The sequence below is a fragment of the Siphateles boraxobius genome, unplaced genomic scaffold (assembly GCF_051911475.1).
Source record: "Siphateles boraxobius isolate OS27281-9 unplaced genomic scaffold, OSU_SipBor_1 19, whole genome shotgun sequence".
Classification (NCBI taxonomy): domain Eukaryota; kingdom Metazoa; phylum Chordata; class Actinopteri; order Cypriniformes; family Leuciscidae; genus Siphateles; species Siphateles boraxobius.
In genome coordinates, this window is record NW_027508799.1 from 22,507,392 (window position 1) to 22,651,570 (window position 144,179).

At 38.0% G+C, this 144,179-nt stretch overlaps 6 protein-coding genes and 1 pseudogene across 10 annotated transcripts; 3 read left to right on the top strand and 4 right to left on the bottom strand.

Moving 5' to 3' along the window:
- Nucleotides 1-6,375: 6,375 nt before the first annotated feature.
- On the bottom strand, nucleotides 6,376-23,407 carry LOC143741831 (plexin-C1). Its single transcript, XM_077234306.1, has 15 exons — nucleotides 22,401-23,407; nucleotides 22,111-22,236; nucleotides 19,936-20,070; nucleotides 19,403-19,503; nucleotides 19,174-19,279; nucleotides 18,928-19,087; nucleotides 16,550-16,661; nucleotides 16,358-16,451; nucleotides 14,474-14,512; nucleotides 14,149-14,282; nucleotides 13,873-14,052; nucleotides 13,112-13,223; nucleotides 7,410-7,589; nucleotides 7,078-7,239; nucleotides 6,376-6,974 (listed from the first exon to the last, which is right to left on the bottom strand). The coding sequence occupies exons 1-15, from the start codon at nucleotides 23,298-23,300 to the stop codon at nucleotides 6,837-6,839; spliced, it is 2,679 nt and encodes an 892-aa protein (XP_077090421.1). The 5' UTR covers nucleotides 23,301-23,407; the 3' UTR covers nucleotides 6,376-6,836.
- A 1,658-nt stretch (nucleotides 23,408-25,065) lies between these two features.
- On the bottom strand, nucleotides 25,066-62,487 carry LOC143741834 (plexin-C1-like; annotated as a pseudogene). The gene is made up of 15 exons (XR_013205247.1): nucleotides 61,517-62,487; nucleotides 61,210-61,331; nucleotides 42,553-42,687; nucleotides 42,330-42,430; nucleotides 42,025-42,133; nucleotides 41,769-41,928; nucleotides 41,541-41,652; nucleotides 41,375-41,460; nucleotides 41,183-41,218; nucleotides 40,513-40,646; nucleotides 40,228-40,407; nucleotides 31,893-32,001; nucleotides 31,527-31,694; nucleotides 25,342-25,503; nucleotides 25,066-25,180 (listed from the first exon to the last, which is right to left on the bottom strand). The product of XR_013205247.1 is annotated as a plexin-C1-like (transcript).
- LOC143741833 (plexin-C1-like) lies at nucleotides 37,228-39,009 on the bottom strand. Its single transcript, XM_077234308.1, has 5 exons — nucleotides 38,829-39,009; nucleotides 38,529-38,679; nucleotides 38,317-38,457; nucleotides 38,142-38,216; nucleotides 37,228-37,814 (listed from the first exon to the last, which is right to left on the bottom strand). The coding sequence occupies exons 2-3, from the start codon at nucleotides 38,652-38,654 to the stop codon at nucleotides 38,338-38,340; spliced, it is 246 nt and encodes an 81-aa protein (XP_077090423.1). The 5' UTR covers nucleotides 38,655-38,679; nucleotides 38,829-39,009; the 3' UTR covers nucleotides 37,228-37,814; nucleotides 38,142-38,216; nucleotides 38,317-38,337.
- Nucleotides 43,208-59,914, top strand: LOC143742403 (plexin-C1-like). Its single transcript, XM_077235256.1, has 13 exons — nucleotides 43,208-44,187; nucleotides 44,368-44,493; nucleotides 44,618-44,752; nucleotides 44,875-44,975; nucleotides 45,130-45,238; nucleotides 47,492-47,625; nucleotides 47,731-47,910; nucleotides 49,195-49,303; nucleotides 50,089-50,256; nucleotides 50,443-50,604; nucleotides 50,721-50,829; nucleotides 59,095-59,196; nucleotides 59,761-59,914. The coding sequence occupies exons 1-13, from the start codon at nucleotides 43,273-43,275 to the stop codon at nucleotides 59,769-59,771; spliced, it is 2,361 nt and encodes a 786-aa protein (XP_077091371.1). The 5' UTR covers nucleotides 43,208-43,272; the 3' UTR covers nucleotides 59,772-59,914.
- Nucleotides 62,488-67,698: 5,211 nt separating the features above from the next.
- Nucleotides 67,699-80,493, bottom strand: LOC143741832 (plexin-C1-like). Its single transcript, XM_077234307.1, has 15 exons — nucleotides 79,466-80,493; nucleotides 79,154-79,279; nucleotides 78,900-79,034; nucleotides 78,676-78,776; nucleotides 78,386-78,494; nucleotides 78,130-78,289; nucleotides 76,499-76,607; nucleotides 76,234-76,324; nucleotides 76,003-76,038; nucleotides 75,468-75,601; nucleotides 75,183-75,362; nucleotides 71,024-71,132; nucleotides 70,676-70,843; nucleotides 70,429-70,590; nucleotides 67,699-70,273 (listed from the first exon to the last, which is right to left on the bottom strand). The coding sequence occupies exons 1-15, from the start codon at nucleotides 80,384-80,386 to the stop codon at nucleotides 70,187-70,189; spliced, it is 2,628 nt and encodes an 875-aa protein (XP_077090422.1). The 5' UTR covers nucleotides 80,387-80,493; the 3' UTR covers nucleotides 67,699-70,186.
- Nucleotides 80,494-82,169: 1,676 nt separating this feature from the next.
- Nucleotides 82,170-104,948, top strand: LOC143741829 (plexin-C1-like). Its single transcript, XM_077234305.1, has 31 exons — nucleotides 82,170-83,226; nucleotides 83,419-83,544; nucleotides 83,664-83,798; nucleotides 83,922-84,022; nucleotides 84,204-84,312; nucleotides 84,409-84,568; nucleotides 86,378-86,486; nucleotides 86,661-86,751; nucleotides 86,947-86,982; nucleotides 87,414-87,547; nucleotides 87,653-87,832; nucleotides 90,546-90,654; nucleotides 91,269-91,436; nucleotides 91,623-91,784; nucleotides 91,902-92,010; nucleotides 92,091-92,192; nucleotides 93,287-93,390; nucleotides 93,490-93,531; nucleotides 93,649-93,773; nucleotides 95,175-95,373; nucleotides 95,482-95,628; nucleotides 99,441-99,609; nucleotides 99,805-99,905; nucleotides 100,480-100,555; nucleotides 101,926-101,960; nucleotides 102,399-102,494; nucleotides 102,867-103,030; nucleotides 103,180-103,330; nucleotides 103,402-103,542; nucleotides 103,643-103,717; nucleotides 104,045-104,948. The coding sequence occupies exons 1-31, from the start codon at nucleotides 82,306-82,308 to the stop codon at nucleotides 104,147-104,149; spliced, it is 4,482 nt and encodes a 1,493-aa protein (XP_077090420.1). The 5' UTR covers nucleotides 82,170-82,305; the 3' UTR covers nucleotides 104,150-104,948.
- An 881-nt stretch (nucleotides 104,949-105,829) lies between these two features.
- Nucleotides 105,830-143,235, top strand: bltp3b (bridge-like lipid transfer protein family member 3B). Of its 4 annotated transcripts, XM_077234312.1 has the most exons (23): nucleotides 105,863-106,113; nucleotides 120,832-120,994; nucleotides 122,237-122,275; nucleotides 122,447-122,538; nucleotides 122,809-122,998; nucleotides 123,076-123,216; nucleotides 124,764-124,934; nucleotides 125,202-125,382; nucleotides 125,484-125,567; nucleotides 125,652-125,798; nucleotides 126,958-127,067; nucleotides 127,439-127,580; nucleotides 127,691-127,884; nucleotides 128,941-130,304; nucleotides 131,765-131,845; nucleotides 132,164-132,312; nucleotides 132,595-132,749; nucleotides 132,904-133,054; nucleotides 133,139-133,177; nucleotides 138,335-138,591; nucleotides 139,028-139,139; nucleotides 139,363-139,523; nucleotides 141,343-143,235. In XM_077234312.1, exons 1-23 carry the CDS (start codon nucleotides 106,070-106,072, stop codon nucleotides 141,481-141,483), a joined length of 4,308 nt encoding a protein of 1,435 aa, XP_077090427.1. In that variant the 5' UTR covers nucleotides 105,863-106,069; the 3' UTR covers nucleotides 141,484-143,235. The 4 variants fall into 4 exon arrangements, with proteins under 4 accessions (XP_077090425.1, XP_077090424.1, XP_077090427.1 ...); XM_077234309.1 differs by lacking the exon at nucleotides 131,765-131,845 and having other exon boundaries at nucleotides 105,857-106,113; XM_077234310.1 differs by lacking the exons at nucleotides 131,765-131,845; nucleotides 133,139-133,177 and having other exon boundaries at nucleotides 105,830-106,113.
- Nucleotides 143,236-144,179: the final 944 nt, after the last annotated feature.

The following is a 144,179-nucleotide window of genomic DNA, read 5'->3' on the forward strand; positions in this document are numbered from 1 at the left end:
ATATGACATAAATAATATAATTCATTTAAAAATGGGAATGTCTTCTTTTTTTCGACAGCTGATTAAATGCGATACAAATGTTATCTCCTACAAAATTCGAGATGGTCCTTACTGCAGAACATGAAATCCACGGGGAGGAGTCGGATCCAGATCCAACTCCTCCCACCTTACATATACCTAAACCTACCCATCTCCACCCCCTAATCCCTAAACCCACCCCTAATCCCTAAACCCACCCCTAATCCCACCCATCTCCACCCCTTGGATCTTGATCCGACTCCTCCCCGTGGATCTCATGTACTGCATCGAGGTGCTACTGCAAAATTCTGGCAGTGTCAGAAGATTTGACTCACAGTCATGCAGTAAGATTTCTACGACGACATCAAATTGTCTTCGTTTTTTCAAGACAAGCCATGACCAAAATGAACAATATAGATTTCTTTGTAGCAACCATTTCAATCCTGCATGTAATGCAGCTTACGGTCACCAAACGTGTCATTGAATGATGATGTAAATTCCAGAGGAGTTTTTTTTTGTGTGTAGGCCTACGTCCATTTTTAACACGTCTTGACAGTCGTACAGTCTGACATTAATGACAACTGAGATCTTACAGTGTGACACGGCTTACACCGAGGATCATGTTCGTACAGTCTGACAAGCAATAATCGTAAAGGACTTTTATAAATCGCAGTGTGCGCCCTGCTTAACAGTGCATTTTTCACTTGTGTGTCCTGAGTTTGACAGTTGTTTATTAGATTTTCTTTTATCTCAGTACACTAAGTGCACTACAGGGCACTGTGTTCTCACACCCATGTGATCAGACATGCAACGCAGACAAAAACTCAAGCTGATAATAAAGCACCATATGTCCAGAGACAGATTTGAGTGAGCCTGCACTGGCCTGAGCCACACGTTTATTCAGACGCAAGCAGATCCATATGGCTCTCGGCATATATGATGAATGCAAAAACACAGCACTGATTCTGCAAAACTGGTGGTTCTGCGCTGGGCTTGATGATAATGGACAGCAGTTAACCTTTAGCAGCTATTTTTAACTAAAGGTGCAGAAAAGGAGTGTGTAAAAGAGCGAAGACGGAGTGGAGGTTGGAGTGTGAGGAGACAGACTTGCATAACAGCTTTAACACATCGTTTTATAGCTTAACCAGCGTCACTCTCTCTATCGCTTACTCACCCACACACTCCTTAAAGGGATAGTTCGAGCAGAAATGTATATTCTGTCATCATTTAATCACCATCAAGCACCCTTAAAAATAAAGGTTTTTTTATTGGCATTTATGGTTCCATGAAGAACCTTTAGCATCCATGGAACCTTTCCATTGCACAAAAGATTCTTTATAGTGGAAGAAAGTTCTTTAGATTTTTTTAAATGATAACCACTAAGAAAAAAATTGGTTCTTTTAAGAACTGTTCTCTGAAAGGTTCTTTGGAGAACCAAAAATGGTTCTTCAATCATGGCATCTCTATAGTTTTAAGAGTGTGTCATTCCAAACTGGTATGATTTTCTGTCTTCTGTGGAAATCCAAAAGAAATATTTTAAGTAATATGTTCGTTGCTCTTTTCTATGCAATTGCATTAAATGGGTACTGAAGCTTTCAAGCTTTTAAAAAAGCCACACTAGCATCATAAAAGTATTGTAAAAGTAGTCTATACATTAGTTTTGGGTCATTATTCACTAAAAATATTCATGAGAGAAATTTTTTGTTTTACTATCTGTTCAATTTGAAAAACAAATTTGATGTCTGAGTGAGAGGCATAAGAGGATAATCAAACCGAACGCGTTTTTGCTCTTAAAAACACGAGACACGCATAATAGCATGAATGGAAAAGAAGGCTGGGTCTCGAGCGCGTCACGTTGAAAGAGCTGCGAGACGTGGTGCAAAGGTCAAAGATGATCATCTAGCATATATTTGAATAGAAAAACTACTAAAAAACTTAATGTAAACAGCGCTGAGTAATCACGTCATCTTCATAAGTCTTTATGATTGGCTCAAAGCAGACTTCTTACGTCAGCGTGTTCTGACGTTACGTGATCATTTACCGGTAATCTTCATTTTGCGTTCACACAGAGCACATTACTGGTAAATTACCGGTACTGTTACAACTTCCCTTACTGGTAAATTACCAGAACCAATTTACCGGTATTTTTGAGGTAAAGGTAATTTACCAGTAAAGACTGAATGCGTGAAAGGGGCTAATGTCTGGTTTGTGTGAACAAATCATTCTTTTGACTCAAATCTTTTTTTAATCAGATGGTTGATTTGATTCACAGAACCGATGTGACCGATTTGTTCACAAATGTCAAGAATTCTTATGAAACTTAAGTCTGTTTCTCAACCAAATATGACTTCAGAAGAATTAAAAAAAAATTAATGAATCATATTATGATTACTTTTGCATCCCTTTTTAAGCTTAAAAGTTCCAGTCTCCATTTACTGTAACAACATGAGGTAACATTTTGAGTAAATTATGACCATATTTTAACTTTTCTTCCTCTCAGTTAATATCTATCACACTAATAGGTTTGGTTGTTATGCACTTAGATTTGTTTTTTCTTTCTCATATCTCTCTCTCTCCTTATTTCTCTCTTTGAATCAGCATCACTGTGCTCAACTGGAGCCATGTAGATGGAACAGAATGAGTGAAAAACTTTTTCTCTTTTCCCTCCTGAAATGCTTTTCTGGCTACCAGCAACAAAAGATGTGTTCCCAGAAGGGCATCTGCCTTCCTGGTAGCAGTGCACGTGCACACACACACACACACACACGTAACCTTGATGTGCACACCAAATGATAGAAGGAGAGTGTCTTCTTTCATGGTCTAAGGAGATGAGAGATGAGAGATGAGAGGAGTTCTCTGGGATTACCTACAGTACAGCAGGCTTCCCAGAATTCCACACACCAGGAAATGGATTTCTAGGAAGTGGTGATTAGAACAAAGTGGCAGAACGCCAGACAAGCAGGATCACCCATCAGCAGCTCCTCCCCTACATACTCTCTCTCTCTCTTTTCTCTTCTTCTCTCTGTCAAAGTGCCCGCGAACTCAAGGACAGTATATTGCGGCTAATGTCTTTGTATTATCAATATCATCCTGATTGCATTATCCCACCATGCATTGTAGATAATACTTGAATATAGTTAACGCTCTAATGAGAATGTCTGGATATTTCAATCATCGAGAGATTTCTCAGAAAAACAACAGATTACAATAAATGAAATACAGTCAATTTGATTAATGGCACAAGGTTTGATGCTGTATTGATGTAACATAATTTACTGGTTTTAATGGTTATGAAATAAGAGCCTGGTTTCAAAGCCTTTGAGTTCAAACATTCACATAAGTAAAAAGCTATTCCTCTTTTTGTGACTTTATTCAGTTGTTATATACACAGTTTTGTTTTATTTTATCTTTAAAGAGACTATAATTATCAATTTTTTTAAATAATGTGAAGCCTTTTTTCTCATTCATGGCAGGAGCAATTTTTATTTGATGTAAAAAACGTTAACTGTAAATGGGCTAATAATTATCACATTTTAATGAATGTGAATTTTCTCATATTCAAATTTGAATTAAGGTGAGACATTTTATTACTAAATCATGGCTGGAGCTTGAATTCTTTTTTGTATTTTACTTGATAGAAAAAAAACGAATAATCATCAAATTGTTAAAGTGAATCATTTAATTAAAAAAATTCTCATTCATGGCTGGAGCAGATTTTATTTTGTAATTTTATATATTCATTGAAATAGACTGTAATGATTATCAAATTGTTAATGAATGTGAAGCATTTATTGTTTTCTCACATGTCTGTAGCATGAATGATGAATGTTTTGTTTTTGTTACACTTCCCTTGTTAAGGTACTTTTTTTTTTTATCAAAGAAGGTCAGTGTTTTAACTGTTTCTTCCTGTCTGTCTGTCTTGCTTTCTTTCTTTAAGTCTTTCGCTTCAGCTCACCTTGTCACATGAGATTTACTGAGTCTAAATTAGTGTTTGGAAAGCCGGTTTGTTTGCCTTGCAGTTTAGTCTCTCTCTGATTACAGTCTTCAAATGCTTTTGGCACTTTTATTTAGTCAGGCAGAAAGAATCGACTATAAACACTGAACTGGACCTAACTTAATCACTGTAATAGAGTTCAATCTAATTTGTGGAATTTACCTCACAGATGTTTCATATCTAATGGAAAATTCCAGGAATGTTTGCTCACAGATTGTTTAATGGCTCCATAAAGAGTTGAAAAGAATACCTTTGCACAGAGCTGTCACCTGTCGTGTTAGCCAGAGGTTGAATAGGCCACCTGTGTGAATTGTTTAGGCTGTTAGGTTTTATCACCCTTCTCTCTCTCTCTTTCTCTCTCTCATTCACTCACTCACTCACTCACTCACTCACTCACTCACTCACTCACTCACTCACACATTATTGGGATCAAATATCCCTACCAAAAAAACAACAAAACAAAACATTGTATGAAGGTCCCATGAGAAAAATAGCTTAATAAATATGCTAAATAATAAAAATTTAAAAACGCAGGAAGGTTTATGTGACAGGTTTAAGAATATGAGATAAAAATTACAATTTGCTCAGAATAAAAATGAAAGGAAATGAATGGAAGAAATGTGAAAATATGTTACTTTAATAGGATCTCTTTCTTCGACAAGCTCATTAATACTCGCACAGTCCACCCAACAAAAACAGAACACCTCGTCCTCTGCCGTCACAAGTGCTGTTTGGTCAGGTTTATAAACATTATTTACTCTCATTCCATAATTATTTTCAGTTTCATAAATATTTCCATATTTTTATTCATTCCTGCACATAAATCTCATTGGGTTGCCTCAGGGACGTGGTGACAGCCTGTGGCGCTCCTTCTGCAAGTTAGATCTGTGAGGGGAGGTTCAGACGAGGATTCTGAGAAATCTCCATATACCCCTGAATGTGCAGATAACAAGTATTAACCAGGGCTTATTGGAAGCAGATGCCCTTTTCCCAAAGGGTTAATTTCTGAGAGTTCGGGACTGCATGTTTCTCTGCTGTGATCCAGGGGAGCATTCGTGTGTGTGTGTGTGTGTGTAATGCTTCTGTGAATGATGCTCTAATTCCTTGAAGGGCTTGCTAGCTGATGCGTTTCTCTTGCTGATGTGAAACCTGAATAACTTTACAAATTTATGTGAAACCTGAATAACTTTACAAATTTATGTAATCATAGTAGTGCCCAAAAGTCATGTCCAGCCAAGGAAAATTGCCATCTTTACCCTTTATTTAAAGATTTTGTAAGCATATTGCATAGTTGTGCTTAGAGTTTATTGTTTTATTTAAAATAGAACAATGAAACATGCCAGATTGTGTGAATATTATTTTTGGCCTGGCTTTCAAACAAAGAAATAATGAACAACAGAGAACCAACTAAATATTATTAACTGATTTTGTTGTAGTCAATGTATGCTCTCTTATCTGAGCTTTTTATGTTTTTCTATGCATTTTTTTGCAAAGTAAAATAAAACCTGTAGCTGTAGTTTGCTTTTATTTTCGGCAAATAAGTTTATCAGATAAATACCTTAACCAAGTTTAGTGTTTTTGTTCTTACCTCATATTTAAAATATTGAAAAGAAAACATATTAAATATTTTCTCCATTTTCAGTTTAATAGTTTAATCAAACTTGTAGGGTCATTAAAAACAAATATCTTCTCTGGACATTATTTATATATAGGTGAATTAAAAGGGTGAATTAATTTACCCTCTCAGACTCCCCATCTAACTCTAAATTATCAGTTTAAAAGAAAATACACATAACAACAATATGAAGAAGTGGCTTTCGTAGAAGATAATGTGCTATTCATACTTCCACAAGTGAAGAGCTCAGCAATAGACTCGTCTTGTTGCTATAGCGATAACAGTCTCTCCATACATTTATTTTTATCACTGTCTGATGATTGTGTCTCAAAGCATGTGCTGTAATTGTGTGAGTGTGTTTCTTTGTGTATTTGTGGTTTTAATAATTATGCTTTTCTTCCAGAATAATTTTGGTAAATTTAGTTCTTTAAAGCAGTTCTTCTTCACAAAGGTCATTTAAAGTGACTATTAGCAGAATAATAGTGGAAACTGTCTAGCACCAAATACGGCATTGTTAGATTTAGAGCAAACATTGAGTTTTGGGTTTTTTCTTAGTTTCACCCCTCATTTTGTGTTCTTTTTCCTCCTCTTAGTAGGAATCTTTCCATTTTGTGAAATTTTTAAAGATAGGCACTGATTTATTTAGGCAAACATTTCTGTATAAATTGCTCAATATTTAGAAATAAAGTATAATTATATTGCAATTAATAGCTGAGATAAGGCCTATAACTGTAGTAGTAATCTGAAATGGACTTGTAGAAAAGCATTGTAAAATGTTTATTTGTATTACACTGTGTTTTGCAGTATACTTATTACATCTATGAAAATAAGATTAATAAGAGAACAATGGAATTGTGTAGGTACAGTGAAAATGATACAATGAAAAATATACACTCAAAGCCTTCTACTAAAATAATTGTTCTACAGTACTAAATAGCAGACTTGTCCTCTCTGTAGGAACTTTGAATGACTGTTTTTACGGTGTGTTATAATAAGTGAGTGTAAAGCGCCACCTTCTGTCTGGAGAACAGCTCCACAGTATCTGACAAGATCAGAAGGGTGAGAAATTATATAAGAATACTATTACTGTGGTGATCTCTGACTAGGTATAAACAGGATTTAACAGCATCATTTTAATTATAAAGGCTGTGTGTTTGTGTGTATCTGAATTGCAGTGGCCATTGAATAGAACAAACAGATTGGATAGTGTTACACTCGAAAAATTGATATCAAAATGCAAAAGATAAGAATAAAGAATAAGCATATTAGAGAAAATACTATGGAAAAAAACACCAAATACGCTGGACGGTCACCCGTCCTAAAAATAATTTTTTTCCCAACGCGAATCTGAAATGACAATAAGAGAAATTATGTACTCATGAAAACTCATTAGATTTGTATTAAACTTAACAGTCAAGAGACCCCCCCCCCCCCCCCCCCCCAGACTTACATTGAGTGAGTCCACTGCTGTGACGGCTCCTGATTCTCCTTTAATATTACAGATGACGGCCTTGGACTCAATGTTCTCCAAAACACAATGATACTGCTGATCTCCCTGTAGACCCGTAACATTTACCTCACTTAAACTCAAATTCAATGCATCTACCATTTTCTGAGAAAGAGAGGTAAGATGGTGTGGAGGTTGAGATTCACATGCTGATGTGCAAAAACACTGACTGCACAAAATAATATTTACTGAGACCAGGGGCCAGTAAATGTAGGCACACATACCAAAACATGCAGACTGTACACTGATGTTTAAGTCACTGTCACTAAACTCACCTTGATGTTCACCTGTAGATCATTGCCCAACTGTAAGGTGGTGAATAAAGTGAATCTTGGATCAAGTTCGTAGAACAAATGCTCACAGTCCACAGTGGAGTTCCCAACATTCAATCTAAACGAAAGACTACTACTACTACCATAATAATTATTATTTTCTGGTGAGTGAAACCACACATCCTGAGAAAGACAGACAATGAAAATATGGCTAAATGAACTTACATGTCAGCTGTGAATACTATAAATAAAATTTATTTTGAATTAATACATTTTGGCAGTCAATGAAGTACATTTAACAATTACACTTGCAGTAAAGTAATGAAACACTCTGACAAAATTAGTACTATATGTGTAAATTCGGCTGTTTGACCTCCCTTACAAAAAAAATATTCAAGTGTGCTTCAGGTTTATACTTCTTTAACTTAAAATAAGAAAGTATACTTTTAGTCTAATTTTTTGTACTTCTCAGAAATATACTTAAAATTACACTTAAATATATTTGACTTGTACTGACTTGTACTTATACAATTCTGAGAATATTTGGCCTATAATTGTACTCAATCTTTTGATCGAGATATACTTGAAAGTATTATGAAGTATTCTAAGTATACTTGGTTTGTATGTTTACTCTTTTGATTGAGTAGCCTATTAAAAACTTTTTGCACATAGATTTACATACTGTCTTATAAACTTGCATTGTTTGAAAGTATTGATTCATAAAGAAAACAAATATATTCCTAATTCTGAGTATGTGAATTTTTGTGTAGTCCCCAAGTAGTTTCCATAGGAATTTACTTCAAATCTACTTAAAGTACAATTAAAGATATATTTTGAGTATAAAAATTAATACCTAGGAATATAGTAGTATACTTAAAGTGCAAAAATAATATATGAAGAGTAAACTATAAGTATGATGTTACAGTTTTTCTGAATCGCTAAAACACTAAAGCTCATTCTCTTAACCAAATTCTCAATAGCCCAAACCAATTTGTCAAATAAATCACTCTTTCTGAAAAACATTAAACACGTTCAGGTAGTTACAGTTTTTCTGATTGCTAAAACACCTAAACCCCATTCTCTAAACCAAATTCTCAATAGCCTAAACCAATTTGTCGAAGAAATCACTCTTTCTGTAATACATAAAAAAGTTCAGGTATTTAAAACACTGTTTGCAAAATTAATGCACTCTTTTTGCAAAACTCTAAACACATTCTCACTCACTAAAACACATTTTGCACTGTGATACACTAATATTTCAAAACGCTAACCACAGGCAGGCAAAAGTTAAACACATCTTATATGCTTTATAAAAGGATGATGGGTCTTTTGAGTTTGAAAGCATTTAAGGATCTATTTTACCCTTCATGTGCAATGTGAGCGTACAGTATGTCAGAACAATGTATACATTGCATACATGAAGACGTGATGCTGAGGCAGAATTAATCTCTGATTGACTTTGATTTTGCAATTGCACAACTCTTTTGAGTTTACTTTAACATTGTGTTTACCTTTTTGGCTTTTGCAGTTGGGTTACTGTATTTTTAGAGTATGCAAGTGCTGAATACCGGTATACAGACATTCAATAGGCCTACTATTCAATTTTCAGTACAATACTATATCTGCAGCGCATACATACAGTATATTAACCTTACTACTGTAAGTTGCGATTACCTATACTTTTTTTGCATGATTGCAAAATTAGTTTACTTTGTTAGTTACATTATACTTTTTTTCTGTGACTGCATGCTTTGGATTCTGTTTTCTTAATTTTTTGATGTAGTGTCTAATAAATGATCTGTAGTGTTTATAATATTGACCCACAGTATGTATGATCTAAATGCGTTGTTTTATTTTGAGCACAGATAAAATGGTTCTGAGGCAATTGTTTGATTTTGCCCGAAGAGTCAGTCTCTGAATGTAGTTTGAAGATTTGGTTTTGTCTTTAAGGTTTTGAGAAGTGGGTGACTGTTTTGAGAAATGTTTTATGCATGTTTTAGCAATTCAGAAAAATTTGCATCTCGTGCCCTGCCCCGCAGCGCGGGTATAAGCACGGAAGCTGATGCACGCAACTTTTGTTTCGAGATTGTGACAGCCGTACAGCGATGGTCAGAAACCGTTGCGATGGGACGTAATGTCTCCTGTTTCCTCCTTCAGGGAACGAGGGTTACATACGTAACCGAGACGTTCCCTTTCAGTAATCCCGTAATTGGGATACCTATGGAAAACGCCACGGTTGCTGCCATTTCCAATGCCCTGAGCAAACTTCTCAGACTTCATACAGACAGCCTTCTGTTGGCCTCCGTAACTGAAGAAGAGCTGGTCTGAGGTCCTGAGGCTTTGCGTTCTGTCCACGTATAGGCGCAGAGCACGAAGGGAACAGAGAAAAGCCAGGAATGGGTCTGCCACCTCCGAGGGCAGAGCTTGCAGGTTCACCACCTGGTCCTGGAAGGGAGTGGTAGGAACCTTGGGCACATATCCGGGCCGGGTCTCAGGATCACGTGAGAGTTAACCAGGCCGAATTCTAGGCACGATTTTCATTGACCGCAAATGCATGCAGGTCCCCTACCCTCTTGATGGAGGCCAATGCAACCAGGAGTACTGTCTTACAGGACAGAATTTTTAACTCAGCTGAGTGCAAAGTCTCAAAGGGTGATCTCCTTAGAGCCGAAAGGATCAGAGACAAATCCTAGGAGGCCCGGAATATGAATGGCACGAAGCGACTTCGGATGCTTCTGACTCCCTAGTAGGACATGGCTGCATGCCCGTTGTACGTGGCCCACCAGCCGGTGGCATAGGGATCCGTGGTGGCCACAACATGCCTGGACATGTGTTCTAGGGGAACAGCTGCCCATAGAAACTAAGGGTCTGACCACGGGCTGAGAGTTTGGCGACAGTGACGCTCGTACATGGGAGCAATGGCCACCTCAGCGACTTCCGTGAAGATACGGGGTGACTTGGCCAGCCCGAAGGGTAAGACCTTGTGGTGATATGCCTGCCCCTCGAACGCAAAGCGAAGAAACGGTCTGTGTCGAGGGAGAATCGAGACGCGTCCTGAAAGTACGCGTCCTTCAGGTTGATCGTAACCCACTCACCCATCTTGTGTATAATGAAGTATGGGCTGTAGAAGCCTGAATTCATATCGGCTGGAGGGACCAGCTTGATTGCATCCTTCGCCAGGAGGACTGCGATGTCTGCCCTGAGCACAGGGGTATTGTCCGCAAGAATGCGGGTGAACTGAATGCTGGGGGGCGCTGGGCGAACTGAATCGCATAGCTGAGTCTGATAGTACGGATGACCCAGCGAGACGGGCTGGGGAGCATTACCAAGGCTCCCAGACACTGTGCAAGAGGGACCAACGGCACCACAGACATGGGGCAGTGTGGCGGAACGCAGGGACCCGACTCGGATGGCATAGCAGGCCGAAATGAAAGCTTTAGCGTGAAGTTCTGCCAGGAAGACTCAATGTTACGTCATTCATTACTTTCTTTTCTATCCAATCACTATCTAATACTTCCCCGGGGGTCGGCTGCGCCCCTGCCTTCATCTTCAGGCAGGATATGCAGAGTCTTTAACCATCCAATATTTTTTTTTTCATTTTCTGGTCTTTAATGAATAAATGTCCTTGTGAAATCATCTCGCCTTCTGAGTCTTTCTGGTAGATGTGGGGTCTGAGAGTGTAGTGCAACACGTACCTGCTTCCGTCGAAGGGCAGAGTGAGTGTGTGGAGGCCTCTTGTGTGCGTCCGGAACAGCGGGCGGAGGGTCTGCGGCCGGGTGGATTACCCCGCCAAGAGGCAGCGGATGCCGGACATAGTCCATAGAGTGTACTATGGACTATGCATAGTCCATAGTACACTCCACTGGCGGGATATCCACATACCTCTTAGCTGCTCCGACCATCGAGGGTGATGAGGAGGGAGGAGCCACTAGGACGGCTTCTGGCGCTAAACGGCACCGTCCACGTCCTAGTGAGCTCCTCATGCACCTCCGGGAAGAATGGCACCAGAAACCAATCATCCAACCGAGACGGTTCGGGACGTGGTGGAGAGTCCCACACAAGCCCGACCTTCTCTGCGGCCCGGGAAAGCATTGCCGCCCATTCTGGATCCGATTCGGGCAACGGTATACTCCCCAAAGGGGGCAACGCAACCAAGTCGTCATCTCCAGAAGCTACTCCTCCAATGCTGCGACTGAGATCTGATCGTCAGCTGGGGCCCCAAAGGAAACGACTGGTCGTCCATGTGAAGGACCAGTGCGTTCCTTTGGAGGCTCCACCGGCTGCTGTGGCTCTGAGGCGTGAGGGGCCCATGGAGATTGCCTCGCCTGGGAAGCCCTCACGGTGATCCTCAGATCACCCTGACTAAGCGCCGAAATAGCCTTATTCTGGGGACCATAATAAGCACTAGTTCGGGCATAGGCGAGGGGACTGCACCTCCCTTGAGGTAAGCGAGTCTTGATCTAAGCACAGTAGTAATGTCAGGTCATGTCAGGTCAATAGTCATGTTCCCACAGTAAGAACATGAACTATTCACAAAAGGAGTCTCAGCATGCTGAATGCCCAAACACGAGAGGAAACTATTGTGGCCATCTGCAGGCGCCAGGGAACGACCGCACCCAGAAACTCACAGGCGTAATGACATCCTGGAAAGGACGCAGTGTCATGCCTGTGTTGCTCTTTCGTGAAGAAATAACTCTTTTTGTGACTCTCATACAGTGCTGAGGCACCCAGGGAATGACCTCAGTGTGCAGTGATAGTGCAGACCACTCTCACAGGGAACACCCACCGAAACGACACAAGATGCTCTCTTGCTGTGATAACAGCAGTTTGTTTGAGCTGTAATGCTCGCGGCCACTCACTGATCACACCGTCACACCAACACTGAACTGGAGAGGAAAAGAAGAGTCTTCAACGTAGCTTTGACAGTCTGTGTACTCAGAGACAAACAGGAAACTCGGCTCTGAAGTGAAAGACAAAAGGTGCGTTCATCCGCTTCCGTGTTTACCTGCACTGTGGGGCGCAAGATGCAAATCTCACACGCCAATGTGCATTGGCTCGTTCTGTAAATACTCAAAGATGATAGGACTCTCTGAAGGGATCCCAATCATGTCGAACATGACCGACTGAAAGGGAACTGTGTTCACTTTTTAAAGAAAACTTGCAAGTATAATACAGTATAAAATTACTAAACTAGTAGTTTACTGAGAGTGTACTACAAAGTGTACTTTCATAAACTTGAATATGTTCTACAAGTATTTAACTAGTAAACTATCAGTCAGTATACATATGTTCACTTGTAGTATAGTTGCAGTAATGAAAATCTTAGTTGTAAACTAGTTGTGTACTCAAAGTTTATTACTATTATTACACTTAAAGTATACTTAAAATATAATTTTATATACTGAAAAGTGGGCCAATTTAGTCACAAGTAGTATTAAAATAATACACTTACAAGTGTATTACGAGTACATTTATATTAGTATTCTTACTACATATAGTATACTTAAAAATATACTCTTAACTTTAAAACATTTTTTAAAGATTTTACTTTTTTTTTTAAATAAAATTAACTTGAAGTATACTTATTTTTTGTAAGGATGTTGATCTCCATATGTAAGATAAAGTTCTGTAAGCTGCTAGACTGGGTGCTTTTTGAGGGTAAAGCTCACTTTTAGCCGAATGCAAGAGTAATAAGCATGTCTTACCCCTGAGCTCAGGTTGTATTGTGTTTGGAGCCGTTTTGGAGCAGAATTATGGAAAATAACTGATTCCACAAATTCCATATTGCTCCCCTGAACATTAATCTTCCGTCCACCACTGCATGAAGACATATTCAAAACAATCTAATCAAAAAGAAACCTACAGATTCAGGGAAGGGGAAAGTCTATATGGTATAAAATAAAACTATATAAATAATGCAAATATATTACAAAGTATAATATATATATATATATATATATATATATATATATATTGAATAATGTACAATATTTATATAAAAATTGTACATTGTGGTGACCAAATACCATGCAGATATGAAAACAAATATTGACTTCATAATCATTCTAAAAAGGTATTTTTAGAGAAAGATTTATGAGAGGGATATGGGACAGAAAATATCTGAATAACTAAAATAATTATATCAGTGGTGGAAATTCCTGACATTCACTGGGGCGACCCTTTGGGGACATATTTTAACATTTTAAACCATAGATGATGCAGAAAATCCCACTATGAAATTTGCACAGCATTTGGAGGCTATAAAAGAGGGAAATCATCTACATTTTGAACTGGAACTCCGTTCCTCCTTGAAATTTACTCCCTGGACTCAGTCATCCCCCCCCCACCCCCAATTTCAGCACTGATTATAATATACATAACTGAAGTCAATAAAAGTCACTACAATAATAGAAAAACAAAAATCCGTGTGGGAAAGCTGATCTGCCAGTGGTCTGAAAGCTCTTACCTCCACCAGGAGACTGTGGGCTGTATTCCTGTGCAACTGGGCTGAGAACTGTAAGTGATGATACTGTTACCATGACAACGGTCGTCAGGAGTAACAACACACACTTTCCCTGTTCCTTTAGTTCCACTGGGAGGAATGTGGAACCTTAAAGTATCTCTGGAGCGATTAAACACTGGAGATCTGAGGAGAAACATTCATGCACAGATATACAATATCATTTATCTCAATCTACACACATTCATAAATACAACTAAACACAAACACACAGAATCTCACTCTTTAGGAATACAGTCCAGATCCCCTTGAATATGGATTTTAGTGACAGATTCCAGGTTTCTTCCTCTTAATAAAACGTTGTTTCTGCCATGGAAAGAAACCTTGTTGGGCTCTAGAGAGAGAATCTCTGGCTCCTATAGGACACAAATGGTGGGCTCATTTAAAACATCATAGACAAAGACACAGGGAAACAAATCCATTATAAAGCACAGTATTAGTAATTGAACATTTTGTTTTGAGATGCAACAAAGTATTTTAAAGAACATTTTACATGGCATATGTTGCTTATAAAAACAAAATCCTCAGCACGCAGTATGACACTTACTTTGTAATCCATGTTAGAGAATAGATCTTTACATGCATCCTAAAAAGTAGAGAGAGAGAGAGAGAGAGAGAGAGAGAGAGAGAGAGAGAGAGAGAGAGAGAGAGAGAGAGAACTGAGCGATTCATTTACTTCCTGACTTCGCTTCAATCAACACAATGATATTTCTGCTATCAACAATGAATTAAGTGCAAATAGCCTGTCTTCTTGGCCATTTATACTAAATCTGGCCACCATTTTCTGGTTGAGCCAGACCAAAAAATATTGTGCTGATGACAGAAGTGGTGGCGTCTTTTTCTGAATAAATTTTTCTCCTTTTTCCCATCGCATGTCAACTCGGAGAGGCATTTATTTTAAATAAAAATCAAGAAAATATTTAAAAAGTGTTATTGTATAGGCTACTTGTTTATAGTAGCCTAAACTACAATGCACTGAGGTGCAAATAGTATCTGTCATTATTTGTACTATAAGTAGGCTATAATTAGCATCTAACTACCAGAGATGGGAGACAGTCGCAAATTTTAGAACGTGCTTTAAAGCCAAATATGTCACTCTTTCCAATGACGAAAAACACCATAGAAAACTGTTAATGATGTTTTGTCATGTTTTATGTTTCTCTTGAAGCAGGGTCAGATGTTATCAGGGCGGGGTTTGGTTGGCAAAATGCAAGCAGAATTATATGGACCCAAAATTCAAGATGTGGTGGAAAAAAATGGCCCTAGCAGGCTGAGTTATTTTTTCATTTATAACATATGATATTAAAAAATATTTCCAGAATATTGGCAAAATTGCAAATGTGATAATGATTTTTAGCCTACAACAGTTCAGTAAACAAAGAGTGAATATTGTGATTTGACATTTTAGACTTGATATTGTAAATATTCTATTTCTCCAATAATAATAGTTCCAAACAAAATCCAGGGTTTTTGTGATTCAGTGACCTATATTGCTTAGTTCCAGGATGAATCTGCCATTTTGAGCGAATCAGTTGAATGAATGCTTCTATGAGTCGTACATTAAGACAGTGATTAGCACCACCTATTGGCGGTTTTAGTTCCAAAATTAAAAAAATATAATTTATTATTTTTTAGCATCTAATTTTTTCAAATATTAAAATTATTATATTTAAATCATTAATCTCATAACATTATTTATGGTGTTGTAATTGCAGGGTAAATGCATGGTTCGAAAAAAAATGCCCCTGGAAATCAATTTAAGGGGTCAAATATTGACTCTTAATGGGAAAGTCAATGTCTTATAAAAAAATATATAAGCAAAATTAAACATATGACATTTACTATAAAAACAATATAATTAATGCATCACACTTGTGAATTTACCTTCAAAAAGTTTTATCTTCAACATTTTTCGTATAATTGTTATTATAATAATAATAATTCCAAAATTTTGATAATCATAAATGCATGCTATAATAAATTATTTAAATATTATCAATATTATAATTTAAATGTATAAAAAAGGTAATCATTTCTGAGGGAAAAATAAATAAGGTTGAGGCCAATATAAAAAAAAATTCTGTTTTTTTTTTGTAACTTGACTTCGACTTGACCCTTAGCAGGACTCGACTTGACTTGCTTGAAGTGAACCACTGAATTGACTGGACTTGGTTGTGTGTACTGCGACTTAGACTTGCTTGAGATTTGATGGTAGGGACTTGAGACTTTCTTAAGACTTGGACATGTGTGACTCACTCCCACCTCTGCTAACTACTATTTACCCCTATTGCAAAGGAAATACTGCTATTTTCACTTAGTGCTTAATTAATTCATTAATTTCAACTTAATCATCTTGACTTTTTATGAAGATAATTGTTATTTCTCAATAAACAAATACTGCATAGAATAGTTTGGTTAAACATGGTCTCACCTGTGCGTGTAACTGTGGTCCAGGTCCATGTTTCCAATCACAATGCTGAGAGGAAAAGAACCACTGACACCCAGATGATACACACTGCACACACCTGCATTTATTTAATGTCAAATGTGACTGAAATGTGTTAAAACACTTTATGGCATTTTGGAGAATGAAATAATCTCTTTTAGGTGGTGCAGTTCTTACTGTGTATATGAAGGATTTGGTGAATTATTAGTGATATTCGAGCAGTTCCTCAGTGTCAGTGTCTCTGTGACCTTCTGATCCTCAACAGCAACTATAGCTGAGACATTTAAATCTGAATGGATTACAAAGAAATCAGAATTAGATTTTAAAAATTATTAGGTGGCTTTCTGGAAAGAGTTAGTCATCACACAAAAAAACAACAGAAGTTTGATCAGGAGTCAGGATTCTCACATTTATATTTACTGCATGCATTTGCCAGACATTTGACTCCAAAGTGGCTTACAGTACATTGCATGCAAGATATAGGCCTACTATATTGGATCAGCTCAGTCTTGTCTCTTTTTTTTTTTTGCTGCTTCAGAGGTGTCATGACTTGAGGCTTATGGTTACGGTTACTGAGAAAGTGAGAGGAAATAACTCGTGGAAGACATTTCTTGTGCGGGTGCTCTGTGGTCATATCATTTAGACATAACTTTCCTCCCTACAGCCGAACAGACACACATATTACTAATTCAATTTTACAAGTCCCTGAGTTTAATTTTTTTTTTTTTTTTTAAACACACAGATTATAGGAAAAATGACTAGGAAAAAAAAGATGTAATTTACTGTAGTAGTGCAGGCAATTTTGGAATATAGCATATTTTTTGTATGTTGTCATCATAGGTTATGTATTGCTGATTTGAGTCTGATATTGTGTATTTACACTTTCTTGATCTGTTATTTGGCAATCTCTTGTGCTAATTGTCTTTTATCCGCCTTATTTTAATCTAGCAGAAGCAGCCATATTTAACTTTGAATGTGCATGGCTTCTGGTGTCATACACTTCCAGTTACTTTAGTTGTACAAAAACAGTCTGTTATGCTTAATCTTGCAAAATATCTTGATATTGTGAACTGGAATTTGTTATAACATTATCTTAATTTATTTATTGTAAGCATATACTCACTCACTGGTTTGTTGCACAAATATTTTAACAATTTCCTGAACTTTGTTACTCTTCCAGTGAATTACCTTTAGCAGCTAATGAATCAGAAATCTCTCATATTCACAGCTTAATTCTACATTAAAAAATAAGATATAGTAATATCCTTTACAATACTTTAGCATTCTTTTAAAAAGAGTACTATATAATATATAGTATATAGAAATATACTTGTGTGCAAAACTACAAACTAAATATAATGTTTTCCGACATTAATTGCATGTTATTTGCAATTAAATGAAAATAATTTTTAAATTAAGTTGATATTAAATGCAATTAAAATGAATTTTAACAAAGGGATAGTTCACCCAAAAATTAAAATTCTGTCATCCGTTACTCACCCTCAAGTTGTTCCAAACCTGTATAAATTGTATAAACACACTATATAAACACAAAAGATGATATTTTGAAGATATGGTTAACCAAACAGTTGATGGATCCCATTGACTTCCATAATATGGAGAAATAAAATACTATGGAAGTCAAGGGGAAAGAATTTTTATTTTTGGGTGCACTATCCATTTAAGTATTCATAATGTCATAATTACTCCTATTGTCTGAAATATGCTAAATTAAAAGGCTATGCCATTTCTATTGAAACTTGTATGTCATGTAGCTCTTTAAATATATTTGTAATTATACATTTGCAATGATGAGGTTGCAATTTAGTACATTTAAAATATATTAACGCATTGAATGACACTACAGTTCAAATTTAAATCAAGTACTTGACTTATTAAAACAATGATTTAAAATATACTTGAAAGTATTTTTTTTTTAATTTGACATTATTACGAATTGCACTTTTTAAGTGTACTTAAGTGTGGCAAGTGTTTAGTCATAGAAGTGTACTCTCGTTAATACATATATATATTTTAAAAATATACTTTTAAAATATGAAGTTGTAAAGTTCACCAGCAGCAGTGCCCTTGAGAGTCACCAGATCACTCCACATCAGACTATTGTCATTCCCTCACAAACTACATCTCCCATAACTCACTGCCCGGACTCTTCATCCATTATCACATTCACCTGTATCTCATTAACTTGTTTAACTCATCCCATATAAGCCTGGTTTTCTTGTTCATTGTCTTGTTTAGTGTTACACTGCAATTCCGATCATTCTCCCTGGTTTCATGTCTCTTGGTTTTGGTTTTCTTCTTTTACCTGTGTTCCCTGCCTTGTTGTGTTTGTTTGTATGTATGGGCTGCCTATCTGTGTTTGACCTTGCCTGTACTGTGGATTACGTCTTTGTACAATTACCCTGTACAATAAATACTGCATTTGGATCCTCCACCCTCTTTTCTCTGAGCAGTTCGTGACAGAAGTACAAGTGCACATTCAGTACAATTAAGCAAACAACTACACCAATCCAATGCACTGACAGAAAACCAACCTCCAGTATAAAGTAGTTGGTCTGTAAATCTACAGGAGCAGTTTGGGAAAACTGCAGTCAGATCAGACCCGTCACACAGATTCACACTTCCTGTGGTGAAGGAACATGAGAAGGCGGGATTTCCTGTGCTCTCCAGACTCAAGGCAAGATGTAGCGTAACCTGTGTAGCAGAGGGTATTGATATGTCAATTGGAATTGCTAATGAGGAATGAAAAATAGTTATATTTCAAACAAATATAATTCTACCTTTCTGGAAGATTTGTCATCCCAAGCCTGAAAAGAAACTAGAGGTTCCTGAAGTGAGTTTTTTGGGGTGGACATCCATTTTGAACATTCGTCCTGGTTCGAGCATCTAGACAAGCAAAAATATAATTTAGAGTTGTTATGCCAGGTTGCATCATGTTGGCCATGTTACTGAGTTGCTAGCATATATACTTAATAAATTCTTTACAAGTGCAACAGATATGAATCTGACCTCTGTGTGTTCACACACCAGCCGCAGAGAGGATCCAGAGCAGCTCTGCAGTCTTTCAGAGAGCTGTATTTAGCACACTGAACCACAGACACCCTTCTTATCTACATCAAAAACATGAGCAGAAAGCAAGAAAACATCCACTGTTGCGTTCCCATTACTTTTCAAAATGAAAGAAAAAAAAAAACCCAGATGATGTTGATTACAGCAGTCAGAAGAAATTTGTTGTCAGTTACAGTCGTTCCCTCAGCAGCTCTAGTAAAACTCATTGCACCAGTGTTAGATAGTTTCTTAATTTAATGTCAGGATAATATAACGTAAGGTACAGTGATATAAATGTACATTACAATTGATTTTTTAAAATGGCTATATTTAAAGTTAATAATTGTGTAAATGCAGCATCATGAAATCGTGAAAAGGTGCAAAAGTCCACATGCTTCACAGATTTTGTCAAGCATGAAGAAACAACAGGTTAAAAATATATATTTTTAATGTTGAGTATCACTTTTTATTAACTGTACAGTTTTAGACCTCACCTCTTTCCTCAGAGCGATGTAGATATATTTGAAATCTACTGGAACAAAGTGCATTCTGGGAAGCACTGCTCGTTCATCATCAGATTTGTACAGCACTATTGGACAGCCTGGTGTGAATTTCTCATCCAACATAAGCTAAAAATACAAACCGCATCATTATCCAAACTTTACTCAAATCAAATCATTATATGATTGTGATGCTTTATTCATGTAATTTATTCATGTCACTAAGATATCGAGTACCTATCACCGTATGATTATTCACAGATTTCACCGTTTTTCAGAAATGCAGAAACTTAAGTTAAAAAACTATAAAACAGATCTAACAGAAACTAAAACAGACTGTTAACATAAAGACACAAAAAGAGATTCAGAGTGAAAATATGAGCAATAGTCATTGGCATTGCTTATATTAATTCATTTATTTCTCCAAGTTTCTGTGTGTAGGTCCTATTAAAAATATTATTTTTTGGATAATTTTTTTTTACCCCACATACAGTGCTTAGCATAAGTAAATACACCCATGCTAAAGTTGACTAAAAAAATCATCTTTTGGAAATTGATCTTAATGCCTTAATTAAAAAAATAAGGAAAAATCCAACCTTTACGGACACCAATTTTCTTTGTGAATGTATAATGTATCGGAAATAAATAAATGTTCTTCCTTAAAATACACGGTGCATAAGTCAGTACACCCCTATGTTAAATTCCCATAGAGGAAGGCAGATTTTTATTTTTAAAGGCCAGTTATTTCATGAATCCAGGATACTATGCATCCTAATAAATTTCCCTTGGCCTTTGGAATTAAAATATCCCCACATCATTACATACCCTTCACCATACCTAGAGATTGGCTTTTTTTTTTAAGTTAGCCTAATAGCTGGTTTGATTTGCATTGAGAGATGATCTTATGGAAAGTGCCCCATGCCAATCTCTAGGTACGGTAAAGGGTATGTGATGATGTGGGGCTTTTTTAATTCCAAAGGCCAAGGGAACTTTATCCTGGATCCATGAAACAACTGGCCTTTAATAATAAAAATCTGCCTGCCTGTATGGGAATTTAACATAGGGTGTAACTCATGCACCCTGTATTTTAAGGAAGAACATTTATTTATTTACGATACATTATTCATTCACAAAGAAAACTGGTGTCCTTAAAGGTTGGATTTTTCCTCATTTTTTTAATTAAGGAATTAAGATCACTTTCCAAAAGATGATTTTTTATTCCTCTTTTTAGTCAACATTAGCATGGGTGTATTCACTTATCTTAAGCACTGTAGATACCTCATTTCCTTAACTTTTATTCACTTTTACGCATTGTTTTTTTTACATTGATTTTATTCCAACCAAATAAAGGTTTAATATATGGGTAGTTGGCATGAAATTTAAAGCACTATTTATCTATTTGTATAATAAAATGATTATACATGTTGTTTTATGATGTCATATTAATCACCAGGAGCTTGCCAGAATATATATAATTAAATATATAATCTAATTTAAAACAATACCAAAACACAATACAGTCCAGCATACAACTACACTAAAACCCATTTGAATTATGCCTAAACACTTCGTAAAAATGAGTCACAAAAACTCAATTCTTCAATTCCACTAACAACACAATAATAATAAAAACAATACATGAAAAATAGCAATAAATGTATGTCTGTAGCATATTGAAGTGTACTAAAGACTTTGAGTGTACTCACCATTGAATTAGTTGAAAGTGACGGGTCTCAGAGTGATAGTTATTTATATAATTATGTTTTATTATATTAACTATGTTTCAAGTTCTGTTTTGTGTAATAATGCATTAAATATGAGTTTTCCTAATCTGATTCATATTTCTGAAGATAATGTGTTTTTTTAAAAACAGTTCCCATTGTAGAGATTAGTGTTCCTATGAGTTGAATGCTGGTTAAGACGTTTCGTTATGGGATATATGAATGGTCAAATCCACAGATACTTAAGTGTGGGAGAGAAACTACTTGTTGTGTTTGCAGTTTATAGGCCTATCATTTTATTGTCATGACCATTTTAAAACCTAGAGTCCATTTTCATGATCATGTGAATAACATAAATTACACAATAACATAAATCTTACTTACAGCCTTATTTTATCTACAGAGGAGGGTTTTTCAGAAATGAGTGAAAATAAAATATGAGACAGACCTTTATCAGTTGTCCATCACTGGTTCCTATGAACAACACAATCCAGGATCCACTTCTAACTGCTGCCACTGATGACATTGAGCTGTACTTGAACACCACAGAGAGCGGCTGAAGGTTACTACCACTCTGCAATGCAAAAATAAAATTATGACTTTAGTCAATAGTGAAATTAAGTTTTGTCATGCAACATCGTTTCTATTAGAATTATCATTCATAACTCAATCCAATACAATTACGTAATGTTTTAAAAAGTATATACATTTTGAGCACATGAATGCTGATTTTCCAACCTCAGAATCACATTTTTCACCCGTATTGCAGAAACCCTTCACTCGGCCCCGAACTGCACTGATGTCGTACAGAGCCAGCGCGGTGTTCTCCGGATCCTGCTGATCCTGCGCACTGAAAACTCCTGCCCAAATAACACCGTTCCCTGAGGGAATAACGGTGGAGGCGACGAGCACTGGACGAGCTTTATCATTGCAGCACTCTATCGTTGCAGACTGTAGGGATTCGAAGAGCTCTGTCTTTTTTCTTTTATTGCTGTCCATCCACAGGACTTGCACTTTCCTCCCCGAGTCAGTCTGTGCGTTGAGAAATAAGTACAACGATGAAACTCTCTGGAATCCGTCAACAAACTCCACATCTCTAGCGGTGCTCTGGATGGAGGGTGTTGATCCTTCTTCTATGTTGAAAATCCCACCAATTTGAGACTGTAAAGTGTTCCACAATTTAACAACAGGATACGGATCTTGAGGTTTTGTTTCTTCGTCCTTTTTCCCAACCAAAAGGTACCTATCGGTACTTGGACCTGCTATGAACGCAACAGATTTATCATTCTGTTTCGGTCCTACCGATATACTTTGATCGTAAATACTCTTTGTAATGTCATTCAAATCAAGGACTTCACAATATCCATCTCTAAAGGTCCCACAGGTTATCAGGGTGTCGTTGTCGTCAAAAGGCACTAGAATGTTGACTCTATATTGATGAGTGGCATTAGTGATGTCCTTCCTCTTCTCCTCTGAAAGATCGAGTCTCATCTGATGTAGTCGATGGTCAGTAAGAACGAACAACTTACTTTTACCAACTACAAAGTCCTTGATGTCTCCATCAAAGTTCACCACATCACCGCAAATGCAATGTTTCAAAAGTGGGACCACAAGTATTCCAAGTAAGTATCCTCTCATCTTAAATATCTGAGAGATCAGCTGAAGTTTGGAGATCTTGTCACAGCGATCAACTGCGCTCAGATGCGTCCACGACTGAAGTGAATGGAAGTGAAAGCAGCGGATCTGAAGATGCTTGATGACTTCCTGACTTGTTTTGTAAGTTACAGAGTATACCATTTCATGATGAGACACTTTTCATAATCCTACATAAAATACGAGTGCCTACAAGGAACAAGTATGTAGGCACTCTCTCTTGAAATCATTTTATTGACACCAGACTTTATATTTATTATAAACTTAAATAACTCTGATCTTAAATATCTGAACGAGCAGTTGGACAGTAGCTTCTATAGTGAGATCTTGTCACAGGGATGAGGGATGATCTGCTCTCAGACGCGTCCGTGGCTGAAGTGAGTGGAAGTGAAAGCAGTGCTGTGAGAGGAGGATCGGCTGTTCTAAATACAGAGAAATTGTAGCCTACTTTCTGAAACATTTATCTATACAAAAAGTTACTTTAGTGAAACGTAAAAAAAAAAAAGAACAAAGATCTGCGTTCATTTGTATACCGAAGCATACAATTAAAAAGTAGAATAGGCCTAACTGTTTTAGAGATTATTTGATGACATTAAGAGGAAGGGGGTTTTATGAAGTAAGATTTTTTTTCCACGTAGCCTAGTTTGTATAACAACTTTAATAATAACATTTGTATTAGTGTCCTGACTCCTATGTAAGGCTTTGAAAATAAATATGAAACAAATATCGTAGCCTACTGGACACAAATATCACGCACTTCGCAGAAGATAGAAAAAGCATAGGCCTTCATTTTACAGTAGCCTATATGCAGAAAGAAAGTAGGCTATATAACACATCTACATAAGAACATAATTCTTTACATTGAAAATCATTTAACTCATCGGTTCATGCAACACATTCTAGCATAATAATGATGATGATAATAATAACAACAAAAACAGCCTAATAATAATAATATTATAGCCTAGCTGAACTAGGCTGATATTTGCCCACTTGTACATGTTATGTTATTGAATGAAAATGTATGAAATATTAAGGCACTATTGTAAAATATTATAATTTTATGCACACCAGCTATGTTTGTTAAAAATGTAGAATCTTTAGTATACAACATAGTAAATGTGATGATGATACATATAGAACAATTCAGATCTGTTTAGAAGACATTTTATAAGATATTTAAGGTTTTTATTATGTTAGAGATATAGAGAAAGTATATTATATCATTATTTTATTTTAGAGTAACCATGCTGTGTGCTCTGAAATGTTTGCTTGTTCATTTAAATCAGACCAGACTCTTTTTTAATGGATTTCATGTTTATTAGTAAGTATGAGGTGTAAAGAAGTATACTGATAACATAAATGATCAGATTAATAACAAAAATAACTTCCTCGTATAAGCATTCTATTACAAAATACTAAATAACAAACCAGTCCTCTGCAGGAACTTTGAATTGATTGTAAGTATATAGCGCCACCTGATGTTCAGTCTCAGGATTGCTCTCGCAGGATATTTGAACACAGAGGTTGTTGAATAGTTAAAGCAATGACAAAACATTTTTTTTATATAAAGTTGAATGATTAACTGATATATATATATATATATATATATATATATATATATATATATATATATATATATATATATATATATACACATACATATACATATATATATACTATAAGAAGAATATAAAAGAAAATGCACACTGCAAATGATGATTTTAAGCATTTTTCAAAAAAAGATGTCTTTTTCTGTGAGTGTTTTCATTGCTCTTTCATACTTGGCCAGGAGTGTTCTGTGGACTAAGGCAGAACAAATCCTTTGTATTCCCCATCCCGAGAACATAATTCCCAATCGTGATCTGAAATGACAATGAAAAGAAATGTCTTTTAATCTCATAAAGTTGAGTAAGATTTACATTAAACTTAACACAGCAGTGTTAGCAGCAATCATCAAGTCAAATTGTGAACTTCCATGTTTATATATTTACCAAAGAATTGAAAAAATCAAAAACAGACGTACAGTTATTGAGTCCACTGCTGTGACGGCTCTTGATTCTCCTTTAATCTTACAGATGATGGCATTGTACTCAGACACCTCCAAAACACACTGATACTGCTGATCTCCCTGTAGACCCGTCACATTCACCTCGCTCATACTCAGTTTCAATACATCTGTCTTTTTCTGAGAAACAGAGATCCACAAGATGAATTTGTGTTAAAAAGATCAGATCTTGCTTGTTGTGGCAAAAATTCTGTTAAACATCATCACTGCGTAAGAGACACTCAGAGTCAAATTAATAAAAAGAAAAGTATTTATTCTTGCAAGAATAGGTTCAGTCTAGTACACAGAAGTTACGCTGTGCAAGAGAGTGACACACAACAGGAAGATATGAGACAGCCTTTATACTGTTTTCAAGGTTCCTCCTCACCCGCTGTAGCTTTCACCCACTCAGATAAGGTCCTTACTGCTGTTCAGTTTCTACTTAAAGACACAAACTGGTACTGAAATAAACTGGCCAAATCTGACCGTCCCTAAGGTCAGAGGTCCTGTCCCATATGTTCCTGAAACGTCACGCACAAGCACGTACACACATGTACATTGAATAGGTTCTTTCTCTTATGATACCTGTTTGGGATCAATGACTATTAAAATTTCCACAACAATTCCCCCCTTTTTATCATTCAGAGTACCCAATCATAATAATAAAAATAATAGAACAAATTTTAAGTCATTTCATCACACTTATACTCTTCATCTCTGGTTTTCACATAACTGACCACTCTCTTAAACATTTGTGAAATAACATTTGGAAAAGTAAAAAGCTTAGGCTGTTTTTGTGGGGATAGTCCCTTAAGTATTAGCAAGCAAGTAAAGACTTTATCTGCGGCCGGGCTGAATGAATAAGTACTGTTATTGCACTCCCGACCTAGGTCGGACCCTCAGTCACCTCAGTATAAACAAGAAATAGTGTATAGTTTAAGTAGGAAACACATCAATTTAACATCTTGAAACCCACATGGCATTTCAACAGGCTAAGAAATACGAAGAAATAAAAGTAGAATAAAATCCCTCATTTCGACCCCTCTCCTTGTACGTCATCACATAGCGGATAACCACAGCTTTTAACCTTCTGTTCATATCAAAAACATTCATAGAAAGAAAGAAAAAGAAAAGGAAACCATACAATTTAACACATGTCACAGTAGCTCCCACTACTTGCATCATCATATTTTGTTCATCCAATTGAACAGACTCCCAGCTTTAACCAGTCCCTGTACTGAGCTGGAGACACATTATAATGCATGGTAAACATAACAATATTGATAATCCTGTCGCTGAAATTGGTAGTACAGTACCCCCAACCCCCCAAAGATTAACCAATCTTATCCATTTACCATCAGTCCACGCCCATTTCCATACATCACCTCCATTTTCCTAACCATGTTTTCTTAACTTTTAACTCGATTCAGCCAATGGTTTTACTTAGTAAGCTCTATTTAACACCATATTTAATAAAATCTATCCAGAAAAGGTTTTATATTTTTTTATCCATTCTTTTAACCAATGTAGTTGTTCAAAATTAACTCTTCTATACATTTTACTTGCCCATATGGCAACCAACATCATGTCCCTCATATAATTAAGTTTTGTTACTGTCTCCGCAGCAAATAATGGCAATCACCTCATGGAATCAGCTGGCTTTTGAAAGTCCACTCCCGCTAATCATTTATCTTTAATTTTCTTCTCTTCAGGGTGTCGTCCCCTGGCATAGTTGCAGACATTTGTCACAATGAAAAACAAGCCATACAATCAATGCGGTTTCTGGTGAGTGGTATAGAGGAACTCACATTTCTGGGTCAGACTGCCGTAACATTAATTTTCACCTCACAGCCCATCTCACCTCTCAATGCTCTGCTGACCCCGGTGGCCTCCAGTAATCAGCGCTCAACTCTCATACCTTTCTCACAAATAACACCTCCATCCGGAGGTGCCCAATGTTTCGTGACCCCCTGCGTTGGGCTGTCCCCTGGCCAGGAAGATCATCCCGTCATTGAGTAGCCACTCGTACACACGTACACACTGGTGACCGCTCTCTCCCAATACAATCAGTTTTCTTCAACAGAACTCAGCTGTTTTCTGGAGCTTAGGAAAGGCACGTTCAAGAGTCACCAGAGCCATTCCGATTGCCTAATAGTGTTCACAGGGAGACAGGTTAATAACAACAGTATTTAATCACTTAAATCCATTAACTATCTTAAAAGCAGCAACCTAGCTACTTAGACTATACTCAGTGAATTTAGATCACAACCGTACATTCAGTGTACTTCATCTGTAGCCGGAGCCATCGGTCCTGAATGGTGGAGACTAAATGAGACAAAGTTGTTACTGGTCCTAAAATACGCTAATCAAAATGTCACCTCTATCGTTTAAGGTCTGTATTATTATTTTAAAGACTTCTTTAAAGTCATTCAGTTTTACTTAAATCCATTTACAAATACAAATTGCCCTCTGAACGGCAATGATTTCTTTTAACCTCTCCATGTCTATGATTTTCAACTTAAACACTGTGCTTTACTTATGACACAGGCTCAGATAACAGCTTTTAGCTGACATTGAATGAGAGAGACTCTGAGGCATTCAAGACTGGTACACTGCATTTTCGTCAACCTTTAACATCAGACTTTATCTACCATCTTTTAACTCTATCCCAGCTTAAGGCATCTTTGCCAGAAATTACATGAGTTTTCAAATAAACATAGTTTTACAGTTGTCCTTTGCCCACGTCAGGGAATCTAGATATTACAAATTTCCACTCAGATTGAGTCTCTGTCGCACTGGCTGTTTCAGCCACAGCACACATCAGATTTAGATAAGCGAACTGTTTTATTACAGCCAATAGCAGACTTATCTTTTGAAAGCAAAACATCAGCTTCTAGCTCTTTCATGGTCAACTTTTCAAGCTGTTTGTTTACTCAGATGCCTTTCAACACATTTTACATTTAGCAACTGTTAATTCAGTAGCCTACTACTTCTGCTTATTTGTTCTTACATAAAAATAATTATTCTAGTTCTCAATAACGTTTCACATTTCTCAATCTCAATTACCATAGTTTAATATTTGACTTAATTTTTCCTAGGAGTTTATCAATCTCCAATTAGGATTTAATTTTGACGAGGCAAGCACTCTCTGCTTGTGATACTTTTGCAGTTATTGTAAATCATCTGTGAGATTAGTCTCTCTATATACTCTAAAATCTTTTTTGTTTAAATGTTTAATTACAACACAATCATCCTTTTAGTACTTTTACAATTTTATCACATTTGTTGGAGTCATTATCTGTAATTTTACCTCAACCTTTATTCATCAATTCACTTATAAAAATTACTATTATAGATCTTTTCTTCAAAAGGATTCACTTTAAGAGTTCAATCCTTTGACCTCGTTTTTATCTCTTGTTCCTTCTCAGACGAAAATGTTAATATCATCATATTAAACACTGATCTACTTTCAAGCCCACATTAACACCAGAAATTTATATCACTTAATTACACTTTGTTTATTACACCTTCTCGTGGGCATTTACAGTTACATGTTAGATGGTCCTGCTGACCACAATTAAAACACTCTCTGTCATCTAGTGGGTTCATGTGTCAGCCTCAACTACAGCATCAGACACCTGTCCTTGACTATAGTTTGATCACTGTGAGCTTGCAAACGGCTCCAACTTACTGCACACCCTTGAAGCAGTGTGTCCCATTCAGGAATGTAAACAGAGCCACTGATTAAGCAGTTCTCTGTATTCTTTTACAGTCCACCAGTGGCGGATTTAATCACAATAGCCAAATCATAATCTTCATCATTATCATTGGCCGCACATTAATTTTAATAAGCTGCATCGAAATGCTCAAAATATTCTAAGTTGTTTTCACAAAGTTTTCGTTTAACTTTAGTCATACTTGTCCAGGGAAATTATCCCCGACCCATAATTTCATTTATAAAACAGACAATATCTTTTGCTTCAATTACTTAATATCAACAAATATCCAACATTATACATTATTGATTTCCAGAATTTTTGGTCAAAGTTGTCTTTACATTTTACTAATTTGGTATTATCATCAACAACCCTAATTACAGAACAAGTACATATCTAACATCCGGGAACCGGGCTGAATAATCAAACCCTGTTGCTGTACCCCCAGCATAGCTGGACCCTAGGTTCAAAACACAATGGTTATCAAACTAAAACTAAACCTAATTTCAATCATTATTTTACCATTAAAATATAGAATTTTTCCCCATTTTGCTTAATGAAACATTCCTTATCTTTATATCACATTAATCCCCGTTAATCATACTCAATGCCTTATTTTTATTCTGAAACTCATTTTTCATACAGTTAATTTGACTTCCATAAATTCTGTCAGATATTTTATTTTCATCACATATAGTTTTCTACTATATTCCTTCTCAATCTTTCCCTACATGTCAGTTCCTTCTGCATCCTCTGTTCTACATGCTAATTCTTTCTTTTCTCTACATGCCAGTTCCTTCATTATCTAACCAGTACATGATTGTTTGCTAACAATCCCCACACACATATCTCACACACCAACCTTTTTGTTTTTCACTTCCCTCTTCCATCAAGTCTCTCACTTACAGTTCCCTCTATTTCACACACACAGCCTTATTGCTGCTTGCTACTTCAATCCTTATCATGTAAATTTAAGTTCTCAGACATCTAATGTCATGCATCCATTTACTGGATGAAGAAGTAAAACCCTATTTCTCTCGACAGTTCTTTTTATCTGCCCCTTTAAGACAACAATCCATTGTTTGTCCACATTGCTTACACATGTTGAACACAGCCATAACTACCTTTTTTGTTTCACACTGCCCTGTTCAACTGATTCTCGCACTACTTTCAGTCTAGTTGTGCTCAGTGTTCCCTCCCTGGGGAAATCATGGTATTTTCTCAGTTTTTTCAATATCTAAAACATAAATTTTCCCCCATAATTTTCTCATTTGATTGAAAAACCGGTGTATCAAATTTTGCATGCTTACCTTGAGACTTCCCCATATTGGCTGCTTCTCTGTTCTCTGTGGATTTCTCTTCAACGCGCGTTTTCCTGATCTGTTAGGCGTCCCCAACAGACCCGATTTTTCCTTTTAACCCAAATCGGTCGGGTTGCACTATAAGTGCCCTCCTAATTATGGTTCACCAAAAAAATCTTTTCTGGTTCCCCCCAATTAGCCTCAGCACCTAAAAACAATTTGCTCCGTGGTGGAACAACTCATTTTCAGGTTACCTATCTGTATGAAATCTCTTGATCTGTTACAGACCTCAATTAATCTCAGATAATTTCCTCTCGTATCTGTTTGAAACCTCTTGATCTATATATAGATCTCAATTAATCTCAGATTACGTACCACAGAAACAGCCCTCAGCCAATATGGTTCACTCACATTTCATACCCGAAACAAAATACTTTTCCCCAAAAGAAAATATTTTAGACGTCTCTTACCAGAGATATGTTGGTTGCCACGGGTTCGCTTTCTTTTGATTCCAGTGGAGCCCCTCCCGGACCCGATAGCGGTCGGCCCCTCTCTCTCAAGCTTACGAGGTAGAGCTGGAACTGCTCAGTCCAGGTGGCCAAACACCGTCCGCTCTCAGGTCCAGAAGGCACTTCCAAGGAATCCCACTCTGACACCAAAATTGTTGTGGCAAAAATTCTGTTAAACATCATCACTGCGTAAGAGACACTCAGAGTCAAATTAATAAAAAGAAAAGTATTTATTCTTGCAAGAATAGGTTCAGTCTAGTACACAGAAGTTACGCTGTGCAAGAGAGTGACACACAACAGGAAGATATGAGACAGCCTTTATACTGTTTTCAAGGTTCCTCCTCACCCGCTGTAGCTTTCACCCACTCCGATAAGGTCCTTACTGCTGTTCAGTTTCTACTTAAAGACACAAACTGGTACTGAAATAAACTGGCCAAATCTGACCGTCCCTAAGGTCAGAGGTCCTGTCCCATATGTTCCTGAAACGTCACGCACAAGCACGTACACACATATACTTTTATACATTGAATAGGTTCTTTCTCTTATGATACCTGTTTGGGATCAATGACTATAAAAATTTCCACAACATGCTCAAATTAAAAAGATCAGATCTTGCTCAGTTTTTAGCAATTCTTTACCTGAATGTTCACCAGTAGGTCGTTGGCCACCTGTAAGGTGTTGAATCTAGTGAATTCTGGATCAGGCTCGTAGGACAAATACCCACAGTCAATAGTGGAGTTCCCAACTTTCATTAAAAAGCTTAACAGTCCAGTGCCATCATAACGGGGGGAATGAAACCACAAGCCCTGAGAAAAGAGAGACAATGAAAATATGACTCGATTATGACTTAAATTAATGATTTTATCCCCTTGATTTTTTGACATATAAGAGTTTTTACATGTCATACTCATGTCATACACATACATGTCATTTCTGATCTCAAAAATTCACTGCAAAATTAGCATTCGCTAATTCGCTCTTTGACCTCTGTGTGTCAGTCTTACCCCTGAGCTTGTGCTGTAATGTGTTTGAAGCACTTTATTAGAGTGACGGACAATAACTGATTCCACAGATTCCATATTGCTCCCCTGAACACCAATCTTCCTTCCACCACTGAATGAAGAGTCAATAATGTCAATATTGATAATAATGTCAATCAGTCAATAATACCTAATAAACAATGTTAAAGTAAAAGTACAGTATTAACATTTTAATTCCTCCCACTAACTTTCCAGCATGTGAACCCTTACGAAAAAGAAGTATACTTCAAGTTAATTTTATGAACTATACTTAAGTAATGTATATTTTTAAATCCTTTATGTAGTAAGTATACTAATATCAATGTGTACTTGTAGTAAACTTGTAAGTGTACTATTTCAATACTTCTTGGGACTAAATTGGCCCACTTTTAGTATATAAAAGTATACGTTTAAGTATAACAGCAGTAAACTTTAAGTACACAACTAGGTTTCTCATTTGTAATGCATCTTCACTACAAGTGAACTTTTAAGTAGCCTATACTAGTAGTTTAGGCCTACTATTTTAATACAAGTAGTACATTTTTTAGTTTATGAAAGTACACACTGAAGTGTACTCTCAGTAAACTACTAGTTTACTAGCTTATACTGCAAGTATACTTGTAAGTTTTCTTTAAGTGAACATAACATTATACTTACAGTTTACTATTTACATATTATTTTTGCACTTGCAGTGCTACTATCTTCTATCTATCTTACTTACGTAACCTAGGTTCCCTGAGAAGAGGGAACGAGTATTGCGTAACCCCGCCGCGCTATTGTGCTATCGCTTCAGTCGACTTAACCTGAATTCCTTTGGCTGAATGGGCCAATATAAAGGCTTAGGCCACGCCCATCCTGACGGCCTCTGACGTGCCAGGGCGTGAAGCAGCCTGATTGGTTCCGCGTCTGAGCCGCCTCGCCATAGGTTCGTGCAGTTTCCGTAGCACAGGCAATAACCACGCTAGCCATCTGTGTCTGCTGTGCAGCTGTAGGCTACTGCGTTTTAAACATTTTGCTTCAATATTCTCGAGAAAAGGACTTTCCCCATAGCGTAAGCTAGCCTAACCCAATACTCGTTCCCTCTTCTCAGGGAACCGAGGTTAAGTAAGTAACCGAGACGTTTTGATTTACATGCTATTTAAAGCTCCAGTAGGTCACTTTTGTAAACAAATATTTGTTAAAACTATCATTATGTCCTGACAGTAGAATATGAGAAAGATAATATGTGGAAAAAATCAAGCTCCTCTGGCTCCTCCCTGTGGTCCTATTGTCATTTGAAGAAATACACCGCTCCCGGTCAGAAACAACCAATCAGAGCCAGGAGGAATGTCTTAGCAGTGTCAATCACGCTAGTGTACGCGCTGATCACCCCTCTCTTGCACAGCGCGAGCGCGTACCGTCGTTCGTGACTCTCCTGTTCGAACTCGTTCATCCAAATTAACGAATCTTTTTTCGAGTCATTTCGTTCATTCAACGAACGAAATGACTCGAAAAAAGATTTGTTCATTTTGATGAACGAGTTCGAACAGGATTACGAACGTGCATCACAGAACAGAGCAAGGCGAGCATTTGTGCTTATAAAACTTAAAGTTTTGTATTTATTTTTGAAATGACCGATCGTTTCGCTAAATAAGACACTTATTCATCGTCTGGTATCGTTTAAAACCCTTTGAAGCTGCACTGAAACTGTCATTTGGTCCTTGAAACGTTTGTGTCCTATTGAAGTCCATTATGTGGAGAAAAAGCCTGGAATGTTTTCATCAAAAACCTTCATTCCTTTTCGACTGAAGAAAGAAAGACATGGACATCTTGGATGACATGGGGGTGAGTAAATTATCAGCAAAAGTTTTTTTAAAAGTGAACTAATCCTTTAACGTTATCTTACTAGCTATTTATAACTTATAGAAAGAGTGCATGGTGGCGGCTGGCGCCCGTGTGGCGACTACCGGCGGCTTAATGAGGCAACGGCGCCTGACCGAAACCCAGACCCGAATATACAGGATTGTTCAGCACACCTGTCTGGCAAGGTGATTTTTTCCAAGGTGGACCTTGTTCGTGGATATCATCAGGTGTCGGTACATCCACTGGACATCCCCATAACGGCAGTGATCACGCCGTTTGGTCTGTTTGAGTTCCTGCGCATGCCGTTCGGCCTTAAAAACGCCGCCCAAACTTTTCAACGCCTCATGGACTCTGTTTTGCGGGACCTGCCTTTTCTTTTCGTGTACTTGGATGACATTCTAGTAGCGAGCACGTCCAAGTCTCAGCACCTGGCGCACCTCGTAACCCTTTTTGAGCGGCTTAGCCAACATGGATTGATTGTCAACCCCGCCAAGTGCCAGTTCGGCCTCTCCACCATTGACTTCCTTGGACACAGAGTCACTAAGGACGGGGCGGTCCCTCTCCCATCAAAGGTGGAGGCAGTCACACATTTCCCACGCCCGCTCACTGTCAAATCCCTGCAGGAGTTCCTCGGCATGGTGAATTTTTACCACCGCTTCATCCCTCGAGCTGCTCTGCTCATGCGGCCTTTGCACGAGGCCTTGAAAGGTAAACCACAGCACGTTGTGGACTGGACTGAGAGTAGAGACAGGGCTTTTGCCACCACTAAGGCAGCCCTAGCGAACGCCACCATGCTGGCGCATCCTTCTCCAACAGCCCCCATCGCCATCACCTCGGATGCCCCAGACTATGCTGTCGGTGCTGTCTACGAGCAGTGGGTAGGCGGTGCCTGGCAGCCGCTGGCTTTCTTTAGCCGTCAGCTGCGCCCCTGTGAGCGGAAGTACAGCACTTTCGCCCGGGAGCTGCTGGGTCTCTACCTCGCCATCCGACACTTTCGTTCCCTGCTGGAAGGCCGACACTTCACTGCGTTTGTGGACCACAAGCCGTTGACTTTTGCCATGGCCAAGCTGGCTGAACCGTGGTCCGCCCGCCAGCAACGTCATCTGTCCTACATTTCAGAGTTCACCACGGACTTGCAGCACGTTGCTGGTAAGACCAACCACGTGGCTGACTGCCTATCACGGGCTGTGGTGGGGGCAGTCCACCTGGGCTTGGATTACAACCGCATGGCGGCCACTCAGGCCACAGACCCGGACGTGCAACTCCTGAGGACCTCGACTACAGGTCTGCAGATCGAGGATGTAGTTTTTGGTGATGCCGGCACCACACTCCTGTGTGACATCTCCACAGGTAGTCCTCGGCCAGTCGTTCCCTCGGGATGGAGACGACAAGTTTTTGACGCCATCCATGGTCTCTCCCACCCAGGTTCGAAAGCGTCACAGAGACTGGTTGCAGCTAAGTTTGTTTGGCACGGCCTCAAGAAGGACGTTAGGGATTGGGCTAACATCTGTGTTGAGTGCCAACGGGCCAAAGTCCACCGCCACACTAAAGCCCCGTTAGGTTTGTTCCAGGTTCCGGAGAGACGTTTTGACCATGTAAACGTGGACCTGGTCGGTCCTCTGCCCTCCTCTCACGGTTTCACATATCTGTTCACCATGGTTGACAGGACCACCCGCTGGCCCGAGGTTGTGCCTTTGACGTCAATAGCGTCTGTCGAGATGACACGGGCATTTATTGGCACCTGGGTTGCCCGTTTTGGCACTCCTTCGGACATTTCCTCTGACCGAGGCGCACAGTTCACGTCTGAGCTGTGGGACGCTGTCGCACAGAGCCTCGGAGTGAAACTCCACCGCACGACCGCATATCACCCGCAGGCTAACGGACTCTGTGAACGTTTTCATAGGTCAATGAAGGCTGCCCTGCGTGCCAGCCTCAAAGACAGCAACTGGGTCGACAAGCTCCCATGGGTGTTGCTGGGCATCAGGACTGCACCAAAGGAGGACCTTCAGTCCTCATCTGCGGAGCTTGTTTATGGACAGCCACTGCGGGTACCGGGGGAGTTTGTCCCTAGTGCCACGGCTGCCTGGTCTGCTACTTTCCAGCGGTCTACTCTACTGGACAATGCAAGGCTTTTCGCACCTGTTCCTACTTCACGTCACGGCGTCCCTCAGTCACACATCCCCGCTGGACTTCAGATGGCTGACTACGTTTTCATTCGCCACGATGCCCACAGGGGACCGCTACGTCCGCCCTATGAGGGCCCATTCCGGGTGCTGGAGACGGGGGAAAAACATTTTGTGGTGGACAGAGGCGGCAAACCGGAGCGACTTTCTATCGACCGCCTCAAACCGGCTCATTTGGACGTGGCCAGGCCCATCGACCTGGCCAAGCCCCCACGCCGCGGACGGCCTCCTGCTCTGCCTCCACCCCTTGCTGCTAAACCTCCTACACTCCATGCCCCACACCCGGGTCATGACGGGACACCGGCTGCAGTGAGGTCTCCTCAACCTCCAGTACAGCGCAGCCGTTGTGGTCGGTTGATACGCCCACCTCCCCGTTGACAGTTTGGTTCTTCGGATACGGTGAATTCTGGGGGGACGTGTGTAGTGACTGTGACATACATAATTCACCTTTGTGTTAAATGTAGTTCTAAACATTGTTGGTGATAAATGCAGTACTTTGTTCTTAGCGTTTTTCCTCATAACTGTTCAGGGATCGTGGTCCCTTTAAATGTTCTGTATGGGTGATGACGTAGGACGCTTGTCAGCGCCATTTGCTTGCTGTTAGTTTTTTCATAGTAAATAAACGACACACGTATTTGTGTGCTCAAAGTGAGAAGTTGTCTCTTGCAAGTTACTGCAATTTCCAGACTAAAACCAATTCTGATTGTACATGTATCTAGCTTACGCTAAAGCATTACACATTTTACGCATAGTCATTTGTTGTCATACATAGATTGGCCGTATCAAACATTAGAGACTGGGCTATATCTTACCGTTTTATCAAGAAAAAAGCCAACTGAGGATCCCGTTTGAGACCAAGAGCAGACCGGAGATCTCTCCATTTGTTGAATGCCTTCCCGAGGTTGACTCTCGTCTTACTCCGACGCCTGTCTGACTCCAATTAGCACCTTTTGGTGGCACTAAACAAAAATTTTCTTTTCTTTACTTTACGTGGAGTTTGCGTTGGGGTTTGGAACGGACTACAAGCCGGTCTCTTTGAATCCATCTTCTACCTTTGACACACGAGTTGTCTTCGCTGATGCGGAGAATGGCGGCGCCGGTGAATACACAAACCTGCGAGACATAGCCTGGTGAGCGTGAACGCGCATGACGTCACGCCCAGTCTCAAATTCGAACCCGAATCCCTCTTATTTATTTTACTGTACAGGATTATAGAGGCAATTGCAGTGATCAGAGAAGGGCTCATTCAGCCCATCAGGCAATTGTTTATGCATGTATGAGTTGGAAAACGTGTATTTTTAACATGAATCGTTGCGCAATGCACCTTTAATAACTTAACACAATAACTAGTGTGACCAATAGAGGGCGACAAAACAACAAAGATTTACAGTGATCTCACTTGTGCATGTAACATCACTTTACAGAACGACACACATTTTATTAGTATAGTGCAGTCAGACCAGGGCAAAACAACAACATGGTTTTGTCTATTTTCAAAAGATTTTAAAAAGAAGGAACATACAATGCTTGACCTGGCAGATTAATGCATTAAGGCAGATCCTATAGTAAAAAAATACAATTACACCATATTAATCATCAAGATTTGCATGACAAAATCATATGCCTGAGATGCATTGTATAGACAGCTCAGTGTTAGTCCAATATACTGTAAACCAGCTTAAAAACAAACAAGATGCAGTGTATAGACAGCTCAGTGTTAGTCCAATATACTGTAAACCAGCTTAAAAACAAACAAGATTCAGTCTGAATACCAATTTCAGCTCCAACCACTTCGTTTCATGTTGTCAAAAAGCTCCTTAACTTTTTGCATGTCCTCTATCAGTCTAGCGGGGGCGTCTGTCTGTTCCAGCTTCTGAGAAACCTGTAGACACCGAGTATTAAAAAGAAAAGGTTATGTTAATACACAGTCTGAATCCTTATTCATTCCAGAACTACCCAACTGTCAAATGATTACTAGTGGAAAATACAGTATAACTCCTTTCAAAACAGGTTTCTAACATCCTGAACTAAAACAGGATGTGAAAGTGTTGTCACTTTTCATTAAAGTGGCAAAATAGGTTTCCTTTTTAGAATTTCTGTAGCTTCAAAATGCCTGAAAATCCTGTGAAACTGTTCTGTGAAACTGTTCTGTGAAACTGCCACGAATGCACAAAAGAGTAGATGAGCGATCATAACACGGGAATCGTACCTCATTGAAGTAGCGGAGCATGTATTTGTATAGTTCACGCAGAGCTGCAGATTCATTGAACTCATTTTGATGTTTCTGATGAAGAAGGGAAGTTAACATTATAGGCATTTATTCATCACCATATTTTCATCAAGATCCTTCATTAAATCTCTAGGTACTGTATGACAAATTGTACCTTTGACTCATCTTGAAGAAATCATTTCAACTCTTGGCTGCTGATAGAAGGCTGGTCTTTCACTATCTTGTAGTACGACTTCACTTCCTGTTTGTACTGAGGGATATCTTTGGCATAGAGTAGCTTATTGGTTGGTGAATACTGTAGGAGAATAAGAGAGTCAATAATTTTTCTGATATTCAAGGTTTTCCATATTAGTTTTGAGTGGTTACCTTGTCTAGGTGTTGCTCCGCTAGTGAGAAGGAGTCCATGAAAGCCTGAGCGATGACGGACAGACAGCCGTCCAGGTGAGGCGTCTTTACCATGTCACTGAACACAAAGTTAGGGTTCTTCAGCATATTCACCCAGAAACGAAGCGGAAGGCTGATAGGGAGGTTAGAAAATCTTGTTTTAGCTGTGCATTAACATATACAAGTTCTTAAATCATTTGAGGCATTTAATAGTCAGCGATCAGTGCAGCTATTGTAAAGCTACGCAAAAGTGTACTTCAGTGGAGATGTGTTATCCAGCACCTGTTTGTTTTCCAGATGTGGAGAACATCTGGATCTGAGATTTTTTTTCTCTCTGCTTGTACATCCAGGAAGTCGAAAAAATACTTGACAGCCAATGGTGCCCTGCCGTTGGGCAATCCCCAGATGCTCTTGAAAAGGGTCTCAACAAAAGAATGGACTGCCACCTGTTGGACACATCAAAAACAAGTTTCATTTATATTTCACACAAGTTGAGTTTTCATTATTTATGATCACATTCCATAAAGACATAATGGTTTTTATACTGTACAAACTGTATATAATGTCCTCTAACCCTAACACTACCCCTAAACCTCCAAATCACAGAAAACTTTCTGCATTTTTACATTTTCAAAAAACATAATTTAATGTGATTTCTAAGCTGTTTATAAACCTCATGGGGACCAAAATATGTCTGGTATTTCTGGTCAATTTATCCATCATGTATCTATATCTCTGTCTGTCCATCAGTCCATCTGTTCGTCTGTCTATCTATACATACCTATACAATAAAATGCTTGCACTGAGATTCTTTAGTTCAGATTCATCTAAGAGCACTTCCACTTTTTTTGAGCAGGAAGAAGGTGGCAAAACCGAAAGTGTCAAACGCCCACGCTCACTTCACTGCAGTGTCATGGCAAATCAGGCTCGTAGGACAAATACCCACAGTCAATAGTGGAGTTCCCAACTTTCATTAACAAGCTTAACAGACCAGTGCCATCATAACGGGGGGAATGAAACCACAAGCCCTGAGAAAAGAGAGACAATGAAAATGACTCCGATATGACTTATCCCCTTGATACTTTGACATAGAAAATTGTCATATGGACAGAGAAAACAATGTGGTGTCCGAGGAAAAGAGGCACGAGAGACGAGAGATGGCGTATTTTCCCCGGGTTTAATAAAATGACTTAAACGGCACATGGGGATTTAGTAAGAAAAAACATACAAATAAACATTCAACTCTGGTCACAAAACAGAAAGGGAAATAAAAGAAAGTGTACAAAAGTCGGTAGAGCAGTTACCGCTTCTCCTTCTCACCTGTCACATCTATTACAGACACACTCTCTACGCACATGTGCAGTTCTCGCTGTACCTCAAATTACTGTAAATGCACAAAGTTACAAACTGCAGCTCTCAGAACATAGACAAAACATGTAGGAAATGACCTGACCTTTATTGCATACAAGTGTGTTTTTTTTGTGTTTTTTTTTTCATCAACAGTAACTCTGCAGATCATTACACTGCAAATATTATTTTCCTTTATTAACAGCATTCTTACAAATTCCGTGTCTAAAATGGGCTGTATGACATTAGATTAAGTAATTAAAATGTGCCGTTGTCATCTCAAGGCACTGATGTTAAATGGAAGCTGATCTGCCAGTGGTCTGAAAGCTCTTACCTCCTCCAGGAGACTGTGGGCTGTATTCCTATGCAACTGGGCTGAGGTCTGTAAGTGATGATACTGTTACCATGACAACGGTCGTCAGGAGTAACAACACACACTTTCACTGTTCCTTTAGTTCCACTGGGAGGAATGTGGAACCTTAAAGTGTCACTGGAGCGATCAAACACTGGAGATCTGAGGGGAAACATTCATGCACAGATATACAATATCATTTATCTAATATAATATAATCTACACACATTCATAAATACGACTAAACACAAACACACAGAATCTCACTCTTTAGGAATACAGTCCAGATCCCCTTGAATATGGATTTTAGTGACAGATTCTAGGTTCCTTCCTCTTAATAAAACGTTGTTTCTGCCATGTAAAGAAACCTTGTTGGGCTCTAGAGAGAGAATCTCTGGCTCCTACAGGACACGAAATGTTGCACTCAGTAAAGAAAGGCCATACAGGAAATAAATAAAATCCATATCCATTCAATATATTTTTAGAAAGTTAAATATACCTTTTGTAATAAAAATTCTATAATTAGATAATAAAAATTATAATATAGAATTGTATTTATTGATCAATTTTTATTTGTGAATAAAATCCTAAAATTATCTCTTTATGAACTGTTTATAGCATCAAAGTGCTACAGTATGTTTAGGATGTCAGAGGGACAGAAATCTCTCAGATTTCATTACAAATATCTTCATTTGTTTCCCAAAGATGAACGAAAGTCTTAAGGTTTTGAAATGACATGAGGGTTAGTAAATGATGACAGAATTTTCATTTTTGGGTGAACTATCCCTTTAAGGGAAGTTTATAAGCAAATTATTCCTAAGAAAAACTAAATACTCAGACACTTCATATTCATAAGTTAAGTCATTTTCATTTTAAATAGTAACATACAGAAAAAACATCATATTCTGTCAAGTTGGGTAAATAATCAGTATGACACTTTGTAGTCCATGTCAGAGAGATCTTTACATACATCCTAAAAAAAGTAGAAAAAGAGAGAGAACTCGTTTCATTTACTTCCTGAGTTTTCTTCAGCCAACGCAACATCATTTTGAATCTTTATAAAGTTTACACCATTTCCCAATACGCATGATGAAGAACTGGATTGTCGATTCATTACACATTGTCTCACCTGTATGTGTAACTGTGGTGCAGGTCCATGAGTCACAATGCTTAGAGGAGGACCACTGACACCCAGATGAGACACACTGCACACACCTGCATTTAATTCATATTTAAAAAAAATAATAAGAGTTCAAAGTATTCTTTAAAAACTCATTTAAACTGCATTTTCTCACTGTGTGTCAGAAGCATTTGGTGAATTATCTGTGATTCTGGAGCACTTCCTCAGTGTCAGTGTCTCTGCAATCTTCTGATCCTCTATAACAACTTTAGCAGAGACTTTTAAACCTGAACAGATTACCAACAAATGTTTATGATTAAAATATATATAGAATATATATATATTCTGACTAAATTAACATACTGTATAATAAAAGCACATACACAACTGAAAGAAAACCAACCTTTGGTAGACAGCAGCTCGTCAGGAAATCTACAGGAGCAGTTTGAGAAAACTGCAGTCAGATCAGACCCGTCACACAGATTCACACTTCCTGTGGTGAAGGAACATGAGAAGGCGGGATTTCCTGTGCTCTCCAGACTCAAGGCAAGATGTAGCGTAACCTGTGTAGCAGAGGGCAGTGTTTGGTAGTCATATAAATTATTTATTAAATATATTCCCTAAATTATGATAAATACTTTAAGATTACGACCCTCTACCTTTCTAGAAGAATTCTCTGTCATCTGGAAAGAAAGCAGCTGTGTCTTAACAGAGTTTTGTGGGATGGACACCCATGAAGTATTTGAGCATTCATCTTGAGTAGAACATCTAGTTAAAAACATTGTCAACCAATTTATCACGTACAGGTCTGTTTGCATAAGAATGATAAGATAAGATTGATAAGAATTTAAAAGACTGTTCAACAGTGAACTATTAGGCATTTTACTGTTAGGTGATGAAGCAGCCTTTGTGCAGATTGCCTGTGTGATGTGTAAAAAGTCACATGTGAAAAAAGCAGGCCGACCTCTGTGTGTTTAAACACCAGCCGCAGAGAGGATCCAGAGCAGTTCTGCAGTATTTTAGAGAGCTGTATTTAGCACACTGAACCACAGACACTCTTCTGAGCTACATCAAAATACATCCAAACATGAGCAGAAAGAGAGAACTATGACGATGTAATGTAACACAGTTGAGTAGAGACATACTGCCAATGGTTTGTTTGTTAATTGCACATTTCTAAACCTCACCTCTTTCCTCAGAGGGATGTAGATATATTTGAAATCTACTGGATCAAAGTGCATTCTGGGAAGCACTGCTCGTTCACCATCAGATTTGTACAGCACTATTGGACAGCCTGGTGTGAATTTCTCATCCAAAACCAGATAGAACAACAAACAGAAATACAAATCATAAATGATGATTGTAGTAGTTCAAATGCAGAGGTAAACAGAGTGCCTGACTGCCATATAAATATTTTTATATATAAATAACCTTTTTCATCAATTAGGCATGTGTCGTTTTTTTCAGTGGCTCTATACAGTTGATTTACACCTGTAGATGAAGACAAGTGACAATCTATTTGTAAATTATGAAGCGCTAACGTCTACAGCAATATCAGCTACACATTAACAAATAATATTTGTAGTGTCTATTTATAAGTAAATGATGATACGAGTTCACTAAAGATTACAATAAAATGAGCTAAAAATAACTTAAATTCAAGGAAATTGAACATGTAGTTGTAAGAATAGATAGAAGATATTTCACCAAAGCTCATCAAATCTCAAAGGATTATGAAAAGTGTCTCATCATGAAATGGCATAACTTACAAAACAAGTCAGGAAGTCATCAGGCATCTTCAGATCCGCTGCTTTCACTTCCATTCACTTCAGTCATGGACGCATCTGAGCGCAGTTGATCATTGTGACAAGATCTCCAAACTTCAGCTGATCTCTCAGATATTTAAGATGAGAGGATACTTACTTGGAATACTTGTGGTCCCACTTTTGAAACATTGCATTTGCGGTGATGTGGTGAACTTTGATGGAGACATCAAGGACTTTGTAGTTGGTAAAAGTAAGTTGTTCGTTCTTACTGACCATCGACTACATCAGATGAGACTCGATCTTTCAGAGGAGAAGAGGAAGGACATCACTAATGCCACTCATCAATATAGAGTCAACATTCTAGTGCCTTTTGACGACAACGACACCCTGATAACCTGTGGGACCTTTAGAGATGGATATTGTGAAGTTCTTGATCTAAATGACATTACAAAGAGTATTTACGATGAAAGTATATCGGTAGGACCGAAACAGAATGATAAATCTGTTGCGTTCATAGCAGGTCCAAGTACCGATAGCTACCTTTTAGTTGGGAATAAGGAAGAACAAACAAAACCTCAAGATCCGTATCCTGTTGTTAAATTGTGGAACACTTTACAATCTCAAACTGGTGGGATTTTCAACTTCATAGGAGAAGGAACAACCCCCTTCATCCAGAGCACCGCTACAGATGTGGAGTTTGTTGACGGGTTTCAGAGAGTTTCATCGTTGTACTTATTTCTCAACGCAAAGACTGACTCAAAGTCGGAGAGTAAAGTGCACGTCCTGTTGATGGACAGCAATAAAATAAAAAAGACAGAGATCGTCAGATCCCTACAGTCTGCAACGATAGAGTGCTGCAATGATAAAGCTCGTCCAGTGCTCGCCGCCTCCACCGTTATTCCCTCAGGGAACGGTGTTATTTGGGCAGGAGTGTTCAGTGCGCAGAATCAGCAGGATCCGGAGAACACCGCGCTGGCTCTGTACGACATCAGTACAGTTCGGGGCCGAGTGAAGGGTTTCTGCACTACTGTTGATTATGAGCCATGTGATTCTGAGGTTGGAAAATCAGCATTCATGTGCTCAATAGACACATTTGTTTCATTTTTTTTTTTTTTTTACAAATGTTTTGTAGTTTTATCGATTTTATAATTGTAATATAATGTAGAATATTTTGCATGACAAAACTTAATTTCACTATTCACCAAAGTCATAATATTTGTATTCTTTGTATTGCAGAGTGGTAGTAACCTTCAGCCGCTCTCTGTGGTGTTCAAGTACAGCTCAATGTCATCAGTGGCAGCAGTTAGAAGTGGATCCTGGATTGTGTTGTTCATTGGAACCAGTGATGGACAACTAATAAAGGTCCTTCATCTCTCAATAAGTTTTCATTTCTAAATTCCTGGGCTCCATTTGATCTGTTGTTTACCTCTGTATTTGAACTACTACAATACTAATTTATTATTTGTATTTCTGTTTGTTGTTCTAGCTGTTTTTGGATGAGAAATTCACACCAGGCTGTCCAATAGTGCTGTACAAATCTGATGATGAACGAGCAGTGCTTCCCAGAATGCACTTTGATCCAGTAGATTTCAAATATATCTACATCGCTCTGAGGAAAGAGGTGAGGTTTAGAAATGTGCAATTAACAAACAAACCATTGGCAGTATGTCTCTACTCAACTGTGTTATATTGAATCATCATACTTCTCTCTTTCTGCTCATGTTTGGATGTATTTTGATGTAGCTCAGAAGAGTGTCTGTGGTTCAGTGTGCTGTATACAGCTCTCTGAAAGATTGCAGAACTGCTCTGGATCCTCTCTGCGGCTGGTGTGTGAATACACAGAGGTCAGTCTGCCTTTATCACATGAGACAGGTCACACATCACATTATCTGCTTATCATTACTTAATATGCCTTTTAAATAATTATCATCTATATGGACATGGTGAGCAGAGTGCAAACAAATCTGTACGTGATATATTGATGATGTTTTTATCTAGATGCTCTACTCAAGATGAATGCTCAAATACTTCATGGGTGTCCATCCCACAAAACTCTCTTAAGACACAGCTGCTTTCTTTCCAGATGACAGAGAATTCTTCTAGAAAGGTAGAGGGTCATAATCTTAGAGTATTTATCATAATTTAGGGAATATATTTAATAAATAATTTATATGACTACCAAAACATTGCCCTCTGCTACACAGGCTACTTTGGTCATATATTAAGTGGATATAGATTTTTTTTCTTCCTGCATGGCCTTTCTTTAGTTCAGTAGTTCAGTTTGGTCTACTGCCGAGGTTGCTGTGGCCACTGACTGTGTACGAGGTTTCTTTGACAACAGTGGATAAGCTGGAAGCGTTAATAAGTTCATATATCAGGAAATGGTTGGGAGTTCCACGCTGCCTCAGGAGAGTGGGTCTTTATAGTAAAGGAATATTGCAGCTGCCAGTCTCTGCTTTAACCGAGGAGTTTAAGTGCGCCAAGGTCAGACTGGAAATGACCTTAGTAGAGTCACGCGAGAAATGTGTAAGGGAGGCAGCACCTGTGTTAAAAACTGGTAGAAAGTGGTCAGCAAAGAAATCTGTGGAAGAGGCAAAGGCTGCCCCTCAAATTGGTGATATCGTGGGGCAGGTACAGCATGGAAGAGGGGGTTTAGGGTCCAGTTTAGCTCCTCCTAAATGGCACAAGGCAGGCCCAGCTCAAAGGAGGAAGCTGGTAGTCAACGAGGTGCGAAAGCAGGAGGAGAGGATGAGGTGTATAAAGGCCATTTCCCAGGCCAAGCAGGGAGAGTGGATGAGATGGGAGTGTGTGAAACAACGCAAGATGGGGTGGCAAGACCTTTGGTAGGAGTAGGATCAGAGTAGGATCAGTTTCCTTATCAGGTCAACATTTGATGTTCTCCCATCACAGCAGAACCTAAAACTCTGGGTAGGAGAGGATCCCTCTTGTCCTTTGTGTTCATCACCTGCCACATTAAGGCACATTTTGAGAGGATGTAAGGTGGCTCTTAGCCAAGGTCGGTTTACTTGGCCCCATGACCAAGTACTCCGATGTTTGGCTTTAGCATTGGAAGACAAGCGTAACATGACCAATAAGTTGCCACCTGTTCTAGCAAAACATTACACACAGAAGACAATATTCCTCCGCCCAGGCGAGCAACCACCAAGAAAAGGTGTTAAAACCAATTCTCGCTCAGGACAACTGGAAGCTGCTAGGGACTGGAAAATGCTGGCTGATCTTGATCAACGGCTTATTTTTCCACCTGAGATTGCCACCACTAACCTACGACCAGATATTGTTTTGTGGTCTGGATCAGCACGCATTGTTCAACTGATAGATTTAACAGTGCCATGGGAGGATGCGGTAGATGAGGCATATGAGAGGAAGAAACTGCGGTATGCTCATCTGGCCACTGAAGTAGAACAGCGAGGATGGAGAGTCCGGGTTTATCCAGTGGAAGTGGGTTGTCGAGGATTTGTGGCACACTCCACAACCCGGTTCCTCAGAGACGTCGAATTCAGTGGCCAAGAGTTGCGTCGCACAGTAAAGAACTTATCTGAAGCAGCAGAGAGGAGCAGCAACTGGCTGTGGTTTAGACGGAAAGAGTCTGGCTGGCTGTGTACAGGCCGCCATTCTACGGTTTCGAAAAATTCTTGAAAACTTGATGAGTCTGTTGGTTTATTTGTATAGTTTGCATAGTAATTACAGTTATTACGTTCCTGTGTATTTTGCGTGAATGAGGATTGGTGTTTGGACAGATATTGTGTTTTGCGGTAGTATGCCATACGGAACCGTTGCCACTGACCGCTTTAACGTCCGCAGTGGGGCTCGACAGCCTTAGTCAAACAGGTTGGCGCGTATGGTCGGGTTGTGGAGAGGTTGTGAGAGATTGTGGTTAGGTCAAAGGAGCAGCCTCAGCAGCAGGAGGGATGTAAAGGTCAGTAAGCTGGGCTGAGTTGAGTGGGGGACGGAGGGGGGTGACTCTGGGAACCCAGAGTCACTGTCGAGCCCTCTTGAGGTGTCGTGGGCTAGTCGACGAAACACTGAGGACGGAAGGTGCCCACTTGAAGACCCTAGAGATGTCCCCTACTCAGCTCAATCCAGACGGTTGTCATGAGGGGACCGCACTGTGGTTGCAGCCGTTGTGTGTGCAAATACTGCAGCTATTAACACCAGACAGAAGGAGATTCACATCACCTATTGGAAAGAAGCGTAAATGGATGGAGAGGTTACTGTAAAGCTACGTCTTAGTTGGTGCTTATCTTGGCGAAAGCCGAGTACAAATCAGCATGAAGTTTTAACATCTACTCTCGTGTAATGGAAATCATAATTACTGAGTGCAACATTTCGTGTCCTGTAGGAGCCAGAGATTCTCTCTCTAGATCCCAACAAGGTTTCTTTCCATGGAAGAAACAGCGTTTTATTAAGAGGAAGGAACCTGGAATCTGTCACTAAAATCCATATTCAAGGGGATCTGGACTGTATTCCTAAAGAGTGAGATTCTGTTTGTTTGTGTTTAGTTGTATTTATGAATGTGTGTAGATTATATTATATTAGATAAATGATATTGTATATCTGTGCATGAATGTTTCCCCTCAGATCTCCGGTGTTTGATCGCTCCAGTGACACTTTAAGGTTCCACATTCCTCCCAGTGGAACTAAAGGAACAGTGAAAGTGTGTGTTGTTACTCCTGACGACCGTTGTCATGGTAACAGTATCATCACTTACAGTTCTCAGCCCAGCTGCACAGGAATACAGCCCACAGTCTCCTGGAGGAGGTAAGAGCTTTCAGACCACTGGCAGATCAGTGTCCATATAACATCAGTGCCTTGAGATGACAATGGCACATTTTTAAATTTCATGCGCATGGTAATCTAATGGCATTTTAATCATGAAATACGCAAGAATGCTGTTTATATGGAAAATTAAGGTTTGCAAAGTAATAATCTGCTGAGATACTGTGGAAAAACACATATGTGAGATTGAACGAAAGGAAATCAGAAGTTAGAGTCATTAAATTTTGCACCTATTATGCAAAATTTACTTTTATAAGGTGTTTGAACACAGATGTGCGTCCACAGTGTGTGTAAACAACCAGCCTATAATGGTAAAAATCCACCCAATACTTTTTTTATAATCCCCATATATCATTATCAATCTCTCGGAACAAGCAGTTTCAAATTTCCCCCTACCCCTCCGTAAGAGTAGGGAAACCCGGCCCACGACTGGTGATGATCTGCACTAGATCCCACCCTGAGTGAGAAGCAGCAGTCCGAGTCCGACATTATAACTGTAAACTAAACGATACCTGCTCTATCTCCATGCTGCATATACTTTCTGGCTCTGTGGGCATCCTAATACAGTTCACACACAAGCACCTATACAACAGTTCATAGATTAACATGACGGTACAGTCTAGTCGATGAGATGAATCAACGCAACTCCACAACAACTACATAAATATATCCACTAACCTTTCAGAAACGTCAGTATAGCAGTTAAAGCCTATTCCCGAGTCTCTCCATTTGTGTCTGACTCCGGTTCAAATCATGTAAGTATTGGGTATTATTGACATTTTGCTTGAGAGAAATTCGGCTGTTATGTAGTTCCAGTATCCGAAGCTCGTGTAAAGGATCGGCTGTCTTCTGAACTGAGACGGGGAGTAGCAGCTCATTTGCATTTAAATGGACACAAAACAAACTGAGTGTTTTCCATCACACTCAAAAAGGGGCAACTTTGACAAGCTATAAATAAAAATCTGGGTGGTATTTTGAGTTGAAACTTCACATTCTGATGACATCAGAGATTTATATTACATCATGTGAAAATCGGCATAATATTTCACCTTTAAGTTAGTTCCTGTATGTTTCATAATTCTGACAGCTGCAGTTTACCCATGTGACCTTACATGTGACTGGTCTTGTTTAAATTTTTAGAGGTTCAGAAAGAGCATCTTGCTTGCTGACAGCAAGGCCGTTCTTAATGTTCTGTATTACTGGCTGAAATGGTTAATATCTCTACAATAAAAACTTTAATATATATTTTAATATCTCTTCATTCAGTGGTGGAAGGAAGATTGATGTTCAGGGGAACAATATGGAATCTGTGGAATCAGTTATTGTCCGTCACTCTAATAAAGTGCTTCAAACACATTACACCAAAAGCTCAGGGGTAAGACGTGTGTTTATTACTCATGCAACTACTCACAGCACTTTATCTGATACACAGAGATCAGTATTTATAACTTCAGTGAGTCTTCAAACAGCCCAGATTCACACATGTACTGCATTTAGAAAAAAAATGTATTTTATTTGCTCATATAATTGTTAAAAGCACTTCAGTGACTCTAATTAAGTAAGTGATTATTTTAAAGGGGTTACTTTTATTTTAAGGCCTTGGATTATCCCTCACTCACAAACGTGTGTGTGTGTGTGTGTGTGTGTGTGTGTGTGTGTGTGTGTGTGTGTGTGTGTGTGTGTGTGTGTGTGTGTGTGTGTGTGTGTGTGTGTGTGTGGTCTTGAACTACATATAGTTCAAGACTTTGGGGACAATAAGAGTTTTTGTTGTTCCTGAAAAATGTTTTGCTATATTTTTTCAGTATTATTTAATGAATAGAATGTACAAAAGTACAGAATAAATTTCTTTATAGACAAACCGTTAATTATTTTCATGTTATGGGTAACTGACAAGCAAAATTAAAATTCTATATAATATATATATATATATATATATATATATATATATATATATATATATATATATATATATATATATATATATATATATATATATTCACTAAGTATTTTAGAATTTTAATATTGCTTGTCAGTTACCCATAACATGAAAAAATTAGTTTGTCTGTCAACTCATGCAATTTTATTGCGTTTTATTGCTGACACAGAGCTTCACATGTCACATGTATTGGAGTCATATCTTCATTGTCTTTCTTTTCTCAGGGCTTGTGGTTTCATTCCCCCCGTTATGATGGCACTGGACTGTTAAGCTTGTTAATGAAAATTGGAAACTTCACTGTGGACTGTAAGAATTTGTCCTACGAGCCTGATCCAGAATTCACTGGATTCACCACATTACAGGTGGCCAACGACCTACAGGTCAACATTCAGGTGAGTTTAGTATTACAGTGAGTTTAAGATCAATGTACAGTCTCCATGTTTTGGCATACATGCCTATTTTTTCCAGGCCCTGGTCTTAAAAACTCCCAGAAAATATTTGATTGTGAGCTGTCATTGTTTTTGCACATCAGCATGTGAATCTCACAACCTCCACACCATCCTACCTCTCTTTCTCAGAAAAAGGCAGATGCATTGAATTTGAGTATGAGCGAGGTGAATGTGACGGGTCTACGGGGAGATCAGCAGTATCAGTGTGTTTTGGACAAGATTGAGTCCAATGCCATCATCTGTAAGATTAAAGGAGAATCAGGAGCGGTTATAGCAGTGGACTCACTCAGTGTAAGTCTAAATAATAAATATTCAAAGTTTCTTTATGCAACATTTCTTGTTAATTAATTATTGACCCTTGCATATTTAAAATACAAAAATCTTCTTTATTTTACTTTAATTTGCAGATAAATGTTGGGCATTTGACTAAAACCCTTGAGTCTCAAAGTCAAAGTCCTATGAAGTACTTATACATCCTTGGCGCATTGATTCTGCTCATAATTCTAGCTGTTGTTGGTGTCACGTTTGTGTCTGTCTTATTCTGTTCTGTTTAGATCTGTTTGTTCTGTTTGTTTTCTATCTTAGTCGCATTTCTTTTGCTTTCCCGCCACTCATCTGTTACCATGCCTACCGTCATTAGTCCATCTTCATCACCTGTGTCTTGTTAATTACCTTCATCTGTGTTACCTGGTTTCTGTTCATCAGTGCAGTGGCGTGCGGGGGGGATGGGGTGGGAGGAGGGGGGGGGGGGTTGTCAAGCCCCTGCCCCTTTTCTCTCAAAATGTATTGTGCCCTTTTCTGATAATTGTAAATAATAATTATTATTATTATAAATATTATAATAAATAACACACACACCACTAACAATGGTACGTAATGCCGCTAACAATAAGGATACAAACAAATATAATATAAAAATAAAATTTGGCGGAGAAGTGGTAGGCGGAGTTTCCTTTGCAGCGCCTCATAAGCATTTAACGGTTCTGGAACGCAGCACCACGCAGCAGTTCGCGCGAGTCTCTTCAAACGAGCAGCAGGTAACGTTTAAGCTAATACGGAAAATTACATTTATCCTACCATCACCTAGCTACTGTAAAAGTTGCAGCAGGATGCGAGTTATTCTTAACTACAATACAAGTATAACTCGATTTCAGACGCATTCTAAATGACAATATTGTAGTGTTTTATAGTATGAAGCACAAGATCAGAGTAATTCCTTCGAGGCTTTTTATTCAACACATGTCCAACAAGTCTTACTGAACTCTTCACACACACTTCTCATTCTTTCTCAGTAGCACTTCAACACTTAAACATTACACTGCCACCTTGTGGTTAACTATGAACACCACATTCCCCTCTTACTTGAAAGATTCTTCATGTGACAGATTAGTTTCAGAACCAAACCTTTTGTTTGTTTAAATTAACAAAATCACATTACATTACTGTGTACTGTTATTAACTTTACAACACCTTTACCAATGTAATTGACATTGTTTTATTAATTCTAATGCACAGTTTTATGTATTTACGTAACTAGGCTATAACTGTTCACAACATATCCACAACAGGATGCATGTTTTTTTTATTTATTTTTATACATGTCAGTTTCACTTCACTGTAAGTCATATTCCTTCAACCACGCTGGCATTCTACGCACTCTACTACTCTTCCTAAGATTAAATGTCCCTGGTGGTTGCAAGCTCTCATTCTGAGTGGTAACAGGACCTGTAAAGCGAGTTAATTTAGAAACATTCCATTTCTTTTTGTCACTCAAAACAAAGGTACTCTTTCCGATTTGCTGCTCAATGCTCAGGGGTGGTGAGAACTGAGAAACACCCTTTCTCACATGCCCAGGTTGTTTCACTCTCACCTGGTCTCCTGGTTTGAAAGTGTGGTACTTGGCACCACGTCTTTTGTCAGTGTACTTTTTACTCTTGAGCTGTTTGTTACTCACAGTCTCTTTCACTTGAGCACATTTGTCACTTTTGGGGCCAACAGGAAAAACATTCAGCTTTGTACGCATTTTGCGATGATGAAGAAGCACAGAAGGTGAAACGGCTGTAGTACTGTGTGGGGTAGCTCTGTAGCTTTGCAAGAACTCAGTCACTGCATGTTTCCATGGTTTCCCCATCTGTTCCGCAGAAAGGATGCATTCTTTCAGGACTCTATTCCACCGCTCCACAGCTCCATTGCCTTGTGGATAATACACGCTACTACGCATGTGACTTATTCCTCTATCCTCTAAGAAAGCTGCAAACACACTGGAGGTGAATTGAGGACCGTTGTCAGTCACAACACACTGGGGATTTCCCTCTCTACTGAACACAGATTGGAGGAATGATGTGACCACCTCAGCAGTGACATTTGGAGAAAACGCTACCTCAGGCCACTTACTATGATAGTCCACCAGACAAATGGCAAAACGACAGTCAGAAGGTCCTCTGTCAAACGGTCCAACGATATCGATCGCTAGTTTCTGCCATGGCCCAGACGGCAGACTGACAGGCTGAAGAGGAGCCGGAGCTGTTTTAGCCGATTTGTCATTCAGTTGGCATGTTAAGGAGGAAGAAACAGCCGACTGCACGTGAGCATCCATCTGAGGCCACCAGAATAATTCACGCAGCCGCTGTTTCGTTTGAACAATTCCTTGGTGTGTCTCATGTGCCAGGCTTATCATTTTACAGCGCAATGTAGAAGGAACAAGAACACGATGTTCGCCTCTCCTCACTAGCACACCATCCACACACAGTTCATCACGAATACGAAAGAAGGGCACCAGAACAGGATCCAGGTCACAGGATTTTTTCGGCCAGCCTTGCCCGATTCGCAAGCGCAGCAGGGTTAACTCTGGACAGGCTTCCGAAGCAGCTATGAAATCCTCAGCAGACAATGTAGACAGCCCAGTAACGAAAGCAACCATTTCTGGTTCCACAGCACTATCATTTCCTGTCGGTAGTGGCAGCCTGGACAGACAATCTGCAGCACAATTAAGATGTCCAGGTCGGTAGATGACATCATATGTGTAGCAAAGCAAACGTGCCGACCACCGGGCGACCCGCATACCGGCCCGGCCAATTCCTTTGGTTGCCAACAGTGTAGTGAGCGCAGAATGATCAGTTCTGAGCGTAAAGTGTCGACCCCACAGATACGGCCGCCACTTTTCTACGGCCCAGACACAAGCCAACGCCTCCTTCTCGACCGTAGAGTATTTCCTTTCGGCTGCAGTAAGGGTTCTAGAAGCAAACGCTACAGTCCTTTCAACACGGTCTGGGTGTATTTGTGTCAAAACCCCACCCAGGCCATAGTCAGAAGCGTCAGTCGACACTATAGTGGGAAGGGACGGGTCAAACAAAGCAAGCACTTGACTTCCAGAAAGCAGGTCTTTCAGCTCTTTGAAGCTGCGTTCAGCAGACACAGTCCAGGCAAACTTAATCTCTGATGTATCTCTAAGTAGGGCACGCAACGGCTCAGCAACAGAAGCAAAGTTCGGCAAAAACTTGCTGTACCATGAAATCAGTCCCAGAAATGAGCGCAAGGAAGCAACATCGTGCGGCGCAGGAGCCTCAATGATCGCAGACTTGTGTTCCTCATCTGGGAAAATTCCATGTTTGGAAACAACGTGTCCAAGGAACTTTAAGGACGACTGGCTGAACGTACACTTTTCCCGGTTCAGTTGTAGTCCTGCGTCTGACAAGCGCTGCATGACTGAGCGCAGCGTCGTATCGTGACCTTCCTGGGTGGCACCATACACTATGATATCATCCAGGTAGTTCCTTACCCCATGTATGCCTTTCAGGACCGTTTCCATCATTTTTTGAAACGCCGATGGTGCGGAAGCAAGGCCGTACGGAACCCGGCAGTACCTGAAGAGACCATCATGCGTAATAAAAGCTATGATGTTCCGGCAGTCGTCGTGTAAGGTAAGCTGATGGTAAGCAGCCGCTAAATCAATTGTAGTGAACACTGATGAGCCGCTTAGTTCACTCAAAAGTTCATCTATATGCGGCAGAGGATGACTGTCAACAATCAGGGCCATGTTTGGCTCACGCAGATCAACACAGAGACGTATTTTACCTCCTTTCTTCGTGGTGACAACAATAGGTGAAATCCACGGGGAAGAATCGATTTTCTCAATTATGCCATTTTGCAACAACGAGTCCAGTTCTGCAGAAACAGCTTGTCGCACAGAGAATGGAAGTCGACGAAGCTTCTGTCGAACTGGAGTAGCGTCAGGTTTAACTGTAGGCTTATGAACAAACCCTTTCACGCTCCCCACAGAAGTAACTGGAGCAGGAATAGTTTCTCCAAAAACTGCATGTAGTTCGTCAGGCGCAGTAACAGTACCAAAATGAAAAGAACAGTTCAAAGCTCGAATTAAGTCCATGCCCATCAAAGCAGAGCCACCTTTCACAACGTAAAAACAAGCAATAGTTACCTTTTTATTCAGTGAGACGTCCGCATGAAAGCATCCTAGCACAGGAATATCTTCTTTCAAGTACGTGACCAGCTTTACTTTGTGTGTACGTGACCAGTTTTACTCTGAACTTTGTGCCATGAGCATGTCAGCATTCGAGAGCGCTTGTTCCACCTGACACGCAATAACAATAGCTGTGTCCAGGGTCAGTGTTGGTTCCAGCAGGAGTCTGTCTCGCACTGCTGGGGCATACGATCGTTCAACCAGCTGATCGCGCAACATTTCACTCTCCAGTTCACCATAAGCACATGATGAAGATAATTCCCGCAAAGCAGACAGGAACTGTGAAATGGTCTCGTCAGCACGTTGAGAACACTGGCGAAAGCGATGTCGAGCGACCACAACATTCACCTTCGGAACAAAATGATCCTCCAATACTGTCATTGCCTCTGCAAATGTAGTTCCAGTATTAGGCAACATGTAAAACAGCCTCTGGCCTTCAGTACCCAAGCTGTGTAGTAGAATAGCACGTTTCCTGGCATCAGGCCATGAGTCTCCTGTAGCATTAATAGCAAGCAAGTAATTTTCGAACATTTTCCGCCAGGTAACAAAAGGAATCGCAGGCTCTCCACTGCATGGCAGAAAAGATGCAGGCGTAGGCACAGAAACCATCGTCGCCAATTTGTAGTGTTTTATAGTATGAAGCACAAGATCAGAGTAATTCCTTCGAGGCTTTTTATTCAACACATGTCCAACAAGTCTTACTGAACTCTTCACACACACTTCTCATTCTTTCTCAGTAGCACTTCAACACTTAAACATTACACTGCCACCTTGTGGTTAACTATGAACACCACAAATATCATTCGGTTTTATCCAAGGAATAAAAGTGCAAGGGGAAATACATCTAACAGTTAGTTAAATTAAATCTTAAGTCCATGTCTAACTCTAAATTGTAAGGAACTTATATCTTTGATTTCATAGTAACGCTTTACAATAAGGTTAATTTGTTCATTACTCATCTATGAACTAACATGAACTAACCATGAGCAACACATTTGTTACTGTAGCAGGCTATATCTTAGTTAATACTACAACTGTTAATTTTTTATTCATGTTATGCCTCAGTCAGTGCATTAACTAATGATAACAAATACAAGTTTTGATTTAAATGTTTTAGTAAATGCTGAAATTAATATTAACTAAGATTAATAAATGCTGTAGAAGTGCAGTTCATTTAGCTAATTTTAACTAAAGAAACCTTATTGTAAAGTGTTACTGATTCATGATAGCTAACAATGTCTTTCATACATATAATACATACATTAAATTTACAACATCAACAAAACTAAAAATTAATTTTCCCTAATTACCTTCTTGATTCTCACTTTTTTGTTTGGTAAAGTAAATAATATTTAGTAATATCATAATTTCCCTATTTTCATTTGATGTGTTATGCATTCTAATAATTGTATCAACATATTTTATTAGAATGCCAAGGAAAGAAAGAATAGAAACAAATAAAATCAAGAGTAATAATTGTTTTATTTAGTGCCTTTTTTGGTCCCTCCGCCCCTGCCCCTGAGGAGGTCTGTGCACGCCACTGCATCAGTGTCTGTATTTAGTTCCCTCTGTTCAGTTAGTCTTTGTCCGGTCTCGTCGGTGTAACGTTGTTGTGTGACCTGCCTGCTTATGTCTCTGAGTAATTGTGATTAAAATAGTTTTGGATTTGAAAATTCAGCCTTCCTCGTCATCTTCTGCCTGTACACCCTGACAGTTGGTAAGTCAAGTCAAATAGTCAAGTCAAATATATTTATATAGCGCTTTTCACAATACAGATTGTATCAAAGCTGCTTCACAGTATCAATCAAAACAACTTAACAATGTTTGTTTATTACTGGAAAAAAAGACATCCAAGTTTGGTAGAGCTAATCAATGGTATGATTGGTTAATTAATTTGAATATCCCCAACTGAGCAAGCCAAAGGCAACAGTGGCAAGGAACCGAAAAACTCCATCCAGTGACCTAATGGTGTCCTAACACCCCATCAAATGACCCAATGGAGAAAAAAAAACCTTGGGAGAACCCAGGCTCAGTCGGGGGCCAGTTTTCCTCTGGCGTTTATGAACTAGAGGCCGAATTTACAGTAACTGTAAGAAAAAAATTTATATGAATGCCTGGCTAAATAGATGCGTCTTCAGTCTAGTTTTAAACTGGGAGAGAGAGTCTGAGCTACGAACAATATCAGGAAGGCTATTCCAGAGCATCGGAGCTAAATGTGAAAATGCTCTGCCTCCTTTGGTGGATCTGGATATCCTAGGAATGACCAGAAGCCTCGAATCTAGTGATCTTAAAGAGCGCGATGGATTGTAAGGCGATAGAAGATCCGTTAAATAGACTGGAGCTAAACCATTTAGAGCTTTATAAGTCAAAAGCAATATCTTGTATTTAATACGGAACTTTATAGGTAACCAATGAAGTGATGATAAAATCGGTGTTATATGATCATATTTTCTTGATCTAGTAAGAACTCTAGCGGCTGCATTTTGGACTAACTGTAGCTTGTTTATTGAAGATGCAGGACAACCAGCTAATAAAGCATTACAGTAATCTAGTCTCGAGGTCATGAATGCATGAACTAACTTTTCTGCATCAGAGACTGATAGCATATTACGTAGCTTAGCAATGTTTCTAAGGTGGAAAAAGGCTGTTTTTGTAACATATGAAATATGCTTTTCAAAAGACAGGTTGCGGTCTAGTATAACACCCAGGTCTTTTACTGTAGCGGATAAAGTAACAGGGCATCCTACTATGTTAAAGTCGTGCTGTGAAGGGTTTTGTGGACGGTTTTTAGAACCGATTGTCTTGTCTGGATTTAATAAAAGAAAATTACGCGTCATCCAATCTTTTATATCATTAACACAATCTGTCAATTTGGATAATTTAGCGTATTCATCTGGCCGTGATGAAATATATATTTGAGTGTCATCAGCATAACAATGGAAACTAATTCCATGTTTCCTTAGAATATTACCAAGTGGCAGCATATATATTGAGAATAATAAAGGGCCTAACACAGATCCCTGCGGCACTCCATAGTTTGCCGAAGTTATAATCGATTTTTCTCCATTTAAGTAGACGAAATGGTAGCGGTCAGATAAGTATGACCTGAACCAGCTTAATGCTTGTCCTTGAACACCAGTGTAATTTTGTAGTCGATCTAAGAGTATTGTGTGATCTATAGTATCGAACGCAGCACTAAGATCAAGTAAAACTAGTACTGAGATACAGCCTTGGTCCGAAGCTAAAAGTAAATCATTTGTGATTCTAACAAGCGCAGTTTCAGTGCTATGATGTGGCCTGAATCCAGCCTGAAACTTTTCATAGATGTCGTTTTCTTGCAAGAAAGAGCCGAGTTGAGCAGCCACAACTTTTTCTAATATTTTTGACATAAATGGAAGATTCGAAATGGGTCTGTAATTTGCTAGGTTATTTGGATCTAATTGTGGTTTCTTAATAAGAGGTTTTATAACTGCCAGCTTGAACGTTCTTGGAACATGACCTAAAGATAAAGATGAGTTAATAATATTGAGAAGAGGCTCTTCCACTATAGGTAACACTTCTTTCAGTAGTTCAGTTGGTATAGGATCTAATAAACATGTTGTTGTTTTAGATGAAGTGATAAGTTTATTTAACTCTTTTTGTTCTATGGTTGTAAAGCATTGTAATTGTTCTTGCGGGGTGATAATTGCGGCTGAATTATAAGGCGCGAGCAGAGATCGAACGTTTACGATTTTGATTCTGATGCTTTCAATTTTCTCGGTGAAGAAGTTCATGAAATCATTACTACTAAACTGTAACGAGGTATTTTGTTCAGACGACGTCTGTTTATTTGTTAGTCTAGCCACGGTATTAAATAAAAACCTTGGATTATTTCGGTTGTTTTCTATTAATTTGCTCAGGTGCTCCGCCCTGGCCGTTTAAGGGCCTTTTTATAACGTGACATACTGTCTTTCCACGCGATTCTAAAGACCTCTAAATTAGTTTTTTTTCATTTACGCTCTAAATTACGGGTTTCTCTCTTTAAAACATACGTAGTATTATTGTACCATGGTGCTATACTTTTTTCTCTGACCTTTTGTAATCTAATGGGTGCAACAATATCCAATGTTCTAGAGAGAATGGAGCTCATAGTGCTAGTTAGTGCGTCTAGTTCATCTGTTTGTTTGGGTTCAGGCAGCAGCTGGGACAGATCAGATAAGCTATTTGAGAAATGATCTATGGTGGACAGATGATTTCAGATTTACGTCACATATTTTAACATTAGTCCTGCAGGGATAAATATGTGGTGTTGCACATCTGTCTAGTTGGAGCCATTGTTCACCTTAAGAGCCAGAGACAAATGAATGAGAAAATGAACAAACAACTGGAAATGCTGGAAAGCAACATCAGACGGGATATACATCAAGGTCGGTCATTTTTGAAATGCTGGTCTTTGTAGTGTGGTGTTTGTAAAGGCAAGTGTCACTGTTTCTATTGAACAAACAACTAAATCCTAAATACAGTATTAAACTTAAGTAAATAACTTGTCCTGCACCTTTCTGCAATGGACACAAATTATATGAATTGGTTAAAACATAAAATTTGTGAATAAATCACCATTTCTATACCCTGTGTTATCTGTAATAAAATGGAAGGATCATCTCTGCTCGTACTTCTTGGGAAATCTGTGCATTTGTTGGTTTTCGATCAAGAATCTTTTTCAAAAGGGATGTTTAAGAATGTTCGGACCTCGTCGTCCATCCAAACATACCTTTCGCTCTCCCTTTTTCTGATCACATGATCTGTTAGTTCCCTTGCTTCAGGTAAAGTCACAAGACATTTATTGATACGCATCAAGAAATGTATTCGATAAATGTGTTTCCTGCATAGTTGTACGTGTTTTCTTATCGGATAACAAATTATCTGCTTTAATTGAGCATGTACGGTTTTGTTATGTACATTTTTAGATTTATGTGATTTTAAATTTTTAGATTTAAAGTGAACCCAACAAGAGTGCATGCCCCATTGAAGACTCAGAACAGTGTAACGGGTGAGTCACATCCCTTTGAATCATTCCCCAGCTCAACTGAAGCAATGTACAATGTATTGTTGATCTTCACAATAAACACATGCAGGCTGGTTGCATTTTGAGTGTAATCTATATGTGCCTAGTTGACAACTCGTATTAGAAGTTCACTAGAAACAACTATTTAGCTCACCACATTACTGTGACTTTGCAAACACCCCACCCACTCTACAAAAACAGATGTGTTACTTTTTAACACATATGATGTAGATTATGTGTTCACGGAACAATATTTTCTTCATGAAGCAGTGCACTATAACACTATTACATCATCTGGGAGAAGATCGATTAAAGGGATAGTTCAGCCCAAAAGTTTACTCCCCCTCATCTCCTTTCAAAACCCTTAGGACTTTCTTTCTTTCTTTCACAAACGGAAGAATTTTATCAGAATATGCAAACTTCATTTTGTCCATACAATGGCCAATGGTGCCCTGCCGTTGGGGAATCCCCAGATGCTCTTGAAAAGGGTCTCAACAAAAGAATGGACTGCCACCTGTTGGACACATCAAAAACAAGTTTCATTTATATTTCACACAAGTTGAGTTTTCATATTTTATGATGACATTCCATAAACATAATGTTTTTTATACTCTACAAACTGTATATTATATCCTCTAACCCTAACACGACCCCTAAACCTACCAATCACAGAAAACTTTCTGCATTTTTACATTATCAAAAAAGAATTGAATGTGATTTCTAAGCTGTTACAAACCTCATGGGGACCAAAATATGTCTGGTATTTCTGGTCAATCTATCCATCATGTATCTATATTTCTGTCTGTCCATCCATCCATCTGTTTGTCTGTCTATCTATACATACCTATACAATAAAATGCTTCCGTGTCAGTTATTCTGTTAGTGTCATGGCAAGTCAGGCTCGTAGGACAAATACCCACAGTCAATAGTGGAGTTCCTAACTTTCATTAACAAGCTTAACAGTTCAGTGCCATCTTAATGGGGGGAATGAAACCACAAGCCCTGAGAAAAGGGCATCATGTCCATATAGATGATAAGAATTTAAAAGACTGTTCTACAAGGAACCATTAGGCATATTAAGTGATGACAGGCAGATAATGTGATGTGTGAAAAGTCACATGTGATAAAGGCAGACTGACCTCTGTGTGTTTAAACACCAGCCGCAGAGAGGATCCAGAGCAGCTCGTTCATCATCAGATTTGTACAGCACTATTGGACAGCCTGGTGTGAATTTCTCATCCAAAAACAGCTAGAACAACAAACAGAAATACAAATCTTAAATTATAATTGTAGTAGTTCAAATGCAGAGTTAAACAACAGATTAAATGGAGCCCAGGAATTTAGAAATTAAAACTTATTGAGATATGAAGGAGACCTTTATTAGTTGTCCATCACTGGTTCCTATGAACAACACAATCCAGGATCCACTTCTAACTGCTGCCACTGATGACATTGAGCTGAACTTGAACACCACAGAGAGCAGCTGAAGGTTATTACTATACAACACAAAAGACAAAAATATTATGACTTTGGTGAATAGTGAAATTAAGTTTTGTCATGCAACATATTCTACATTATATTACAATTATAAAATCGATAAAACTAGGCTACTAAACATTTGTACAAAAAAAAAAAAAATTTGAAAGAAATGTGTCTATTGAGCACATAAATCCTGATTTTTCCAACCTCAGAATCACATTTTTCACCAGTATTGCAGAAACCCTTCACTCGGCCCCGAACTGCACTGATGTCGTACAGAGCCAGCGCGGTGTTCTCCGGATCCTGCTGATCCTGCGCACTGAAAACTCCTGCCCAAATAACACCGTTCCCTGAGGGAATAACGGTGGAGGCGACGAGCACTGATCGAGCTTTATCATTGCAGCACTCTATCGTTGCAGCCTGTAGGGATCTGACGATCTCTGTCTTTTTTCTTTTATTTCTTTTATGCAATTTCCTCCCCGAGTCAGTCTGTGCGTTGAGAAATAAGTACAACGATGAAACTCTCTGAAATACGTCAACAAGCTCCACATCTGTAGCGGTGCTCTGGATGAAGGGGGTTGTTCCTTCTCCTATGAAGTTGAAAATCCCACCAGTTTGAGATTGTAAAGTGTTCCACAATTTAACAACAGGATACGGATCTTGAGGGTTTCTTTGTTCATCCCTTTTCCCAACCAAAAGGTACCTACTGGTACTTGGACCTCCTATGAACGCAACAGATTTATCATTCTGTCTTGCTCCTACCAATAAACCACTTTCATAGTAAATAATCTTTGTAATGTCATTTAGATCAAGAACTTCACAATATCCATCTCTAAAGGTCCCACAGGTTATCAGGGTGTCGTTGTCGTCAAAAGGCACTAGAATGTTGACTCTATATTGATGAGTGGCATTAGTGATGTCCTTCCTCTTCTCCTCTGAAAGATCGAGTCTCATCTGATGTAGTCGATGGTCAGTAAGAACGAACAACTTACTTTTACCAACTACAAAGTCCTTGATGTCTCCATCAAAGTTCACCACATCACCGCAAATGCAATGTTTCAAAAGTGGGACCACAAGTATTCCAAGTAAGTATCCTCTCATCTTAAATATCTGAGAGATCACCTGAAGTTTGGAGATCTTGTCACAGCGATCAACTGCGCTCAGATGCGTCCATGACTGAAGTGAGTGGAAGTGAAAGCAGCGGCTCTGAAGATGCCTGATGACTTCCTGACTTGTTATGACTAAGTTATACCATTTCATGATGAGACACTTTTCATAATCCTACATAAAATATGAGTACAAGGAACAAGTATGTAGGCTACTCTCTCTTGAAATCATTTTATTGACACCAGACTTTATATTTATTATAAACTTATATAACTCTGATCTTAAATATCTGAACGAGCAGTTGGACAGGCCTTCTATTTTTTCTTTTTTGCCCCTTGGCCTCTGTCCATCATGGCCTCCTAATCATCCCCATATACTGATTGGCTTCATCGCTGTCTTCTATTGGACAGGCCTACTATTGTGAGATCTTGTCACAGGGATGAGGGATGATCTGCTCTCAGATGCGTCCGTGGCTGAAGTGAGTGGAAGTGAAAGCAGTGCTGTGAGAGGAGGATGGGGTGTTTTTAAATACAGAGAAATTGTAGCCTACTTTCTGAAACATTTATGTATACAAAAAGTTACTTTAGTGAAACGTAAAAAAAAGAAAAAAGAACAAAGATCTGCGTTGATTTGTATACCGAAGCATACAATTAAAAAGTAGAATAGGCCTAAATGTTTTAGAGATTATCTGATACATGAAGAGGAAGGAGGTTTTATGAAGTAAGAATTTTTTCCACGTAGTTTGTATAACAACTTTAATAATAACATTTGTATTGTAAGAATTGATAAATTAGGAAATTCCAGACAGTCTGTTTCGGGGGTGACCAGACACTGAGAGGACAAAAGGACCTCTCTGGAGATTACCATTTGAACTGGCCTTCATGCACCATTGAGACGAAAGTCTCACCTCCGAACCAACTTCATCTACATCTCCCCACACCCCCACCTGAATGCACCCAAGAAAATGTAGTTTTAATGTGAAGGATTATCACAGAGTATTTTCATGTTTAGTACTATTTAAAATGTCACAGTACGACTGGTACAAATGTCTCATTCCCAAAGAAGTAAACCCAAAAGGTAATAAAGTTCTTAGGAAGTTTAGAAATATCTTCCACACCCTCCAATACTGGAGGGTGTGTCTTTGAGTTAACACCTTCGACCATTTGACTGAACGCTAATTTTCCACTGCTAGCAAATGGTGACTTACAGGTAAATTTCCACTGTGAATGATGTTTAGATTTGAAATGAGGTCTGGGTATATAATGAAACGCAGCGAGAGCTCAGGGCCTTTTCTATATCTGAGATCGGCCCGTGAGGCTGAGAGTTGCGAGACTCTCAGCCTCACGCATTTCTTGTCGGGTAAACTTTTTCCCCTTTGTTCTAGAACATTTGATGGTTTGCATTGATTATCTTTCAATTGATTATGGAATTGTAATAATACATTTACCTGACATAATAAATTGTTATATTTGATTATTCTAACAGACTTTGAATTTATTTTCATTGGAGTTAAAAGGAATAGTCAAACATTAACGTATATTTAATGATGCACAGATATCATTGAAAAACCTTTTCATTTTATGGAGTCAGATGAAACGAGTTAATACATAAGATAAAATGTATTGCATTTAACCAAAAATACTTTGCCACGAGAAAAGACAGTAACACGCAGAGACCTTCACCGCTAATTCGAATACCGCCATTGGATCGAGTTAGACGGCCTTACAAAGTGGTGACCTCGACGTGATCTCGCATCACAAGCGAGCAACGTCTTATCCAGCAAAGTATTGGGATTTTGAAATCAACTTGAGGTTTGAACATCTTCTCTTTCTTCCGCCGTTATGGTAAGTCAACTTTTTCTGCCCTTTTTTAGAAGTGTTGAGAAAATGTTGTTTGCATTGTTACGGATCGGAAAGCCATTTGTTTAGTCCGGAACTGAAACACGTGAGGACGTGATAGTGGCGGCGAAGATGAAGAAAGAAACCCCTTGTTAATAGATTTTAAAGATATCCTTGTTTGCCTACGCAACGAGAAACGAAACCTAAAATTTGAAAACATCTTCCAAATTATATTCTATTATTCGATTAAGATCTGTAAATTTGAGCCTCAAGATTTAAACTCAGCATGTTTTCTCCATTGTTGCATGGCCTTGTTGAAACAAACGAGCAACACGTGATTAAAAATGAGCAAACAACAGAAAGAAAATTCTAAGTTTGTAAACAATCGGAAAACATGTGATTTTAAATAAATAGGCAAGTCGATGCATTTGTTTATGAAAAGCAAATTTGGGAAAAAACAGGACTACATTATGATCACAGGTTAAAATTTAGATTTCAAGGCTAAGCTAAATGCTATGACCATGCGTCAGATTCCAAAGCTAAGCTAAATGCTATGACCATGTGTCTCCCAAAGATGATTAACAGGATATGGGACTAAAAAGCTTAGTTTTTATTTTTGGATTTGTAATTGTACTTAACACATTGTGCTCATAGAACACACTTTATGGTTGTTTGTGCTACTATATGTGCTCATAGGCTAGTTAAGTTTATTCTTTGAAACACATGATTGCTTAACTGTAAGTGTTGGATGTAGCACTTAGGTTAAGGCTGTAGATGCCATGCATTCTAGGCCATGTATCTTGTGTAAACTGTGTAAACGTGTCTATGAGAAATTTGTTTGCCTCCTTATACAGGAGCATAGGATTGCCATGTGGTTACAATGTGTTTTCACAGTGCATTTGAAATCTACAAAAGAGAAACAACAAGCTTTAGAGAACGCATACTTTACCTCTCCATTCTATGGGAGCTGTTTTTCGCCTACATTTATAAAGGGTTACGTTTGAATTAATTCTGAATTGCTCTACAATTATTTTCCCAATTAGAAACGGATTCGTATGTTACCGCAATTTTTGGATCAGATTGGTGACGACCAATATTCTACACAGGTTCAAGTGTACTTGGTTTGCAAAGACGAGTTATTTCCGTCTAGAAGAGCGAAATGCTGTTTGACCGACCTAGATTCGGGTGCGTCTGCTTTGCCTATTTTGGTTTAGCGTTATTTCAGATAAGTGTGACGTGGGACACCACGGGCTTGGCCATTCCAAAGCCATTATAAGAGAAGTGAAGTTGGTCGACTAGTGTCTTTAATGGTGGCCAAAACCTCTACTGAGATAAAGTGACTAAATTAAATTCAGACAGATGCAATTCCATGGGGGCTATGAAAGTACCTTTGATTGTGTACGTGTGAATACGGCAAATCTCAGGTATATAGCCAATTACCTCTGTTCTGTGATGAAACTGATCGGATTGTGATCGTGAGACCAACGTTAAGACAGAAAACGTGAGGACCTCTAAGCGACATAGTTTCCTAATCTAAAAACGGGGAAAATATAAAATAGAGTAAATAGAATAATCAAACGTTAAAATGGCCACGTTGCCTTTATGTAGTCTTTAAAAAGACTAAATTAAACGAACAGGCATTTGAAATCTACATCAGAAACCGCGAATGTGCTTCTAATCAGCCCTGAGCCAAGAAACCTTTTCATATTCAAATGTATTGACATGAGAATGAGCAGAGATTTGACCATGTGTTTAGCATGTGCTTGCGGTCATTGGGTGTTAACAACAACAGAATTCCTCATTGGCTATCAGCCTGGCCGTTGTCGTACATAGCCTACAATGCACTGACCAGTACAGCTTTGACACTTTGACAACTAAGTTGTTCCAGAGACTCTTTAGAGACCAGAAACAATATAATTTAATTTATATTCCCAATTTATATAATATAATTGTATTATAACTCAAATTATAATATACATTATATTGTAATCGCCAAGCAGGGCATTAATTGGAGAAGTGTGACATTAATCCTTTCAATTCGATTTCATTGGCCTGCTACCCAGTGCCAAAAGGGGAGGGGATGTGCTTTTATTTTTTGCCTTTACAAAAACACAACCAGAAGTGTGGCACAGGTAATAGCAAACCAAATCATCCTTGACTGGGACGCACCAACTAAAATTGAATCTGATCAGAGAACTAAATTTACAAGGAGGGTGTGAACAGAAGTATCACAGCCTTTTGCATGTCACAAGAGATCTGCACACGTTTGAATGACACCACAGAAAAGCAAATGCTGAGCGGGCAGCGCCGAAACAGGTGAACTAATTTCTGCCCACAGATCTGACTGTAAAGAGAGCAACTTTGAAATAAAGCCATGGGCATCGACCCATTTGATTTTATAAAAATATGAGTCTGAAAAACTCTGGTTAATCCAGAATATTTCCCCAGCAGAACTGGGAGCTCTAATGCTCATGACACAGCAGACTGTGAAGGCTCCACTTCAAGAGCAGCTTTTAGGTGTCACACACTGCACTGAATGGACATGATAATGGAGCAAGGAGAAGAATTCCACATGTCTGAATTTGAAACTGTTGAAAACATCAGAATTAACTGTGGTTCTCTCTGCATTTGTTTCTGTCTCAGGTGTATTACTGCAATTCCTTGAAGGACGGATGCCAGGATGGGCCGGACCCAACCTGCATCAGAGCCAGGACAGCGGGATTGTTAGAACATAACCTAAGACTCGGGAGATGGGTGAAAAGACACTTCAAGAGGCCATTAACATCACACAATAGCACACCACTATATAAGCATGACCTCCCAGTATAGAACTGGAACTAAATTTACAACACAATTATTATAGATTAGATTCCACCCATCTCCTAGACACGAACACTGAACACACTCCTCCATCACTACACCCTCACATCACCATCACCTGGAATAGATCAAATCTATCCAGGCTGAACACTATACATCATAAGAAGATCACCTCACTAAAGACCTATTGTACATATTCACATTAACAGATCCGGATAGCTTCACACACATAGGATGGGAAAGCTGATCCCATGACATAGCATACGCGATTCACAACACTCTGCCAACTCATGGGAAAACACTGGAATATACATATTAATGGCTACAGTCACAAATCAGTGCAATGCATACAATTCAACCCTGTCATTGACTGTGACTTAGCCAACAACACACACACACACAAATACACACACACACTCTCTCTCGCTCTCTCTCTTTCTCTCACACAAACTCTCACACTCACACACAGACACACACACCCTCACACAAACACACACTCTCACACCTGTTGCAAGGAATGAACAATCTCCATTCTTGAATACATTTAAGCATGTTCCAAGTCACTTCTTAGATTTGCATAAGTGGCTGGCATTGGAAGATTCCTGAACAAACACTGATTATTATATACATATGCATTTATTGAATAGTATTGTTGTTATTACATGACTTCTTGATCCATAGAATCTATTTGATTGCTTTGATTACACTGACCTCTTGCTGCATTTTCTTTATATAATTCAGACCAAAAAATATATATATTTAAGAATTGGATATTTAATATGAGACATCCTTACCATTCAGGACCTTCAGAAACATATGAGACAGATGTACCATTCGCACTTGCTGACAAGAACATGGTATTTTACATTGAACATGACATGATTTTGTTTTGTTGCATTATGTGTTCGTATGCATTTCCTCATGGCTTCAAGTTCATAAGTGCTCAATCGTGAAGTGGACATTTAAGACGATTTTCAGGTGTCTCATACGAGGCAGTGTGGAACCAAGGAGAACGCCTTCATCCATTGAGGTCTGCCCAGACAACCGCACTGCTGGAGGTGACAGGATTGGTCAAGAGGGTCAGATTATCATCATGGGGAAGGTGCCAGAGAAGCAGAAGTTTCTCTATGAAGGAATGACACGTCGACTGAACAAGTCACAAAGGTCCAGATTGACTTTATGAACTTTGCTCACATTCTAGGCTGAAACGCAAGAAGAAAACCTGAACGCATTCATCCACCTGCTAGCTCAAGCTACATACACCTGGTGAGACCAGGCGTTCTGCAGGTGAACACAGTCATCTGCAAGCTTCTACAGATACTAACATTGAAAAGACAATTTTTCAGTGACATCTCAAGGATTACAACAGATGTTTATAAGTGACTCCATAGGAGCTCATTTGAATTTGACCCACGGAGTCAAGGAGGGAACTGTAAGAATTGATAAATTAGGAAATTCCAGACAGTCTGTTTCGGGGGTGACCAGACACTGAGAGGACAAAAGGACCTCTCTGGAGATTACCATTTGAACTGGCCTTCATGCACCATTGAGACGAAAGTCTCACCTCCGAACCAACTTCATCTACATCTCCCCTCACCCCCACCTGAATGCACCCAAGAAAATGTAGTTTTAATGTGAATGATTATCACAGAGTATTTTCATGTTTAGTATTATTTAAAATGTCACAGTACGACTGGTACAAATGTCTCATTCCCAAAGAAGTAAACCCAAAAGGTAATAAAGTTCTTAGGAAGTTTAGAAATATCTTCCACACCCTCCAATACTGGAGGGTGTGTCTTTGAGTTAACACCTTCGACCATTTGACTGAACGCTAATTTTCCACTGCTAGCAAATGGTGACTTACAGGTAAATTTCCACTGTGAATGATGTTTAGATTTGAAATGAGGTCTGGGTATATAATGAAACGCAGCGAGAGCTCAGGGCCTTTTCTATATCTGAGATCGGCCCGTGAGGCTGAGAGTTGCGAGACTCTCAGCCTGTCGGGTAAACTTTTTCCCCTTTGTTCTAGAACATTTGATGGTTTGCATTGATTATCTTTCAATTGATTATGGAATTGTAATAATACATTTACCTGACATAATAAATTGTTATATATGATTATTCTAACAGACTTTGACTTTATTTTCATTGGAGTTAAAAGGAATAGTCAAACATTAACGTATATTTAATGATGCACAGATATCATTGAAAAACCTTTTCATTTTATGGAGTCAGATGAAACGAGTTAATACATAAGATAAAATGTATTGCATTTAACCAAAAATACTTTGCCACGAGAAAAGACAGTAACACGCAGAGACCTTCACCGCTAATTCGAATACCGCCATTGGATGGAGTTAGACGGCCTTACAGTATTATTGTCCTGACTCCTATGTAAGGCTTTGAAAATAAATATGAAACAAATATCGTACTGGACACAAATATCACGCACTTCGCAGAAGATAGAAAAAGCATAGGCCTTCATTTGTAGCCATACAGTAGCCTATATGCAGAAAGAAAGTAGGCTATATAACACATCTACTTAAGAACATAATTCTTTACATTGAAAATCATTTAACTCATCGGTTCATGCAACACATTCTGGCATAATAATGATGATAGTAATAACAACAAAAACAGCCTAATAATAATATTAGCCTAGCTGAACTAGGCTGATATTTGCACACTTTATACATGTTATGTTATTGAATGAAAATGTATGAAATATTAAGGCACTATTATAAAATATTAAAATGTTATGCACACCAGCTATGTTTGTTAAAAATGTAGAATCTTTAGTATACAACATAGTACATGTGATGAAGTGTAAAGCAGTATACTGATAACATAAATGATCAGATTAATAACAAAAATAACTTTCTTCTATAAGCATTCTATTACAAAATAACTGTACCTAAGTACTAAATAACAAACCACTCCTCTGCAGGTACTCTCACAAGATATTTGAAAGCAGAGGTTGTTGAATAGTTAAAGCAATGACAAAACATAATTTTTTTATTTAAAGTTGAATAAGAAGAATATAAAAGAAAATACAAACTACAAATAATGATTTTAAGCATTTTTCCAGTGAGTGTTTTCATTGCTCTTTCATACTTGGCCAGGAGTGTTCTGTGGACTAAGGCAGAACAAATCCTTTGTATTCCCCATCCCGAGAACATAATTCCCAATCGTGATCTGAAATGACAATGAAAAGAAATGTCTTTTAATCTCATGAAATTGAGTAAGATTAAACTTAACACAGCAGTGTTAGCAGCAATTATCAAGTCAAATTGTGAACTTCCATGTTAATAGATTTACCAAAGAATTGAAAATATCAAAAACAGACGTACAGTTATTGAGTCCACTGCTGTGACGGCTCCTGATTCTCCTTTAATCTTACAGATGATGGCATTGGACTCAGACACCTCCAAAACACACTGATACTGCTGATCTCCCTGTAGACCCGTCACATTCACCTCGCTCATACTCAGTTTCAATACATCTGTCTTTTTCTGAGAAACAGAGATCCACAAGATGAATTTGTGTTTACTCAAATTATAAAGTTCAGATCTTGCTCAGTTTTTAGCAATTCTTTACCTGAATGTTTACCAGTAGGTCGTTGGCCACCTGTAAGGTGTTGTATCTAGTGAATTCTGGATCAGGCTCGTAGGACAAATACCCACAGTCAATAGTGGAGTTCCCAACTTTCATTAAAAAGCTTAACAGTCCAGTGCCATCATAACGGGGGGAATGAAACCACAAGCCCTGAGAAAAGAGAGACAATGAAAATATGACTCGATTATGACTTAAATTAATGATTTTATCCCCTTGATTTTTTGACATATAAGAGTTTTTACATGTCATACTGCAAGTTTCTGATCTCAAAATTTACTGCAAAATTAGCATTCGCTAATTCGCTCTTTGACCTCTGTGTGTCAGTCTTACCCCTGAGCTTGTGCTGTAATGTGTTTGAAGCACTTTATTAGAGTGACGGACAATAACTGATTCCACAGATTCCATATTGCTCCCCTGAACACCAATCTTCCTTCCACCACTGAATGAAGAGACATTAAAACCAATTTCAGGCAATAATACCTAATAAACAATGTTAAAGTAAAAGTACAGTATTAACATTTTAATTCCTCCCACTAACTTTCCAGCATGTGAATGAAAAAGAAGTATACTTCAAGTTAATTTTATGAACTATACTTAAGTAATGTTCATGAATATTTTTAAGTATCCTTTATGTAGTAAGTATACTAATATCAATGTTTACTTGTAGTAAACTTGTAAGTGAACTATTTCAATACTTCTTGGGACTAAATTGGCCCACTTTTAGTATATAAAAGTATACGTTTAAGTATAACAGCAGTAAACTTTAAGTACACAACTAGGTTTCTCATTTGTAATGCATCTTCACTACAAGTGAACTTTTAAGTAGCCTATACTAGTAGTTTAGGCCTACTATTTTAATACAAGTAGTACATTTTTTAGTTTATGAAAGTACACACTGAAGTGTACTCTCAGTAAACTACTAGTTTACTAGCTTATACTGCAAGTATACTTGTAAGTTTTCTTTAAGTGAACATAACATTATACTTACAGTTTACTATTTACATATTATTTTTGCACTTGCAGTGCTACTATCTTCTATCTATCTTACTTACGTAACCTAGGTTCCCTGAGAAGAGGGAACGAGTATTGCGTAACCCCGCCGCGCTATTGTGCTATCGCTTCAGTCGACTTAACCTGAATTCCTTTTGGCTGAATGGGCCAATATAAAGGCTTAGGCCACGCCCATCCTGACGGCCTCTGAGGAGCCAGGGCGCGAAGCAACCTGATTGGTTCCGCGTCTGAGCCGCCTCGCCATAGGTTCGTGCAGTTGCCGCAGCACAGGCAATAACCGTGCTAGCCATCTGTGTCTGCTGTGCAGCTGCACTGCGTTTTAAACATTTTGCCTCAATATTCTCGATAAAAGGAGTTTTCCCATAACGTAAGCTAGCCTTACTAAATACTTGTTCCCTCTTCTCAGGGAACCGAGGTTACTTAAGTAACCGAGAAGTTTTGATTTAAATGCTGTTTAATGTTTGATGATCACATTATTTTACACAGTGAGCAATCTTCTATCACTTGTTTTAGCTTCTTCTCCTCCTGTGTTTTGATCCAGAGATTCTGTACTAGAAGATGTGTCATAGCGCCCCCTACTGTATAAAAGTGAAAATATAGATAGCTGGAAAATTCAGTGGGAAAATAGTAAAGTAGAATTACAAGTAAATTCCTATGTGCACTACCAGTGGACTAGCCTACACAAAAATTCAGATACCCAGAATTAGAAATATGTACGTTTTATATAAATATTCTAATCAATATTTTAACCTGTTAAGCTTCAAGCCCACTTTTGAAAAATCCCCAGAAATGGCATACCCAAACTTAAACAGATACAGTTCATGAACCCTTTGCACTAAAAGCACAAGTATGATCTCATTTGAAAGCTGACACCTAGTAGTTTATTGTAAATGTAGAATTAATTATTGTCATAATGAATTTTTTTTTTTAAATAGCTTCAAAGTTTTGTAAAGTTATTAGAAATTTATTTTTATGAAACATCTTCATAAAAATAAAATTGAAGTTGGCCCTGGAGCAATCTAGAAATGCACTGCAGCTAAAGCCATATGTGTGACCATTTTATATTTAAAATCTGAAAACGATAAGTCTAAAACTCTGTATTTAGTTAAATGTTTTTCAAGATCATGTCAAATTACTTTATTTTGATTAGACTCTAAAATGCAAACTGATGTTTAGTCATCTTCTGAGTCATCTATTCAGTCTATTGTCTCTATTGTTTTGTGGTGTAAACGAGCCCCATTCAGAGTCAGTCTCTCCCTGCACACATTTACACCTCTCCAGACTGGTTATGGCTCTAAATATGCATTTCTTTTGTCTGCATTATAGCTACTAACGACTGGCTATTCACAGGCTATTCATAGGGTTTCAAAACCTAATTTCTTTTATCAAAGTTCTCACTAAATATTTGAAACTGGTATCAAATGCACTGAAACATTTCAGTAAGCATTCCTATTTAGAAAAAAATCATAAAACAATAACTGCTGGTGGCAGGTGCACCTTGGCTAGCTAGCATGTTAGCTTAGCACACCATCAATACACGATCATTTATGAGATTAAAACCATGTTTGTGCTCCAAACTTACTTTATAACGCAAGTCGAGTGTTTTAAATAATCTTCTGTGATCTAATTTGGCTTCAGATAAAAAAAATCCGACAGAAAATGTATTATTTATAGTGTTCTGCACGATGATGAAATCTATATCGATTAGCATTACATTATAAATATAATCTATTATTATGAAATACCTGGCATGGCTTGAAGAACACAGGTAACTCAAATATCATTGCAATCATGTTTATTGTCTTCAAAACATCTTTATCTGCATGTTACAGCGATCTCTGTCAGCTACTTTCTGTATCAGTGACGTCCTGGAATGTCACATGACTAAGGTTCTTCTTCATGATCCATATATGGACTGTTATTGTGCATATAGCGCCCTCAGGCTATTGGTATGAATTGAAAACACAGCACATCTCAGTAAGAAGCGATCATAATGATTACATCGACGCATTTGGGTATAAATTCAATAAATATTATTCCTGTATATAGAAATATGATGTGAATCTATGAGAATATATCAATATTTCTCCAAGTCTGCACATTTTTGAGCTAAAGCCCTGAGGGACGATGTTTTGTGAATCGCTGTCATGACGACAGCACGGAGTGTTTTTTATGAATGGACCAGCTGACGCTCATAATTCATATTAAAGGTATCGACTCATTTTTTTATTTCATAACTCCTGACACAAATTAAGACATAACTGTCACTATAAGTTTCTCAGAATACAATAGTGGTCAAATACTGAATCTTGAGTATTATATCTTTTTAACGATGTATAGTTTGTCAAGGTATAACATTAAATCTGATAGTAAATTTGAACTAAATAAACAAAAAACGCGTCAGTGCGCCGACGCTCTGGCAACGGTTAGCTGCTAACAGGTTAAAACAATGTAAGTTTCATAAGATTGTATATGAAAAACTATGTAAAAAAAGTGTATTTAATAGGCTACTCAATCAAAAGATTTAACACAACTACAAGCCAAGTATACTTTGAATACTTAATTATACTTTTATCTCGATCAAAAGAGTACAAGTACAGGCCAAATATACTTAGACTTGTCTCTCAGTATAAGTCAAGTACACTTAAGTGTAATTTTAAGTATATTTCTGAGAAGCACAAAAAGTATATTTTTGAGAAGTATATAAAATGTAGACTTAAATTATACTTTCTTATTTTTAGTTTAAAAGAAGTATACTAATAGAACACTTGAATAAACTTCTTTTTCATAAAGGTATTTCACATACATAAACACAAAGACACAACATTCAAGACGTTTCAGCAACCAATGGAAGTAAAACCTGCCAAAAACATGAAAACAGTCTGGCTGTTAGGAAGCAGTTTGCTCTTACTAAACTAAAGACCAGTATTGGTCACACATGAGTCAGTGAACTTTGTAAAACAAAGTTGAGATGTTGTTGCCCAGAGAGAAAAACAATATGTGGTGTCAGAGGAAAAGAGGCATGGCATATTTTCCCCGGGTTTAAAATAAACATTCAACTCTGGTCACAAATAGAAAGGGAAATAAAAGAAAGTGTACAAAAGTCGGTAGAGCGGTTACCTCTTCTCCTGCTCACCTGTCACATCTATTACAGACACACTCTCTACACACATGTGCAGTTCTCATTGTACCTCAAATTACCGTATATGCACAAAGTGACCGTTACAAACTGCAGCTCTCAGAACAAAGACAAAACATGTAGGAAATTAACTGACCTTTCTTGCATACGAGTGGGTTTTTTATTTCAGTTATTTTTTACACTGCAAATATTATTTTCCCACATTAACAGCATTCTTGCAAATTCCGTGTCTAAAATGGGCTGTATGACATTAGATTAAGTAATTAAAATGTGCCGTTGTCATCTCAAGGCACTGATGTTATATGGACACTGATCTGCCAGTGGTCTGAAAGCTCTTACCTCCTCCAGGAGACTGTGGGCTGTATTCCTATGCAACTGGGCTGAGGTCTGTAAGTGATGATACTGTTACCATGACAACGGTCGTCGGGAGTAACAACACACACTTTCACTGTTCCTTTAGTTCCACTGGGAGGAATGTGGAACCTTAAAGTGTCACTGGAGCGATCAAACACCGGAGATCTGAGGGGAAACATTCATGCACAGATATACAATATCATTTATCTAATATAATATAATCTACACACATTCATAAATACAACTAAACACAAACACACAGAATCTCACTCTTTAGGAATACAGTCCAGATCCCCTTGAATATGGATTTTAGTGACAGATTCCAGGTTCCTTCCTCTTAGTAAAACGTTGTTTCTGCCATGGAAAGAAACCTTGTTGGGCTCTAGAGAGAGAATCTCTGGTTTCTACAGGACACAAAATGTTGCACTCAGTAAAGAAAGGCCATACAGGAAGAAAAAATAATCTATATCCACTTAATATATGACCAAAGCATTCTTTAATAAACAACAGAAATAAAAGTACATTTTATTACATACCTTTTATAAATGATAATAATAATAATGTGCAGTAATTAAATATAAGTAAATATATATCAATAATATAATATTCATACCAGTAGTTTAAAAAGCATAATGATTGTGACAAATAATTACTGCTGATATGATATAGAAGAAAGAAACTTTTGTTTTAAAATCATTTTAAAAGCAAATAGTTCCTCAAAAATGAAAATCTTGAAGTAGGAACATACTGAAAAAACAACATCCCTATTCTGTGAAGTTGGGTTCATAATCAGTAAAACACTTACTCTGTAGGCAATCTTAGAGAGATCTTTACATGCATCCTAAAAGGTAGAAAGAGAGAGAGAGAGAACTAAGCGGTTCATTTACTTCCTGATTTTTTCAGTCAAAACAATGATATTTAAGCTATTAACAATGAATTAATATCATCTTGAAACTTTATAAAGGTTACGTAAACGTATTTCCCAATACATATAGGTATAATGAAGAACTGGATTGTAGAATACAGTATGTCTCACCTGTATGAGTAACTGCGGTCCAGTTCCATGTGTCCAATCACAATGCTGAGAGGAGGACCACTGACACCCAGATGAGATACACTGCACACACCTGCATTCATGCACAAATCATCGATATATTTTAAAGTATTAAAATATTAAAATATAATAATTTAAAGTATAAAGTATTAATAAATTAAAGTATAAAGTATTAATATAACCTAAAAAGATCTGTGTTATAATTTCTGCATTATGCAATTTTTCACCCTGAATTTCATTTTCTCACTGTGTATAAGAAGCATTTGTGTTATCTGTGATACTGGAGCAGTTCCTCAGTGTCAGCATCTCTGTGATCTTCTGATCCTCTATAGTAACAGTAGCAGAGACTTCTGAAACTGAATAGATTATCAAACATTTTAAGGGTTATAAATAAAATCATATTCTGACTACAAAAATATGCTGTATAATAGAGCATATACAACTTTAAAGGGATAGTTCACCCAAAAATGAAAATTCTGTCAGTATTTACTCACCCTGATGTTGTTCCAACCCTGTAAGACCTTCGTTCATCTTCGGAACACGAATTAAGATATTTTTGATGAAATCTGAGAGCTGGATCACTCCTCCATAGGCTTCTTCAGGGATTGAAACTTGCCAGCCCCGAAAAGTTATTAAAGACATTGTTAAAATAGTCCAAGTGACTACAGTGGCTCAATCTTAAGTTTATCAAGCGACGAGAATACTTTTTGTGCGCAAAAACAAACAAAAATAACGACTTTGTTTCAACTATTAATTTCCTTCTCTGTGGGCCTCGAGTCAGTTCACTAGTGTAATAGCGTAGAGCTACGTCACACATAGGCTCACTATTGGCCGACGCAGGTCATGTGTGTGATGCGTTTGACGTACAACAACAGAAGCGTACACTATTACACTAGTGAACTGACTCGAGGCCCACAGAGAAGGAAATGAATAGTTGAAATAAAGTCGTTATTTTTGTTTGTTTTTTGCGAACAAAAAGTATTCTCGTCGTTTGATAAACTTAAGATTGAGCCACTGTAGTAAATTGGACTATTTTAACAATGTCTTTAATAACTTTTCGAGGCCGGCAATTTCAATCCCTGAAGAAGCCTATGGACTAGTATGGAGGAGTGATCCAGCTCTCAGATTTCATCAAAAATATCTTAATTCGTTTTCCGAAGATGAATGAAGGTCTTACGAAGTTGGAACAACATGAGGGTGAGTAAATACTGACAGAATTTTAATTTTTGGGTGAACTAACCCTTTAAGGGGTGGTATAATGCCCCTCTTTACAATATGTAAAATAAGTCTATGTTGTCCCCAGAGTGTTTATGTGAAGTTTTAGCTCAAAATACCCCACAGATAATTTTTTACAGCATGTTAAAGTTGTCCCTTTTTGAGGGTCAGTGAAAACGTGTTGTTTTGTGTGTCCCTTTAAATGCAAATGAGCACATGCAATACAAATGCATTTGTGACACAAATGCAATAGCATGTCACTCTCTAGGCATCTTACAACAGGCCCACACGAGCGATTTCATAGATTATCATGACAGAATATGCTTGAGCAGACTCTTGAGCAGCTTGAGCAGACTCACAAATGTGCTCCACTATAACAACTCTTCCTCTTCTCAACATGGACTCCGTGTTCCTAGGGGCGGGTTAATGTACATTTTATGGTTAGTGATGTCACCAACCCAGGAGGAATGTCGTGTAGTCCCTACCAGGCGTTTGTTCTAGTTCTTAAAAAACTATTTCTTTAAAAGCAAATATCTTCCTTTGCTTTGAACTTTGAGCGTTGCACTTTGCAGATATTGTTTATGCTCAAACAGCAACATTACACACTAACTGAAGTTAGAAAAGTAAAATCATAATCACCCACCCCTTTAATAGAAAACTAACCTCCAGTATAAAGTATGTGGTCTGAAAATCTACAGGAGCAGTTTGGGAAAACTGCAGTCAGATCAGACCCGTCACACAGATTCACACTTCCTGTGGTGAAGGAACATGAGAAGGCGGGATTTCCTGTGCTCTCCAGACTCAAGGCAAGATGTAGCGTAACCTGTGTAGCAGAGGGCAGTGTTTGGTAGTCATATAAATTATTTATTAAATATATTCCCTAAATTATGATAAATACTTTAAGATTACGACCCTCTACCTTTCTAGAAGAATTCTCTGTCATCTGGAAAGAAAGCAGCTGTGTCTTAAGAGAGTTTTGTGGGATGGACACCCATGAAGTATCTGAGCATTCATCTTGAGTAGAACATCTAGATAAAAACATCATCAATATATCACGTACAGATCTGTTTGCACACTGCTCACCATGTAAATATAGATGATAAGAATTTAAAAGACTGTTCTACAAGGAACCATATGGCATATTAAGTGATGATAAGCAGATAATGCGATGTGTGATAAATCAATCACATGTGATAGAGGCAGACTGACCTCTGTGTGTTTAAACACCATCCGCAGAGAGGATCCAGAGCAGTTCTGCAATCTTTCAGAGAGCTGTATTTAGCACACTGAACCACAGACACTCTTCTGAGCTACATCAAAATACATCAAATACATGAGCAGAAAGAGAGAAGTATGACGATTTAATGTAACACAGTTGAGTAGAGACATACTGCCAATGGTTTGTTTTTTAATTGCACATTTCTAAACCTCACCTCTTTCCTCAGAGCGATGTAGATATATTTGAAATCTACTGGATCAAAGTGCATTCTGGGAAGCACTGCTCGTTCATCATCAGATTTGTACAGCACTATTGGACAGCCTGGTCTGAATTTCTCATCCAAAACCAGCTAGAACAACAAACAGAAATACAAATTATAATTGTAGTAGTTCAAATGCAGAGTTAAACAACAGATTAAATGGAGCCCAGGAATTTAGAAATTAAAACTTATTGAGAGATGAAGGAGACCTTTATCAGTTGTCCATCACTGGTTCCTATGAACAACACAATCCAGGATCCACTTCTAACTGCTGCCACTGATGACATTGAGCTGTACTTGAACACCACAGAGAGCGGCTGAAGGTTACTACCACTCTGCAATACAAAGAACAAAAATATTATGACTTTGATGAATAGTGAAATTAAGTTTTGTCATGCAACATATTCTACATTATATTACTATTATTACTCAAATCGATAAAACTACATTTGTAAAAAAAAAAAAATAATAATAATTAAGCAAATGTGTCTATTGAGCACATAAATGCTGATTTTTCCAACCTCAGAATCACATGGCTCAGAATCAAAAGTAGTGCAGAAACCCTTCACTCGGCCCCGAACTGCACTGATGTCGTACAGAGCCAGCGCGGTGTTCTCCGGATCCTGCTGATTCTGCGCACTGAACACTCCTGCCCAAATAACACCGTTCCCTGAGGGAATAACGGTGGAGGCGGCGAGCACTGGACGAGCTTTATCATTGCAGCACTCTATCGTTGCAGACTGTAGGGATCTGACGATCTCTGTCTTTTTTCTTTTATTGCTGTCCATCAACAGGACGTGCACTTTACTCTCCGACTTTGAGTCAGTCTTTGCGTTGAGAAATAAGTACAACGATGAAACTCTCTGGAATCCGTCAACAAACTCCACATCTGTAGCGGTGCTCTGGATGAAGGGGGTTGTTCCTTCTCCTATGAAGTTGAAAATCCCACCAGTTTGAGATTGTAAAGTGTTCCACAATTTAACAACAGGATACGGATCTTGAGGTTTTGTTTGTTCTTCCTTATTCCCAACCAAAAGGTACCCAGGCCTACTGGTACTTGGACCTGCTATGAACGCAACAGAGTTATCATTCTGTTTCGGTCCTACCGATATACTTTCATCGTAAATACTCTTTGTAATGTCATTTAGATCAAGAACTTCACAATATCCATCTCTAAAGGTCCCACAGGTTATCAGGGTGTCGTTGTCGTCAAAAGGCACTAGAATGTTGACTCTATATTGATGAGTGGCATTAGTGATGTCCTTCCTCTTCTCCTCTGAAAGATCGAGTCTCATCTGATGTAGTCGATGGTCAGTAAGAACGAACAACTTACTTTTACCAACTACAAAGTCCTTGATGTCTCCATCAAAGTTCACCACATCACCGCAAATGCAATGTTTCAAAAGTGGGACCACAAGTATTCCAAGTAAGTATCCTCTCATCTTAAATATCTGAGAGATCAGCTGAAGTTTGGAGATCTTGTCACAGCGATCAACTGCGCTCAGATGCGTCCACGACTGAAGTGAATGGAAGTGAAAGCAGCGGCTCTTAAGATGCTTGATGACTTCCTGACTTGTTTTGTAAGTTACAGAGTATACCATTTCATGATGAGACACTTTTTATAATCTTTCATTAAATTAGAGTAAAAAGAACAATATATGTAGGCTACTCTCTCTTGAAATTATTTTATTGACCGCAGACTTTATATTTATTAACTTTACCTTTGCGAAGTTGTGCAATCCTTTGGTTAGGCTACTGCTGCCCCCTTGTGGTGTAAAAACAGCTTCATATTTATAAAATAATGATGCAGCAGGGAAACAATATAGATATTTCTTGCTTGTTTTATCATTTGCCTATGTTTTATCATTTAATCATTTAGATCTTAAATATAATTTAATCAAATGTAATTATCATATTTTAAGAAATCGTTATCATCATGTTGATGTGTTTCTCATTACTATCATTTTGATGTGTTTTCCATTATTATCATTTGAAATGTATGTTTAATGCTTTTCTTTTATGAATCTTTATGCCTCAAATGTAGCTGATTGACATATGGGTGAACTTTTGTAGGCTGCCTGCTGGTCAAGAGTCTCAATAGACAGATAACAAATGCTCGAATGTCTCAGAATAAAGTGATAAACGAATGTTATCTTAGCTGAACATCTTGCAGAAGAGACGTGCAGTAGTTCTGTATTGTGTATTGTATTAAGATGAACAACTTTCTGACATATTTAATGTGTGTACATTCTCTCAACCAACTTTAATCATCTTTAGGCTATGAATATTATACTCAGAGTGTTTGAATTATTTACTTAGAAATATTAGAAGTGATTTTAACTGTTCTGATCGGATGAATTATTTGAATGTCTGCTGTTAAGAAATACAGTTTGCCTTAATCATCTCATCTGACTGGATCTTCTCCCTCCATCAGAATAGAATGTATTGATCAGTCGCCTAACCTGGCGAAAAAATATTTATTCAATTTGATTGAAATAAGTATTTTGACTGTGACAAGAAGATTGCATGTAACTAGCCTACATTTATTGCATTTAATTATATTTATATATGTCTGACAGCCATATAAATATTTTTATATATAAATAACAGTTGTCATCAATCATAGGCATATGTGTAGTTTTTTTCAGTGGCTCTTTAGCCTACAGTGGAATTACGCCTAGATGAAGACAAGTGACTATCTATTTGTAAATTATGAAGCGCTGACGTCTACAGCAATATCAGCTACACATTAACAAATAATATTTGCAGTGTCTAGTAACAAATAGTAAAGAAGTATGAAGTAAATGATGATACTAGTTCACTAAAGATTATAATAAAATTAGTTAAAAAAGGGAATGGATTCAATGGAACAAGTAGTTGTGAGAATAAATAGAATATAGATGTTTCACCAAAGCTCATAAAATCTCACACTTTGATCTAAGTGGTAATAAAATTAAATTCTGTTCTATTCTATTCTATTTTATTCTATTCTAAAAATGAAGCTGTTTTTACACCACAAGGGTGCAGCAGTAACCAAAGAATTGCAGAACTTTGAAAATTAAAATAATAAATGTAAAGTTGGCTGTCAATAACATGAATTCAAGAGAGAGTAGGCTACATACTTGTTCATACATATTGTGTAGGATCATGAAAAGTATCTCATCATGAAATGGTATAACTTGCAAAACATCTAAATGTCGCAATCAGGGCTACAGATTTGTTGGTGTGTTGCGCGGAAGTCATCAAGCATCTTCAGAGCCGCTGCTTTCACTTCCATTCACTTCAGTCGCGGACGCATCTGAGCGCAGTTGATCGCTGTGACAAGATCTCCAAACTTCAGCTGATCTCTCAGATATTTAAGATGAGAGGATACTTACTTGGAATACTTGTGGTCCCACTTTTGAAACATTGCATTTGCGGTGATGTGGTGAACTTTGATGGAGACATTAAGGACTTTGTAGTTGGTAAAAGTAAGTTGTTCGTTCTTACTGACCATCGACTACATCAGATGAGACTCGATCTTTCAGAGGAGAAGAGGAAGGACATCACTAATGCCACTCATCAATATAGAGTCAACATTCTAGTGCCTTTTGACGACAACGACACCCTGATAACCTGTGGGACCTTTACAGATGGATATTGTGAAGTTCTTGATCTAAATGACATTACAAAGAGTATTTACGATGAAAGTATATCGGTAGGACCGAAACAGAATGATAACTCTGTTGCGTTCATAGCAGGTCCAAGTACCCGTAGGCCTGGGTACCTTTTGGTTGGGAATAAGGAAGAACAAACAAAACCTCAAGATCCGTATCCTGTTGTTAAATTGTGGAACACTTTACAATCTCAAACTGGTGGGATTTTCAACTTCATAGGAGAAGGAACAACCCCCTTCATCCAGAGCACCGCTACAGATGTGGAGTTTGTTGACGGATTCCAGAGAGTTTCATCGTTGTACTTATTTCTCAACGCAAAGACTGGCTCACAGTCGGAGAGTAAAGTGCACGTCCTGTTGATGGACAGCAATAAAAGAAAAAAGACAGAGATCGTCAGATCCCTACAGTCTGCAACGATAGAGTGCTGCAATGATAAAGCTCGTCCAGTGCTCGTCGCCTCCACCGTTATTCCCTCAGGGAACGGTGTTATTTGGGCAGGAGTGTTCAGTGCGCAGAATCAGCAGGATCCGGAGAACACCGCGCTGGCTCTGTACGACATCAGTACAGTTCGGGGCCGAGTGAAGGGTTTCTGCACTACTGTTGATTCTGAGCCATGTGATTCTGAGGTTGGAAAAATCAGCATTTATGTGCTCAATAGACACATTTGTTTAAATTTTTTTTTTTTTTTATTTTTTTTTTTACAAATGTAGTTTTATCGATTTGAGTAATAATAGTAATATAATGTAGAATATGTTGCATGACAAAACTTAATTTCACTATTCATCAAAGTCATAATATTTTTGTTCTTTGTATTGCAGAGTGGTAGTAACCTTCAGCCGCTCTCTGTGGTGTTCAAGTACAGCTCAATGTCATCAGTGGCAGCAGTTAGAAGTGGATCCTGGATTGTGTTGTTCATAGGAACCAGTGATGGACAACTGATAAAGGTCTCCTTCATCTCTCAATAAGTTTTAATTTCTAAATTCCTGGGCTCCATTTAATCTGTTGTTTAACTCTGCATTTGAACTACTACAATTATAATTTGTATTTCTGTTTGTTGTTCTAGCTGGTTTTGGATGAGAAATTCAGACCAGGCTGTCTGATAGTGCTGTACAAATCTGATGATGAACGAGCAGTGCTTCCCAGAATGCACTTTGATCCAGTAGATTTCAAATATATCTACATCGCTCTGAGGAAAGAGGTGAGGTTTAGAAATGTGCAATTAAAAAACAAACCATTGGCAGTATGTCTCTACTCAACTGTGTTACATTAAATCGTCATACTTCTCTCTTTCTGCTCATGTATTTGATGTATTTTGATGTAGCTCAGAAGAGTGTCTGTGGTTCAGTGTGCTGTATACAGCTCTCTGAAAGATTGCAGAACTGCTCTGGATCCTCTCTGCGGATGGTGTTTAAACACACAGAGGTCAGTCTGCCTCTATCACATGTGATTGATTTATCACACATCGCATTATCTGCTTATCATCACTTAATATGCCATATGGTTCCTTGTAGAACAGTCTTTTAAATTCTTATCATCTATATTTACATGGTGAGCAGTGTGCAAACAGATCTGTACGTGATATATTGATGATGTTTTTATCTAGATGCTCTACTCAAGATGAATGCTCAGATACTTCATGGGTGTCCATCCCACAAAACTCTGTTAAGACACAGCTGCTTTCTTTCCAGATGACAGAGAATTCTTCTAAAAAGGTAGAGGGTCGTAATCTTAAAGTATTTATCATAATTTAGGGAATATATTTAATAAATAATTTATATGACTACCAAACACTGCCCTCTGCTACACAGGTTACGCTACATCTTGCCTTGAGTCTGGAGAGCACAGGAAATCCCGCCTTCTCATGTTCCTTCACCACAGGAAGTGTGAATCTGTGTGACGGGTCTGATCTGACTGCAGTTTTCCCAAACTGCTCCTGTAGATTTTCAGACCACATACTTTATACTGGAGGTTAGTTTTCTATTAAAGGGGTGGGTGATTATGATTTTACTTTTCTAACTTCAGTTAGTGTGTAATGTTGCTGTTTGAGCATAAACAATATCTGCAAAGTGCAACGCTCAAAGTTCAAAGCAAAGGAAGATATTTGCTTTTAAAGAAATAGTTTTTTAAGGACTACAACAAACGCCTGGTAGGGACTACACGACATTCCTCCTGGGTTAGTGACATCACTAACCATAAAATTTACATTAACCCGCCCCTAGGAACACGGAGTCCATGTTGAGAAGAGGAAGAGTTGTTATAGTAGATCATTTGTGAGTCTGCTCAAGCTGTCGCATCCCTCTTGTTGCGTGCAATACAGTACGTGACACAAATGCAATAGCATGTCACTCTGTAGGCATCTTACAACAGGCCCACACGAGCGATTTTATAGATTATCATGACAGAATATGCTAATCAAAGACTTGAAGATAATTAACTCCACACCAGCAACATAAATTCATCAACTAACCATTCAGAAATTTCCTTTTGCAATCTACATGTTGTCACTTCTTCTTGAGTCTCTCCATCATTGTCCGACTCCAGTTTAAACATAAAAGGCAGAAAAGTTTCTGACATTTTAGTGCTTGTCTGCGTGAGGTAATTGGAGCTAATTGGACACACACACACACACACACACACACACACACGCCCACGCACACACACACACACACACACACACACACACACACACACACACACACACACACACACACACACACACACACACACACACACACACACACACACACACACACACACAAGCTCCGCCCTCTGTGCCGGGAGCAGCAGCTCATTTGCATTTAAAGGAACACACAAAACAACACGTTTTTACTGACCCTCAAAAAGGGACAACTTTAACATGCTGTAAAAAATTATCTGTGGGGTATTTTGAGCTAAAACTTCACATAAACACTCTGGGGACAACACAGACTTATTTTACATATTGTAAAGAGGGGCATTATACCACCCCTTAAAGGGTTAGTTCACCCAAAAATTAAAATTTGGTCAGTATTTACTCACCCTCATGTTGTTCCAACTTCGTAAGACCTTCTTCAGGGATTGAAATTGCCGGCCTCGAAAAGTTATTAAAGACATTGTTAAAATAGTCCAATTTACTACAGTGGCTCAATCTTAAGTTTATCAAACGACGAGAATACTTTTTGTTCGCAAAAACAAAACAAAAATAACGACTTTATTTCAACTATTCATTTCCTTCTCTGTGGGCCTCGAGTCAGTTCACTAGTGTAATAGTGTACGCTTCTGTTGTTGTACGTCAAACGCATCACACACATGACCTGCGTCGGCCAATAGTGAGCCTATGTGTGACGTAGCTCTACGCTATTACACTAGTGAACTGACTCAAGGCCCACAGAGAAGGAAATTAATAGTTGAAACAAAGTCGTTATTTTTGTTTGTTTTTGCGCACAAAAAGTATTCTCGTCGCTTGATAAACTTAAGATTGAGCCACTGTAGTCACTTGGACTATTTTAACGATGTCTTTAATAACTTTTCGGGGCTGGCAAGTTTCAATCCCTGAAGAAGCCTATGGAGGAGTGATCCAGCTCTCAGATTTCATCAAAAATATCTTAATTCGTGTTCCGAAGATGAACGAAGGTCTTACAGGGTTGGAACAACATGAGGGTGAGTAAATACTGACAGAATTTTCATTTTTGGGTGAACTATCCCTTTAAAGTTGTATATGCTCTATTATACAGCATATTTTTGTAGTCAGAATATGATTTTATTTATAACCCTTAAAATGTTTGATAATCTATTCAGTTTCAGAAGTCTCTGCTACTGTTACTATAGAGGATCAGAAGATCACAGAGATGCTGACACTGAGGAACTGCTCCAGTATCACAGATAACACAAATGCTTCTTATACACAGTGAGAAAATGAAATTCAGTGTGAAAAATTGCATAATGCAGAAATTATAACACAGATCTTTTTAGGTTATATTAATACTTTATACTTTAATTTATTAATACTTTATACTTTAAATTATTATATTTTAATATTTTAATACTTTAAAATATATCGATGATTTGTGCATGAATGCAGGTGTGTGCAGTGTATCTCATCTGGGTGTCAGTGGTCCTCCTCTCAGCATTGTGATTGGACACATGGAACTGGACCGCAGTTACTCATACAGGTGAGACATACTGTATTCTACAATCCAGTTCTTCATTATACCTATATGTATTGGGAAATACGTTTACGTAACCTTTATAAAGTTTCAAGATGATATTAATTCATTGTTAATAGCTTAAATATCATTGTTTTGACTGAAAAAATCAGGAAGTAAATGAACCGCTTAGTTCTCTCTCTCTCTCTTTCTACCTTTTAGGATGCATGTAAAGATCTCTCTAAGATTGCCTACAGAGTAAGTGTTTTACTGATTATGAACCCAACTTCACAGAATAGGGATGTTGTTTTTTCAGTATGTTCCTACTTCAAGTTGTTCCTATACAACTTTACAAGAGTCTGAAGATTTTGTTTCATTTTTGAGGAACTATTTGCTTTTAAAATGATTTTAAAACAAAAGTTGCTTTCTTCGATATCCTATCAGCAGTAATTATTTGTCACAATCATTATGCTTTTTAAACTATGTATAAAATATGATTGATCTATATTTACTTGTATTTAATTACTGCACATTATTATTATTATCATTTATAAAAGGTATGTAATAAAATGTACTTTTATTTCTGTTGTTTATTAAAGAATGCTTTGGTCATATATTAAGTGGATATAGATTTTTTTTTCTTCCTGTATGGCCTTTCTTTACTGAGTGCAACATTTTGTGTCCTGTAGAAACCAGAGATTCTCTCTCTAGAGCCCAACAAGGTTTCTTTCCATGGCAGAAACAACGTATCACTAAGAGGAAGGAACCTAGAATCTGTCACTAAAATCCATATTCAAGGGGATCTGGACTGTATTCCTAAAGAGTGAGATCCTGTGTGTTTGTGTTTAGTTGTATTTATGAATGTGTGTAGATTATATTATATTAGATAAATGATATTGTATATCTGTGCATGAATGTTTCCCCTCAGATCTCCAGTGTTTGATCGCTCCAGTGACACTTTAAGGTTCCACATTCCTCCCAGTGGAACTAAAGGAACAGTGAAAGTGTGTGTTGTTACTCCTGACGACCGTTGTCATGGTAACAGTATCATCACTTACAGTTCTCAGCCCAGCTGCACAGGAATACAGCCCACCGTCTCCTGGAGGAGGTAAGAGCTTTCAGACCACTGGCAGATCAGTGTCCATATAACATCAGTGCCTTGATGACAATGGCACATTTTAAATTTCATGCGCATGGTAATCTAATGGCATTTTAATCATGAAATATGCAAGAATGCTGTTTATATGGAAAATGAATGTTTGCAAAGTAATAATCTGCTGAGTTACTGTGGAAAAACACATATGTGAGATTCAACGAAAGGAAGTCAGAAGTTAGAGTCATTAAAGGGGACCTATTATGCAAAATTCACTTTTATAAGATGTTTGTACACAGATGTGCGTCCACAGTGTGTGTAAACATCCATCCTATAATGTTAAAAATCCACCCAATACTTTTTTTATAATCCCCATATATCATTATCAATCTCTCAGAACAAGCGGTTTCAAATTTCCCCCTACCCCTCCGTAAGAGTAGGGAAGCCCCGCCCACGACTGGTGATAATCTCCACTAGATCCCGCCCTGAGTTACCCCTTTTCCACCAAAGCATTTTGATAGCCAGTTCGGAGCCGGTGCCTACTCGCGAACCAGTTCTTTGTGTTTCTACAGCCAAATAACCGGTTCTCGGCCAGGAAAACTGGTTTCAAAGCGGAACCACTTTTTTGCTGGACTAGAACCAGAGGACCGTTCTTTTACCACGTCATGCTTACGTCGGGGGGTGGGGGCGGGTTTAGATATGTTCTAAATATCTTTTCTGACCGCAAAGCCAGGAGAAACATTTGCAGAAACACGATGTAGTCCGCCATTGTAATTGTTATGCTTGAAGTTGGCGCAAGCGTTTCTTATGGAAGCTTGTTTCCGCCACTACATAAATAAATAAATAATAATAATAATTGCGACTTTTTATCTCACAATTCTGACTTTTTTTCTCACAATTGCGAGTTTACATCTCGCAATTCTCACTTTATTTCTCAGAATTGCGAGATATAAAGTCAGAATTGCGTGAAATAAAGTCGCAATTGCGTGTTATAAAGACAGAATTGCGAGATATAAAGTCAGAATTTCGTGAAATAAAGTCGCAATTGCGTGTTATAAAGTCGGAATTGTGAGATATGAAGTCAGAATTGGGTGATATAAAGTCGCAATTGCGTGTTATAAAGTCAGAATTGTGAGATATGAAGTCAGAATTGCGTGATATAAAGTCGCAATTGCGTGTTATCAAGTCAGAATTGCGAGACATAAAGTCGCAATTGCGTGTTATAAAGTCAGAATTGTGAGATATAAAGTCAGAATTGCGTGATATAAAGTCGCAATTGCGTGTTATAAAGTCAGAAATGCGTGATATAAAGTCGCAATTGCGTGTTATAAAGTCAGAATTGTGAGATATAAACTATTCTGAGAGGAAAAAAGTCCGTCTTTTTCCCCCCATAGAATTGGTCTTTATATTATTTATACTTTAAATAATGTCAGAATTGTGAGATAAAAAGTCGCAATTACCTTTTTTATTTTTCATTCTGTGGCGGAAACAAGCTTCCATAGTTTCTAGCTTCTTTTTTTAAAAATTTTTTTATTGAAAACATTATGTAAGCAAAGAAGAAAACAGTCACAATATAGAACAAATAAATGGAAAGAAAAAAATGACACAAGACAGGGGTACATAACTAATCAGAAAATATTACATATCAAAGGAAAAGATTAAAAGACTTACATATTTCAATTGTTTTTAAAGTCTTCTTGGTACACGAGTTAGAGATAATCCCAAAGTAATGTTGTACTTGCAAGCGTTTCTAGCTAAGACGTACACAGTGACGTAACAACGTCGTTCGCTGGGTGCTCTAGTCAGTGGAAAATCAAACATTTTCTGAGAAGGTTCGCAAGTTGAACCAACTCCGAACCAACTTTGAACCAGCACCAGTTCCGAACCAGTTCTTTTTTGTGGCAAAGGGGTAAAAGAGAAGCAGCAGTCCGACTCCGACATTATAACTGTAAACTAAACGATACCTGCTCTATCTCCATGCAGCATATACTTTCTGGCTCTGTGGGCATCCTAATACAGTTCACACACAAGCACCAATACCACAGTTTATAGATTAACATGACGGTACAGTCTAGTCGATGAGATGAATCAACGCAACTCCACAACAACTACATAAATATATCCACTAACCATTCAGAAACGTCAGTATAGCAGTTAAAGCCTATTCCCGAGTCTCTCCATCTGTGTCTGACTCCGGTTCAAATCATGTAAGGCTGCACGCAGCTACTGGGTATTATTGACATTTTGCCTGAGAGAAATTCGGCTGTTATGTTCTTCCAGTATCCGAAGCTCGTGTAAAGGATCGGCTGTCTTCTGAACTGAGGCGGGGAGTAGCAGCTCATTTGCATTTAAATGGACACAAAAAAACTGAGCGTTTTCCCTCACACCCAAAAAGGGGCAACTTTGACAAGCTATAATTACAAATCTGGGTGGTATTTTGTGTTGAAACTTCACATTCTGATGACATCAGTGATTTATATTACATCTTTGTGAAAATGGGCATAATTTCACCTTTAAGTTATTTCCTGTATGTTTCATAATTCTGACAGCTGCAGTTTACCCATGTGACCTTACATGTGACTGGTCTTGTTTAAATTTTTAGAGGTTCTGAAAGAGCAACTTGCTTGCTGACAGCAAGGCCGTTCTTAATGTTCTGTATTACTAGCTGAAATGGTAAATATCTCTATAATAAATACTTTAATATATATTTTAATATCTCTTCATTCAGTGGTGGAAGGAAGACTGATGTACAGGGGAACAATATGGAATCTGTGGAATCAGTTATTGTCCGTTACTCTAATAAAGTGCTTCAAACACAATACAACACAAGCTCAGGGGTAAGACGTGTGTTTATTACTCCTGCAATAACTCACAGCTATTTATAACTTCAGTGAGTCTTCAAACAGCCCAGATTCACACATGTACTGCATGAGGTCTTATTTAGAACAAAAATAATTTATCTGCTCATATAATTGTTAAAAGTTAATTGTTATTAAATCAATTGTTATAATTGATTTTTTGTTGTTTTTGAAAAAACGTTTTGCTATATTTTTTCAGTATTATTTAATGAATAGAATGTACAAAAGTGCAGTATTTATTTGAAATCTTTTTCTTTGAAACAACTTTACAACAGTCACTTTTGCAAACTAAATAAAAGTATTCATTTCTTTATAGACAAAACTGTAAATTATTTTTATGTTATGGGTGGTAACTGACAAGCAAATATAAAATATAAATATATATATATATATATATATATATATATATATATATATATATATATATCACTAAATGTTTTAGAATTGTAATACTGCTTGTCAGTTACCATCCATTACATGAAATTAACAGTTTGTCTGTCAACTCATGCAATTTTATTGTGTTTTAATGCTGACACAGAGCTTCACATGTCACATGTATTGGAGTCATATCTTCATTGTCTTTCTTTTCTCAGGGCTTGTGGTTTCATTCCCCCCGTTATGATGGCACTGGACTGTTAAGCTTGTTAATGAAAATTGGAAACTTCACTGTGGACTGTAAGAATTTGTCCTACGAGCCTGATCCAGAATTCACTGGATTCACCACATTACAGGTGGCCAACGACCTACAGGTCAACATTCAGGTGAGTTTAGTATTACAGTGAGTTTAAGATCAATGTACAGTCTCCATGTTTTGGCATGCATGCCTATTTTTTCCAGGCCCTGGTCTTAAAAACTCCCAGAAAATATTTGATTGTGAGCTGTCATTGTTTTTGCACATCAGCATGTGAATCTCACAACCTCCACAACATCCTACCTCTCTTTCTCAGAAAAAGGCAGATGCATTGAATTTGAGTATGAGCGAGGTGAATGTGACGGGTCTACGGGGAGATCAGCAGTATCAGTGTGTTTTGGACAAGATTGAGTCCAATGCCGTCATCTGTAAGATTAAAGGAAAACCAGGAGCCGTCATAGCAGTGGACTCACTCAGTGTAAGTCTAAATAATAAACATTGAAAAAACAGGTCTTTATGCAATATTTGTGAATTAATTATTGACCCTTGCATATTTAAAATACAAAAATCTTCTTTATTTTACTTTAATTTGCAGATAAATGTTGGGCATTTGACTAAAACCCTTGAGTCTCAAAGTCAAAGTCCTATAAAGTACTTATACATCCTTGGCGCATTGATTCTGCTCATAATTTTAGCTGCCGTTGGTAAGTGATTTCAGATTTACGTCACATATTTTAACATTAGTCCTGCAGGGATAAATATGTGGTTTTGCACATCTGTCTAGTTGGAGCCATTGTTCACCGTAAGAGCCAGAGACAAATGAATGAGAAAATGAACAAACAACTGGAAATGCTGGAAAGCAACATCAGACGGGATATACGACAAGGTGGGTCATTTTTGAAATCCTGGTCTTTGTAGTGTGGTGTTTGTAATGGCAAGTGCCACTGTTTCTATTGCTCATACTAAAGGTTAGTGATTTGAACAAACAACTAAATCCTAAATACAGTTTATAAACTTTAAATTATTAATATTAAGTATTAAATAACTTGTCCTGCACCTTTGTGCTACGGACACAAATTATATGAATTGGTTAAAACATAAAATTTGTGAATAAATCACCATTTCCATACCCTGTGTTATCTGTAACAAAATGGAAGGATCATCTCTGCTCGTACTTCTTGGAAAATCTGTGCATTTGTTGGTTTTTGATCAAGAATATTTTTCAAAAAGGATGTTTAAGAATGTTCGGACCTCGTCGTCCATCCGAACATACCTTTCACTCTCCTCCATTTTTCTGATCACATGATCTGTTGAGGTAAAGTCACAAGACATTTTTTAATGCGCATCAAGATAAATGTGTTTCCTTCATAGTTTTACGTGTTTTCTTATCAGATAAAAAATGATCTGCTTTAATTGAGCATGTACGTTTTTTATGCGCATTTTTAGATTTATGTGCTTCTTGGTGTTTCCATCCTCTGATGTTTTGTTTTTTTATGCAACATCCCAAAATTTGCAGGTAAAATTTGCAATAATCATGGCTATATAGACTTTGAGTGTTTGTGTTTTTAGCTGATGAGTAGCAACCTCGGTAACACTTTATTTTACAGTGTTCTTGTTACATATGATACAAGTAATTACCATAGTAATAACAGTAAATTATGCATAATTACATGCAACTAACCCTCAACCAAATCCTAATCCTACCCTAACCCTATAGTAAGTACATGTAGTTGCTTAATATTACTCAGTACTTAATTATATAATTACACTGTAACAATGACACCTTAAAATAAAGTGTAACCGTAACCTCATAGCAACACCTTGACAACTTTGCAGGCAAACACCAATTGTTGCTTGCTGTTCTGCTGAAAACTTCAAATGTTAAATCCTTCAGTGCTCATATTGTTGCCATGTTACTTACTGTTTGATGTCTAGTTGTGTGTGATTACATCATACATTTATTTTTGTTTGTTTTGACAGGATTTGTTGACTTGCAAACAGAAAAAACCGACTTGATTGATAATGTTGGAGCCATACCTTTCCTGGATTACAAGCACTTTGCCTTAAAAATCTTCTTTCCTGAGGTTTAAGAGCTTTAGTACTTTTTTGATGCATATTTACTCTTGTAGATTTACTATATGTGTTTGTTTGTTTGTTTATATCTCTTTTCTTATTTTCTCTAGGCTGGTCCTCTGTCAGCAGTCATGATCAGAGACATTGGAGAGGTAAAATGCTACAGTATATTTAGCAGTTGGCCTATATGTAGATGGTATAAACATATCACACTCTAAAAATAGAGGTCTTAACTATTACTCTGTCATTTTTTTATGTTTTATGGTCAGGACTCTGAGCAGACAACTGTTGATGAAAAAGTTGAGGCTTTTGCTGTGCTGATCAGAGATAAGCAGTTTCTCAGTTGTTTTGTGCATGCATTAGAGGAACAGAAAAACTTCAGCATAAAAGACAAGTGAGTCGAATGCTTTTAAATATGACTTGTTTAACTTGGTTAACAAGTGGTTGACACCGGTCTTTATGTCTATTTTGAGGCCCCAATTTGGGTTTCGTTGCTTAGAAGTGTAAACAGAGATAATGTTTTGTGGCATTATAAAAATACCACTTTGTCTTCCGTGAGGGAACTCAGAAGTATCCTTTAAGTGTCCATTATATTGAAACTGTCACGGGTGGTTGCAGGAAGACAGAAGAAGATGAAGGTTTCTTTTCAATACGAAGGTTTAATGATGATCAAAATACAGGACAGCAGAACAGGCAGCTACACACACACACACACACACACTAATTATAACTGAGATTGGACAAAGACTGACTGAACAAACGGAACCTAAATGCAAACACAGATGTCAGTGATTAACGAAACACGGGGGATACAGATAACAACGATTGACTAATGATACAGCTGAACTGATAATGACAGTGAAGATGACACGTGACGTGATGACAGGGAGACAAGTCCAAATGAAAACAAACTAAACCAAACACCACTGTGACAGAAACAATGTAATGTTAGTTGATGTTTCAATGCATAGACTTCGTCTGACCAGCACAAATCCAGCAAGTGTTGTTATATCAAATTGCTTCACAACAACATCTCATAAAGCCTTGAAACGGAGACATTCCATCTTATCTCTTATTCATGAAGACAAATATTCCACGAAAGCCCACAATCATAAGATTAAACTACAATAGTAAGCATCGCAAGAGTGAGGAAAATCCTAAGTAATATAACATATAAAAAATTAATGACATAAATGATTAAACGGTATAGATGGTCAAATGATGAATAATATAAATTATTAAATATACATGATATAAAAAAATGAAATGATAATAAAGCAAAATGAAGAAAAATAAAACAACACAAATATATGATTGCTCTTTTTTTAAACACACACACAGGTTGCTACTGAAACCTCAAATTAGATCCTAAGATTCTTCAAAGGTTTTGCATAAAAGGATCAATATTATAAAAATGTATTAAAAGCATATTAAGGCAAATAATTGCAATACACACTGGCTTGATTGTTTTGCATAACATAGTATTTTATTATATGAATATAAAGTTAAACAAACAAATCAATAATTATTACAAATAATTGCATTAGAATAAAATAAACATTCAGTAAATGGGCATTTAAAATAATCCTTGAAGAGTTTTGAATTCAGATCAAGGATTGCTTTTTAATCATAAAAGGATCTGTGAGAGATGCATAACAGCCAGTTATACTGCAACTGATCTCTTTCACTCAGTCTCTGTCTTTGACCCTTTATCTGCTTGTCTTTGTCATTTTTTTTATACCGTGTGTTTTTGTTCCTCTCTTTATATCTCCCTTCCTGTTCCTCTCTCTCTCAGATGTACAGTGGCGTCTCTGTTGACCCTGGCCCTCCATGGAGACCTGCTTTATCTCACAGAGGTAATGGAGGACCTTCTGCAGAGTCTGATGGACCAGTCCAGTAATGCAAATCCAAAACTTCTCCTGCGCCGCACAGAGTCCATAGTGGAGAAGCTTCTTACCAACTGGATGTCCATCTGTCTGTATGGCTTCCTCAGGGTCCGTCCATACATCCACTTTATCATGGATTTATAAAGTGCATATTATCATTCACTACTCGTGTGTACTCGCATGTTTAAGCACAAAATGTGTGTGTTTCGTCCTTAGGAATCAGTAGGACAGCCTCTCTTTCTGTTGGTGTCAGCTCTGACTCAGCAGATCTCTAAAGGGCCGGTGGATTCAGTGACGGAGAAAGCTCTGTACACTCTTAGCGAGGACTGGCTTCTCTGCCAAGCACAGGAATTTGAGGCCCTGGTCAGTATTTTCTTCTTTTACGGTCAATTTTATACAAACGAGAAACTGTTCACAAAATTAAACAGTTATGAAAAGTACTAACCTCAAAAATACCATAACTAGCCACATTGACGTTTTAGTAGTTCCCCCTTTTAATTAATTAAAAATAAACACCAAATATTTCCCTTTTCCAAATGATATATTATATACACTACTGTTCAAACGTTTGGGGTTGGTCATTTTGTTTTATGAAGTCTCTTAATCTCACCAACCAAGGCTGAATTTATTTATTTAAGATATTTTGTCTATTAAGTTTATTACTAGCTATGACATTTCAAACCTCTTAAGTTTGCTCATAAACTTTCCATCACCAAGACATCCTGTAACTTCCTGTAACTTCTCTTCGTTGTGCAATATTTCTTGCACAAGTGCTTCGGGCATCATTTTCCGACTGTTGTGTTGCTTTCCTACATGTGGACTTGTTACACTTTGTATGAATTGTTTATTGCGAGCCATAGAGTTTTTTTTATTACAGCATGTATTTGGTTCCTGACATTTTCTGTTCCTGATTCTCTCCTGACCTGTGATTCTCATATTGACTGTGGTATGATGGTTGTTGTCTAGCAGCTCATAAATGATAGTATGCAGACAGAATCATGTGACCAGGCCATCTTCCCCTAGAAACTCACCAGCAGCCTCTCATTGTTAGACTTGTGGGACCATTGTCCTTCTGCATTTTGCCTTCTGCAAAGGATATCAGTTTTGCACAAGCTTTCCTCTCACAAAACCAGAATGTACCTGTATTGCCAAGAAAGAAACTTGCATTCCTCCAAAGGAACATATTTGTGTCAGAAGATGATCTAACTCATATTTTGAAATTGCATTCTGCCTCTTTATTACAGTGAAAATTACAGAAGTCTTTAAAAAAGAAAAGAAAAGAGGAAGTCTTTGAATGGCATCATAGCCGGGAATCTTATGCAACAGTGCATTTTTCAGGTCCTATAGTTCCTGCCATTAGTAATTTATTTTAGGTTGATTCTGCATTTTTTACTTTATTTTTACTTTACTTTTTAAAAAGATACATATCTTAGGTCTAATTATTTAAGTTATTTCCCTGTATTGACCATACTAGTTGATTCATGTACTGAAAGGGTCTTTATAACTGATGTATCATATATATATATATATATATAAAAATTTGTCTGGCAGTTTAAACGTTTTGATCTACCTCCCATAAAAATAACAGAACACCTAAGATAGGCTAATAAAAATGTGCCAAGTAAAACGGATAATATGTATAAATAAGGTTTTGTTTTAATGGATCTTATTGAATAGTGTGAGTACAGCTCAAGTGATATGACAGATGCTGACTCTGTCTGACTGCTGAGGACATTATGAGCAGAATGAGTTTTTTATTTTATTCCAGTGTCATTTTTTAATTGTTACATGTATAGTTAGTTTTGGTTTTGCGTTCAGTTCCTGTTTGCCTGTGTTTCCTGTCTGGTTTGTCTCCATGGTCATTAATTAAGTTATGCAGATCTTTGTGTGTGTGTGTGTGTGTGTGTGTGTGTGTGTGTGTGTGTGTGTGTGTGTGTGTGTGTGTGTGCGTGCGTGCGTGCGTGCGTGCGTGCGTGTGCGTGTGTGTGTGTGTGTATTATGGCGTTCCGATCGGTTCTTTAATATGACTTTGCAACATGCACTCGTCTCAATGAACGTGACGTCTGCGTCTGCCACATCACTCGTTCGTGTGCCGAATGCGACGTACGTCTGCGTCTGCCGAACGTCTGCAGCAAGGGGGTTTCCAGCACATTTCACACACTTATTCATTCTTTATTATTTCCCCCCCCTGATCTTCAGTTGTATTTTATTAGCAATAAGTGATTTTACCTTGCTTTGAATTTACACAAATGATCATGTTAAAATTTTTGTTTGCCATTGTTTCTTGTCAACATATCCACAGATACTTATGAAGAAATCATAAAAAGTTGTTCTACCATGTATGTATATTCAGCACTAGGAGTCTCTTGTCCAACACAAAATAACGTAGTTGTAAACATTGGGGCTTATTTAACTAACATAAATAATATTTGTGATTTGTAATATTTGTAATGTTTAATTTTAGAGTTTCGCCGAAGTTTGATTGACAGTTGATCTGACAGTCAACAGATTTATATAAAACAGTTACACCTCAAAAGAGAAAGGCAAAGCACAGTTTATTATTGAATAAATTGAGGTGTATTCTCAGTGTATAATTGTAAATGTTGCAGAAATTACTTGCCTTTTTGATGTTGATACCTCCTCAATATAGATATTTTTTATTATTTCCCATTTGTGAATTGAACTGTTCTCAAATCTTTTAATTCTGCCTTTACACTATATTTTCCTGCACTAAATAACATGCTACTATCTCTGTTTCTACACCTTCACTAAGCCGTTGAACAGGCTATTAGTAGGCATAGTCAAACTTGCATGTCTCAGACTAACCTAGCCTACTTTTTTCTCATTCCTGCAAATGTTATTTAGTTTCCCCAATTAATTCAGATCTGCATCATTTGGCATGATGTTTTTACGATGGCAGATTATAGTTGTATTATTTTTCGGATATCAGACATGATGTTTTAATAATAATTTTATTAGGCTAATCATAGTTTTATATATAGGCCTATATATAAACATATTATTTTCCAATTCTATTCTTCTTCTTATTCCAAATAGTACATATGAATTTACACAAATTATTTTGTGTAAAAAATGTTTTTTAACAGACAGAGTTTTCAGAATATAATTTTTCTAGTTTACCAAAGTGCTGTAGCCTAGCCATTTTACAATTATAAAAAATTAAAATCACAATAACAACCAACAACAAGCTATAAAAATGCAATAGCCTATATTAATTTGGTTTCTTCATAATTCTATCTTTGTGGGGGCATTTGGCCCTCAAAACGTGGGTTAAACAAGAACACACACACATATCCTATATAAAAATCACAGACACAAGTATCACGTTCATTGAGACCAGTGCAAGTTGCAAAGTCACATTAAAGAACCGATCAGAACGCCGGCCGCTGACACACTGCACTGAGCCGTGTTGTACTGTGAATAGCGTGTTAAATACGTGTTAGCGAAAAAAAACATTAAATAACTTCACTGCAACACTTGAGTGACGCGTAACGTGACTCGAAACTTCACTGCCACACGTGATTTGCGTGACGTCTGCGTCACGTCAGCGTCTTAAATTGAATAGAAATAAATAGCAGAATAAAAAAAAAATAAGACGTTGAGTGAGACGTTCATTGAGACGAGTGCATGTTGCAAAGTCATATTAAAGAGCCGATCGGAACGCCATAGTGTGTGTGTGTGTGTGTGTGTGTGTGCGTGTGCGTGTGTGTGTTTGTGTGTGCCCTCAAATCATTCTGTTCTTTGTTCCATGTTTGTTCCATGTTGTCAATGTTTGTGCTAAGTGATTGTGGCGATAAATGTCCGGTGTGTTCTCTTTGATTATTAAAAGACTTCTCCTTCGTCGTGCTTCGTTAAAATACAAATTCCTTACAGGCACATATGTGGCATTAATATAGCAGCTTTTTAAACTTTTTTAAGGTTGATTTTTGTCAATATCTTAATTTGAATTTGAACATTCATGCTTTCACATATTGTGAAAAAAACAAGGGAGCATATATATATTTTTTTTGCAATTTGGGTGTTTGTCCCCTAAATTGTTTTCTTCTCTATTCATTCTCATTAAAAGAAGAACTGTTATAATGTTTATGTGCAACATATAATTGGTAGTTCTTCTTGGTCACTAAGTCATTTTGTTCATGTTTTCACCCCTGTAGAAACTGAAGGTGGTGTTTGCTGTAGGGACTGGAGGAGAAGTCAGTGAACCCTTAGAGGTCAACGCACTGACCTGTGACACAGTACAGCAGGTCAAGGAGAAAATCTTACAGACTTTCCAGCGCAAGTTTGGTTTCCCCTACACACAGCAGTTCAGGGATATAGAAATCGGTTAGCAGGCTGTTCATTACTCTTTCAGTGTTGATTATCAAAATATTGAATGCAACTTTTCTTAGGTTTAAAGCTAATGGGACCTATTTGTGTTGTTAACAAACTGTTGTTTCAGTTGGCAGTCACACTATCCCCTGAACCAAAGAACTAATGCCTGTTTGATTTCTCTGTTTTTCTGTTGTTGTGCTCTCACAGAATATGAGAAGGAAGGAAAGTTTGTCATGCTACAGGAAGTCGATGAGACCTCAGAGATTCGAGGGCATGTTACCATGTTGAACACGCTAAAACATTATCAAGTGAGTGCATGAGAACCAAAAATGGTGTAAACGTCATTTTTGAGAAGAAGTGTACTATATTCTAAGCAATCAGACAACTGATAAAACAAGAAAAAATCCCATATACCTACATTAAAGACAGGAACTGAGCCATATCTAGAGACCAGAATATCATAAAGGTGAAGTTATTTTTCGTTCTTCGTTAAGTGGTAAAAAGAAGTTCGAAATACCTTTGCAGCGATATACTGTTAGCTAACATCCTGACGTTGCCCACTGTTGGTAGCAGCATTTATATATGTGCTGCACGCTTTTCTCTCAATAACAAATGAAACACTCAACAGCAGAATGAAAACAGTGGTTAAGAAATATAAGATCTATCCTGTCTTACACGGTATTTTTATGTTCTCAAGGGTGGCTGTCGGCTTAATTCGAGATTGACCTTTCACTTGAAAAGCTTGTATCACAAGGCCAAATAAACCCAGATTAAGCCAAACTGTTGTGTTAACCCATAATACATCCATAGACTACAGCAGCACAGTAGTATTTTCTGATATTATCTGAGTTTATGTGCTTTTAAATATGTATTTCCATCCAGGTTGGTGATGGAGCATGCATTAAAGTGATCACAACAAGAGTGCATGCCCCATTGAAGACTCAGAACAGTGTAACGGGTGAGTCACATCCCTTTGAATCATTCCCCAGCTCAACTGAATCAATGTAGAATTTATTGTTGATCTTCACAATAAACACATGTAGGCTGGTTGCATTTTGAGTGTAATCTATATGTGCCTGGTTGACAACTCGTATTAGAAGTTCACTAGAAACAACTATTTAGCTCACCACATTACTGTGACTTTGCAAACACCCCACCCACTCTACAAAAACAGATGTGTTACTTTTTAACACATATGATGTAGATTATGTGTTCACGGAACAATATTTTCTTCATGAAGCAGTGCACTGTAACACTATTACATCATCTGGGAGAAGATCGATTAAAGGGATAGTTCAGCCCAAAAGTTTACTCCCCCCTCATCTCCTTTCAAAACCCTTAGGACTTTCTTTCTTTCACAAACGGAAGAATTTTATCAGAATATGCAAACTTCATTTTGTCCATACAATGAAAGGGAATGTTGACCACAGCTATCGAGAAATATTTTCAGAGCCTTAACAGTGACCTGAATTTCAATGTCTTCTTCACATAAGCTATCATATGATCAGAAGACTTATGAATATAGTGCTTGAGTCATACAAACTACTTTTATGATGGTTTGTGGTGCTTTTGGAGCTTGACATTCACTGGTCTCCATCCACTTGCATGAAAGAGAGCACTGTCAATAGTCTGATAAGCATTTGTTTTGGTTTTCCATTTCCACCAAAGCAATGAAGTAATATGGGTTTGAAATGACTTGAGGAGAATGTGTAAATAATGACAACTGTCCCTTTATAAGAGATCTGAACTGGAACTAAAATTGCTCAGGCAACATTTACATCTGTGCATCTTGTCACATTGAGTTACAAGACTTAAACACAGAATTAAATAGTCTCTCATTGACCGCATTTTACTTTTGATAGTGCTTTATAATAACTTTCATTTAGTCACTGCTAAACATTTTATATGAGATCAGTTTAACAGATCAGTAATTGCTGTGTATTCAAATATGAATATAAATGAATCAATGACATTTAATTTTGAACTTACTGTGTATCAATCTGATGATGATCTGTTCATCATTATATGATGCAATAATGTTTTTTTAATATATAAATCAAGGTCCAACATTTTTAATTGTCTGTATTTACACATGCATTTCCATATCCGATTATGTTTGTATGTGTGTTGCATACTGTATTGTTTGACTGCAACTGCACTGTTGGTTTGGTTGTTGGTGTGGGCTTTTCTAGTTCTCCCTTTAACCCACTGTGACCGCAGCAGAGATTTAATCATTTGAAATCAGCCTGTTTAAAGCCTAATGATGCATAAGCGTTGAGTTGACAGTGCTTATTGATTTCCTCATCATCATGGTGTTTTGTTGCACAGATGATGAGAACTTCGCTATCAAGTACTTCCATATGGTGAGTAGCCATTTTAGGGTATTTTTACTTCTGCATAACGTCTGTTTTGGTGTGTCCTTCTTGATGCACTGACACACCTAATATGTGAAGTAATGACTGTGTTGTGTTTTCACGCATGGGTCCTTGTCAAGGGTTCATGAGTTATATCTTGGCATTGCCATGACACTGCAGTGAAGTGAGCGTGGGCGTTTGACACTTTCGGTTTTGCCACCTCCTTCCTGCTCAAAAAAGCTGAAGTGCTTTTAAGTGAATCTGAACAAAAGAATCTCAGTGCAGTTTGTGTTGCTCAAAGAGACACCAAGCATTTAGCCTCTTCTTATAATGAAACTCATACATTTATATTACAAACAGTGTCAGAACACATAAAAGTACATTGTTGTAAAATAACAATATAAATAACAAATAAACCTGGTAAACCGGACGTTTTGTTTGGTCTAGGTCGATCCAGATGTCGAAACAGACCTGAGCAAACATCCCGAGAAAAAACAATTAAAATTCAAAGAGATGTACCTGACCAAGCTGCTCTCCACCAAGGTGAGAATAACTGACACATAGAAGCATTTTATTGTATAAGTATGTATAGATAGACAGACAAACAGATGGATGGATGGACAGACAGAGATATAGATACATGATGGATAGATTGACCAGAAATACCAGACATATTTTGGTCCCCATGAGGTTTATAAACAGCTTAGAAATCACATTAAATTATGTTTTTTGAAAGTGTAAAAATGCAGAAAGTTTTCTGTGATTGGTAAGTTTAGGGGTCGTGTTAGGGTTGGAGGACATAATATACAGTTTGTACAGTATAAAAACCATTATGTCTATGGAATGTCATCATAAAATATGAAAACTCAACTTGTGTGAAATAAAAATGAAACTTGTTTTTGATGTGTCCAACAGGTGGCAGTCCATTCTTTTGTTGAGACCCTTTTCAAGAGCATCTGGGGATTGCCCAACGGCAGGGCACCATTGGCTGTCAAGTATTTTTTCGACTTCCTGGATGTACAAGCAGAGAGAAAAAAAATCTCAGATCCAGATGTTCTCCACATCTGGAAAACAAACAGGTGCTGGATAACACATCTTCACTGAAGTACACTTTTGCGTAGCTTTACAATAGCTGCACTGATCGCTGACTATTAAATGCCTCAAATGATTTAAGAACCTGTATATGTTCATGCACAGCTAAAAAAAGATTTTCTAACCTCCCTATCAGCCTTCCGCTTCGTTTCTGGGTGAATATGCTGAAGAACCCTAACTTTGTGTTCAGTGACATGTTAAAGACGCCTCACCTTGACGGCTGTCTGTCCGTCATCGCTCAGGCTTTCATGGACTCCTTCTCACTAGCGGAGCAACACCTAGACAAGGTAACCACTCAAAACTAATATGGAAAACCTTGAATATCAGAAAAATTATTGACTCTCTTATTCTCCTACAGTATTCACCAACCAATAAGCTACTCTATGCCAAAGATATCCCTCAGTACAAACAGGAAGTGAAGTCGTACTTCAAGATAGTGAAAGACCAGCCTTCTATCAGCAGCCAAGAGTTGAAATTATTTCTTCAAGATGAGTCAAAGGTACAATTTGTCATACAGTACCTAGAGATTTAATGAAGGATCTTGATGAAAATATGGTGATGAATAAATGCCTATAATGTTAACTTCCCTTCTTCATCAGAAACATCAAAATGAGTTCAACGAATCTGCAGCTCTGCGTGAACTATACAAATACATGCTCCGCTACTTCAATGAGGTACGATTCCCGTGTTATGATCGCTCATCTACTCTTTCGTGCATTCGTGGCAGTTTCACAGAACAGTTTCACAGAACAGTTTCACAGGATTTTCAGGCATTTTGAAGCCACAGGAATTCTAAAAAGGAAACCTATTTTGCCACTTTAATGAAATGTGACAACACTTTCACATCCTGTTTTAGTTCAGGATGTTAGAAACCTGTTTTGAAAGGAGTGATACTGTATTTTCCACTAGTAATCATTTGACAGTTGGGTAGTTCTGGAATGATTAAGGATTCAGACTGTGTATTAACATAACCTTTTCTTTTTAATACTCGGTGTCTACAGGTTTCTCAGAAGCTGGAACAGACAGACGCCCCCGCTAGACTGATAGAGGACATGCACAAAGTTAAGGAGCTTTTTGACAACATGAAACGAAGTGGTTGGAGCTGAAATTGGTATTCACACTGCATCTTGTTTGTTTTTAAGCTGGTCTCCCTCATAGAGACTGCCAAATCATCATTTGTCGTATATTAGGAAAGACAGATTCACTTCTGTCTATTGGACACAGTACGGACCAAGTGAATGTAATATGTTGATGAACTAGAATTTTAGAGAAGCTTACTCTCAGAAAAAATGGTCCACAGGGGTAAGGTATAAAAGCTAAAAGGTACTATTACTGTATGTACACTTAAAGTACATAAAAATAAAATTTAAGGTACTTAAGGTACTATTATATACCATTTAGGGGTAAATAAGGTACAAAGATGTGCCTTTTCACTTTTGTACCTTAGGGTACTACACCAGTGACAGCTTTGTACCTTTATTTCTGAGTGATCATCGAGCTTACAGTATATTGGACTAAAACTGAGCTGTCTATACAATGTATCTCAGGCATATGACTTTGTCATGCAACTTAATGCAAATCTTGATGATTAATATGGTGTAGTTGTATTTTTTCTGTTTTCTAAATCATGTATTATTTTACTATAGGATCTGCCTTAATGCATTAATCTGCCAGGTCAAGCATTGTATTTTCCTCCTTTTTAAAATCTTTTGAAAATAGACAAAACCATGTTGTTGTTGTTGTTTTGCTCTGGTCTGACTCTGCACTATACTAATAAAATGTGTGTCGTTTTGTAAAGTGATGTTACATGCACAAGTGAGATCACTGTAAATCTTTGTTGTTTTGTCGCCCTCTATTGGTCACACTAGTTATTGTGTTAAGTTAATAAAGTGCATTTCGGTACAAGTTCTAGTCGTATGTTTTTTGTTCAGAACATAAAATATTTATTGATTAATTAACATTCAGAACAAAAAAAATATTTAGAAATTATTTAGGCTAATTATTTTTGGTGTGCGTTTGCCTGTCATCGTGGCAAATGGTCATTTCTGTTTAGGAGTATGGCATTTCCTATCAATAATAAATAGCTTTATTATAACTGTCATAGTTTGAGTGTTTATTCAGTAATTTTTTTTAATAAATAAATGAATACTTTTATTAATCAAGAATGTGTCTTAAATTGATAAAAGGTTTAACAAAAATAATTTATGTTGTTAGAAAAGGTTTCTATTTTTAATAAATGCTGTTCTATTTAACTTTTTATTAATCAATGAATCCAGAAAAAAGTATCAGTTTCCAAAAATTATTAAGCAGCACAACTGTTTCCAACATTGATAATAAATGAGTATCAAATCAGCATATTAAAATGATTTCTGAAGGATCATGTGACACTGAAGACTGGAGAAATAATGCTGAAAATTCAGCTTTGCATCACAGAAATAAATAATATTTAACTATTAGGCCAATATTAAAACAGAAAACCATTATTTAAAATTTTTTTTTTTCTTCTGTATTCCTGATCAAATAAATGCAGGCTTGATAAGCATAGGAGACTTTCAAAAACATTAAAAATAGTAATGTTTCAAAACTTTTGACCAGTACTGTAGGTGTATATATATATATACAATTTTTATATTTTAGAATTTTAATTTTGTCTAAATATATAAAGTAGTGATGAATAAGATAAAAAAAAGTCTCTTTGACCTTATTTACTAATGGAATATAAATATTAAGCTATGATGTGACGTAAACTTTAATTCTTATTGGCTCGACGGAATTGGGCGAGCCTCATTTTCGTGGTGTGCTCTTGCGCATGCGCGCTTGTCCACCGACGCGTCACTGCGCATTCAACATGGACCCGACGGTAAAGCGGTAGCGACGGACGCCTCTACGAGTCATGTTTATATACGCCTATCACGACGCTTCAATATTTAGAAGAAAGCACTCCAGTTGACCGGAGGAAACCTAAAATGTATAGCTTCCAAACTCTACCGCCCGTCCTTGGATAAGTGATTGATGAGATACTGGTCATGGCTGGATTGATCAAGAAACAGATCCTGAAACACCTCTCCAGGTCAGAGCTGATCGCTTAACGTTACTGATACACTTTACATGCATGTCGATGCCTGATAAATATGAACCGATGGTGTAAGGCTGGGATGATTCCTGCTGATGTGGCTGTGCTGGATGACACATGCTGATGGGTCATAACTGGGGTTTGACAGTTTGCCAGAGAAAATGCTGTTCAACTGGGTTGATGTCAGAACATGCTTTGGGTGTCATGTCTCCAGCCAAACGAGTCTTGTCTGGCCTCATGTTTTTATGGGTCAGTGTGATAGAGAGCTGGCTAAATCTCTTTTAGATGTCTTCTACTTTGGAAACAACCCCTCATCCGTTTCAGACAGGTTAGCCTAAATCGTTGGTAATAAGTGGATTCACTTATTACAGGCATGACAGCCTGACTCCATTTCCAACTAATTTGTTGTCTTTGATTGACACTTAAATGTCAGTTTCAAGTTATCAAGTTAAGTTATGAAATAGTCTAGTAGGATGCTTTCAGGACGACATGTAACCCAAGGATGTATCTAGATAATTATAATTTTGGGAGAGAAATGTAAGGTTTAAGAGTCTGATATATTTAAAAACCATGTTGATAGATCTTAAAGTCAGCATGAAAAAAAAAAACCCTCAGCTCATTCACTCTGCATGTTTGTTTCTCTTTTTTTATTGGCCTCCTTTTTTAATTAAGGTGTCATAACTAGTTCTTCTTGTGCAGTGGTTCCTAGCCCTGGGGCCGGTTTCACAAAGCTATTTTAGACTGGTCTATAGTGTTAGACAAGTCTAAAATTTGCTCACAGACTAGTCTAATGCAAGTTAGACTGTTTCACAAAAATAAAGACTGACTTAATTTAGACCAAAAAAATTAGACACCAGCTACACACCCAGGCTAATTTAGGTCTATGACTCTGTTACCTCGGCAACCAGCAGTAACAAACAGCCAAAAGAAAAGGGAAAATGGCTCATAATTTGTGGTTTGCTGACGACGTTATGGAGAGAGCTATGAGAAGGGAAAGGGTTTTTAGGGAACGCAGTAACCTACTGGAAATATATAATAATGAGGACTTTTCTTTTCTGTACGTCTTTAACGCTCCGCTCAACGGTTGGATTAACGCTGTTAACTGTCGTAGCAATCTTTTTCCAAATTTAACGTTTCTTCTTGTTACTACATTCTCCGCTAAATTTCCCAAGTAATGTCCTTGTAACTGTTATACTCCTACAACAAACACATATTTTCCGCTGGGGTAAACTGCACTGAGTTGAATGCGCTTACTCGATCCGCCATGTTTTTTGTTTTGAAAAGTGTCTTATTTTACCCAGAATGCATTGCAGCGTAGTCCTACTTAAGATAGTCAGAGTCTTAAGTGTTTTGTGCAACGGTCTGATTTAGATGTCTATCTGAAGAAGTCTGACTATACTATATCTAAGCCATAGTCAAAGTCTATCTTTGTGAAACCGGGCCGTGGTCATGGGCTCTGTCCCAATTCAAAGGCTGCATCCTTCAAAGGACTCTGGCTTCAAAGGCCACACCTTTGAGGCCGGAAGGTCGGACTGAGCGTCGTTAAATTTTCTGCCTCCATTTTTGAGAGCAATGGCCTCATCTTAAAATCCAATCAACAAGCAATGCATAGAACCATCATGTCTCCGCCCTGTTTTTTCGATAAGCCGTTACTATTGGAAGTACATCAAATTATGGATAAACATATCTTTTGTTCATCGAATAGTGACTTTAAATCATAGTATTCGGTAGGTGACTTGTGTCCCCTCGAGTGTCTGTCCTGATTTTGAGCGCAATATGTCTACATCACCAGGCCTAAACTTGTATGTTTTTCAGTGTTTTGTTGGGCATTTTTTGGTCTAAAACAGCATTGGACCCAATGACTTTTAATTGCATTGACTGAAAAACACAGACAATTGTGACTTAAGATAGTAAATTATGTTCATTTTTGGGTGAAATCTCTTTAACACACAAGCAGGTTTATTAAACAAGGATGTTCAAAAGATATGTAAAAGTTTCTAAAAATGCATTCCAGTTGTGTTGAAATCTCTAGGACTTTTAAGGCCCATTCACACCAACAATGGTAACTATCAAGATAACTATATAATAACTATATTAGCATCCACCGATGCCCAAAAAAATCTGTTTATTGAACTCGCTCTTCAGTTGTATCATTTGCTGCATTAAAGCGGCACTATGCAGGATTTCTGTTTTTGTCAAACAGCGATCCCTAGAGTCGCTGTAGAGTACTTGTATTTAACGTTACTATCGTAAACACCACTCACGCAGAGCGTATCTGCACTCACGGCCTCTGCACTTCATAATAATAAAGTAGCCTACAGCGTTAGGCTTACCTGAGCCTAAATGCCAGATGACACCAATAAAGTGTATCATGTACGTCGCATTATTTCGCAGGGCTCTCAAGTTTTGAAGACAGGCAAGAGTGACATCCAGCCGACAGATACATTTTTGTCATTGGTTGTTGCGTTAAATCTTACCCAGATACAATAGTGCTATTTTCTGATTGGCTATTGTGTAGCTCGACGAACAACACCAGAGGAGACGCGCTTGATTCCTGCCAGTTCCACAGTGAGAGTGGCGCGGCCAGAGTTTTGGCATGTTTAATATATTACAGATAGTTTTTTCAGCGTGAGAAATACAATGTGTGGCGGGAGAGCGTGACAAAAGACCGAAATGAGTGACTGTCACGCTCAATGCGTGACACTTGAGATCCCTGATTTCGTAACAATGTCCGTTATGATGTTGATTATTGCAATTTATCATAATAGTATGCAAATTGCGCTCATTTACACTATTTACAACATGTAGGCTTATTTATGTCCTGATAATTATGTGAGATATTGACAACTGTTCTCATGATAATCGCAGGAATCAACTTTAACAGTGAAAGACTGAGCGAGTGGGACTCTTGTCTGGTTCCTCGTGCTGTCAGATTCTCGTTACCTTTTTCTAGACTCTTCCGACCGCGTTTTCTTCGTTTTTTTTTCGCCATTCTGAAAACGCAGGTCCGACGTTTACTTGTATCTGACTCCTCGCTCGGTCAGTCTGCCATTTCCTCTTTCTCTGTTCCTCCGACGATGCTTTTCTAGCTTTCTGCTTCTTATATGCCAACTTTGCCATCGGACGATAGTTGTTCTTATAGCTAGCCGTATCCTGGATGGGGGCGTGTACGCGTGCAGTGCCGTAAAGCAATTCGTTACCTCGTGAGACCTAATATCACACGATACTTCCTAACACTGAGGCCGGCGGGCCGCCGGCCCAAAGTTGCAAGGGTGGTTTTGCGGCTCACAGGCACCAGGGGGGTGCGAGACGACCACCATTCAACACGAAATCAGTAATATAAACATTACAATGACTCCAAAGCTGTTCGGTTAAGGTAAAAAAGTTACTTAGTTCTGCTTTAAATACTCAAGCTCTTTAAAAGTTTGATGGATTCTTATTAGCTGTCAATGTTTTTATTGTACCAGCAATTTCAGTGATACCGTTTCTCAGATTGTGGCGTGGACTTTCGTATTGTTTTAGAATTAGAATATTTATTACAACTGTATAGTTATCATTAGAGTTTGTGTCAATGGTGGGAATGGCCCCTTACAGTCGACCCTCCAATTGCGCAGGTTGATCGAGTCACGTCTATTAATTTCTGGGTTCAGTTTGTTGTGGAAACTTGAATTAAGTCTGGGTGGATTGTTAGGATGAGGCCTGGATTCAACATACACAACGTTTCGCCTTTTGCTGCCGAGTGTACATTGTGCCAAATGGTTTCACTATTGTTTGCCATTGTAGTGTTAGTTCTTGAGTCCAACCTACCTGCATTATTTATTCCCTCAGTGGAGCGAATCCAGATGAAATGCAATACTACTCCTATTCATTCAAAATGACGCAAGAGTCATTTGGTAAAATGGTGAAATGTGGTCTTATGGTGTTCCTCATTTGATAAGCAATATCTAATTTCCACAATGTCAACCAGTCAGCGTGATAAAATAAAGATGTGTGGGATGTCATCTCAAAAGGTTCTTAACTTTTGGCCATACCCTTCAGGGTGAACACATTTAGAGCTTGTACGTGTTGTTTGCACACTCTGCATTTTCTGGAGGAATAGTGGCGCTCAAGGCCTCCTAAAAATGCACTCTATGGACCTTGACTTATTGTTTATGACATTGTGTAGATTAGAACTAACATCGCCCAGACTTTGAGCTACACAAAATCAAGTTTTCATCTTGCGGAAGCACTTTTTCAGTCTGTAATAGTCTCATATTTATTGTTATAGCTTGTCAAACATTTTTGGCTATGTTGGGTGTTACTGTTATATATATTATATTATATTATATTTTATATATATTATATTATATTGTGTTGTTACGTTACATTATTTATTCATTTTGTTAAATACAAGTATGTAATATATTTACATTAATACATTTTATATATAAATACATTTATAAAACTATTGTATTATTTATGTTATATTTATTATTATGTTTAAATAATGTTTTTGGAGAGTCTGATTTGGTGAAAATCAGAAGATGTCCTGGAAAGGTCTGATTGAAGCTGTAGGCATTTTTCAGAGGAAAGAAACATGCCTGTCCTGTATTTCCAGTCCGTGGCCCCCATTTTAGAAGATGAATTGGCAAACACAGTCCTGTCTTGTTTGCTTGTGCTCATGGTTATTCATTGTAAAACCAGGGTAAAACTCCTGTGGTGGTCAAGGAGGCTTTGCATTCTTAGAACTAGTTTTTCAGACACTGAGAAAATATATTTTCATTAGAGAATCAATGTTATTCTTAAGACCAGTGTTGGTCTGAAGGGATAGTTCACCAAGAAATGTCGTTACTCACATTTTAGTTGTTCCAAACATGAAATAGCGGCTGTTTTTCATTAATGAAAATGGATGGAGAGAGACCAGTCACTATTGTATGGAGAAGAGCAGCCTGAATATCCTGCTAAACTTCTTTTGTTCTCCATGAAAGAAAGAAAGTCCTACAGGTTTCTAAAGACCTGAGGTTGAGTACAATAGAGTTAATCATTTTTGACTTAATGTTTGTCTGACTTGATTTTGTTTAATTTTATTAAATTAAAGTACCACAATGCTCGTTGTAGCTACATTTCTTCACCAGGCGGAATAAAGTGTTTTTGAGTGCAAGACTGTAGAAAATCTATACACACACACAGGAAAAAGGCAGCGGACTGACACAATTGAACAGATGCATTCCCAGGTGCATTTTCTAAAGCACTTCTACAGAAACTGTCATTCACAGTGTGTGTGTTTTAGCATTGATCAGGTTTATTGCAAAAGACCTAACAAGCATCATGTGGCTCTTTAGCAGCTTTCGGTCAATTATGTTGAAAATGGTTACTCCTATTATAACAGTTACTTCCTGTTACTCCGGGACCCAAACAGAATCAGGATGCAGGGTTTCCTCCACATATTGAGGCCGAGGTTTCACATCACTGTTGTGTGAAATGAAGTGAAACTTAAAGCACTTTTTACATTTATCCAAATGGAGGTTGTCTGATCTCAACTGCACACCCACACACACACACAGACTCAGAATGACTGCAGATGGCTGCTGGAGTTTCCCCTTGATTCATCCATTTGGTAGTTAGACTTTGATGTTTTAGCACGTCTTATAATAAATAAGGAAATGCAGGTCTTGAAATTGAGTTTTTGCTGTGGTTGTGTTGAATGACTGAGTCTTAAGAAAGGTCAGTATAATGAAGCTGATTTGACCAAATATATATATCTTTATCCAATAAAAGAATCAGAAACATATCAGAATTGGATCACAAAATTACAGCTGCTGTGTTGTGTCCTCCGAGAAGTTAAATTATTGGGCATATGCCTAGAGGTCTATGTTTATATAGCAAGCGGTTTACTGTAGTTCTGGACTATGGCTCGGGTTGATCAGTGTTTGTAGGCCAAAAAGAAGAGCAATGACGTCTGCTGTGAGGAGGAAAGCCCTTAGTTTGTAAAGAAACCGTCTGTTCTCTTTTACCGCTGTTGTGATGTTCGTCCTCGCTTCTGTCAATGTTATCGCCATGCCGACCTTCCTCAGGTTCTGTCCCTCAGCTTTTGTTCTCTAACGACTTCCATTGGATGCTGTTTTTTTTCTGCCTAGAATTCATCCATGCACCTCTTGGGGCTTGTCTAAAACCCTGTGCTGAGAGGCAGGACGGCTCTATGAGTGTGTTTATGTGTGTGTCATTTTGACATTTGCGTTGCGTGGGCTTATGCCATCCTGTGAATAACTGCTGCGTTTGGGCTATTCAGAGCTCTCCTTCTGTGTCCTTGGCGTAAAGCATTAGATTAATAAGTCACCATGACTTGGGCAAAATCTCCTTCAAACATCTTATTTAAGAGATGCCCACTAGGGTTGGGCGGTATTACGGTAATATCGTATACCGCGGGGTCTTAAAATAGCAACGGTATCAGTTTCAATACCGTCATTACCGGCACTTATATATAATATATAAATATAATTTATTCAATTCCTAAAAATGCTTATGTAGTTGTCATCAAGTGACAGTGTGGAGGAGAAAGAGAGAGAGAGAGAGAGAAGGGAGTGGCGGTAAATACTGACGCAATATGTAAATGTTGCAATAAAAAAGGTGACCGCGAGAGATGGAAACACCTCTAATTAATGTCGCATCTCCGAAACAACCACCCACTCACTGCTGCGAAGATGCATTTTGCCCCGAGTTCATTAAATAAGCGCATTAGTTTATATTTGTTAAAATATTATAGTATTATTTTTTTTACGTTGATAATGAAAACTGAACAGTACGAGTAAGATGGGATGCATCGGGAGTCAGACATTGACCACTTAATTAAGTTTCATTTAGTAAAAGGCCTTTCTTAAAAGTGAATTTCGTTTTGTATAAATTGTATCTTAATTTTAATATTTTTTTTATCAACCAATAATAAATAAGAATCAAATATAGCAGACAACATAATCATGACATGATCGTGCGCTGGCGCGCCGCGGTCACTTGCATTGAAATCTCATTACAAATTAACCGAAACTCAGTGTATGTCTCACAGACATGACAGATATCTAAATAAAGCTTGAAATTTCTTTAAACGAAACAATTCAAAACGAAAAGAAATAGGCCACTCGCTGATTATTTAATCCATGATGTGCATTTCTCTCTATGCGCGTTCATACGGAAAAAGCGATCATCAAATTAAACGAAACTATTCAAAACGAAAAGAAAGAGGCTAGCCTACTCTCTGATTATGTAATCCATGATGTGCATTTCTCTCTATCGTTCACTATGGAGATGGCGATTCGTCAATTTCTTTAAACGAAACAATTCTAAAGGAAAAGAAATATAGGCAGCATACTCTCTGATTAATCCATGATGTGCATTTCTCTCTATACGCGCGTTCACTACGGAGATATAAATCGTCAATTTCTTTAAACGAAACAATTCAAAACGAAAAGAAAAAGGCTATCCTATACCTTCTGATTATGTAATCCGTGATTTGCATTTCTCTCTATATATGCGCCTTCACTAGGAGATGGCGATCGTCAACTTAATCTTTGCAGCCCTGACAGAAAAGTTGTATTAATAAATATCAATGGACGCGTGTCACCGGATTTACAAATGCACTTCTTGCTTGTTGCTTGTTGCTTGTTAATTTAATTTAAATTAATTAATAAAATGAATACAATTGTCATAATTAAAATAATTAAATATTATTAATTGTCCCATGTTTGCTCATTTATAAATAGTATTTATATCTACCACCCCCTCAGCACCTGGGTTAAAAAATTATTTGGCGCCACCATATTATAACGGCCCACGTATTAAAAATAGTCGAGTCTAAATAGGGCTCCGGCTCATATTACATTTAATGCCGTCAGCAGGGATCAGACACAACGTGCACGGGTTGGCCTTTTTTTTTTAATATATTTTTTGTCCCGATCTGGTATTCAGTTTCTGAACGGTGTAGGCACAAGCCAACAGTTTGGTGACGCTGTCTGAGCCTTATGTCATAATTTTTAATTAGTCACGGTAATACCGTATACCCCGGTAAAATAGGGAGGAGGTTTGACGGTATCAAAATTTGGATACCGCCCAAGCCTAATGCCCACACTTTAAAATTCATCCACTGAGTGCAGTGATCCAAGCCGCTATTGTGTTAGATATGGTTGACAAAATACAGAGAATTTGTCATGTTGATTTTAAACATTACAATTTCAAATTTCCTTCTTACTTTTTTCTAATCGTGTTGCTTGGCTTATTCTGCACAATTAGTGTACATTATACCTAATGAATAAATGTTCGCATTTGTATTGCGTGTCATTATGTAGCCCAGTAACTTGCTCCGCCTCTGGAACCATATTCCATATCAAGTGAGATCATCAAGGCCACATAAGATTCAACCATTGGTTGCTTGCCGTGTTTTAGGTGTGGAGTTGGCAGTCAGTCAGTTCTCAATAAAATTAAGTCCAACCCTACATTTGTTTTGTTTTTTAAATCTCCTGTTTCTCTTGAAAATAAAAAGTTACATATATGGATGTAAAATGACTTCTAAAAGTAATTTCATGCTGACTATAAATGACTTCCCATGTTCACAGACGTGGTACCAAGATACCATAAGAGTTAGGCTATACACTTTTGTACTTTTAATACACTAACAGTGTTTACAGTAGTGGGACGTCTTATCACAATGCAGGGAACTACACTAACCTTTTCCACTGGTGGCACTTGCACTACTAACTTTTTCAGTTACTAGCGCAAAATATGATTTGGTCGCACAAATTATTTATAGTAAGCCGCTCTGGATAATAATGAACAATAATGAAACTGTATTGCATACAGATGTGCTTTTTATTTTACTTGCCATGTTTTAAACCACATGCCGCCTTGTTTTTGTTTTCTTTAACATTGGTTGGGATAGATTTACTGCAATAGAAAATACTGTACACAATAAAGAGCAAAATGGATTTCAACATGCTATGGTTTGCACAGATGGGCAGACTCGTGAACTCGTAAGTAGTGATGCACCGATGTGAAAATTGTGGCCGATACCGATAACCGATATTAATATTGCTGTTATGGTCGATATCTCTGTATAGAAAACAAATTTACTGATAATCAAATAAAGAGATATTTTTAAAAACACTTTTCTTTTCTTTTTTTTATTTAGAAATGACTGATATTGGGCACCTTTACCTGTGTGCAAAATATGTCACACATAGGACACGCATGCATTATATTGCATTGCATATAATGTGTGCTGGTCAACTTGTCTAAAATTAAGAAACCCCTAGAAAAGAGTAAAAAAAAAAATGCTGAAAAAAAAAGTGTTGTATTTATTATTCCAATATCCAGGGAAAACGGCTTCTATTTGTGACGTGCTTTCTTTGCGTTTGAACATTGCACATTTTAAACAGGACACGCATTAGCTGAATAAATGTTAGCCAATACAAACATATTTATAGAAAACAGTTGACAATGAATAGAAAGAAGTCCAATAATAGCATAACAAATCACTTATTATAAAAATAATATCAAGTATAAGTTAAATGAATCCGACATAGGCCTATAATGAGGGCTTTAGCAGTAAAACGGCCGTCATTTAACGAATTTTAAAAACACGGATGGATAATACAAAATGCTTTCTGACATTTTGACAGAAAAAAAACAAGCAAGAACAAAATTTAAACTATAGCCAATTTTCATTTTACAATTATCTTCTCTCTCTCTGTGTGCGCGCGTCCGTGTTTCTGAGAGAGAGAGCTCGCGCAGCACTGATACAATGGTACGTTTTAATCTAAGTAACGGTCGCGGGGCTGAAGCCAACTTGATGTGTTGAATGCTCAGAGCACGTTATAAAACGTATTCTTAAAATACACATTTCTGTTTTAATAAATGCTCATAGTAAAGCATAGCATATTGCCTAAAAACATAGGTACAAAAATAATCAGTGATACATTTGCGACCCATTAAAAATTACGGTCGCAATGGCATTTCAAAAGGTCGCATATGCGACCATTTTGGTCGCAGTGTAGTTCCCTGCAATGTCACAGAACACACTGTATCTCTGTGAGCTCATTTCCCATAGTGATGAGTTCAGATGCAAATTATGACATTATTCCGTCTAATTTCTAGGCAGTATAGATAGACAGAGTGGCCACAGAATTCACCATGTTAAACGCACTTAATCAATGTATGGTGAATTCACTTTAAACGATGACTGGACTGACTTACTCCCTTTATGAAATAGGCTAGTAGCAGCAGCAGCAATTGTACTATATACCAATTGTTACATTCTAAATTAGAAAAACTATTCGGCACTCAGTATAGTTTATCGCTATTTTACAGTAACTTTGAATGTGCCCCATCCATCATTAAGTTGAAACGGTAAAGTTTTATAATTGTTTTTGCTTTCAGCTGCCTAAACATACTTTCTACTCCATTTAACAAATTTGGTCGTATTTAAATGCGTTCTGCGAAATTAAGGCTATAGGCCTAAATTAAGTTCTGTGACTGAGTCTACTCATTCTTCTATGTGATTTCAGTCTATGGAGCTTTGTGCATATTATGTGATAGTTGATTGGTATGAAGGTGTCTGTCTATGTGACAGTGCTGTTTTGTGTTGTTTAGACCCAACACCACCCTCACGTCGGTTCAGCAGTGCTGGTATCACTGGGACAGAATGTGTTGACTGTTATAACACTGTTCGTTTTGTAGGATGTTGATTTATTGTCTTTCAATGACCTCCGTGTCATCTAGAATAGGGGAGTATGGCAGTATACAGTACATCATGCAAAGGAAAATTGTGTGAATTTGTAAATCTTGACTTGTCCTTCCCACTGGTTTTGATCTTCAGACCCTCCTTTTGTTTTTAATGGTACAATATGTAAGATTTTTGTAATAAAATATTCAAAAACCACTTGCACAGTGTGATATATTTCATGCAGTTGTGTACTTGCATTATCCCAAAAGTTCCCAAGGAATTGTAATTCCAGAGAAATTCCAGTTTTAAAATAATGGCTCGTCCCTTTTCGGTCGCATATCAATTGTGCAATATCCACGCTATCCTCGCTTTCCGCTTGTAGAAACCATATAGGCTTTCTTATATATATATATATATATATATATATATATATATACGTAAGCCGCTAATGAGGGATCTATGCATATCTATGATACAATATCTTGCACGCCCCTGTCGTTCAGTCATCATGGTTCACGATTACTGATTGCGAGTACAGAAAATCCAAAAAAACGTTAACGTAGATCAACTGAGGTAAGCAGGCTTTGGGACAAACGGAGAAATGAAACAAGTATCAATATCAGCATGGCGTTTACGAAATGGAGAAAGCTTTGCGACAAACTTGGACTTAATCCATCCACATAGACTCCTCGCTTGCATGTGTTTTAATAGACGGGTAAGCAAATATATATTATTTATTGTACTCATAGAGTTATATTGCACTTTGTTTGTACTTCATGTAACGCTTTTTATCAAGTCTGGTGATTGAGTCTGTGGCAGTGAAATTAAATACAGTAGCCTATGTGTTGCACAAAAATATTTAGCCATTACTTGCAAATACTGCGGTTTCATTCAAATTTACTTTTAGTACGATTGTTTAAAACGTGTAAAACTGCGCAGCAATAACCCAACAAATCTTTTGACAAATAGTCACGTATCATTAACGGGCTATAATGTAGCATTACAGTTCACGTTCTTTGCAGCTAATTCATTACGATGACATAAAAAAGTGTAATTAGAGGTTCAGGTAATACAAAAACTAATTTATTAGCTGATACATAATTTAAATGATTTGTGAATTCCATACATCTCTGCATGGTGAAAACGACATCTCTCATCTTTCCACTCTTCTTCACAGTGTCATCAAGCTTCGTATTTGTTATTGTTTTTCACCTCTGGCTGCGAAAACATTACAGATTGTACTTTTAACTGTGGCTTTTCAACATCGAAATAAGTGCTAAGTTCAGTCCATTAGCACAGAATAAAGATGCATTTATCTGAGATTTGCTACTAGACGACCCAGGTGTAGTTGAGCTGAGCCCACCTAATGTCACCCGGCTGGCACCTGTCCGATCTCTTCCCTCTAGTGGTGGAGCGTTCTGACCCGATATCTGATATCAGGGACTGAAGAAGGTAGGCCGTGTCTGAATGAATATTTAACCGTTCACAGAACACAGGTGCGTAATGCGGTGGCCAGACTGTTTGTGTTTCATTTTGAACTGGCTAGTCTATGAAAGTTTGCATGGTTTCATACTTCTCGTCCCGTGTTTGCTTTTTTTGTTTCACACACAGTGATGAACAAGCCCACGCTGCGGCGGTTTTAGTAATTCACACCACAGTTCTGTGGAAACTTCACACTTTAATCACGACTCCACCTCAATTCCCTCCTTCCATCTTTCAATACAAAAATAATGAATAATAAACAATCACTTTTATACAAGTTTTGTTTTGCTTCGTATATTGTTATGTGTTGTTTTATTATTTTATTTTATGTTTTCCACCACATTAAGCAGGACTACAAAGAGACCTTCAGGAAAATGAGTGTCACAGCGTCTGACCTTTAGACACTATTATCCTTATTTTTTATTCTATTTAATTTTATTTAATTTATGGTGTAATTACATTTTATTGTTTCATTTTATTGTTTAATGTTTTATTTATTTATGTATTCATTATTATATGTAACTTTTAGTTTACATTCATTTTTTTCATTTATTTAATTTTGTTTTATTTTATTTTATGTTTTTCACCACATTAAGCAGGACTACAAAGAGAGACTTTCAGGAAAATGAGTGTCACGGCGTCTGACCTTTAGACACTATTATCCTTATTCAGTTCTTGGAAACACAGACGCTGTGAACTTTTATCATCTATCTTTACATGAAACTAAAGTACAGTTGTTTCTAGGTTCCCAGGCCAGTGGTTACCTCAGTGCAGTTTTTAAACACTTAGCTGCCACTATACGAGAAGCTTTAAAGTTAGTGAAGTGGTTATTAGCGTTTTGTCCTTCCGTAATTTGGCTTTAATAATCTGCTTGTACTCCTTTTATGTAAGGCTCTTTATTTGAATCTGTTGGAGTGAAACAGGATTAACCGGCCATCTAAGACTGTTCGCTCAAACACCGATTACACATAGTCTGGGACCTAATTATTACACATTTAACGGTAACTCTCAAAGGACCAATCATCTTAAGTGTAAGCGACTCTGTGTTAGTGCTTTTAAACTGGGCTGAAGGGCAAATAAACAGGCCATCCAACATCTTCAAGCTATGACACACCAAAAAAAATTTTCCCCAGGATAACATTGATCTTGGCCACATAGGCTTTGAGTGACTGGCTTTTCCACACCCTGACCTGTTTGTGCCATTAGCTTGCCGAGTCAAAACAGCTGAAGGAAATAACAAATGAGTTCTGTTATCAACCTTGGCTCGCTGAGGGAACACTCTTAAACATTAACTGAAATATCAATCAGCTCAGAAACAGAAGGTCATGGCTATGCAGAACTACTGGTTCTCCTGGTCATTATTGCGCATTCAGATCCCCAAGGTTGCTAAATGTTCAAGTTTAGCATCAGAGAACTCTCTAAAACTATTGATTTCATTGTGGATGGCAGGTCAGCAGTGCCTAGATGTAAAACTTGGCCTGTCTGCGATCTCCAAATGCAAATGTAGCAACTTTCCCCTATTGGCAGTCGCATTCATTTAAATTGTTATGGAGCTGCATTTTCACCCATGATGTTTTTTTTTGTGTGTGTGCATCTTTAGTAAAAGAGCAATGATCAGAGCATTAACCCTCCACTTGATGGATGTTAATCCATGGATAGATGAATGAATGGATGAATAATGAATGATTAGCTTCCCATGTAAGACAAATAATCAGCAATAGTTTTGGATTGTCAAAGGCTAAGGAGTTAAATGGCATAAATAATTATTTCTGACTTAACCATCTATTCTACAAAAGCAGCATGAGTATAAGATGAAATCAGACAAAATATATTGATAATTTTTGACTTGCAATCAACCTTACACTGTACTAATGCCTCAGTGAACAGATTTACTTGTAGCATTTAAAATGTCTAAATCTAACATCATAGCATAGTTGTAATAATAATAATAATAATATTTAAAATAATTGTAATAATAGCAACTTTATATTAATAATATGATGTAAACGTTAATTATTTTATATGAATTATTTTACTTTATATAAATAATTATTCTTGAAGTCAATGTAACCTTCCATTGAAGATCAGTAACTTCCAGTCCGCTTTTTTGGTAATCATTGAAAAGCAATTTATCTAGTATGTGATCACATTTGCACTGTGTACTTTAATCAGTTGAATTGAACTTATTAATGTGTAGAAGTGTGTACACGCACACACACACGCACACACACACACACACACACACACACACACACACACACACACACACACACACACACACACACACACACACACACACACACACACACACACACACACACACACACACACACACACACACACACACAGCTCAGTGGTCACATCATGACCACTTACCGATCTGCTTGCTTGTGAAGCTCGAATTACAGTCAATAGAATTAAACCATAAAAGAAAACTGCAATGTGGTTTTCTTTGCTTCCCTTCATTCACTTCTTTCATTTTACTGATTTTATTCCCTCATTTCTCCCCGTTCCTCTCTCTCTCCCTCTCTTTCTCTTTTCTGCAGGTTTGCTAAGAACCTCTCCCCAGATAAGATTAATCTGAGCACTCTGAAAGGGGAGGGCCAGCTTACCAACCTGGAGCTGGATGAGGAGGTTTTGCAGAACATGCTGGATCTGCCCACCTGGCTCGCCATTAATAAAGTCTTCTGCAATAAGGCCGCCATCCGGGTATGAGACTCCATGGCTTCTTGAAAACATCATCACTATGAGTCCCTCTGACACTAGAATTATAGGATCTGCTGGGAATAGCTCTGCTAAATGAGCTCAGCCCTCACTCTTGGACTGCATTCAAATTTGCATAATGTCGATCCTATGTTGTGCACAATATGTGCCATATCGTTTATCAAACAGTTAGTAGAGATTCTTTCTTTATTTTTTAATCGTTTTGGACAATATTGTTTATTTTTTTGTGTCCTCTTTTCCCCTATTTTTACATTTTAGATTATCTTGTCATCAAGTAAACCTCATGTAATGTTAACCCTTAATATTTAAAAGGTAATCATTTAATAACACTTAATAATCTTTATTAAAAATGTAATCTGACAAACATTGTATAGAATTATTATGGTGTCTAAATCTAGATATTGTTGTAGTGTTTAAAATAGTAATTTGTTCTATTTAATTTTAATTTTTAATTCATTTTGTAATATTTACTGTAATAATAGTGGTGATAATAATAATAGTAATGCTAAAATAATATTATTAATATTAATTATAATAGTGAAGATTATAATAAAGATTACATGTAAATTTTTCACATTGTGCATTATAATATCGTCTAATTGAATTCACGTGTAGTGTTTAAAATAGTTTATATAACTTTTTATAGCATTTTATTTTTAATTAATTTCAACATAATATATTTAAAAAATATTAAAAAATTGTTACATATGCTATAAATTTAACAACTTTGATATTATTTTTATAATGATAATAATAATAATGTATTAATAGAATTAGTTATATTATTATTGTTAGCATTGTTATTAATAATAAAAAATAATTTAACATTATTTTAATCCTTTTATAATAATAATAATAATTTGTAATATGAATTATGGTTTTCATAATAAGAGAATGATATTTCCTATTCCCCACCCCTAAACATGACCTTCAAACAAACCTTTAGTGATTATAATTATAATTATAATTATAATTATAATTCTGATGATATTTTCCATAAGTTTTGGTTATACTTTTGAGGGCTAAATTAAGGAAATACAATAAAACCAATCCCTTAAAAGTGTATGTGTTTATCTAGAGGCCTGCAGCAATATTATTAATACACAGCATCATATATCAGTCATGCAAACAGTGCCTTTAATTACAAAGGACAGTGTTGTATAAACTGTAAATATATTTTTCCTGTGTCTGTGTGTGTGTGTGTGTGTGTGTGTGTGTGCGACCTAGATCCCATGGACCAAGCTGAAGACTCATCCAATCTCTCTGGTAATAACATTGTTTTATTTATTTTTTCTTCTGTTTATAAAAGTGTATATATGTATATATAATTTTTTATAGTTGCATTTTTACTGTTTAGTTTTGTTCTAATCTGCGCTGATTAAAGGCAGTTACATTTTCTGCAGCTTAATTATTGAGTCTGTAAATCATTTCTTTCAGTCTTTGGATAAAGTTGTCATGGAGATGAGCACCTGTGACGAGCCTCGCCCTCCCAACGGTCCATCACCCATTGCAACAGCCTCAGGTCAAAGGTAGGTTTCAGTTAAGCGGCTCTAACGGCCTTTATTCGTATCTCCCCTCCTCTTCTTCCTGTTTTCATGGTTCCCTTTGTTATGAAAAACCTGGATATATATAAATTGAAAAGCCATAGAAATTATTTATTTTTGTTTGTTTTTTGTTTTTTTGGCTAGATATTATTTTTTGGTGAGTGTTTGTTGTAATATAAAACTTGCTCGCAATGTTATGATATTACATGTTTATATGTGGGGGTTTATTTTGAACTTTTATTCTCTTTTTGTCAGTGAATATGGTTTTGCGGAGAAAGTGGTGGAGGGCATCTCACTCTCTGTGAACTCCATAGTGATCCGCATCAGCGCCAAAGCCTTTAATGCCTCCTTCGAGCTCTCGCAGCTCCAGGTCCTCAGCGTCAACACCAGCTGGGCCACTGGTGACCTGCGATACACACGCATCCTGGACCCCACACGTGGAGAGGTGACAACATACATCTCTCTGGTGTTGTGGAGTCCATGAGGCATGTGTTTCTATGCTAACACTATGATGCATTCTAGATCCTAACGTTTAAGGAAGTGAGCTGGCAGATGATCAGGATTGAAGCAGATGCCATCCAGAACACAGAACATGAGGTCCTCAGAGCCCCCATACGCCTCATCACCAACCAATCAAAGATCAGAGTCACTTTAAAGAGGAGGGTGAGGATACACACACACACACACACATTCGTTACACAACCCTCAAACAGTAACATACGGTTAAATGTACAGAATTAGATACAAACTGTCAATTTTTGGATCACTGTGTACTAGCGTGTGTATTTCTGAGGGTGTGTGTGTAGCAGTCATTCTTTTATGGATCAGTTCTTAGCTCTGCGGGCAGCCGGGATCCATTTCTCTGTTGATAGTCCAAATATTGGCAGCTGATTAGAGCGTTTTATTATGGTAGCATTCAGCTACACACACAAACAAAAATTTAAATTTTACAATTTAAAATAACCATCCTTGCTGAATAAAAGTATTCATTTCTTGAATATCTTTCCTAATTAAATAAATAAATAAAATCTTACTGACCGTAAACTTTTGAACGGTAGTGTATAATGTTACAAAGCTTTCTTTCTTTTTTCTTTTTTCTTTTTTTAATCTGTTTATTGAAATTTTACAATAATACCAGGATACAGATACAGGAGAATAGTGTAAAAATATTGGCCCCCCCACCCAATAAATATAAATACAAATCTTAATACATAGTGTAATACAAAGTAGGTCAAGCATAATGTCTCAAGTATAGAATATATGGTGGATCGTTAAAGTTTAGACATTTTGACCAGATATCAAGTGTATGCACATCATCAACAAACAAAACCTTACATATAAGTATCCACACATATACTCCTGAACAGGTTTAAGCCACAATCCCAGACCTCAGAAAATTTACCCGTGTCGTCCTTCATCGTATACCTAATTTTTTCCAAATGAATGAAGCTCATGAGTAATAACATCTCTCTGCCAGTCATCGAAAGATGGAGGGAAATTTTGTTTCCACAGCAGAAGAATGCGCCGTCTAGCTAAAAGCCTTTGCAGCATTTCCAGACAAGCCAGTGACATTTGGAGAAAGTCCAAAAAGTGCAACCAAAGGGGAAGGCTCAATCTGTCTCTTTGTCACTAAAGAAAAACAATTAAAGATTGATAGCCAAAACTAAGTTAAGGATGGACATAACTAAAACACATGTAATAAATCAGCAGGGGCCTGATGGCAATGATCATAGAGGGGATCAACCCAGTCCACGCCATCCAGGCTTGATTTTTGCCGAACAAAAGCTTTCTAATTCAGATAAATGCTTTTCTTTTGCACTTTCTATCTTTCAAAGAACCCTGAAAAAACTGTTTGCAACATTGAAAATAATCAGACATTTTTCTTGAGCAGCAAATAAGCATATTAGATTGATTTCTAATGGATCGTGTGGCACTGAAGACTGGAGTGATGATGTAGCACAGGAAGAAATTAGATTTTATAATATATTCAAATAGAAAACGTTTTTTAAAAATAGTAATAGTACGGTTAATTTTCAATAGTACGTTTTTGCTATATTTTGGATCAAATAAATGCAGCCTTGGTCGAGCAAAAGAGTCTCACACCGATCTAAAACTTTTGAACATTAGTGTATATATTTCTGATGAAGAAATTAAGAATTTAAAGTTGCACATTATGTATGTCATGGCTGTATGTCCATTTCTTTTTCCAGATGAAAGACTGTAATGTTGTTGCATCAAAGCTGATTCTGATCCTGGATGACCTGCTGTGGGTGCTGACGGACTCTCAGCTCAAGGCCATGGTGCAGTATGCTAAGTCTCTCAGTGAAGCCATGGAGAAATCAGCTGCACAGAGGAAGACCATGCCCCCCGACACCACACAGGTGCACTTCCTCATCCCTTCTCAAATTAAACACACCAGCTGTTTCCGACTACCTCTTTTTTTATGTTTGCTTCTATTATCCGAGTAATATTTTGGTGCCCCTTACTGGTTATAACATTTAATCCTAGATTTTGCAGTGGGTGATGTGTCAAGTGTTGTAAATATCTTTGTTGGAATGTCTTTAGTGTGTTATCTGAGCTTTAGATACAGTATAGATACTAAGTTTTCTAGTATAGATGGATACTAACAACTCTGTTGATGTTTTTAGGTAACACCGGCACCCCCCTCAGCCCAGCAGGTGCGCACACAGCAGGCTTCAGCCACAGCAGATCAGAGCGCTTCCATGGAACGGCTCTTCAACTCTTATGATGTTCGTGAAACCTCACACCACCTCCAAATCACACACTTGGACCTGCATATTTGTGACGACACCAATACCAAGGACAGAGGTACCACATGCCCACCCACAATACTGTTAACACCAAAGTATGTGAGTTTGGTGGTGTTCAGCTGGAATGTGTCTTTTTCTTTCTTTTTTTTTCCTCTGCAGGAATTAATAAGAGATTAGATGGTGGCGCAATGCAGGTGTCCTTCAGTTCTATCACTGTAGACTATTATCCCTTCCACAAAGCTGGTAAAAAAATATTCTTCCTTTAATAACCTGTTGAACAGGAAGATGTTCAGATTATTAAAAAGAAAATGCCTTTCTTTCTCTCAGGTGAGGGCTGTTTGCATTGGATGCATTACAGCGAGGCCACAAAGTCTCGTGAGACCTGGGTCCGTTCTCTCCTGGAGGAGTTTAAATCTAATGTGGATATGCTCAAAAACGTAGTCAGTGGGCAGTCCCAGAGCTCCCCTCAGCACGGTGAGAACGTCCTGCCCATTAACACACACTTACTGAGACAGAAAAACAATAAATGGATTAGTTTCATGCAACCTATCCTGTGTCTGGATCATATTTGACTTAAAAGTCAAAAGAAAGTATTTTCGGACCATAAATATTTTTTGCATTTTAAACAGGAGGGTAAGGATACACACACACACACTTTTGTTACACACCCTCAAAACAGTACCATATGGTTAAATGTACAGAATTAGATGTTCAGAAAGTAGTTTTGGACCATAAATATTTTTTGCATCGTGAAATTATTTTCATGACAATTTAACACATTTTCCCATATTACTGTAATACAAAAAATATCATTTTTGAATCACAGTTGGGAATAATAATGGCTATTACAATGCATAAAAAGTTCTCTACACATTATTGGTAATGATAATTTGGGTGCGAAATGTGTATTTGCCATGAAAATAATAAAAAAATTGCTAACTTTATTTATACATTTTATTTATATGTTGTTTTTTGGGGGATTTTTGGTTAAATATGATCTGGACATTGGTTACTTAACAGCTGTTCTTCGTTGATGCATAAATCTGGACATCTGCCCATCCAAACACTATTAATAAAGCAAGAATTTGTGACACTTTAAGGGCTCTTCTCAAAGACTGTAGGGCACTTTCAGATGACACAGACAACACAGTTATGGGCTGCAGTGATGTTCAAAGTTTTCCATGTGGCCTCTGAGAGTGAAGCAGAGTCTTTGTATAAGGGCCTTTAGCTAAAGTGTACAGTTTTTAGCTCAGTAGCGCAGTGCGGCTAATGTTTATGAGTATATGGTGATCATGGCTTAAATAAAGTCCTTCGAGTGTTTTGCAGTGGTTATTAAGTGTGTCCTGAAAGCAGCTAACACCTGTCGTAGTTTAAGAGTTTTTGCGTAATGGGTTCTGTGTCCCCAGTCCGTCAGTCGATTGTCTTAGAGGCGCAGGGTGAAGGGATAATGGTTAGGGAGCTGGATTCAGGCCCAGATGGCTTATGGCCGCTCTCCCCCACGGCCAACTGCTGCTGGTGTCTGGAGAAAGGTACCTCTCTGGTGTGTGTTTGAGGTGCCACACAAACACATGGCTGTGGTTTGTGCAGATGATTCACTGGGATTGTGACATTTGAGTTTGTGTGTCTCCCACAGGAAAGATCTCCACCAGCTCCAGCACTTCCTTCTCGCCTCCATCTGCACCGAGAACCCAACTCATGTCCAGCTCAATTGTGCTACGGATGGCAGATTTCAGCATATATCAGGTTTGTGTGGATAAACGCACACCAATTTTCTGCAATCTACATACTCCTTCATAAAAACAAGGTCACATAGTTGCAAAAATATCATTAAAGTGGGCCATATGAATTGCAGTCTATAGTCCAAGTCAGAAAACAGAAACTTATTAATTGATAATCTTCTCCTCTGCAATAGCTGTTTAACGCCATTTGTTCTCAACTCAGATCAAATTCAAATATGGTGTACTGCCATGTTGTGCCATGTTTGATATAAACTTAAAAAAACATGTGAGAACCAATGATGTCATCATTGTTGATGACATCAAACCAGATGCAACACAGCTTGAATGCTCAAAATGTGAGCCCTTTAAAAAGTAGCTTGTTCTGCTATGTTGAAGGTGTCTACAGCAGACCAGCCACGCTCCAGTCCTCAAAGCATGATATCCTGCAATAAGAAAACCCTCTATCTCCCCCAAGAGATGCCGGCCATCCATGCCGAATTCACGGAGTACTACTACCCGGATGGCAAAGACTATCCCAGTAAGACAGAAGTGACCACATCCATCATTAACACTAAAAAAATCTGAATATTTACTTCAGTTCAACTCAAAGATTGTCTGAATTGACACGAATATACTCTCTCCCCGCAGTCCCTTGTCCCAACCTGTATGTGCAGTTGAACGCGCTACAGCTGGTGCTTGACTCGCGCAGTCTGGTTTGGCTTAATCTGTTTGCACTGGACCTTCGTCAGAGCTTAGAACAATTCATGGAGCTGTACAAACTCAATGACTCACAGAAACCTGACGAACATGTAGATATCAGAGTGGACGGACTCATGCTGAAGGTAGATATTAAATTACATTTGCATACTTCCAGTGAAATGTGGGTTGCAGTGTCTGTTTCAAATTGTGGGTAGCTAAGGTACCTCATTTTGGCCCAAATTCGAGGTAACATCACAACTATCTTTCCTAAATGCCCCTGTAGGCATAAAATAGTTTGTGAGTTCACTAGATTTTCATTCTTTGAAGCCAATAAGTTTTGATAACAAGGTTCCTCAAATCTTGCCCTGAAGGGCCACTGCCCTGCAGAGTTTAGCTCCAGTCCTAATTAAAGACACCTGTGGCGCTTTTCCACTGCATGGTACGGTACGGTTCGGTACGGCACGCTTTGGCGCTTTTCCACTGCATGGTACGGTACGGCTCGGCTCGGCACGGCTCACTTGTGGCGCTTTTCCACTGCATGGTACGGTACGGTACGGCTCGCTTCGGCTCGCTTTAAATGGTACCACCTCTGTTGAGGTTCCAAGCGTACCGTACCGATACTAAAATGTGACGTGGAAGCACTGTAGATCACTGATTGGTCAGACAGACAGAATCGTCACTACCAGCGTCATTGTATTTGCAATATATCAAACCCGCTAGATTTAAATAGCCAGTAACAGCCTCCAATGTTTTAAAACTACTTGCTTGACTTGCTTGAAGAAAAAAAACTTCCAAAAAAGAAATGGCTGAATCGTGGTCAGTGGACGAGAAGCGCAGACGTTCCTCTTGTTAGTTGCCGAGGAGCGGATAAACTATAACGATCAGTCATAATCCCACCCACTTTGAAGCGGTACTAACTGCAGTGGAAAAGCAACCGAGCTAAAGCGAACCGAGCCGAGTCGTACCACGCAGTGGAAAAGCGAAGCGAGCCGAACCGTGTCGCGCCGAGCCGAACCGTACTGAGCCGTACCGAGCCGTACCATGCAGTGGAAAAGCGCCACTAGGCAAGGTATATTCATAGTTATTAGAAAATTACAGGTTGGTGAGTTGGCCCTAATTTGAGGAACCATGCTGTACATGTATTGTACCATCTTTTTTGCATTTTAATATACAATTTTTTAATGTTTTAATGTGTGTAGCTGGTGATTCCTGCAGACCAGGAGAAGGCTCAGCCTGGCCAGCCTCGCTCTGTGTCAGTGCAGACCTCTGAGATGGTAGCCACTAACACACGGCACTCTTCCGGATGCACACGATCCAGTCTGGAAGCCCTTTTGCAGGCTTTCCAGGAGCAACCCTTCTTTACCTCCCTCTCTTCCTCCTTTCCTCATGCCCAAAAATCATCCTCTGTGCTCCATCCGGTCTTCCAGCGGCATGCTCATGAGCAGGATACACGTGTTCATGATGTGTACCGGGGCCTTGCTCCACCATCTCTCTCCACCAAGGCCCTCAAAACACCAGCAGCCACTGACTTGTGGGCTCTGCACTTCTCTCAGTTCTGGGTGGACTATGAGGGCTCACGCAGTGGGCGAGGTCGTCCGACACCTTGCGTGGACTCTTTCCCTCTGACACTTTGGGTATGCCACCCTTCCCGATATGCACAGCACAACGAGAGGCTCAGACCAGGTGTAGGGTCGGGTCTGTTGCCTCGCAGTGAGTCAGCAGAGATTGCCAATCGTCTGCAGAGGAAGAAACTTCTTAAGGAGTATTACACCACTGATGCGTTTCCAAGCAACACGCCAAGCAATGGTCTCCACAAACCACAATTTCTAGATGGCCTATTCAGTGACTCCTCTTCGTCTCTTTCCCTTGATTCCTCGTCCTCGTCCAGTGAAGTAGACGTGCAGGTGCTAGTGCACGTTCAGAAGCACCTGAGTGCTCAGGTGAGCCATGGGCAGTATATGTTTCTGCTCAGACTGCAACATGCTGTGAAATCTCTGCAGCGCACTTTACAGCAAGATCTGGAGCAGTACGGCTCCAAGCTCCAGGGTCCCACACAACCCCTCAGCGCCTGCGTGGGCGTGCTCATGAAAAGTGCAGAAGTTGCACTACTCTTAAAGCCTATTCCCCAACCGGATTTAAGCACCAGCCCCCTGGACTCTGATGTCTCCCCCTCAGAAAGCAGGACGACTCTTGAAGCCGGGAGTGAGGTGGGCGAGGGACACGAGGTACCCTCGGCTGAAGGAGAGGGTATTCCAAACGTAGATCAGCTCCTTTTTGCAGGTACGCATGGCCTCAACGTATCTCCTCTTATTCCTTCCTCATCCCCATCTCCTGCTCTGAGAAAGGCGTCTATGGATGAGAGGACTAGCGTGACATCTGGAGGGAGGGAGAAGGAGTTGAGAGAAGGATCTCCTGATGTAGAGGGCAGCAGAACTGAAATCAAAGGACAACAGAGTGAAACCTCACATGGTGGAAATGCGGTAATAGAGCCCAACTCCGACACTTCTTCCAGGGAGTGGAACGACAAGAGTCAGGGAGGCAGGCTGCCTCAGTCCATGTCCAGGTAATGCACTGTTTGTATATTTAGAACACAAGTAACCATTCTTTCCTGATTTGTTTTTTTGAAAATTGATAATGGAAGTAGAACTGCATAAAAAAACTACTGTCAGGATTTACTAAAGACACGTGGACAGGCGTGGACAGACTTGTTTTTGTGGCTGACATTATACCATATGCATTTGTAGGAGTTTCCCTTTCAGAAGTGGGAGGAGATTATTTAAATGAATCATGCAAGGTGATTTACTAAGGTTTGCGCTAGTCAATTTACTGGTATTTGTGCCATTATTTAACGCCCCCAAAAAAGCATGTCTTAAACCAGACACTAATTTGCGCTGATCTGGGTAGATTGCGTTGGACATGGAAATTATCTGGCTACGTGTACTTTAATTTGCGTATCATCAGTAGATCACGTGCAGAACTTTCCACTCCCATCACCGTTGGTTTTGTGCTCTCACGCTAATTTGGCCTGTTTAGTAAATCTGGCCCTTTGATTTTTACTATGAAGGTTAGATATTTCCAGTATCACTATTTTTTAGGGCTGTGAAACCTAAAAGCATAATATCATACTTTTTACTCCTCTACATATCATAAAAACATAGTGTTTTTCGTTATGTTGAACTGGGTAAAGAAATCATTACCCACTCTGAGACGTCAGAGCGGTGTCCAATTCGTGAATAAGCCGATTCTTTTCAATGAACCTGTTAAATCGTTTTAACAGAAATTGAACTGAATGATTCATTCATTCATGAATTGGACTGATCCGATTGCATCTGTTCTCGAGTCGTCAACTCACTGGTTCAAATTATCTAGTACGAGCGAGTTATAAAATGAAACGTTTTCTTATTTGGAGATCAATACATATTAAGTGTCTGCATAATAATGCTTTTTGATTAGTGCTGGCTACTTCACAATTCAAAATAATTCAATGTCAGACTGAGCTGTAACCTATTTAATCTGTGTGTAGTACATTATACCTCAATTCCACCCCTGTACTTTTTCTCAAGTACTTGATATGTGTGCTTCGATCAGGGTGGGATCTAAACTCAGAGTTTCCCACCCCTGATCCAACCTTTACCTTCACAGACTCCAAATATGAAGGCCACAAGTCTGCAAGTATTTGCATCAAATGGGACAGGGCCCATACTGTACAATATATGTGGGGTGCACTCTTTGTGCCTGACAGGCCAATTCGTTTTAAAGGTCAGAGATTAAGATTAGAGGTATGTTTAATATCATCAGCCTTTGAGACACACCTTTTCAGTATTCGGCATATAATTGAATCTGATGAGTTTTGTAGCTTTGTTTTATAACTGAATATAGAAGTGATTGCAGAAATAATATATGTATGAACAGAATGTTATAAGAGTATGTGTGTGTATTTGGGAGTAAAACCCAATACACAACTGCTTTCTTGCTCTGAATGTGATCTATGGGTGGTGTGTTTGTTTAATCTCTCTTCTGAAGGAAAGGCAGTTTATCAGTGGTCTCTGACCTCTTAACCTCCACGCACAGCAGGTCTACCTCCTTATATTCCATGTCCAACATGTAAGACACCCTCTGTAGGACTCTGTGCCCATCAGTGTGCGTGTGAATGTTTGTGGACAAAACTGTGGTATTCGTATTGTGATTGTGGTCATTTCACACTAGCTTGTCCCTTGTAGTGTTGTGCGTAAAACCGTGGACGTGTTTGGAATTTGCTGACTCTGTTTCTGACTGGTGTTTTGATTTTGCCCAAAAATGTTTTGTATATGTTATCATAAAAAAATAAAATAAAAAAAAATCATTCTTGGTGTTCTTTATAGTAGCACTGACATGTGCTCATTGTATTCACTTTTTCCTGTTTTTTTTGCATGTACTCTGCAGTGGTCGTTTGATGCAGGGCAAGTCACAGTCGAGTTTTGCTGTGTCATTTAAGAACATGAAGAAAAGTCCTTCGCTGCAGTCTCTGGATAATCTCTCCATAGACAGCTACTCACTGGAGGACTGTGACAGCTACAGCCTGCTGGAGAGAGGTACATGCACAAAAACACCATTTACTGATGTGTATTCTCTTATACCAGAGCTGTATTACGTTAGTGACCACAAGGGGGCTGTATTGTAACATCTATAGGTTTGGCCTGTTGTTCCATTGATAGAGCAATATTGACTGCATTTCTTCATAACCAGAAATTCATTCAGATTTAGCGCAAGCTAAACATCAGGTCCAATCGTAATGAGAAAATTATAATTTATTTTTACATGCAGTTACACTGTCTCGCTCTAATCAAATAATATGCATATGTCTTTTGTTATAGATGATGTATCGATCTCTGGCTTTAAGGACGCTCTAAATGAACAGATTTCCACAGAAGGGGCTAATGTGAGTGTCGCTCAGGAGGCAGATGAGGCCCAGTCACCTGACGCCATCAGCGCTGCCTCACAGAGCATAGACGAACCAACAAAAGACCTTGTAATTTCCTCTCTCCTTTCATTCCTCTTTTCCCAAGTAAATTTTTTTGTTATTCTGAATGAAAATAATGAGATTGTAAGTACATTATCTATGCATCTACAGTGTTAGTAATGTATAGCCATGTATATAATACCTGTATTGCATGCGTTTGCAGGTGTCGGTACTGGTTTTGAAGGTCCACTCGGTCTGCTGTTCTCTGGATCTGAAGGGTGATGACACAGCAGTAGCTCTGGAGGTGGGGCGGATCCGACCCAATCAGCTCGGCAACGTCAGTTTGCGGGAGTATCTTAGCAACCGCAGCCTGGGTAAGACCGCTTGACACCTGTGTTTGTGTGTGCCCATGTGTCAATGTTACACCTGATAAACCCTTGCTGTTTGCGTTTTTTCAGGTTTAGTGTCTTCAGCATCAGCCACTCAGAGTGGTGAAGGTACTTTAAGTGTGTATCTACATATGTTTACATAGTGTGTGTTTGTGCGCACGACACGTTTGTGAGTGTAGATGCTGTCGGTGAGTTTGCACGAGTTGTGTGTGTTGTGTGATCACTCTCCCAGCACTTTTTGTGTGTGGTTTTGAATGCCTACATACACTACAGTTTGGGGTCAGTTAAATTTTTTAATGTCTTTGACTTTGACAGAAGTCTCTTATAACCACCAAGGCTGCATTTACTTGATTGAAAATGCAGGGAAACGGTAATATTGTATTTTTTTTAAAACAATTTAAAACAACTTTTTACTATTTTAATGTATTTAAAAATGTAATTTATTCCTGACGCCAAGCTGAATTTTCAGCATTATTTCTCTAGTCTTTAGTGTCATGTGATCCTTCAGAAATCAGTCCAATATGCTGATTTGCTGTTCAAGAAACATTTATTATTATTATCAATGTTGAAAACAGTTGTGCTGCTTAATATTTTTGTTGAATACGTGATGTTTTTTTCATTCTTTGATGAATAGAAAGTTCAAAAGAACTGTTTTTTAATCTAAAAATAGAAATCTCTTTTAACTTTATAAATATCTTTAGTGTCACTTTCGATCAATTTAATGCATCCTTGCTGAATAAAACTAGTCATTTCTTTAAAAAAAAAAAGAAAGAAAAAAACCTGACCCCAAATTTTTGACTGGTAGTGTACCTATTGTACATATCGTCATAAACGACTAGTTGGTGGACTAGTCAGACTAATTGCAAAAAATGTATTTGTCATTTGAGAAAGATGCAGAAGATAAGTATCTGTCATAGAACTATCATAGTCCTCACAAAAATGGCCCCTAATAATTCTCATTAATTCTCTTTACTCTATTGTTGTGAGTGCTGGAATTTGCTTATAGTGGCGGTACTAAATGTAAGCTTCTTTAATAATAATATCTAATATTTAGCTTTAGTGCTTCTAGTAGCAGTGCTTCAAAGGGGTGTTTTAGAGACTCAGTTCATTTACATGACAATGATGTACTAAAAACTGAAAAGATTTCCTTTGTTGTTTTCACGTACAGACAACAACGTTGTCAAAACAATCCCGGTTGACATGGATCTGCGAAATTGATTAAAACCGCTGTTTTATGCATGCCGGGCTAGCAGTTAACCAGTAGTACTGTAGATGTCACTTTGTAAAGAAACTATGCGCCTATAAATTGAACACTTTATACGCATGCGCATGATGTCACAGTTTTCACAAATTTACGTTTTTTGTAGGCGATAATGGTATAGTGTTCAAAAACGTTGAAATCCATTTTTAAAAGTTTGCATGTTCAGTCCCCCCAAAACGCATACAAAGTTTTCAGTTTTTAGTAGGGCTGTTCGACAGTAGTCAACTAAACTTTACAGGCTTAGTCAAGCAAGATTTTATTAGGCAGTTAACTCCACGGGTGAAGTCACCCAGTCCGTGAGGGTCCTTGGGTAATTACAGTATGGGGGGCAGGAAATCCAAACGTTTGTCTATCATCCATCGATCTCAAAAATGGCTTATCGTTTGAAACATGCAAGTAGTAGAAACTTTACTTAACCGCTGTAATGTTAACCTAGATAAATGTGTGCTATTGTTAGGCGCATATCCAAGTGTTCGTGCGGAGTGCGGATGGCAGCTGAAGTATAGCACGCTAACTGTAAAGGGTTTACTATTATTTGTGTAATAACGAAGCGTTGTGCTTTTGTAAAATAAAGAAAACAAACAGAATGTGCTTTCTTCCCTCTCGGTCTCTGTGAACTGAAGCATGTCACTTAAAGGAACTGAAACTCAGCGTATAGGCTACTTGCCTTACAGACTTGAGAAATATATGTTAAAAAATTTTTAAATGTCTACTTTTGAACAAACCAATTCAAGTCGAAAATAAATCTGTATGAGGTGCATTTCTCTCCATAGGCACTTTCACTACGTGGAGATGACGAGTCAACATTAACTTCATCTTTGCAGCCGACACTGATTCAGAAAACACTAGTTTATTAATAAACAATTAAAATGTCTCGTTGCTATTTTTTTCGACGCATTCATAATCATTACTTTTGCGGCAAGCTTTATGTGTGCGCTTGAGTGTGAGACATGGACTATATTCTGCCACCCTGTATATATTTAAGTAATTAAATTAATATAAACGTGCGATTAGTCAAATAATGGCTTAAATGAACGACTACTAGTCGACTAGAAAAATCTTTAGTCGGAGGCAGCCCTAGTTTTTAGTTGAAAGCGGTGTAGTGTAAACAGCACTTAAGTCAGTGGACAAGTACTCCTTATTTAAATAAGAGCCTTTTTTCAGCAGTATAGTGTGATGTGTGAATTGACCCTTCGCCAAGCCCCGCCCTCCTTAGTTACTATTGCTACACCTGTCATGCTTTCGCCTCTAGCACGTCTATTACAGTGTGTATGCACCGGTGTCAGACATTCCCAATGAGATAGTTAGTAATTTTTGGCGAACATGTGAAATATCTGAGAGAGCAAGACAAAAGGGACTGCAGTATGCATTCAAGGGATATATCCACGACATAATATGCGACCGATTAGAGAATAATTTCATAAAATTTAAGCTAAAGCCTATAGTCGCAGCAGCAGCCGTCTCATACACTGACCATTCAAATGGGAAACACACAAATTGAGGAACAGCTATGTTTGTGCACAGCAGGGTAAGTGAAATGTGAAACTAATCTAATAATTATAAATCAAACAGTTTATCCATAAATCTTGTGGAATAACACTAACACCGCGAGAGCCGCAATCGGACTGGGTTAAAGTTACTCAGTCAGGGCCAACAGTAGGCCGTCGATTAACACAATGCTGAAATATATTTGAAAGTATGTCAGTGAGCCTCCGTCTTGTCTTTAAACGTCTTATTTTACGTTAAAACATGTGCATTATGAACAAAGAACCGTAATTATTTCCAACTTCTAAGGAATAGGTGTTTTTGTTAATCCTGTCGACACTTAGTTGTGAATGGGGTCTCCCACACTGCTTGATCCACACCCGTCATTTCTCCACTTGACCTTTAGATTTTAGGAACCTTAAGGAACAAAATTCCACTCCCCCGTCCAAACTTTTAGGATACCGGGTATCAGATTTGCACAATCCACACGCACAACGCTTTGGCATGTTTCCCTCGCTCGAAAGCTTGCCAGACCTCCTGCGCCTAGTTACGGTTGCTAAGACACGATTGGCCAGTGGCGGTTTTCGGGCGTGGCATAGCGAAGGGTCAATTGTAATGGAGCATTTTTCTCACCCACTGGTCCCAGCTCTTCTCTTTCATCCTTTCTCGCTCTCTTCCATAGCTGCTCTGGTTTTGTGCTGTCGTTTCTCTGCTGTCACAGACCACTGGGTTCTGCAGTACCAGAATTGCTGGTTCAGGAGACTTTGTAGACACACAAACACACACATACTCACTCTCGTCTTATCTGGGCTGCTTCAGAGCACTGCCTCTTTCCTCTCCAAGCATTAATCTGTAGGCTTTTCCATGCTCAGTTTCTCTTGACTGATTCTGCTAGCCTCTGTTTTTCAGTCCGTTTCCCTGTATCTTTCTCCCACCTGCTCCCATGTTCTCTATTTTCAGTTATTCTCACTCATTCACTTTCCTCTTGCAGAATTCTTGCTGTTCTTCAGTATCTGCACTTGGGAGGGAAAGTGCTGCGTTTGCTTGTTTTATTCACAACTGTTGAAAGATTCATTAAAATGTTTAGCTAGGAATGACAGAAATGATCACTTCTATCACATACTGTACATAGTGTTCCTTGAAGTACTTTGGCGTACCGCATATACCACAGTATATAAATGTGGCACGATTGCCAATGTACTATGTTAGTACCATCTGCTTCAATCATCATAACACTGTACCACCACAGTACTATTTTTGTAAGGGACCTTTTCCGGTCATCCCATTTCTTATCACTCTGTTATATCTTATTTAACACTTTTGGTGAATAAGCATCTGCGCTTAGGATATTCTCTCTCTATTCTGGGCAGAGGAGGTGAGGATGCTAATGCAGTCTTATTTTCAGAGCTGACAGTTCTCGAAAGAATTCAATATAGATCAGACAGAGAAGTATTAGAAACCGTGGACTCCTCTAGAGCCTCTGGGACCTCTGAACTGCACAGCCCCGATATCATTTGATGTCTCCTTTCTGCCCTCTGCTGTATGAAATTTCCATGAATTTCAATGAGATTTCTATTCATTACCACAAGCATTGTTGCGCTGACATTTTGGATTCAATGCATAATTTACAAGCAGCGTTTCAATGTTTTGGATTTGTCTATTTTTAGGTGGCTGTCTCCAGTGTCCTGCTTTCCCGTCTGGATCCACAGCCTGTGCAGCGGGCACTTGACTTCCACTCATTAGTGATCCCTTGGTTTCCTGCATGACTGTGTACACATTCATGTGTTCTTGTTGTTCCAAGGCTTATTGCATTGCATGGAGAAATATGGAGTAGATGGTGTTTTCATCATGTGGATCTTCATAATTGCGTGCATTTTTGTAATGGCATCTATGCTTAAGTATTAAGGGGCATTGACACTGACAGAGACCTGGAATCATTCATTTTCAATGAGAGCAACAGGAACTGTACTTGAGAAAAGTTTAACGTTATGCAAATGTGAAGTGACGCATCAGGCTATCCAGCGGCAGGAACACTTACTATCGACCTAAAATCTCTTTGCACCTGGTAGGCTTGTACCTTTGAGTTAGGCTTTCATTATTATGACTTATTGAACTGCTCTCTCAAATGTTTGATTCTGATTGGTCAGTCACAACATTTCAAGGTCTGTTATTTCCTGATAAAGACCATCGTCAATAGAAATGCTATACTATACAAAAGTCTGCTTATCCATTTAACTGAAACCAGCGCTTCTTTTTTGTGTCATGTGCAGAATAGCTCTTCGCTTGCTTCATACAAAAGGAGCTGGTACAATCTTGTGTCTGAAACAAAAGTTATTCATATGATCAGAAATCGCAATTGCGATATTTCAAAACTCACTTTGTCAGTGTGAACATAAGCATTTCATGGCTCAAAACTGAAAACCTTTAAACCAACAAAACATTTTTGACACCACAATCCAAACCTGTCAAAGATGACATCAGGAAATTACTTAATTTCTAATTTTATTTGTTTCTCGCAGGCTCTGGGTCAGGGTCTGACCCCAGCATGGTGTTATTAAATCCAGAGGTGCAAGTAAGGCTGGAAAGTGGCCCGGGGGCTGCGGTTCACTCTCCTCTCGCAGAACAGAACGGCTTCCTGCAGTGCCGCCTACAGGCCTTCAGTGCCGACTTCCTCATGACATCACTGCGAAACCTGGCCCTCTTCCTGGGGGATGACTCCGCCTCCCAGGTCCTCCCCATGGAGATCACCATCAAAGATACACACGTGAACCTTAAGGTATATTTAGACATTGAACATTAGGGCTGTCAATATATCATATTTTATAACACGATTATTATAGCCAAAAGAATGAACGATATCAGTATTATCGCAATGTCTATAGAAATTAACATAATGGTATCAGTCAAATTCAGCTTTCACTTTGTTTTTTTTAGTGTTTTCTCTTTTTTGGTCTGTGAAACGCACACAAAAGTGTAGGTCTTGCTTTTTTTTGCCGTGTTCTCGACATGTTAATGGCACTTTTATTATTAATACTTTACACGCCTACTAGACATACTTGCCTACATTGTGTGATTGTACACAGCCCTTTTGTTACAAAACCTAGTCAGCTGCAATCCCAGTATTCATTGCGTCTAACTTCAATGAAAAAAAAAAAATGTAGTAGACAGCAAGACCGAAACCGCATGCATGTTATAATATGTGTTTAAATCAGGATGATGGTCCCCGTGACAAAGTGTCAGAGCCCGAAGCCACCCCCATCGCCGTGCATATTCATAATCTGCTGATCCATCGTCAAGATGACGGCTCATTCAGCATTGGAGGAGGTTACTGTCCCTTACTACTTGTTTATCTCTTCCTTCTCCCTTTTTCACTCCTAAACTATATTAGTTCCTTATAGCATTCCCCCCCATTTAAATCCCTCTGGCACATGCATGCTCTCTTTCTTTTACTTTAAAGTTTGCCTTCATTTAGAACTATTTTGAAATAGGATTAAAGCTCATGAATGCACGTTCTAAATGCATCCCTCCCCTTTCTCCCCTCGGACAGCTGAGCGTGCTGCGGACCCAAAGCTTCAGAAGGCGGGGCATGTGAATGACAGCAGGCTCAGTTCTGTCCCTGAAGTTCCTGTAGGTGTGGCCAGTGAGCCGAAAGCCACTCAGACTGCACCTCTGTCACACACAAGCCCCACGCCCTCAAGTAGAGAACAGGTACAATTTGCGATATGTAAATTTTGCATGATGTAATGCATCACAGGGTACGTCCACATAAAGCTGGACTTGTAAAATTGCAGCTTTATGTGAACGTTTTATTTTGCGCCTTACATCCAAATGTATGTCTGTAAGCCTTTTTTACCATGTCTTGGTTTGCCTGTTTTAACCCTTTAGCCTGACATATGAAATCGTACCTAGGAAAATTAGATTTGTTTTTTTAAAGGCACACTATGTAATTTTTTTGCCGCTAGAGGTCGCTTATTCAAAACAAAGGCGTAGCTTGAAGACGTCTTGATTTTACTGAATCATGGGAGTTGTTGTCTTCACCTCTACAGCCGGTGGAGAATACGACGGGACTCGTGCAGACATTATAGTCATAGTCACAGTCACATCATAGTCATGGATGACCGGTAATGTGTTAAAGTTCCGAAAGCCGTTGGAGCAGAACGAGACCGCTGGATTAATTTCTAATGAGAGACAAGCGCGCGTACGGCTCGAGAGCAGTGGAGCTGTTATCATGCCGCAGACGCCCCTTCCGCTTCTTCCGGTCATGCGTATGTGGAGTAACGCAGCACTGTTTTATTTTAGGTACATGTGTTGAAAGATGTTATAATGCTACTCTGTGCGTTCGCTCGGCGGCTACTATAAGACACTTGTTGCACACTGCAGTGAGCTAGATCGATATTAGGTATGGTAAAAATGGTACTCGCGGTTAATAAAGAAAACGAGATTTAAACAAAAAGACTAACTGTGTTGAGCTGTATAACAATGATTCGGTTTCTGTCGATAAATGTATCCAAAATGTTGCTTTAATAAAACACATAATATATTAAAGCGTCTTTGGTGTTTCCATGGTTTCTACAAAATAAAAACGGAAATCGAGAGTAACGCGGGTATGATGTCATTAATAGGCGACGCACGGACATGGTCCGTGTCCTGTTTGAAACTGCTTATTTCTCTGGATTTAAACATTCTTAGAAACATTTGGGATAATGTAAGTCAACAAATCATGCAAATCAACAAAATATATAACATTTTTCTGGAGTTTTTTGGATATTTTAATCCCAAAATCTTACCTAGTGTGTCTTTTAAAGTTAAAGTTAATTAAAGTTTATTGAACCTTTAGACAAAATATGAAAAAGAAATTTAAAATTTTTTAGCATATATTTTTGAGTGTCATATTTGATACATCAGACTTATATGTTTCATATAGAGATGGGGAGCTCATACTCAAGAAGAAGAACTGAGGCCCAAACTGAGCAAAATATGCAATTTAGTGCAGTTTATATTACCAAAAAAATGAAATTATGATAGCTTGTAATGTAAGTCAGTGAGATCTTTATAACAGTGTAACAAACAGACTACTTGCATAAAATGCATATAAATGTCAGTCACTTTATTTCTTCCAATAATATGTCTTAAGATGATATTTAAATGCTTTGTTTCACGATCAAAGCGCTGTAGTTTTTAATGTGGGTGCAAAACATGTAATGCAATGCAATTATGATGATGATGATTGAGTGATAAGCATACAAATAAATGTTCTTTAAAAGCATGCTTATCATATTTGATACAATATTTTAACATGAACACATTTAAAAACATTTAAAAACCCTGATTAATATTTAAATTTAATATGTATTAATTAATATTTAAATTTTTATATTTAAATGGACCTAAAAAAATTAAATGATAAAAAGACGCCCCCTTTAACATCAATTATACAATAGCAATTATCTTCTCAAGCAAAGCATCCAGGCTGATAAACAATAAACACTTTTGTGTGCCAAGCTAATGATCTTTTCCATCCACACAGCTGCTCGTGGAGGAGAATGAATGCTTGAAACTGGAGCTGTCCAAAGCCAAAATGGCGCTAGCGGAAGCCCAGATGGAGAAAGACTCTCTCCAGCATCAAATGAAGAGTCTCAAACTCCCCAGCGGGGGCAGCAACAGCTAGTGGCAGTGCAAGTGTGTGTGCATACAGGACAGACACTCGCCACAGGGGGGCAGCAGAGTGCTTGGAGGGGCCCGGCGCCGTAAAAACACTAAGCTCTGCAGCCGATTGGAGAATGATATGTGTGCCGTGAGCTCTCACTTCACTCGGGAACCAGACTTCATCATCAGTGGCATCTGTTCTTAAAGAACAGTGTTCTTTACTATAGTGTACACACAAAGCTTCAGAATCAGAAAAAGTCAAGTAGAAAACACTTCAGACAGCCTATGGAAATTTCACATTCTCTTGATGTTTTGTTGCTATCTTCCTGTTTTTATTATTTCTTTCACTTCATTTCTATGTGTCGGCGACGTCTGCAGATGGACCCCTTAAATTATCTTGGGAAAGTGAATAGAGGTGATAAATGCACATTCTTTATCCCTTTCTTTCTCTCTCTCTCTCTCTCTCTCTCTCTCTCTCTCTCTGTCTCTCTCTCTGTCTCTCTCTCTCTCTCTAACCAATCATACACAGTGTTGGAGCACATTCCACCCTTGACCTTTAACCCCAGGACAGTCTTACACACTGTCAGAGTGTGTGATGTTGAATGTCATATCTTTGGAGGAATGTCTTTAAGTTAATTTGCACTGTTTCCGAACTCTTTTGTTTAACAAGAACTATATAAGAAGAAGAAAAAATTTAGCAACTAATAAATTTGTGTTTATGTATAGTAGGCTACTTGTGAAATTCAAGATTTTTTTTTTTTTATAAGTGCGATTTAATTGGTGTAGGCAAAATTTTTACAATTAATTCTTATGTTAGTGTCTCAAAAACGGGAAAATGTTTTCGGAATTATTTATGTTCACGAACACACTACAATGCTACAGGATTTGCATTGCACAACTTGACTTGTCTTACTATATGAACAGATGTGTTGAGGTTTGCAGATATCAGTTCAGTATTTGTAACTAAATGCAGTGTCGTTCCATGTTTGTCTTTTTAGATGAAACATTTGCACTGCAACAGTCATAATAGGAGATTAATTATTAATTTACAGGTGTTTAATTTACTCTGAATTTGGAATGTTTAGCCTTTGCTTTGTCACATTGTTGAGCTGATTGCCAGAAATTCTGCACAAAGAAAAAACAAAACAGAACTGGATGTGGGAAAACAGCTCAACAGGTGCGTTTATGGGAATTTGAGAGGTTGTGTCACAAGAGGCTGTGTTCGGTTGGGTTTTCTTATTTATGCTTTAAAAGAGAAGAGCCTATCTAGTTATTATGGAATACAATGAATGCAAAAATGTCCTTTGGTCTCTCTCTCTCTCTCTCTCTCTCTCTCTCTCTCTCCCTCCTTGTTTTTCCTCTCGACAGCGGCCTCTACAAGTGCCTGTGATTGCACACCTTCTCCAGAGGTTCTGCTTGATTTTTCTCTCACATCTTGTTCTCTAAATGAATGTTTAAATGCTCTTCACAACACAAGCTTCCATCTGGAGAACATTTTTCAGATGTTTGGACTTGAACATTGAGAGCTGGATGACAAACACCTGATTGTAGGAAACCAAAACATTTCTTCTGTATTACTAGACCTCAATCCCTATAACACTAGCCCCGCCTCAATATGTAATAGACACGCCTCTTAGAGATGGAGTCCCGCCTCTTTAGCACAAATGATGAACAATGATGCTCAATCAAGCAAACTTAAGAGATGATGATTTCTTGTTACTGTCAGGAGCTGCTGAAGTACTGAGACATCTGAAATAAAGCTTAAAACATTTTATTCATGGGTTTCAGCTCTGCTCTTTTTTTGTGACAATAAATGATGTACCATATTTCATGTGTCAGATGTTGTTAAACATGCTCTCAATCACATTCTTACCTACTTTGAAAAATGTTTTAACTCATAATTTTATACATTTGTTTTCTTTTTATTAAAATGTAATTTGATCTTCACTTCAAATGAAACAACAGGCTTCTCTATTTTTCATGAATCAGTTTCACTCGGATGTACGTCACAATACTGAACAAACAACTTGGTCTCACGTGAAAAATGCAACTATGTTATAAGGTGGCGAATTCGTATGATGTGAGTCGTAAAGTATGATTATTAGAAATAAATATATAAACATAAAGGTCCACCCCTAAACATTTCCGTCATTGGTATGTACGAAGATTAACGCGTGAGATCGGACGTACGCATTCGCATGAATTAGCCACCAATTCACAAAAATGTAAAATAGTAACGAATTTCAATGAGATTGTATTGAAAGACACGATCTGTCGCTACTTCTGTAACGTTGCTTTGTGTGATGTTTTCCTTACCTTTCGAATTTTTACTGGTATCCAGTAACTAGTACGATTTCTAAAGTGATGAAATGAGAGCTAGACTGTGTATCATGCTTTTACTTCCACAATGGTTTGACATCTACATCGACTTCTGACTTTTTGGGCGATGAATCGCGTTTGCTAGGAGCTACTTAAAAGGTCCCTTTTCCAAGAAAAAAAGTCTTTCCGTCCGTGTAATCTCAGTTTGGTTTGGCTCCACCTTCATACAACCTCAATCTCATGTGGTAGGCTACTCTCATGAATTGCAAAGCCAGGCCTACAAGTGTGTGTGTGCTCCCACTTTATGCATTGCCTATTAAGGCAGATGAATACTGCTCTGTTTGCTGCTCTATGGAGGAGTTTATTCCTGGAGTTCGAAGCTAAATAGACACTGAACAC

Bases quoted from the DNA above. Each gene is read 5' to 3' on its own strand.
- LOC143741829 (XM_077234305.1), top strand. From the start codon at position 82,306: ATGAGAGGATACTTACTTGGAATACTTGTGGTCCCACTTTTGAAACAT. The intron at 103,031-103,179 runs GTGCTGGATAAC...CCTCCCTATCAG, and splicing joins CACATCTGGAAAACAAACAG to CCTTCCGCTTCGTTTCTGGG. The intron at 103,543-103,642 runs GTACAATTTGTC...CTTCTTCATCAG, and splicing joins TTCTTCAAGATGAGTCAAAG to AAACATCAAAATGAGTTCAA.
- LOC143741833 (XM_077234308.1), bottom strand. From the start codon at position 38,654: ATGCTGAAGAACCCTAACTTTGTGTTCAGTGACATGGTAAAGACGCCT. The intron at 38,458-38,528 runs GTAACCACTCAA...ATTCTCCTACAG, and splicing joins CGGAGCAACACCTAGACAAG to TATTCACCAACCAATAAGCT.
- LOC143741831 (XM_077234306.1), bottom strand. From the start codon at position 23,300: ATGAGAGGATACTTACTTGGAATACTTGTGGTCCCACTTTTGAAACAT. The intron at 19,088-19,173 runs GTAGAATTATAT...TCTGCTACACAG, and splicing joins ATGACAAATCTTCCAGAAAG to GTTACGCTACATCTTGCCTT. The intron at 14,053-14,148 runs GTGAGATTCTGT...GTTTCTCCTCAG, and splicing joins CTGGACTGTATTCCTAAAGA to ATCTCCAGTGTTTAATCGCT.
- LOC143741832 (XM_077234307.1), bottom strand. From the start codon at position 80,386: ATGAGAGGATACTTACTTGGAATACTTGTGGTCCCACTTTTGAAACAT. The intron at 76,608-78,129 runs GTTAGTTTTCTA...TAATCTATTCAG, and splicing joins CCACATACTTTATACTGGAG to TTTCAGAAGTCTCTGCTACT. The intron at 70,591-70,675 runs GTAAAGAATTGC...TCTGTTTCTCAG, and splicing joins ACCTACTGGTAAACATTCAG to AAAAAGACAGATGTATTGAA.
- bltp3b (XM_077234312.1), top strand. From the start codon at position 106,070: ATGGCTGGATTGATCAAGAAACAGATCCTGAAACACCTCTCCAG. The intron at 122,276-122,446 runs GTAATAACATTG...CATTTCTTTCAG, and splicing joins AGACTCATCCAATCTCTCTG to TCTTTGGATAAAGTTGTCAT. The intron at 127,581-127,690 runs GTAAGACAGAAG...CTCTCCCCGCAG, and splicing joins GGATGGCAAAGACTATCCCA to TCCCTTGTCCCAACCTGTAT.
- LOC143742403 (XM_077235256.1), top strand. From the start codon at position 43,273: ATGAGAGGATACTTACTTGGAATACTTGTGGTCCCACTTTTGAAACAT. The intron at 44,188-44,367 runs GTTGGAAAATCA...TTTGTATTGCAG, and splicing joins ATGAGCCATGTGATTCTGAG to AGTGGTAGTAACCTTCAGCC. The intron at 47,911-49,194 runs GTAAGAGCTTTC...CTCTTCATTCAG, and splicing joins CCCACAGTCTCCTGGAGGAG to TGGTGGAAGGAAGATTGATG.